This window comes from Ylistrum balloti, unplaced genomic scaffold (assembly GCF_031769215.1).
Source record: "Ylistrum balloti isolate Yb309-2 unplaced genomic scaffold, AGI_CSIRO_Ybal_v1 Utg369730, whole genome shotgun sequence".
NCBI classification, from domain to species: Eukaryota; Metazoa; Mollusca; class Bivalvia; order Pectinida; family Pectinidae; genus Ylistrum; species Ylistrum balloti.
Genome location: NW_026781945.1, coordinates 668,030 through 790,172, shown reverse-complemented (window position 1 = coordinate 790,172; position 122,143 = coordinate 668,030). Strand labels below are relative to the sequence as shown.

Below are 122,143 nucleotides of genomic sequence, written 5' to 3'. Positions count from 1 at the left end.
AACCTCCAAGCATCTGATTTAGCGATTTCCTATGAATGTAGATTGTATACGAAAATGTATTTTGGAACATATTATACTCTCTGTTGGAAATATAAATAATATTTAATTAAAATCTGAACTACATTTATCGATTTCATTTTATAGATACTAGTGTATTTATATATGTATGTATATAAACAACCAACAATGCGAATAGCACATGATGGATAAACAGCAAACACAAAAATAATACCGTGAATAAGTGTATGATAAAATCAGTTGGAGATATTGTATTGTTTTTTATGCGGACATCAATGCGGTAACTGTTCGTGATAAACAGAGAGATTACAGATCTACACGTGTCCCTGTCTAATGGTAAGGTTACGCGGCTCAAGTGTATTATATGGCAAGCCGTTTTAAAATTTAATCATGTTACAACACTTTCATCAACACGGTCGAGGGGAGAGAAATGGTACCTAGGTATACAATCTCCGATTGGTGTTTGCCTGTATTGTGCTGCAACTCCGCAATATTGAACAAAGACTTGCAGCCTTTAATCTAAATATCAGCGCAAAATATTTCCAAATATATGCACACATGTGTAGCATTAATGGAACTTACTGAAATTTCTTTTTTTTTCTCTGCAGGAATCATGAAGGTTTGAAGACAAGGAAAATGATGCTTTAAGGAGAAACTAATGGACCGCATGGACGATATGAAGTTAATATGGTGGGTCAAGGAGATTGATCCCTGAAGCACGATATGACAGAGGACGAACATGTCGATGAATAGTGGCATCGATTTGATGCCACTGAGTAATGAATGATATGCATACACGTCTAGCAAGCCATGTTAGAATGCACGTGTTTCAAATACACGTGCATTTCGATTGCTTTGCTGCAGTTGATATAGATATGGGATAAGTGTGGACGCTCATCAATGCTCATGGCCAAGGGCAATGCAAGTGCATACATGTATGTGCCCAGAAACCATGATCATAGGATACGCGTGATGGGAGATCATGCGGAAAAGACGGAGGTGTGGCTCTTCTGAAAAAAACCAGGTTCCGTTTCAGAGCGAGGAACATCTCAACAAAAAGTTGCTGTACAGATGGATGTGAAGATGTTTGCAGGTGGCCACGTCAAAACCATCAAAATGGCGACCTACGAGAAAAGGGCCCGCGATGGGGCCCGGGGGTTGGGGCTCGGGGAGGGAGATGCTGGGGGTTTCTTTCTTTCATATTTATTTCCAAGGTCAGATTTTCAAGTTTTCAAAACAATTCCAAATTCTCAAATTCTTCTGGAAAACGGACATAAAGTTACTGCGGACGTTAATCCATTAGCAAAACCAGACATACTGCCACCGGATCTGAACAACAGATCATTGCAACTTTTTGAAACCCTTCAAGAATTAGAGATTTCAACAGAGAGCGTCAAGTATGTACCAAAGGAAGATAGACAGCCAGATGACGAAACCGTCTATTGCAAGAACTTATTTCTTAAAGACAGGAAAGGACGCTTCTACTTGGTAATCTGTCACGAAGAAGAAGTCGTTGATTTGAAATCTTTAAAACAAAAACTAAAAGCATACAGAAACTTTTCCTTTGCTTCCTCTTCTGAGCTTTCGCGGATTCTGGGTGTTTGTTCAGGGGAGGTTACTCCGTTAGCGTTACCGAAAGACACGGACGGTCAAGTTAGAGCTGCAGCTACACACTCGGTCTGCTGCGAAGAAAAGCTTCTCAGTTTCCATCCTTTGGACCGACGTTATGCTACCCGGATGTCGTTTGCTGACCTGCTGAAATTTCTCTCTAGTCGTGGCCATTTACTTGAAAAACTGACTCCATGAAACCAGATATATTCTATCTTCCTTTCGTATCACTTTGTATCAGTTAAACAGCTAAAGGACATTTCTGACAACATAATTGTAAAGTATATCAAGAATTAAAGGAAAGAAAGTAAACTGTATCTGTGTTGTGTTAAATTGATAAATTGAATGTTTGTTGAAATACTGATGTTCCACAATATTATGACAATTGCGAAGTTCCCCAGCTTGTAAAGCTCTAGCACTTTTCTGCGTGTAGAATCTAGAGGCGTCAACACATTCGGAGACAATGAGCTAGCCTCTTTTATGGTCCCGTGTCATTTAGTCTGTTTTCTGTATTTCCTTGCGTGATATGAATTTTGACATATTTGATGCTCGTCAGTATTCCTGGTAGTCCTATGTTGTTAAGTTAGTTTTAAATCTGAGGGCTTGAAATTACTAACTTGGATCACTGACTCTTAGCTGGCTGATGAAAAAATAGCATGTTTGTTTAATATAAGAGATATGTGTGTACTATTTTTGATCAGTGAACCAACTGCCTGTGGTTTGATTGACCAAGATTTAGATGACTAGTTTCATCGATGAAGCAGAAAACGCCTAACCTTTTGGAACACCTTATATTGCTATTCTTGTACTTTTTCAAGGTCTCCATTTGTTCCTATGGTTTCGCGGAATTGAATTAGAATGAAGACTGTTGATATACATAAACTTTAAACGTTGACCGGGCATGGAATCAGATCATTTCCCTTTCAAAGATAATGGTTTTCTGTATGAGATAATCTTCTTGTCATAACAAAGATAATGGCTTTCTGTATGAGATAATCTTCTTGTCATAACAAAGATAATGTCTTTCTGTATGAGATAATCTTCTTGTCATAACAAAGATAATGGCTTTCTGTATGAGATAATCTTCTTGTCATAACAAAGATAATGGCTTTCTGTATGAGATAATCTTCTTGTCATAACAAAGATAATGTCTTTCTGTATGAGATAATCTTCTTGTCATAACAAAGATAATGGTTTTCTGTATGAGATAATCTTCTTGTCATAACAAAGATAATGGCTTTCTGTATGAGATAATCTTCTTGTCATAACAAAGATAATGGCTTTCTGTATGAGATAATCTTCTTGTCATAACAAAGATAATGGCTTTCTGTATGAGATAATCTTCTTGTCATAACAAAGATAATGTCTTTCTGTATGAGATAATCTTCTTGTCATAACAAAGATAATGGTTTTCTGTATGAGATAATCTTCTTGTCATAACAAAGATAATGGCTTTCTGTATGAGTAATCTTCTTGTCATAACAAAGATAATGGCTTTCTGTATGAGATAATCTTCTTGTCATAACAAAGATAATGGCTTTCTGTATGAGATAATCTTCTTGTCATAACAAAGATAATGGTTTTCTGTATGAGATAATCTTCTTGTCATAACAAAGATAATGGCTTTCTGTATGAGATAATCTTCTTGTCATAACAAAGATAATAGAGCATACCTTTATGTATCCATGGGCTTTCATGGAAATACGATTTCCTTGGTACGTTTTAGAAAGTGTCGAGTACCTGATACCCAAAGGATGGACTGGCTGATAATGCTCTGTCTAAATAGTAAGAATAATTTTCTTCCGTGATAGGTCACGAGTGGAGAGTTAAATCAAGTGTAGATTTACAATGAGGCCTAATCTTCACAGACCTACATGTCCAGCTTCAAAATAGTTTGAATACCGTGTAAGTGAATCCGTAGTTGTAGTGATTTGTTGCATTTATTTCGTCTACTGTAAACTGCAATAATTGCCTCATTGTAGAAATAGAGTTGTAATAAGACAACCGTACCTGTATAAAGATTGTACAAAAGACACACAAGTGAAAAGCGTCGTTCATGACAAATTTAGAAAAATATATAGAGACAAATGATAGAATTATACAGCATCATACAGCTGTTTCGTCTTTCTAGGACTCGTCAGATTGTACAACACACAAGTGAAAAGCGTCGTTCAATACAGATGTTTCGTCCTGCCAGGACTCGTCAATGATACTACATCAGACAGCTGTTTCGTCCTTCTAGGACTCGTCAGATTGTACAAAAGACACACAAGTGAAAAGCGTCGTTCAATACAGATGTTTCGTCCTGCCAGGACTCGTCAATGATACTACATCAGACAGCTGTTTCGTCCTGCTAGGACTCGTCAGTGATAACATATCATACAGCTGTTTTGTTCTGCTAGGACTCGTCAGTGATGCTATATATATCATACAGCTATTTCATCCTTCTAGGACTCGTCGGTGATGCTATATACACCATGCAGCTGTTTTGTCCTGCTTGGACTTGTCAGTGATAAAACATCATACAACTGTTTTGTCCTTCTGGGACGCGTCGGTGATGCTAAGGGCATACATTTTGAATCCAAGGAGGCAACTGAGGCAAATTGATCGAAAGTGATGTCACAATCTAAATAGTGAACTAGCCAAATTATTCAATCAATTTCATAATTTTGATATATCTGGCCCCACTTGTATAAAACATCTCAACTTGAGATTTCCTCAAGTCGAGATTTTCCTCAGCTAATATCTCATCGAAAATATCCTGTATGAAAATTCCTCAAGGAATTTCAGGACATCCTAGCCGTTGACTTCCTCCTGTTCCTTGAGAAAATTTTATACAAGCCGTTTTTGCACAATAAAGACAATTTGTAAATAAAATGGAATAAAAAGATAAATAAATAAAATAAGAGAGAGAGAAAATAAATAAAATAAGAGAGAGAGAGAGAGAGAGAGAGAGAGAGAGAGACAGACAGAGAGAGAGAGTGAGAGAGAGAGAGAGAGAGAGAGAGAGAGAGAGAGAGAGAGACAGAGAGAGAGAGAGAGAGTTCATTTCTATATTTCAATGAAAAATATATCAATTCTGCTTTTAAATGGCAAAATTTGGAAAATTTGAACTGTCGTGAAAAAACAACTTTCACAGAGTATACCAGGACTTGAATCAATATAGGAGCACTAGTCCTTGGAACCAAACAAGACTCTCGAACTTGGGCGACGCTTATAGAGAGAAATCATTGTTGTTGGTTTTCAACGAGCACGAAGGGTCTTGTTTTCAGGGATGAAATGAAAATTCTGTCAAAACTTTGAGAATCAGTTTTGAATCTGGACCATAAACGGAAGGAGTCGAGATACTGCAATTAATAAAACTTTCGAATTCGACATTTTATATCAAAAAGTGATATTACGAAATATCTCAAACTTAGCTAATGATCAAAGTTTATACCAAAGTCGTGAAAATAACGATAGAAAGAAGACTTGATGACAGATGTTTGTACTATCATCTTATAACTGAACAGTACTAGGCAGGCAAAAGATGTGTTCTACCAACGGAAAGAAAACCACCAGAATTCATTCCTCCAACAAAAAGGAAATAAAATCAATACAGAATGCACCAAATATCTATGATTAAATGTGATTGAAAGCGTCAAATAAAATTATTAGGCGAACAGTAGCCGACTTTGATTCTGCACAAGCTGGAAGCTGCGTCAGTGTTTTCCGGATCGATACAGTAACACCATCACGGGATATGGAGTGGGGCTCTCGATACTAATCAATGTATTGACTATCTAGAGGGACTGCACCGCTCACTAAAGACTTGCTATCGATCTGGGAACACTAAACATGGCCCTATGAAGCAAGGCTTATGTAATGTTCATAGTGTTTTATGTACGTAGTATAGTGTAGTACCATGTCGAGCGCCTTATGACAAGAGATGGACATACTTGTGAGCTTTGTTGTTGTACTGACCATTTTGGAAGCGGGTCATGGAAAATGTAAGTATATATAACTTTGCGGAGAAGGAGAGAGGGGAAGGGACCAGTAGATTTTATTGGTAGGACTATGATGTGCTTACTGGTTAACCATTATAACAACATATTTCAATTTAGCTTAGTAGATTAATTCTATTCAGTCATAGTTTGTGAAGCCTGTGTCTATATTCTTCTTCAGATGTTATTGGTTTATATATCTGTATATACTTTATGTTCACAATGTTTCCTCTTTTGTGCCAATTTTGTTAATGTTTTCTATGTCAGTAGTGCCAGTACATGCTGTATTTAGATATGAATTTTTAGCATGCGTCAAAGATACCAACACGTCACCAAAATCGTAATTCTGCAGCTCCACATTCACATTTCGAATTTTCTTTCTCCAAATCGATAAACGGAAGCCAAACCTGAACAAGTAAAAGATCTACATTAATATCATTGAAAAACCCAAAAGACGATATGTGTTCCGGAAGTGTAAGCGTCTTCTGCAATATTGCTGATACCAGTAATGCCCACAGAAGTAATCTATCTCTCTCTCTCAAAAAGGAGAACCAAGTTAATACACGCCGGACTTGGTGACTAGAAATCTAACAGAATTATCTCACATTGCAATAAAATATGTTTATCGACTTCGATTTTTTATTGAGATTTATTCTAAATTTTGAAAGAACAAAATGTATCTAGGTCTACCTTCTGTTGAAGTCCACTTAATTTGATCAAAGTGACATTATATTTTCTAAACTTTGTGTTACATTGACTTACTAGTTCTGTATCACTATTTATTTTTCCTTTTGATCTTAACATACTGACATTCGGTATATACATCATTAATGACGATAATGTGCACTTATTTTATCAAAGAGTTCCTCTGGTAATATTTGTGTTACTATGGATATGTTTCTTTTCTGGTCTCTTAGTCTATGGCGAAGCTATATCCGACAATCAATCAGTTATGACTTGCATTGTTGGTTTCACCACTGTTAATTTCCTTTTGACCAGTATAGATCGTTATCTGCTACTTCCGATTCCGTAGAACACTTTCTTTCTGAGATTATACAAAGACAAACAAAAGTTACCAGCACCTTTCGATTGAAATTAAGGAAAGGATAAGGCAGAGACAAGTGATGAATTCAACTGCACCATACAGCTGTTTCGTCCTTCTAGGACTTGTCAGTGATACTACATCATACAGCTGTTTCGTCCTTCTAGGACTTGTCAGTGAGAATACATCATACAGCTGTTTTGTAATGCTAGGACTTGTCAGTGATGCTGCATCACACAGCTGTTTTGTCCTTCTAGGACTCGTCAGTGATGCTGCATCACACAGCTGTTTCGTCCTTCTAGGACTTGTCAGTGATACTACATCATACAGCTGTTGCGTCCTTCTAGGACAACTCGGTGGTGTTAAAAGGGGCCTAAACTGTTGTAACTTAGGAGACGATTGAGGAAGATCCAATCGCTCGAAATAAAAGTCAAAAACCTTAAGTGGAGGTTCATACTTGCTAACCTATTCATCATATGAATGACACGTCGATGAAAGATAAACATGATATGTCATTCTTGTAGGACTAAACGAAATACAAGGGACATATTGGAAATATGCAAATGTTTTGATAAATAAATATACCTTTAAGCATAAGAAATTCTTTAAAACTCCTGATTCTCTTTCGACTGCTACATCAACAAAACATTACCTTATCTCTATTAGAAGGGCTAAACTATGATGATCAGCTATGCTATGGTATGGTTGCTATCGTATGATGCCAACTTTCAGTGTGTGACTGGCGATAAAATTCTTTCTTCATTGTATCACGCGATGTGTATCGTGTTTCTGATATATTGAACTGTAGTGATGGTACAGTGTGAGCCATGTATATATGTCGAACCTGGGTTGTTTATGTATTGTATATAGGCAATTCCATCAAGCACAAGGTTATGCTATATATAGTACAGTAGTACTTCATATTTGGTATTTCTAGATTTTTAGGATCACTTAAAATAATACGATTATCCCATTTTATATTTCATGATACTGCATCTAGATTTATAATCTGTATTTGGAAAGCTTTGATAAGCAACTTTAACAGTAACGAAAACAGATAGTAAAAACAAGTACCACTGAACACGCAAATCATGAAAAGAGCACAGGACCGTTGATGTCTATTAGTGAAAAAGACATATATGTTAATTGAAGTGATATTCGTGTTAACTCTCTTGCATTTGTATATCATAGTTACAAACACATTTCTAAAAATAGCTGTCTAATATTTGTAGTTGGCATTAAAACAGTCAACGCAGGTTATCCATATCTAATGCATGGGAAAAAAAACGTCTTATTACTTACTAATTAAATTATATTCAACGAAAACATCACTTATGTTGCTCCCATGAATATGAAATATGAAAATTTCAGCTTCAAAGGAAAATTGTATGGCAAATTAACAGAGGCAGATGGCAGTGAAAATATTTTTATGTAGCATTAATATATCATATCGATATAGTGAAAGAATGATTCAACTCTTTCTCTGTCATATTTAAAACATAATGAAATAGTGAAAATGATTTTGTTTCGTTCAAACTGTCTCTCCACCATCTTACAGTGATATAAACCGTCAATATCGCCGCGAGTTGATAATAACAATACAGATCGAGCGAGAGAAAGTCATAGCTTTATAAATGGTAATTGAACTGTACGTATCTATTCCTGTTGTCATATGTTTAGTGATGACAGACCCCAATTGCATCATAGACCCGACACTTGATGCCAGCGTTGCCGATAACTACCTCAACTGTCAGACGGAGGAGATGGTCAATGCAGGAACCACATCATGTTGTTACAAAGACAATGTCAAAAGTTGTTGTCAGGAGGGAAAAGAAAGGTATTGTACTGTCGTGCATTGTAATGTTTGTCTGTAAAGCTCTGGTATTTATAACGAGTATAAAACACATGAAAATACTGGTTAATGCTGAAAAAAAACACGGCAAGGTTACAAAAGCCGCCCTATTGTCCAAACCCAAAACACTTATAATGATGACGTAATCATGTCATGATGCAAACTACTGATTATTTTAACTGTTGAATTGATTTGCTATAATTGAATTTTCTACGCTGTGCTCATGAATTATAGTTATATAAACTGTAAATATTTTTACAGTTGGGATATGATGATAATCATTGGATGTGCTATTGGAGGGGTTACAACTGTCCTCGTGATATTTGTCTTCTGTGTGATGTGGTGCCTGCGTGACATTGTCCCATGCTTCGGATACTGTATGAAATTTACCCAGAAGAAGTACTACGAAGTGGAGGAGAGTTTCTGGTATGATGGAAGTGGAAACTTAACATTCAACTACTGTGTGTTCTCACTACATCGCATGCTCAATTATCAATTCAGTTGGAGTTTTCTTTCTTTACACCAATAGAAGTTATAACTTAAATGATAGCGGACCTTTTGTATATGTCTTTGGACATTAATTAATCTCTATTGCCAACTATTGTTTTAGATCAATTATGCCATAGTCTAGTTCGTTTATGAAAGGTATTTTTGACTTTATTTGTGATGTCGCAGTTTGATGTAAGTCCGCAGTTCTGTAAATGCCATTTTTTTCTACAAGAAAAACTGTTTCTCTTTATTTCTATTCATTTTTTACATCCTTTGGTATGTAAATTTAATTGTGTATTTCTGGTCGTTTTATATGTTTGTTTTGTTTTGTATTTTACTTTTATCCTTTTCGTTTGTTTGTTTCCATACTTTTTCTGTCTCAGAGTGAATAGTTAACTCGGTTAAGGATAAATTATTGCTTCCATTTGTTCAGTGATTTTTCTAGTTCTAGTATCGTTTCAATCCAATTTAAAACGCAATTTTCAACCTTTTTTGAACAGCTGCTGTGAAGGGCGGGTGATGAAAAGAAGACAGGAACAGGAAATGATGAAGAAATCCAAGAAAAAGCCAGTCTTAGCACTTCCGGAAGAAAAAACGGAAAATACAAAAAAGGAAGATTGTTGGCAAGGGAAACTAATAGAAAGTTGATATATGCATTAGAAAGAAAGTGTTGAAACGCGTTTAAAATCAGATACAATGATTATATTTATTTGTACACCTTATGCATGTATTGCCACATCATGTTGTTTTCCCAATGAAATTGAGGTAAGGCTGTATTTACTTATCGTTTAAAACACCTATTTAAAAATCACTTATAATGTAACAATCAGAGCCTATAGTATGGAGGACCGAATGAGTATATGAGATGATTTCGAGGTACGTTGGAAGATTTGCTATTACAAAAGATCACTATCCCTGGCGGTTTGTGTTTCTCAGGAAGCTGAGTAACGAGCCGATACGTTTATCACGTATTTCAGTGTGTGAAGGCTTATTGGGATTAAATAAATTAACCAGTTCAAATTCCCTGGCCAGTCGACTGCTATCTCTTATGTATAACTACAACTCTAGCATGCTAGCAAATATATCAATTTCTGTATATCGGCGAACAATAAGTCATGATTCTAATTACGCCTATGGGATCTTTATTCCCATCCTGATTAGGAGTCTGATGCTGAAATATTAACGATCTGTGTAACTGTAAGACCAGGACGATTAGTAGTGATTGATACGGTGACCTCATTCTTGCCTATAAGTGAATTGATCATACTAATTATCAAGTCTACAATATCTATAGATATAGAAAGGTAAACAGCTTGTTATCAAAATGTATAGTAATATATGTGTGTTATTTGTTTTTTTAGATTTCATACAGTAATTCGTTTTTAATGATTTGATAGAAATATTTATCCAATGTGCCTGATTAATGAGTATTGTGCAGTTGAGTTCATGTTGTTGACGTTTAAGAACTTGTCTTTATACTTGTTGATTTGATACGCCTATACCGTTACACCTTCCATATGCTATGCACAACGAATACTTAAACAATGCGTATACTGTTATATAACTATATATTTACAATTGCGTTGCATAGTCTAGATCTTAATAAATACACATGACGATTAATCTCGGGCAATAGTATACGGCCTTGTCATTGTAAATGTGCGATGTTTGTTTACATCACTGAAGGTTATATAGCAAAGTTTAATGTGAAGAGACGATTAAGCTATGATGTGACCTAATATATGTATTTGCAAAAAGTAAAGAGATAAATCAATTTATTCATTTGCTCTTGCAAGAGGTGCCACCTTCAGCTTCCGGTTATAAGATGACAGTTCAACTGAATCAGCCCCCGTTCTAACGATGTTTATGATATAATTTGTGTTTTAAATGTTTTATGAAAAATTGTCGTTATTAACTGTAAATATAAAGATTGTTATTTATTTTCTGCACCTGCATCGCAATGTATTTACATATCGATTGGTGCGCATTAGTGTAAAATATGCAGTAAATACACTGAATTGCAAGTACATAGTGTTAATTACATATTGATGGGTGTGAGTCAAAGCACTAAGTAAGATACGTACTAACTCCAAAGTAAAGACACTCCGGTGCTGATACAGAATATAGAAGACAATTAATATATTAAAATGTATTTCGTTATAATGTTTGAATGTTTCCATGCCAAAAAGTTAGTTATATATGTTTGTATAACCTCATTATGTTATATTAGTACGTAACAGCAATGATAACGTATCTGCTCTTCACCAGGTAAGCAATAAAGGCGAAAACTAATATCATTGAAATAAGAAAGGGAAAAACAAATTAATAATTAAGAAATAGACATTTAGACTAACCATGACTTGCAATAATTTACCGGATCAGGAAATCTTAGTTCAATGATCGGTATTGATTTTGAATGTTTCCTATGAGTGATAAAACAGGCTTATATCACTGGTATAACTACACCGAATAATCAGCCTCTAAAACATTATTTTATTCTGTAAATTTCATTATTTTAACAATTGAATTACTTTTTCGTATCTTACGAAAGATTATTGCTGTTTAAAAGAATATTAAGTTTGAAGAAACATGATGCAATGAACACCTACGGAGATTATATCATTCACATCTTGGTAAAGGATGCGTCATTCGTTACACAAAATATTATTGACCCATATGTAAATAAACAGCATTGGCATATAAAACATTTCTCCCTTTATTATGCTACTTGTTATTTGATACGTTATCACAGATTATATGCGACACATCACTGTTTAGAATCCATGTTTGAATATTCGCCTGAACAAATATAATAATATTTAAGACGAAAATGTCATAATTTCTCTCTCATTGTCGTGTTTATAATCTATTGCGGAAGTCAAAATTCTAGTATTTACACTTTATTAGTATAAGTCGATATATTGAAGCTACTTAGAAAAAACTGCTGTTGTCGGAATAAACAATATTCATATATTTTCAAACCAATAAATCATGCTATTGAACAACGTGTTTGTGTTTTGTTGACGTTAAAGCAACAGCTATTTTGGAAATCAGTGTTATTTATGATTCAATGAGAAGTACATACGTAATAATCTAGAACGGCGTAATATTTTTTCTTCGCGTGCCTGTATGCATGTAGACATGTAGAGACATAAGGTAATTATTGTATGCTTTTAATGCTGTGCATCAAAAAATCAATTCAATTAAAGTAAGATGTATCTAATCATTTATCTCAGTATCTAAATTTTCGGTTACGAAACATTTAAATGAGGTTATGAACAAATGAAAAAATGTGAAGTTAAAAATTCAAATTTTGCCAAGGGGTATGGGTAAGAGATAAATTGTGGCGGAAGTTTCCCTGTATATTAGTATACATTAAAACCAAGTAAATAAACAACGGCCTTTTTGTCTCGTTTCTCCTTATTCTACGAAGATTGATTACTGGTGGTTTAGGTATTTATTTTATCTTGTGGAGATTGTAACAGTGGCGATGTCTCGTCATTGATGGAAACAGGTAGTGTGTCTTTTATTAGAATAGGGTTCAGTACATTGTTCTGAAAAAGAAAGGACAATTTCAAATTGATAAACGGATATGAAATATTTTATTTTTCAAAATGTTTGACATCTTATTTTTGCTTGACAAAATAAGTGTTATAACTGCTGTTGAAATACATTTATTGAACTGCGTATAATGTTTTTATGTTTGAAACCTAAATTCAGGTAAATTTCCATGAACAATAGATACAGATTTTGTTTTGAACCATACTATAGACAGATTCAAATATTAAGACATCTGAAATTGAGTTATTGTGGCGACATTTCTGTTCGCCCTCTTCGTTAACAAGTGCAGGACATTGTTGTTGCCCATGCTTTGAATTAATGAAATTTGAAATGCACCAATAAGTTTGGAGGATTTTGGTCAATTACACACTTTGAGTCTGAGCGCTTTATATTCGACCGGGTCAGTCATAATTGTATTACGAAGTAACATTTAAGAGGAACAATTATCAGGATGAGTCGACATAGGCAAATGTAGTTCAGCCATATATGGTTATTTCCATAGGCCAGTCTGGATCCAATGCTACGCAACTCAAAAATAAATGTATTCGACTGTAGTCATAACATGTAAATTACAACATTTTAATGGGATGTTGCCCGTTATTTAATAGCAGCCGTTGTTTGTTAACTGTAACCGAAACTCACCTGATGATTGTCTGCTATGTTGGTTGCAATGCTGAACAAAGCTGATGTAACAGAAAGTGCGAATAGCAGCCAGAACATGGTTTGGTATTTAGATAATAATTCTACTGTATCCACACTGAAACAGGAAATAATACCAGTTACCAGCAAGAATGTTTAAATTAATTTTACTTTTACAAACTTCATTAACGATTTTTGTTTTGTTAAGATAAATTTTGAATTATTTGCTTATATTTGAGAGGTATTTCAGCACTTTATTTTAAGTTTTGAACATTGGTATATGCAGATTTACATATCTTTTACAAGTCGCAATAAAAAAGAAGATATAATAAACTTTCTATGTTCGTTAGAAATGAACTCCTTCAACAAGAAGGAGTTGATCTTTTCTCATTAATATGCTTGAAGAATATCTTAACAATCTCAGAAAATTGTTATTTTAGTCGCGACGACATCATAACCATTATCAGTGATTACTTATGTTGTCTAGATTTTGCACATCCATATACACCACCTTAATGAAGGTCTGCTGGGACAAAGTTATATTACGTCATGAACAATGCTGGAAAAATACAATGACTAATGCGTCGTTCAGTAATTTTCAACTCTGCATTTTCAGTGAAATGATTCAAATCAACCGACAGGATAAAAATCTGAATTCGTGAAAAACTCTATGAAAACACTAGATAAATATTAACAAAAGGAATATTTACACAAAGACTTATGAAAAAGTACAAGGAGAACAAGACAGGATATTCCGGAAGGGTAAGCGTTTTCTGCTTCATCGACGGCAGCGGTCACGTAAATCTTTGTCAGTCTTTGCATTTTTGTTCTGATGTACTAAGAAAACTAGATGTCTAATGACAATATATACGATAATATCTTCCATAAGATGTCCTTTTTTATACAACAATACTTGCCTTTCATTTGCTCCCATAATTTTCCCAACTGCTAGATTTATCATTCCAACTCCTCCATATTGTATCAAAATGACAATTCCTGAAGAAGTTCCGAATATATCGGGGCTCACCAGCATAGCAAAACATGGCCAAATACACACCTGATTATAATTGAAAATTGTGGTTGGTGTTACTACAGTACTGCTATCATTTGAATGTTATCATCGACTCTCTCCTCAACAGTTTATGTTAACATAACCTTAATAGGGAAAGGAAGTTGCCATGGATCATACGTATAGTAAGGACTTTCTGAAATCCTTCATCCAGCAAAATATTTACAATTATTTATAGATTTGGATCAGTTGTTGATAGATCTTTTGAATGTGATTTTCTTTCCTTGATATTTATATATCAAATATATGTACCTTTATATTAAATTAAATTTTGATAGCCTTTCCCTATTTTTCATGATGCATTAATGACGATGGATATCATTTAAATCTTCGTATACTATGCATATTTAATTGATAAGTGGTGCTTGGTGTTTTGAAAGTTAAGCTGAAACTTACAGCAAATGTAGTATATGTAACTCCCAGGTATGTTGTCAGCACCAACGGGTGTATACTCGGGCAGAAAGACAGTAATAAATATACTGGTACAGTCATTAAGGCGGAGCAACTCAACAAGGTCCCAGTACAGCGAAACCTTTTCTTAAATAAAGTGTAAAATGTTCAGTAAATAAAACTCAAAATCGGGGAATTTAAGCCAGTGTATACACAAAAAGAAACGTTACACGGAAATAACTCCTCCTGGCAGAGTAAATGACGAAAACTAAATAAAAATTGTAACTTCTTAAAACAATTGGTAAAATAGAGAGGAGGAATGTAGAATACATACTTACTCAAGAAATGATAGACATGAATAGGGGCCACTGTTCGTGATAATTCAGATGTTTCATTTGCACTCAAGGTGGTTACATTTCTTGTTTTCACTTTACAATGACTATCATGATGTACTTCCACCAAGCTATATGATAAGTTCGATTTCCCTTTTGAGAATTTTCTATTTCTGGAGAGCAACATTATTGCATCCCAAACCTACAATGTTTACATGTCGCAGTAGATTTGATATTGAGGAGCCTGTTCCCATTATCTCAATTTTCCTGCAAGAAGCTGACAATTGACGGAGAGAAACTCGTAGCATGGGGTTTCAAATGATGCATGTTGGTAAACATTATGGGGAATTTTTACGGTCGTTATTGTGATATTATTGAGGAATATTCTATTTCTTTGTGCAGTATGGCGCTGGACGCGTTTGATACTCATAAGTTTGCCTGTAGGTTCCATTGTTGAATACTTGGTCTCATTTGAGAACGTAACATTACTTACTTGGATTGACCAAGGTTTACATGGCGGGTATCACCTGGTATTATCATCCTTGGAAATTTTTCTTGAGGTTTCCTGTAAATCTCTCTTTCGTTTATATTTTTTCTTAATCTTATTGAATATTATTTATAAATATGTTGACATTTTTTTTCATTTTTTTTTAAAGATTTGTTTTTCTTACTTGTTACTTCACATTATCAACTATAATTGTTAGTTATCCCTCAGTTACTACTTCATTGGTCATTTTCCCCAAGAGGAAAGAATCATGTAGCCTCCAGACTGTGTATAATTCGAGTCATCAAACAAAGGATTAAATATTACGAAAAGACAAAACATACAAACCATATTTTTTTGTTTTTGTTTCTTTTTTTTCAATGGTTCAAATTTTGTAGTTTTTTTACCAGGTTGAATGTAAAATGGTTGAAAATATAACATTTCGAACATGGATGGCATGATTTAAAATATAATGACCAAAAACAATCTTTGGAAATAGTCCAAAGAACGATAAGGACGATAATCACCTCACAAAATACCAAGAAAGTACCAACATGTCAATATAATCATTTTATAAACTCTTTTTTATGTGACTTCTTTCTTTTTTACATAGTTTGTCATAGTTTTATTGAACTGGAATTTAGATTACGACACGCCTAGCTTCATAACGCATAAGGAATAAGAATATTTCCCAACGAGATCATTATGGCGCCTAGACATCATTTTCATCAACCTGTAAATGAAAGAACGGCGGAAGGATAATCACCAAAAATATTCCTAGGAACGGTGGGAGGATGATGGATACATCGTAAACAGCTCCAACGTAGTATGCAGATGTTGTCTTGGATAACCCATATCTGTCTTGGATGTATTTGCTACAAAATATCTATTTCTGTTAAGTTCAATAACGTACTTGCTGTGAAACCCTTTCATTTTTAATTGTATATGCGAACGAATATTGCTTTCTGAAACACAGTATATTTAAAAACTAGCCCATAAAGTAACAGTAATGTGATATACAATAGCTCCAGTTGTACAAAATTCTGCAGATGAAAAAAAAACTTACACTTACCTGCCATTACTGACCACGGGGAGATAAGCAGCATAGTAACAGACTGTTGTTACACACAGGAGCCAAAACATTCTTGGTAGGACGCGAATATTTTGTAATTGTCTGTATATTGTCTGTGGAAACAGAATAAATGCCGCTAGTAAGTTTCTATGCAAAAGGTTTAACTTGCAAGATCTTTGTTGTAATAACACTGAGAATTAACACACGTTAGTAAAACTTTTTCTTATACGTTGATAATTGTCTTGTTCCCCTGAAAAGCACTGTCTGAAGAGAATATTTCATTGGAAATATTTTTCTTCGGAATTAAAAAGTTTTGTTAGTTACTAAATCCCTGCATATAATGCATAATAACATTGTCTAAATTTGTAGTCTTAATGAATGTTAACTTCGTAGACGGAACATTTTTCAGGGAATGAAAACTTACTATAGAATTCTCAGCTCTATCAGGAATATGAGTTAGTTCTTTGTCTGAATTCTTTTGTCCGTAGAAATCAAGTAGTGAAAGAATAACTGCACTTACAACAGTTGTACTGCAGATGGCTGCCCCTAAATGACAAAATGGTGATATAATTATGATAAATCAAAAATATAAAAGATCACTAGGACATTATATAGATGTTTTAAACCACATTATGTTTTTTTCTTTTTTTTTTTTTTTTTTTTTTCTCCTTTTTTTTCTGAATTCGTAATTGTTAAATTATAGAAAAAAAATCTCTCATACTTTATTCACCAAATAAAATATATCGTCAATCGTAAATTTGTGTTTCAAATACATAGCATACTGCACGGAATTTAGTCTTGTTCGTCACAAAATGCGAAAAAAAATTATTAGAGAAAATAGAACCTATTTAAATGTATGTATGGAATTTAAACCGTACATGTTATACATCAACATTAAAAAAGAAACTTGACCTAAGATATTGTCTTATTTCTGTAGAGAACATATGTGCAACAATTAAGCTTACAACATCGCCATCAAAAAGGTTTCTTATTGAACAACTGACTACGCAACATAGTCACCATCAGAGTCCTAATAAAGGTTTGATAATAAACATTCCCTTACTTATAACCTGTCACATAACGCTTTACTAACCGACCCAAAGCGCCTTCGTCAGACCGATCCAGTTTGCTATATTGGCACTGAGGAGAAAGTTAGAAACGTTTCCCATACGTAGACCGACCACATTGATGCTGAAGACCATGGAAAGGTTATCGGGAAACCACACACACAAAATACGTTCTTGGACAACTGGAACAGTGAAGTCGAATATCATCATCTTCGATCAATTGAATTGTAATCCACATGTTATGTGAAGGGATTATATCAAGTAAACGTCCGCATTGATTTCCCATAGTTCTATCCTCAATTTCATGAAATTTTTTTTATAGAAATCCATTATCTGAGTAAGTCAATTATCAGTAAAAACAATTCAAAGATTGACACAAGTCAATAATACCTTTTAATTCATAATTTAATTAGACAAGCTGAAGTCAAATTAAGGAGTCAAACTGCTTTATACAGCTGTTTTGTTCTAGGATTCGTTGATGATCCAAAGCGCCTTCAATTTTAGGAGGCAGCTGAGGAATATCTCAAAATCTGGTCCGATAATTCATTATTTCGTCTTATATAGATATGCTAATCTAAAAGAACGTCCACTACAAGTATATATTCCGAACCGTGCCATAATCCGAATGAAATAAAACGAGACATACAGGTTACTTCAAATTTCGGGGACTAAACGTTTACCCGCAAATCTCGAAAATTGTCCATAAGGCATGTAGTAATGGAAGGGTTGTTAGCTCGTTGGTAACGTGATAAATCGGCTTTGTCTACCATCATTGGATACATATTTAATTTAAAATGAACCGTCAGTGGGAGCGCATCCTTAAAAACGTGTGATTTGTACGTACTTTCATAATTTATACTACAATACACGTCTGGAATGAAACGTTTCCTACTTACTTAAGGCCATTCCTGCTCCTGCTCCAAGGAGAAAACGGCTAACATACATTAAAGGGAACATAAGAAAGGATCCTCGCAGCTGACCAGTTACGGCAGCGGCGAATAACACTGTCCCTAACCAAGCAACAGATGTCGATAGGATGGAGGAAACTATACCAAAAAGAAATGAATAACAAATTATCGACAATATTAATAAAAAAACATTGATGATTTCATAAGTTGTTTTTTTAAACAAAATAAAATAAATCGCTACCCCTATTATCACATTATCAAAAAGTTATTTCTTTGTAAATATTCCAACATATATCAATGTTTAAGTCTAAAATATAATAATTTCCACTTTTACGTCATGATACAATTATTTTTGTGGTCTTTGTTGCACAGTCATTCATTTTATCTGACAATATTACACAAGTCCAATTAAATTTATACATAGAATTTGACATGCATGTAGATTTATTCACTAAAATATGATAGCAATTGTGAAATACAGTGAGAAAATATCACCTTTCAATACAAATAATGAAATAGATATAGTAAAGAAACAACCAAGCATAGAAATATTGGGGTAGACATAGTATGAAAAGTTCTTATTAATTGGATTTTCATTGAAAAGATTCATATTTAGTAATGAGTACCTCGATTTCCAAATCTGTCGACGAAGTATCCAGCGGGTATTACAGTCGCTGCAGCCCTACGTAAGGTGATACGTAAAAATAATGCTAACATACTGGCATCAAATTGAATTAAGGAATACTTGTAACTAGAAATTTTGGTTATGATTATAACGATGATGAGGATCTCATTTGTGTTATAGAATAAGAACGAGGTCTGACATTAAAGTTAATGATTTTTACAAAAACTGTCATAATGTTTCTTAACGCAAAAGCTGAATGTATAAATGTGACAAACAAAACCACGTATTGGTAGATAATAGTGAGCAATTTGATACAGTTATAAACTAGAATACATTTATTAGTGATCACATTTGCAATACATTCAATAGATTGACAATGAAGTAAAATTTGATACTAATGAGAAATCGACATATCTACCAATTACCAAGGGGACAGAATAAAAGAATCAATATCATTGATGTCCAAGCTTTACTTCTGATATAATTCTCAATGTTATTATACTCATTTACATCCAGGCATAGGCGGCATATAATTGGTTGTAACGATCAGGTCCTAAACCCACACAGTCCTGACAGCACGAGGCATTAGAAGTAATATTATCGCAACTTCCAGTCTGGTAAAGGTAAGAAGAACAGTCCTTAGCGTCTGATTGAAAACGTCAATTCATTTCCACGTACCACGGTCAATTAGTACCCATCATGTTAAAGTTTAAATAGTTTCTCAAGGATTATCTAAAACCCCTCTTTTAAGAATTTGTTTAAAAAAACACTACGTGAAAGAGTTTAACCACCACTACTCTCTAATTTCAGTAAATACACCAAACTATACATAACTTTTCAAAATGATAGCAATATTTAAATTACATGAAATTTAATATCAAAAGTCAGTGTCAAAGTGTTTTAGAACGATAAAACCACTCTTATTGATAGTTGCATCATTTTTCGAAGTGATAACAGTGATTGTTTCAATATTAAAATAAATGGTATAAATGGATCTGCCCATTAATTAAGGTCGATTTCAACGCTTTAATATAAATTAAGATCATAGACACGGAGGTAAGACGGGTTACAATTTTCTCTGTTACAGAGGCAGAATAAATTTTACCAAGGGTCATGTATATCAAAATTCAAATTTGACCTTATTCTGAAATAGCACTGCATGCTTATTGGGGGAAATATTCGCTCTGACGTATGTAAATAAAATGTTTAAAAAGTTAGCATAGCTTATCTAAATTAACTCACATCTGCTCCCTGAAGATCCCTCTGTAGTGCACTCAAGATGTCAACGTTGAAATATAAACCATACCCAAGCATGCAGTTGGAAAATAAAAGCACATGTCGCCAGCTCCCTAGTAAACATTTCAACATTAATGTTCTGTGTTGGTTAGAGTACAAATTATAAATACAATAAATATTTAATGTCAAAGCAGGAAACACTTCCGTTGTTGTTAACATTGCTCTTATTTGAAAACGTGACATTAATTTGATTAAGATTAACATGGTGTTGTCGCTGAAGAAACAGAAGACATCTACCCTTCCAGAACACCTGATCTTATTCTCCTTTTTCGGTATAAAGTCACATAAATGTTTGCCCCATTAAATAGATTTTCATATTTTGTTGAAATGTCGGTTCTTTCGTTTTGTTCTCCCATCGAAAGACGTGTATTGTAGAATATTGATAAGTCTTATCAGGAAAACAAAAACAGCTTATTACATTACGACCTTTGCATGCTAATAGCTATTTTCCCAATTTCGTTGATTTTAATGGACTATAGTAGGTGCAGTCAAGCAGTAAATATGACATTATGCAATTTAGATATACAGTTAATTGATCCAGACCTCAACATACGCTGGTAGTTCCAGCCTGCCGTATGTAAAGACAATAAAAAAAAATTAAAGGTACGTTACAATTTTTGTTTAAAGTAACGTTATTTACTCTATCACGCATGTAGATATGTATATCACTCGTTCAGGCAGTAGTGTATGTGATACGATTCAGTACAATGTTGAAGCATTGATACTTTGAATACTTTATCAGAAAATGTAGTTAGTACCCCGACCTTCAACTCGTCCAAGTCAAGTCTAATTCTTTCAGGTAGAGTTATCCTGTTAATGTTTTATCCGTCTGATTAGTAGCTTTGATATAATTCGTTAATAGCAGTTTGTATAATAAATTCTATTATGATGAGATTTGAATTTCTTCCCCGCAAGCTGAAGTCGTTTATTAGTTTATCTATGCAAAATGTATAAATGCTCAGATGAGACATCCCAGAAGCGTGACTAACAATACTGCGGACATTCAAAGGACTTGAAGTAAAAGATAAGGTCAATATAAAATGAATTATTTACAATGACATCATACGTTATAAATTGTTATACGAAAATATGTGCTTATTTAAGATAAGATGTTACAAAAAATCTTCTTTATCTTACGTGAAATTGTAAACATATCTTTGGTGTATGTGTATTTATGTACTATTAGGTCTTATCGTTCCTATGAAACGCTTAAACTGTCCCGGATTTCACGGTAGATGTTAAGGTAGTACTGGACAGAAATAAATGAATGAATATAACTCTTAAAGTATCAGACCTCTAAAGTCGCCTAATGTATTATTAAGAAGTTAGGTTTTATTTATTAATTTATTTATCTATTTATTTATTGGTAGGAGGGGCGTTACGCTTTTTTTAAACATCGACTCTTTTTACCCAAGATAGCAACTGTGTTATTACAGTGAAATAACATGATAATTGATTTATTGTTGCAGTAAGAATATGTACTAGTTGTCAGTACAGTATCATGTTATCCTGCCAGGTTAAGGCATCACAGTAGTAGATGATACTATCAAGATGCCCCTGACTGATTTAATCATAATTTGATAAGAGTCCTTAAGCCACCTTAAACTGTTTCAAGAGCGTATCCCTGACCTCAAATAGATAAACAAATCATTCAGTAGATTATTACATTGCAGGTTTCACATTGTAGTAGTAAAGTATGAAAGTTGGGTTTAAGATCGTTAATTATTATCATATATCACTTTTGAAGTAAGCAAAAATCACAATGAGATAGTATATTGTTAGTAATGTTAGTATAGACAGGAATGATTGTTAAATGTAATCATACATCAATACTGAATCAAAAATCACAATAAGACAGTATATTGCTAGTAATGTCAATATAGACAGGTATAGCCGAGAACATATACGCAGAAATGCAATGCTAACTACGTGAGTAAAAGTTGACGTAAAACATGTAGCAATTTATTCTGACTCGAGACACAAAAGACATAAGCTAAGGTTCGTTTAGGAGGTAATTATGATTAAATTCAAAGTTTCATTGCTGTTTGATATAAACACGCTTTTACACCTAAATTGACTTGGTAACAGATAAGCATTTTATTCCAAAACGAGGGCGACTATTCATACAACAGAAATTTCTAAGTGAGAAGCTTGGGATTATTTGTTTTGAAAGTTACATGAATTAATGTTTATGTCTATCATCTGTGTGTCTATCTTTCAAATGATTACCTATTGGATAATTTAGTCGATTTTCAAAATATTGAAATAATATTACATGACTCTGAACCTGAACACAGAGGAACTTAAACATAGACTAATTGAAATGTGACATTCACAATTCTACGCATACATTATTGAAAAGTACCCGTTGTATACGAATTGGTATCCCAATTTACATAATCAAGTGACATTAAGATTCTTTGCTTAATTTTAGAGAGTGTCTGTTAACCTTGTATTGTCGTGTTCTGCAGACTCCAAAAAGGGGCTCAATGAAGACGATGGAGATATTCTGTCTACAACCAACATTATACCTTTGTGTATTAAACAAATATCATAGAGTTACGTACAAAGATACGACAGACATGAACATGTCTATGATAAAATTATTAGTAGTCGTATAAAAAGACTGTGCCATGACGAGTATCTAAAAGTACATTCTAATATCAATCATCCTATGAGAGAATTAAATGTTAAATAGCCTTAGGACTACATATTTGGATTACTTACGTATCATCATCAGACTGAGCGTTGGACGTGTTATGCTGTTAACACTATCATCTGTGATAAACAAATATCGGCTTTTTGCTGGGTGCTCTCCCCTTAGCTATTATTTTCCTCTGAAATATCAGTAATATTATTTAAACAATTTTTACGCCTCTCCCTTCAATTGCTAACAGTTTTTTCTTCAGATGTTCATAGGTCGGTGTTTGCGCTCCTCTCGAAACAAAGCATTAGTAGTTAGTTATAGAACATTTATTGTAATGTTAATTACAAAATCCATTGTTTCTTTTAAAGTGCAAACTTTAAAAACAGTTTAATGGAAAAATCATTTGTAAAGGAAGCCGAAAGGAAAACGTTTCGATAAATAGTTTTTTTTTTATTAATTTACTCAGTACTAAGCACAAGTATGGGTTATTTTTTTTTAGGATTAACACATGCAAATTCAAACTGAAATTAACACAATTAAACATATTTACGTAATTTAGGTAGGCGTTATTGGGAGACCGGCATGTCTTATTAAGAGATAAGTAATCTTTTAAACCCATCATTAAAAAGACTATCAATTGCCACTTCCCAAACCTCTGGTATCACAATATCAGCTTCCACAACATTCAATTTGTCCCTACACTGTCTAATAATATTAGTTCCTACTATCACTGGACAATGGCTATTGTACTCAGTATCAGGTACCACAAGCACTGGAGCTACAAATTCTATATTAGTTAAGAATGGTAAAGTAATTACACATTCAATATAGCCAACACAACCTAATTTTGATCCATCTGCAACAGATATTTCCAAACCCAAATTATCTAAACTCCACAACTCTAGCTTATCCGACAACTTTTCATAACTAGTTTGTGATATTGTAATTACCATTGCTCCACTGTTTACAAAGGCCCTCAGGTCTAAATTGACCACTGTTATGACCTTGACCAAATCAGGACCCTCTCTGACCCCTATCACTACTTCCACCTTGGTTGTACCCTGACTTTTGACTCAAACTTTCCTGTCCTTCTAATTTACTCATTAAAGAATCCATTTTCTTCTCTGACTGACCAAATTTCTTACCACTAGATACAGAAGTACTTCTTTTTTGCTATTGATTTTTATCTCTTTCTCTACCCATCTTATCTCCCTTAGCAACTCATCATAATCTTTCATAATATCATACTTGTGTCTTGTCTGGCTTTTGAGTCTATCCGAAGACAAATAGGTCCAAAATTTGTGTCTAAGAAGTTCGCTTGTAGCAATTCAATCTAAGTACCTATATTGGCAATTGCTATTTTTAGCATACTTTCTAACCTGCAGCCAAATGAAGTAACAGATTCGTCGGGTTTCTGATAGGAATTGAAAAATTCCTGCATTATCATGCTATTAGTAGAGATATCACCAAACAATGTTTCTGATCTACTGTAGCTGATCCCCCTAAATGCATTAACATGCGTCTTGCTGTTCCCTTTAGTTACCTCCTAATAGCCTGGATCAATATATTTCCTGATACATCGTCGTCTTGATGAATACACTCTATCTCAAATTTCTATACTTGAAATGAAATATCCCCCTTCAGGGGTGGATCCTCCCCTGAAAACCGGGGTACCTTGGGTACTTGCATAGGTCTAGCAGGAGAATGAGTAGATTCAAATCTTGATTTCACATTATCCTCATCTTAATCAAAATCTTCAAAATCATTCTCATGATCATCTTTGTTTTTAAGAGAAATATCAATTCCACGTTGATTTACGTGCTTCTAACCATTTAGCCTCTTTTTTAGCTTGCCTCTTCTGCTTAGCTGGCATTTTGACTTGTAAATGTTACACATATACAAAATTTTATAATTAATGTAAAATAACCAAGTTATATTAAAGAAATGTATAATCACCAAAGGAATTGTACAAGCTAGCCATGCGATTGGGCAGTTCCATCGACAAGGCATGCATCTGTGGACTCTGGTTACCTAGCAACCTAAAAGTAAACAACTACACAATTCAGATAATTATACAGGTGTACCTGACCTGGTCTGTGAAGAAACCAAAATAATGCAATATACAACTGTAAGAACTGTACTATACAACAGAATCACCTATGACTGCCAATACAATGATTAATTGCAAGATAAGGCACTAAACACAAATCTTTTCATCCAACACCTTGCTATTACAGTGCTAGAATGAATACCGTCCTTGTATAGTAAGAAATTTACAGACGTCCTATTTTTGCTCTCTCCTTTTGATTTCCTATATTTCAAAAGATCAAACCGCAAACAAGGCGATCTCACAGTACCATTCTCATTGACCAGTTTTATATAGTCATTAATGAGAATAATTCTTTCACAAAGAATCTTGTCCTGATTCCTAAAACTAGAAGGATCCCTATGACCTTTAAACCGGTTCCACTCCTCAATTGAATATTGAGGGACTTCTACAAAAACTAAACTTACCCCTTTATATCGATTTAACAAAGGTACATACCTATCAATGTAATCTCTCAAATATTAAATAGCAAGGTAATCAGTGCTAAGTTTTATAAATTTCCCACCTTTAACAGTAAGGTCACATTTCCCTAATAATACGTACAGTACTATTTTCCTATACCGACTTAATTCATTTTCAAGGTTCCTTTCTAACCAAGGGAGGTAATCCGCAAAACGGGCACCTGCTTTGCATATAATATTAAAGTCAATCCCACAATTACGAGCTAAATCTAAATGAGATTTCAAGTAGCATAGCTTGCTGCTGTTCAATATTATTGGTTTTCCATCACAATAGCCACTACCAATAGGACTCTCTGTGAATTTAGTTAATTGACTTAAGGTCATATCCTGAAAATAAAACAAAAGTTGGGTTTATGAAGACTTACATTAACTACTGACTGCTACCAGCTTCTGTTCCCTAGACTTGTTTATGAGATTACACTGTGTCTCCAGACTGCCAAACAACAACTTGACCTGGAAGCTGGACTTGTCCTGGAAGTCGAATTAAGGTCAATCAATCAATCAAAAAATGGATTGGATTAGACAATAGCTAAACTGAAGTAACCACCCCTTACAAATAACACATGACATTCACAACAATTACACAGTATTGTCAACATTGTTACGTCATGTCTGAAAGTGCTGGTAAAGGATTGGGGGGAAATATGCAATATTAATCATGTTCTATCCCTAATCTTATAAGGAAACGTTAAATTAAATATTTTTACTTTATATTACTCGCGACAGATACCTTACGTTAATACGCGTTGCACGATTTATTGAACCATTCCGAAACCTTACACTTCCCTTTCACACGTTTACATGAGAAAAATACCATAGGTCAAATATCACATTTTACAGAGAATACATATATAAAATGAAACAGTCAATTATAACAGATTACTTAGTTCAAACGTTCCGTTCACCACATATTGCACGCTGTCACAGAAGTCTAGAAACCATCCACCCCATTCGTGTCCGTTCCGCCGGGTGGCAAGGGCAAGTTCGAACAGTTCCTCACGTGAGCTGGAGGTTCGAAACTGGGTCGCCTATATTATAGCCCGCTCCAGGAAAGTACATGAAACTAGGACCACTCCATCCCCGGTTCGCTGTATTCATCTAGTTGGGTGCCATATTTAGCCTAGATGGGTCGGATGTCGTAGTCAATACCCGGCACAGCGATTGCCATTCATGTTTTATTTACACAGAAGAAAAAACCTACAAAACAATACAAAGAATGAACACTCATTCATTCATTCATTCATTCATTCACATAACCAAGATAACATGAAATACCAACGGACCGGTAAGGTTATAATTATATGTCATAATTATTAATCGCGACGGCGTTTTATATCAATTAAAACGGATAAATAACTCACAGGGAACGGCTGCCTTGGATAATTCATAAATAAGTAATAAAGTGGAAATCAGTCGTGTACACGTCTTACGAGTACGACGAATAATCTGCAGACCTGTGGGGGACAAACCGCAGATCTTTATATAAGGGTGAAGGGTGACGTGTTATGATGTTAACACTATCTGTGATAAACAAATATCGGTTTTTTTCTGGTTACTCTCCCCTTAGCTATTATTTTCCTCTGAAATGTCAGTAATGTTATTGAAACAATTTTTACGCTTCTCCATTCAATTCCTAACAGTTTATTAAACATAGTTATTTAATTTAGGTAGGCGTTGTTGGGAGACCGGCAGGTTTTACTAAGAGATAAATAATCTGTTAAACCCCATTTAGAAACCAATTTGATCTCATCTCAAAAGATTTATTAAAGATAAATTCGTTATTTTATCATGTTTAGCATAACCAGTATTGTCCAGTCTGGTTCTAGACTTACATTATATGAGGTTTTGAGCTTATACACAGATATTGTACACAACTTAGGTATTTCAGCCATGAAAAAGGATGGCGAAGATGTCAAAAAATATTATAAAGGTTATCATGACGGCCAACATCTCCCTAAATCGGTCACTAAGTCAACATCTACATTATTTTCCTTATAAGAAAATAAAACTGGGGTATAACAAAAGAAATATATACATGGCGAGAAAGTACAAAAAAACAAAAGTACAAGGAGAAAAAGGTGCTATAGAAGAAGAGTAAGCCGATGACACCCGACATAGAAATCTTGATCAATTCAAATAAGTTATGTCACGTTTTTGTTTCAAAATGAGAACAAGATAACGAGCATCACTAAACCCGCCCAGCCGTAAACCTTCCCATTATTTTTTTCGCCATCTCGATCTTTTGAAAACCTTTGTTACGAGTTCGTTCGTTAGTTGAAAACTTTTTGAGCGAATAATGCACGTTAATGGGGACAGATCCTTAAGTAAGGAATCAACTTTGACATGTAAACACCACAGGATGGGAAAACAGGCTGTTGCAATACCAAAATGGAAAATTCACAATTTGGAATTTGAAATCACCACGCTTGTGATAAAACTTGACGGAAAGCTTTCATCAAGCTTATTTTATAGGTTTCCTCCTCCTTATCAAAGATAAGAATTTTAAATATTCTTAATTTTGAAATTTTAGCATCAAGGTCAAATAAGGTATTATTCGTGCGCGGCTTTGTCTAAAAGATTTTTTTGTATTCTGATCCTAAAATACATTCAAAGATGTCCAACGTTTTGAAAAGATCGCTTTCCGCATTTGTATGCATGTTTTGAAATTCAAAACATAAATTCAACAAACAAGAGTTGTTATTATAGATATCTGTACAGATGTATATTATGTATGTACTATTACATGTGTAATAGTCGGATCGATTGCAGTATCAAGTTAAGAAAAAACTGAATTAATTAATTCAAATCAATTGATGGCCTGAAAAAAGGACGGAACGGAATCTTTTTTCAGCATATAAGAAGAAAAAGAATGAATCTTATACGAAATACGCCAAAATAAAGTTTTAAGTATGTATATATTTTACATTTACAGAAGTCATAGATATGTGTTTAACATTAAGAAAAGTTGTAGACACACGTTAGTTAACATTAACATAAGTTATAGGCACAGCTTTAACATTTACAGATGTTACAGACACGTGTTTAACATTTACAGATGTGATAAACACATGTTAACATTTACAAATCTTAAAGACACTTGTTTAACATTTACATATGTTATAGTTACGTGTTTAACATTTACAGATGAAATGAACACGTGTTTAACATTTACAGATATTATTGACAGGTGTTCAGAAATAGATAGAAATGTGTTCAACATTCACTGACCTTCTAGTCACGTTTCCTACCTTTAAAGAAATTATAGGCGCATATTTAACATTTAGAGAAGGTCTAAGCACATGTTTTATGTTATATTGTTAACGCCTTTCGTTATTCAGTATTATACTAGACAAACTGTTTAACTCTCGTTGTCATAAGATAATGTCGTTTTATTTTAATGTTGAAGCTTCCTTGTGCTTTTCTTTGTACATTAAATTTATAATATATGTTTAATATGTTCACATTTCTCGAAACAGTGGTATTTCATTGAAAACACATATCATGCTATCAGATTACGACGTACTTTTACAATCACTTGACATGAGAGATATACAATAAAACAAAAGGAAATAGCAATTTTTATTGGCAACAAACAATATAAAATATAAACAATGTATTGTGCATCAACTGGCGAGTATATACAAAATTTGAGATGGAATATAGTTCTGCAGTACAATAAAATACATCAAGCGAAAACTTTATTTACTTAATAATTTAAGAAAATGTCAAAGTAAGAAGATGTTATTCATGTTAGTCATCAAATATTCATTCCTCCATACATTCACCGGAAATGACGATATAGTCCCTTTCTACACGCCTGTGTTGTCGTGTGCCTTTCTGAAGGCTCCAAGCGTAACTATATTTGTTTAACGTGTCCACTTCACTCATTGCTTTCTTGTCTAAAACTGCTCTCCTCACAAATACTTTGCAGCCTTGCTCTACAACACTTTGTATTTGTCTGTGAAGTCGGAGTTTGGCTCCAAATAGAAGGTTGTATTCCCATTCACGGTTATCAATGGTACCAGAAATTACTTTGGAAAACATAACGTGCCGTTTTCCTCGCCTTTTCGTTTGTACTGCTATCTCATAAAGAGCTGATTTGCATTTGTCTCTGAAAAGTTGGATACGTTTATGGCACGTTCCTTTGAATTTTCTTCTGAAGCCATTTTTCGTTTTAGGTTCATTGACGTCTGTTGGAATATATGCGAGTCGCCACGATGACCAATCAAGACAGTTGCACGTGAATACGGTTTCCGCTGTTTTCTCTCTTGGAATCATTTTAGCATCATCATTGCAGATGAGTTTGTCCTGGAATAATAAATTACATGTCATTAATATTTTTATATAACGGTCTACTTGACCTTCGGTTTTCACGAAAACTAATTTTATTTTTAGTAAAATGGAATTCATCTAACAGAAAAATGACCAATGATAGAAATATGATATGTACCTTGATATTCTTGACTGTCACGTTTCTACGCTTTGGATTGACCTTTGACCTAGACGGGTCGACTTTTGTCCTTCTTGGAACGCCCTTCACTGGTTTTGGCACAGAAGAAATCGCTGATGGGGTTGACAATGGTGAAATAACTGGCGGCGCTGAGTGAATGCCACTTGTACCTGAATCAGCCTTTCTCAGAGTTCCGAATAATCCCTCCAGATCTCTGTGGATACCACCTGGTCCATATCGTCCGCGGACTTCGGCTTCATAGCCCTGAAGTAAACAGATAACAATATTATTATTAAATGTTTTCATTTAACACATAAATGTCAGTGTAAATTAAACTTAAGAATTTTATTTCAAGGAAAGGAAAAATAAATCGTTTTAAACTCAATGTATTTAGTACTTACAGAGAAGAGATCGTCGCCCCTTTCCCGATAACAGATGGCCATGAGGAAGTCACAGATGTTGGAGAATTCATTGAGCTTGAGGTAATGTCCTTCAGTGTTTGCTGATATTGTCTTGTAGAAGTCGTCAATACCTTCATTTTCAAACACTTGTACGCCATATATCTTAACACCCTGAAATAATCCAAATTTGGCGGTGGTTATTATACAATCAATATATAATTAATTAATGGTCGTATTTCAATGTAAGTACTAATTATTGTAAAATACGTCAAGTTGTCAACTTATATCAAATAATCATTTGACAACAAACTTACCATATTGTGAAGATCAGCGACTTCAGCTCTCCAGTCAATGTTGTCCACATTCAACTCATACTCGGGTTCGTGTGGTTTGGCGTCTCCAATCATGACCAGAATTTTTTGTGATGCTGGAGTCCATGAGAAGTTTTGTCGGACCATGCGGAGAATAAGCTCGTAACATTCATCTTCGTCGCCGCCACCAGTACCCTCTACACCTTTTACAAAGTTACAAAGTTCTACGACGTCGCTACAAAGGTCCAGTTGCTTTGTAAGATAGAAGACCTTTTCATCACAGTAGTCCCCGTGGGCTATGACACCAATTCTTATGCCTGGAATGTCCGCCTGAAGGCGCTGTATCATGTCCTGTAACCGTCCCTGGACCTCCTCAAGTATAGAGGACATCGATCCAGTAGTGTCAAAGGAGAATACGATTTCGAGGAGTCCTCCTGGAGGAAGCATGGATGGTGTTGCCATAGTTGTCAGAATCTGAAATAAGTTTAAATTGTCATTAATTTATTGATTGATTTACATCTTTGTCTTATATTTTGTATAATGTCGATAATAGAATTAAGATTTTTAGAGTAATATTATCTCCTTACAATAGCTCGTTTTTATTGATAACTAACATTTATACAGTGACTAATTAACAAAAATGCTTACATTTTAAAGTGTACATCTAGTTATAAATGTATCAAATGGTGGTTTTAATTATCATTTTTTAAAACCTTTCATACGATTTGTTAATAATTAAAATTACCTTTGACATATATCAGTAGGTAAATATATATGTAGATACTATTAATTTATAGATGGAGCGAGTTTACGCTGCCTGCTCTGAATAGCTGTATACTAGTAAGTATAGTGTGTTCACTTTCCCGATCCAATACACACTGCTGTCTGTCGTCTGCTCACAGCCGTATTTATACTGTTTCCCCGGGACAAGCCGAGACTTGTTCGCTAAAAATACGCCGCTACATGTTTGATCGATGAACACGATGCAATGAAAATATAAAAGGTGTATCGAATTAAACAAACTGTGTCACGGTCTTCTCGGACTTCATCATAGAAGCCCTTTATTTTGAATATTGCTATGTTTGCACATTCGAAAGGAACACTGAATGCAAATATTTTATATAACATCCAACTCTATACACGAAACCATTACGTTCATATCTTGTAATCAGTGAACAATATTGATTGTGTACATGTTAATAGAAACAATATCTGACATATACCGGTACAAGTGCTTTGTAAAATGTGTAACCTGATTTAAGATCAACGGAAATAATTAGTACAGGTATTTTATTACTGATGTATCAAACTTTTCCAAGTGATTTCTGAACCAAACGAATGGTGCGGTCTAAATTTATCAAAGTATATTATATATATGTAATTCCAACGCTTTACTCTTGATATAAAACCTATTCATGTCCTGGTTCCTGTTGTCCATTTTCCTGAAATTGGCTGAGCAATTTACAAACACGTATTATTTGTTCGTTTATTCTACTTTCCATATATTGAATCATATCTTCACAGCATATTACATTTTAAAAATATTTTCTCAATAATACTTTCATTTACAAGTATTTTTCTTTTCAGTTGAAATTATTTCTTGACATCATACATTACATACAGAAAATTTGTCAAAGTCAGTAAAAATCTCTATTTTAAATTATTGCTTGATTCTAGTGAAGAAAAAAATATCTTAACCTTACACAAAGTATTTCCATGTGGAATTCTACATTAAAAAGAGCAAATTACTGCTTTGATGCTTCCTGTAATATTGTCATTTTATAGATATTGTTATCTCCAGTATTATTGTTTAACGAGAAACATTGGTGATATCTCCTGTAATATTGATATACCACAAACATGGCTGACATCCCCTGTATTATTGATATACCAGAAGCGTTGTTCATATCTCCTGTATATTTTGTATGACTGAAACATCGCTACACCTTTCAAAGTTTACAACACATGCTAACTATCTTCTAAGAAGTTATGATGAACTGTTACATCGCTGTCCATCATTAACAATATACGTTAGTTGACTCAATCATCATTTTTATCAATAAACAATATCATAATTATTATTACAGATATATATAATGTCTTATGTTAACAGCATAAACCTTAGAGTTATGAAATCAATAATGATATAATTATTTTATCCGTTACGGATATAGATCAACGTCGATTTCCAAATCACAATATCATCTGTATGTTTGTGACGGATACGTTTTCTTTGTCTTAACTAATGCTTCTTTCTGATATAGAGAAATAATCCAATCTGTTTGTTATTACATTTTCTACAGTGTGAAATATGGTTTGTTTATTTTCTATTAGTCAGTATCGTTGGTGTCAGCTTATACAACTAACTCATATTTCTGGAAACAAGTGATATTTTATTGAAAACAGAGACGGCCTTATCAGAATATGTCGTACCTTTACAATTTAATTAAAATTCAGTTTTCACGACAACTAATTTGATTTCTAGGAAAATAAATTCATTTAGTGGAAAACAATAAATAATAACAATAAGATATATACTATGATATCAGTATTTGCATTCAGTGTCCCTTTCGAATGTAAGGGCTTCTATGATAAAGTCCGAGAAGACAATGACGCAGTTCGTTTCATTCGATACACCTTTCATATTTTCTTTGCATCGTGTTTATCGATCAAACATGTAGTGGCGTATTTTTAGCGAACAAGTCTCAGCCTGTCCCGGGAAACAGTATAAATAGGGCTGTGAGCAGACGACAGACAGCAGTGTGTATTGGATCGGCAAGGTGAACACACTATACTTACAAGTAAACAACTATTCAGAGCAGGCAGCGAAAACTCGCTCCACCGATAAACTAATAGTATCTACATTTATATTTACCTACTGATATATGTCAAAGGTAATTTTAAATATTAACAAATCGTATGAAAGGTTTTTAAAAAGGATAATTAAAACCACAATTTGATACATTAATAACTAGATGAACAATTTAAAATCTAAGCATTTTTGTTAATTAGTCACTGTATAAATGTTAGTTATCAATAAAAACGAGCTATTGTAAGGAGATAAGGAGATAATATTATTCTAAAATATCTTAATTCAATTATCGACATTATACAAAATATAAGACAAAGATGTAAATCAATCAATAAATTAATGACAATTTAAACTTATTTCAGATTCTGACAACTATGGCAACACCATCCAGGCTTCCTCCAGGAGGACTTCTCGAAATCGTATTCTCCTTTGACACTACTGGATCGATGTCCTCTATACTTGAGGAGGTCCAGGGACGGTTACAGGACATGATACAACGCCTTCAGGCGGACATTCCAGGCATTAGAATCGGTGTCATAGCCCACGGGGACTACTGTGATGAAAAGGTCTTCTATCTTACAAAGCAACTGGACCTTTGTAGCGACGTCGTAGAACTTTGTAACTTTGTGAAAGGTGTAGAGGGTACTGGTGGCGGCGACGAAGATGAATGTTACGAGCTTATTCTCCGCATGGTCCGACAAAACTTCTCATGGACTCCAGCATCACAAAAAATTCTGGTCATGATTGGAGACGCCAAACCACACGAACCCGAGTATGAGCTGAATGTGGACAACATTGACTGGAGAGCTGAAGTCGCTGATCTTCACAATATGGTAAGTTTGTTGTCAAATGATTATTTGATATAAGTTGACAACTTGACGTATTTTACAATAATTAGTACTTACATTGAAATACAACAATTAATTAATTATGTATTGATTGTATAATAAACATCGTTAAATTTGGATTATTTCAGGGTGTTAAGATATATGGCGTACAAGTGTTTGAAAATGAAGGCATTGACGACTTCTACAAGACAATATCAACAAATACTGAAGGACATTACCTCAAGCTCAACGAATTCTCCAACATCTGTGACTTCCTCATGGCCATCTGTTATCGGGAAAGGGGCGATGACCTCTTCTCTGTAAGTACTAAATTCATCAAGTTTAAAACGATTTGATTTATTCTTTTATCTTAAAATTTTGTAGTTTGATTTACACTGACCTTCATGTGTTATATGAAAACATTCAATAATATTGTTATCTGTCTACTTCAGGGCTATGAAGCCGAGGTCCGCGGACGATATGGACCGGGTGGTATTCACAGAGATCTGGAGGGATTATTCGGAACTCTGAGAAAGACTGATTCAGGTACAAGTGGCATACACCCAGCGCCGCCAATTATTTCACCATTGTCAACCCCAACCACGACTTCTCCAGCGCCACAACCTTTGAAGGGCGTTCCAAGAAGGACAAAAGTCGACCCGTCTAGGTCAAAGGTCAATCCAAAGCGTAGAAACGTGACAGTCAAGAATATCAAGGTACATATCATATTTCTATCATTGGTCATTTTTCTGTTAAATGAATTCCATTTTACTAAAAATAAAATTAGTTTTCGTGAAAACGGAATGTCAAGTAGGCTGTTATATAAAAATATTAATGACATGTAATTTATTATTCCAGGACAAACTCATCTGCAATGATGATGCTAAAATGATTCCAAGAGAGAAAACAGCGGAAACCGTATTCACGTGCAACTGTCTTGATTGGTCATCGTGGCGACTCGCATATATCCCAACAGACGTCAATGAACCTAAAACCAAAAATGGCTTCAGAAGAAAATTCAAAGGAACGTGCCACAAACGTATTCAACTTTTCAGAGACAAAAGCAAATCTGCTCTTTATGAGATAGCAGTACAAACGAAAAGGCGAGGAAAACGGCACGTTATGTTTTCCAAAGTAATTTCTGGTACCATTGATAACCGTGAATGGGAATACAACCTTCTATTTGGAGCCAAACTCCGACTTCGCAGACAAATACAAAGTGTTGTAGAGCAAGGCTGCAAAGTATTTGTGAGGAGAGCAGTTTTAGACAAGAAAGCAATGAGTGAAGTTGACACGTTAAACAAATATAGTTATGCTTGGAGCATCCAGAAAGACACACGACAACACAGGCGTGTAGAAAGGAACTATATCGTCATTTCCGGTGAATGTATGGAGGAATGAATATTTGATGACTGACATGAACAATGTCGTTTTACTTGGATGTTTCCGTTAATTATAAAGTAAATTCCATGTAGTCCGCTTTATGATTTTTATTTTACTGTAGAACGATATTTTATTTGACATTTTGTTATAACACTTGCCATTTGATGTACATTTCATGGTCCATTTTCATATTGTTTAATTTGTATAGTTTTAAATAAAAATGAATATGTTCCAATGTTTTGTTTTGTCTATAATGTCAAATAATTGTTAAGTTATGACATATTCTGATAACACCGTCTTTGTTTTCAATAAGAAATCACTTATTTCCAGAAATATGAGTTAGTTGTATAAGCTGACACCAACGATACCGTGACTAATAGAAAATAAACAAACCATATTTCACACTGTAGAAAATGTAATAACAAACAGATTGGATTATTTCTCTATATCAGAAAGAAGCATTAGTTAAGACAAAGAAAACGTATCCGTCACAAACATACAGATGATATTGTGATTTGGTTATCGACATTGATCTACATCCGCAACGGATAAAATAATTATATCATTATTGATTTCATAACTTTAAGGTTTATGCTGTTGACATAATACGTTATATACATTCGCAATAACATAATGATATTGTTTATTGATAAAAATGATGATTTAGTCAACTAAAGCGTATATTTTCAATGATTGACAACGATGTTACTGTTCATCAGAACTCATTCAACGATCGATAGCGTGTGTTGTAAACTTTGAATAACGGAACGAGTGACAATGTACTGTCATACCAGTAATACAGGAGATATCAGCCATGTTTCTGGTATACCAATAATACAGGAGATATCAGCCATGTTTCTGGTATAACAATAATACAGGAGATATCACTAATGTTTCTGGTATATCAATAATACATGAGACGTCAGCCATGTTTCTGGTATATCAATAATACAGGAGAGGAGATATCAGCCATGTTTCTGGTATATCAATAATACAGGAGATATCAGCTATGCTTCTGGTATACCAATAATACAGGAGATATCAGGCATGTTTCTGGTATACCAATAATACAGGAGATATCAGCCATGTTTCTGGTATATCAATAATACAGGAGATATCAGCCATGTTTCTGGTATATCAATAATACAAGAGACATCAGCCATGTTTCTGGTATATCAATAATACAGGAGATATCATCTAGGTATCTAGTATACCAACAATACAGGAGATATCAGCCATGTTTCTGGTATACCAATAATACAGGAGATATCAGTCATGTTTCTGGTATATCAATAATACAAGAGACATCAGCCATGTTTCTGGTATATCAATAATACAAGAGACATCAGCCATGTTTCTGGTATATCAATAATACAGGAGATATCAGCCATGTTTCTGGTATACCAATAATACAAGAGACATCAGCCATGTTTCTGGTATATCAATAATACAAGAGACATCAGCCATGTTTCTGGTATATCAATAATACAGGAGATATCAGCCATGTTTCTGGTATACCAATAATACAGGAGATATCAGTCATGTTATTAAAATGACAATATTACAGGAAGTATAAAAACAGTTATTTGCTCTTTTTAATGTAGAATTCCACATAGAAATACTAAGTGTAAGGTAAAATAAACTTTTGTTCACTATAGTCAAGCACTGATTTTAAATAGAGATTTTTACTTACTTTGACAAATTTTCTGTATGTAATGTATGATGTCAAGAAACAATTTCAAATGAAATGATAAAAACTTGTAAATGAAAGTATTATTGAGAAGATATTTTAAAAATGTAATATGCTGTCAAGATATGATTCAATATATGGAAAGAACAATAAACGAACAAATAATACGTGTTTGTAAATTGCTCAGCCAATTTCAGGGAAATGGACAACAGGAACCAAAACATCAATAGGTTTTATATCAAGAGTAAAGCGTTGGAACTACATGTATATAGAATATACTTAGATAAATTAAACCGCACCATTAGCTCTGTTAGGATATCACTTGGAAATGTTTGACACATCACGACAATTTTATTCCAAGTCAGGTTGCACATTTTACAATGGACTGGTACAAGAATATGCCAAATATTGTTTCTATTACAATTTTGTTCACTAGTTACAAGATATGAACGTAATCGTTTCGTGTATAGAGTTGTATATCATATATTACTATTTGCATTCAGTGTCCCTTTCGAATGTGCGAACATAGCAATATTCAAAATAAAGGGCTTCTATGATAAAGTCCGAGAAGACAGTGACGCAGTTTGTTTAATTCGATACACCTTTTATATTTTCATTGTATCGTGTTCATCGATCAAACATGTAGTGGCGTATTTTTAGCGAACAAGTCTCAGCCTGTCCCGGGGAAACAGTATAAATAGGGCTGTGAGCAGACGGCAGACAGCAGTGTGTATTGGATCGGCAAGGTGAACACACTATACTTACTAGTATACAGCTATTCAGAGCAGGCAGCGAAAAATCGCTCCACCGATAAACTAATAGTATCTACATTATATTTACCTACTGATATATGTCAAAGGTAATTTTAAATATTAACAAATCGTATGAAAGGTTTTAAAAAATGATAATTAAAACCACAATTTGATACATTAATAACTAGATGAACAATTTAAAATCTAAGCATTTTTGTTAATTAGTCACTGTATAAACGTCAGTTATCAATAAAAACGAGCTATTGTAAGGAGATAATATTACTCTAAAGTATCTTAATTCTAACAGCGACGTTATACAAAATATAAGACAAAGATGTAAATCAATCAATAAATTAATGACAATTTAAACTTATTTCAGATTCTGACAACTATGGCAGCACCATCCATGCTTCCTCCAGGAGGACTCCTCGAAATCGTCTTCTCCTTTGACACTACTGGATCGATGTCCTCTATACTTGAGGAGGTCCAGGGACGGTTACAGGACATGATACAGCGCCTCCAGGCGGACATTCCAGGCATTAGAATCGGTGTCATAGCCCACGGGGACTACTGTGATGAAAAGGTCTTCTATCTTACAAAGCAACTGGACCTTTGTAGCGATGTCGTAGAACTTTGTAACTTTGTGAAAGGTGTAGAGGGTACTGGTGGCGGCGACGAAGATGAATGTTACGAGCTTATTCTCCGCATGGTCCGACAAAACTTCTCATGGACTCCAGCATCACAAAAAATTCTGGTCATGATTGGAGACGCCAAACCACACGAACCCGAGTATGAGCTGAATGTGGACAACATTGACTGGAGAGCTGAAGTCGCTGATCTTCACAATATGGTAAGTTTGTTGTCAAATGATTATTTGATATAAGTTGACAACTTGACGTATTTTACAATAATTAGTACTTACATTGAAATACAATATGGTAAGTTTGTTGTCAAATGATTATTTGATATAAGTTGACAACTTGACGTATTTTACAATAATTAGTACTTACATTGAAATACAACAATCGATTAATTATGTATTGATTGTATAATAAACATCGTTAAATTTGGATTATTTCAGGGTGTTAAGATATATGGCGTACAAGTGTTTGAAAATGAAGGCATTGACGACTTCTACAAGACAATATCAGCAAACACTGAAGGACATTACCTCAAGCTCAATGAATTCTCCAACATCTGTGACTTCCTCATGGCCATCTGTTATCGGGAAAGGGGCGATGACCTCTTCTCTGTAAGTACTAAATACATTGAGTTTAAAACGATTTATTTTTCCTTTTTTCTTCTTGAAATAAAATTCTGAAGTTTAATTTACACTGACTTTTATGTGTTACACGAATGCATTCAATAATAATGTTGTTATCTGTTTACTTCAGGGCTATGAAGCCGAGGTCCGAGGACGATATGGACCATGTGGTATCAACAGAGACCTGGAGGGATTATTTGGAACTCTGAGAAAGACTGGTTCGGGTACAAGTGGCATACACCCAGCCCCGCCAATTATTTCACCATTGTCAACCCCAACCACGACTTCTCCAGCGCCACAACCTTTGAAGGGCGTTCCAAGAAGGACAAAAGTCGACCCGTCTAGGTCAAAGGTCAATCCAAAGCGTAGAAACGTGACAGTCAAGAATATCAAGGTACATATCATATTTCTATCATTGGTCATTTTTCTGTTAGATGAATTCCATTTTACTAAAAATAAAATTAGTTTTCGTGAAAACCGAAGGTCAAGTAGACCGTTATATAAAAATATTAATGACATGTAATTTATTATTCCAGGACAAACTCATCTGCAATGATGATGCTAAAATGATTCCAAGAGAGAAAACAGCGGAAACAGTATTCACGTGCAACTGTCTTGATTGGTCGTCGTGGCGACTCGCATATATCCCAACAGACGTCAATGAACCTAAAACCAAAAATGGCTTCAGAAGAAAATTCAAAGGAACGTGCCACAAACGTATCCAACTTTTCAGAGACAAATGCAAATCTGCTCTTTATGAGATAGCAGTACAAACGAAAAGGCGAGGAAAACGGCACGTTATGTTTTCCAAAGTAATTTCTGGTACCATTGATAACCGTGAATGGGAATACAACCTTCTATTTGGAGCCAAACTCCGACTTCACAGACAAATACAAAGTGTTGTAGAGCAAGGCTGCAAAGTATTTGTGAGGAGAGCAGTTTTAGACAAGAAAGCGATGAGTGAAGTGGACACGTTAAACAAATATAGTTACGCTTGGAGCCTTCAGAAAGGCACACGACAACACAGGCGTGTAGAAAGGGACTATATCGTCATTTCCGGTGAATGTATGGAGGAATGAAATGGGTACATACATTGTTTCACTTTGGTATTTACTTAAAAAGTGGATTGATAAAGATGTATTGAGATATAAATTTGATACATTGAAAATTATATTGAACTGAATTTTTAATATCATGCATTGTTTTTGCTACTTGTCCTAATGTTGATGTTTGTTTCAAATAAAATATTATATTTAGAAACTGTTCTTATTATTTCATATAACAAATTAGGTATGGAACCAGAAATGTTTGGTGCGGAGTAAAACTTCTCACATAGGTAAGGAGTGGTGAAGAGAGTACATAAAGCAAATGTTCAACACAAAGTCAGAATTAGATACAGTTGTATAGCAAACGTTAATATGAACTGCATCATACAGCCGTGCCTTCTCTCTAGGACTCGTTAGTGTACTACACCATACGGTCGTGTCTTCTCTCTAGGACTCGTTAGTGTACTACACCATACGGTCGTGTCTTCTCTCTAGGACTCGTTAGAAATGCTACACCATACAGGTGTGTCTTCTCACTAGGACTCGTTAGTGATACTAAGGAACTGCACCATACAGGTGTGTCTTCTCTCTAGGACTCGTTAGTGATGCTACATTATAAAGCTGTGCCTTCCCTCTAGGAATCGTTAGTGATGCTACATTATACAGGTGTGCCTTCCCTCTAGGACTTGTTAGTGATACTACACCATACGGTCGTGTCTTCTCTCTAGGACTCGTTAGAGATGCTACACCATACAGTCGTGTCTTCTCTCTAGGACTCGTTAGTGATACTAAGGACCTGCACCATACAGGTGTGTCTTCTCTCTAGGGCTCGTTAGTGATGATTAGGACCTACACCATACAGGTGTGTCTTCTCTCTAGGGCTCGTTAGTGATGTTAAGTACCTATATCAAACAGGTGTGTCTTCTCTCTAGGGCTCGTTAGTGATGCTAATGATCTACACATACCGGTGTGTCTTCTCTGTAGGACTCGTTTGTGATGCTAAGGACCTATATCATACAGGTGTGTCTTCTCTCTAGGGCTCGTTAGTGATGCTAAGTACCTACACCATACAGGTGTGTCTTCTCTCTAGGACTCGTTAGAGATGCTACACGATACAGTCGTGTCTTCTCTCTAGGGCTAGTTAGTGATGTTACACCATACAGGTGTGTCTTCTCTCTAGGGCTCGTTAGTGATACTTAGGACCTACATCATACAGGTGTGTCTTCTCTCTAGGACTCGTTAGTGATACTAAGGTCCTACACCATACAAGTGTGTCTTCTCTCTAGGGCTCGTTAGTGATACTTAGGACCTACATCATACAGGTGTGTCTTCTCTCTAGGACTCGTTAGTGATACTAAGGTCCTACACCATACAAGTGTGTCTTCTCTCTAGGACTCGTTAGTGATACTAAGGTCCTACACCATACAAGTGTGTCTTCTCTCTAGGACTCGTTAGTGATACTAAGGTCCTACACCATACAAGTGTGTCTTCTCTCTAGGACTCGTTAGTGATACTAAGGTCCTACACCATACAAGTGTGTCTTCTCTCTAGGACTCGTTAGTGATACTAAGCTCCTACACCATACAAGTGTGTCTTCTCTCTAGGACTCGTTAGTGATACTAAGGACCTACATCATACAGGTATGTCTTCCCTCTAGGATATACAAATGATTTGTACCTTCAGGCATTCGTTTCGAATTAGACCAGAAATGGACAGAAATAATTCCCGCATTTGATGATTGTTACTGAACAGTAGAACCATACATGATACAAGAAACATTATTTGTGTAAGATGTTAAGTGATGTATACTTGCTGCTTTCTAGCGATTCGGTTAGAAAGAACCTCTCTGAAGTCAGAGGTCCAAGGTGTGATCCCTGGCAGATCTAAAGGTAAACGACAAACGTTACATGATTACTGCCGTGTCGCTAGAGCATGTTATAAGTTTAGGTTGGGACATGGACACAACACTAGTATGTAAAATAACTTATATACGATTTACCTGTGTTCTTGTTTGTTAACCCAACATGTCACTTATTTGACTAGTATAGGGCTGTTCAGAATCGATAATCTTTTTAAAATGTTCAATATTGAAAATAATCAAATTCGTCCAATTGTAGTTTTAAGGTAAGAGTGCACCTCAGCAGATCGATTTTGGTATTTTATTTGACCAATTTGGATTTTTCTCAGTCGTGCCCATGAGTTTAAGAATGAGGAGTTCTAGAAGGACTATACAACTGTCTGATACAATTAAATTCGGTCAACATGCTGTGTCTATAATTGGTATCGTCAGGTGCTATTAACGTTGGTGTGTTTTATACAATCATTGTATCCTAAAATACTCAGAAAGGATATTCCTTGTTTTTAATCTAACACTATCAAACAGAGAAGGAACGCAAGACATTTATAATTCATCTTGTTTTTGTTGAAAACCGTGTGTTCTAAAACATAGCCGGATGCAGAGAAAGGGTATTAGAGAATTAATCTTGATCATTGATGAGAATTTGCTAGACATGATATGCAGCATTTAAGGTATATGTTCTTGTTTTGAAGACTAGTAGTAAACATTACATATATCTATATCGATATAAAGGATAAAAAGAAAAACAAAACCTTTTTAATACATTGTAGGATTTATTGTGAATATATGAATATGTTTTTCATCAAACACTATTGCACAGTTTCTTCATTCATCCTATATGGATATGAATTTCTCGAAATACAGCATCTTAACCAACACCAATTTGTGAGACATCTGAACAAAACCTAGTGAGAGAGGAACCTAGGACAACCTAAGCATGCAGTTCTCTCATATGAAATCATCCCCTTGGAGTGTCTGATTTACATAATGTTACAGATGAAATATGATGTATTATCACAACATCTATTAACAATAACCCAATCCCTTTTAAAATTCCCACTGAACAATTATCCATGTTAATGATAAGGCGCAGAGTTACAATGAAATATAAGGTGGAAGTAGACATGAAAGTATGGTTTCAATTGTAGCTACCAACACACTTTTTAGGGAAAGATATATAATACCAAGTCATTTGCTGATAAAACAACAACAAAAAAGAATATTTTTCAATAGTGACAATATCAATATCCAATTTAAAAAAGGTAGTATTAAGCAGAAATATCAATAAGTAGGAGTCCCAGTCAGAGTGACCTTTTCAACAAAAAGATGCAATCATTCTAGGCATCAAGTGGCAACTGACATCATCCTAGGCAACAAGTTGCAACTGACATCAAGTTTAAAGTGTAATTTATGTTCAAAAGGATTTAAAAATTGAAACAGATTGTTGATGTTGGTATCACAGTATTCCCACTAAAGCAATATTACAGTGACTAGTTAAAATGACTGATGTGATTTCATTTAAGTTTGTTTTTTATTATTTTTATACGAAGTGGAATCTATGACAAAATGTTAGTGTTAAGTGTTGATAAAGTCAGAGATGAATACACTAAAATTACGGATGTTAATCTTTAAGTAGCCTAAAGCTAATGTTTATAGTTAACACTTCAAGAACAAAGATTACAAATCTTAAAAACAAATTCCTGGTTTGATAACTAGACTATTCACCCATCAGGCTGAACTTCAACAAGATGACCATTTCCTATGTTAGACTGGACCTAAGCTCCAGAAATGAATGTGAGCTTCTCTATAACAAGTACTAATAACTGAAGGTCAACAAGACTTTACCCTTCTGTTCTGACTACTCCACCTACAAAATATTTCTACAAGGTCTTCATCACAAAATTTCAACATTTTACTATGGTGTGAAATTATTAACTTTTGAGGATGTTTCATTTTCATTTATTTTGAAAAACCACAAAAATCGAGCTTCATAAAAAAATCGATCTTCAAGTCATTTGCTTTGATTGAGTAAGTTGTTCTAAAAATGTCTTCAAATTTCATGCATTTCATTAAAATATGACTTCATTTAATTGTATTTATTGAAGATTACTTTCTAATCCCATTAAGAAATATTACAAAAAGTCAAAGTTTAAACAGATATCTGTAACTTTTACAAAAATATTTTACCCTTTACTGATAAAGCCTGTATTTTCATCAGACTTTAAGTGAGATGTTCAAGTAGCCTAGGGAAATGTTTAGTGACTGTGCTCAACAAATTCCCTGTCCCTGTTTCTAAATAAAATATCCTTGACAGAGATTACTCTGACACACAAAAACTATAGAAGTGCTATCATTACAACACTTCAAGACTTTATAATACATAACAAGGTTCAATTCTGAATTTTGAACAAACCAAAGTAATTTTATTATATATCATACTGTAGATTTAACATTCATTAGTAATCCACAAAATTATCACCAATTACTTTCCACATGAAACTTTTTGATAAAAAGCACTTCATGCACTCTCGTATAAATATAATCTCCATTAGGTGTGAAATTCATTTACCGCCCGGTATACCTGTAGCCTCAAATGTAAACACAATTAACAAGTAATGAGGAAAAATACTACAAAACACTCATTTCCTGAGTAGAATGGAAATAAAACAAAAACATTGAATAGTTTTTAACTAAAATAAACAATGTTTAGATGTAAATAAGCACTTTATACAGTAACACATCTACTGGTTAAAACTACCAGATATTCATTATAGTATGCACAGTGGTATTGGAGTATGATTTTTAAATGATATTTGATATTTTTAAGACGTGTTTACAATTTATAACAATTTATATTACTACTTAAATGATGCTAAAGTGCTATTTTTGGGGGAAAAATACACTTGTATTAGTGTAAAAAAGTCATTTAGCATCTTCAGAAAAAAATCATTAATTCAGAGAGTCCTTGTACAGGTAATAATCTAAAGACAAAGAACAAAACATTTAAGCAAAACAAGTCAGCAGATTTCATGTGATACATGTGAAATTTATGAATTTAACATACGAAGTCATCAATTAATACACAAAGGCAACAATTAATTATTCATTTTAAAAAAATTAATATCACATTCATCAGCTTCACCAACAGCAAATATTTACATTTCTCCCTAACTCAAACCTGTGTATACCATAAACCTGCATATTACGAACTCTTGTCCAGTTCCTAACTAGTCTAAAATGTATAGGTCATTACATGGCAGGGTAAACATTTATGGCAGGGTTCTCATACAAAACATGTACAATGAAAGACGTTTGTAGCAGTGACAGAGCTGTAAATTCATTTACATAAACTTAGGTGTTGCTACCACTTCTTAAATACTGCACTCTACAAACGTACTGAAAAATTTACACAAATATATCACCTAAGTTGATAAAATAATGAAAATAAAACCCTAGAAACCTTGGTATGGACTGATTTTAATGCGTGTTGGTTTGATGTCGACATACAACATCACATTCTGATGATCTGTACAACCTATTTCTGAACAAACATTGAAGAATAAATATTACTGCATTTATACTGTAAAGAACCCAGGTATTCAAAACAAGACTTCTAATAAAAGAGGCGGGCTTATTACATGGCAATGATACAATATTTGTTGACATTTTGACTGAGATACAATTGATTTTGGTGGTCTCGGACCAGATGTAGATGTTTTACAGGTTAACATGGTGTCAAATTAACATATGATGAGTTTTACATATGTAAACTGAAAGACCTAGGCCAACCCTACAATTAACCATAAACTGCTGGAGCATAATATCACATGAATACTGACCATATCATAGCATAGTGTTGCTGATTGTACATGGCAAGGTATGGTCTCGTAAATACAGTAAGAAAACAAAATACAGGAAATAAAGACAGCAAACGGCCTTGTTTCATATAGCATAAAATATCACAGGGTCCTGTTGTGTCAGGAAATACAAACAGCAAAGGGCTATTCAGTTTCTTTTTCAACTTTAATCCTTCTTATCTTTGTTTTGGTAAGCATGCTTTGTTGTTTTTTTTTTCTAAATACACTATAATATTAACTCTACAAAGGCTTTAGCGTTTAAATGAAATTACTGGATTAAGTACTTAGCCTGATACAAATTGTTTTTATCAAAAACACACGGAAATCATTGTTAATAAACTATAATATTTAATGCCCATTAAATGCTGTATTGCAAAAGTGTAAAACAATCACAAAAAGATCTGACAAAGTTGCACGGATACCCTTTTTAAATCAACAATATCAAGTTTACATCCAATATACATGTCACCTGACTTGACGATTTCAGATGTAAAAATGATCACAAATTTCCAATTTTTTTAGCTTTGTGTTACAAATAGGAAAGTCAAATTATACTTTTGCTGTACAGTTAATACTTGTACATAGATTTACATATATCATGCATTTTTATGTATTTTTTGAGTTTCAACAAGAACTTCGTGAAGACATAAAACCGTGTCCCTTAACATACTGTAATAGTTGTTTTTTTTTAAGGGTTCTAGAATTTTGCTGTTTTAAAGGATGGAATAAAATGAACAAAGAAAAAAATTAGGAAATATTACTAATACAGAAAATCAGTGTGCTGTAGAATTCACACCTTTTCTTTTTTTTTTTTTAAATCTTTGGTAAAACTTCAAGAAAAACCACTTTCCAAATTCTCTTAAAATCCAGATTGTATTTAGTCAGTCAAACATGCCAAAGTCCTTTATTATTATGTCCACCTATATAAAACATTTGGCACCTTTAAGAATGTCCACAGTGAGGGACTCTCATGGTAGCCTGGGTACCTAAATATCCAACAAAATAACATGACCAGTAGATAAAAAACACTTCATTAATATGTTCCTATAATTATCAGGACTCAATTAGTGTTCTAGTGAATCACCTAAATATGTTCCTATAATTATCAGGACTCAATTAGTGTTCTAGTGAATCACCTAAATATGTTCCTATAATTATCAGGACTCAATTAGTGTTCTAGTGAATCACCTAAATATGTTCCTATAATTATCAGGACTCAATTAGTGTTCTAGTGAATCACCTAAATATGTTCCTATAATTATCAGGACTCAATTAGTGTTCTAGTGAATCACCTAAATATGTTCCTATAATTATCAGGACTCAATTAGTGTTCTAGTGAATCACCTAAATATGTTCCTATAATTATCAGGACTCAATTAGTGTTCTATTGAATCACCTAAATATGTTCCTATAATTATCAGGACTCAATTAGTGTTCTAGTGAATCACCTAAATATGTTCCTATAATTATCACGACTCAATAAGTGTTCTAGTGAATCACCTAAATATGTTCCTATAATTATCTGGGCTCAATTAGTGTTCTAGTGAATCACCTAAATATGTTCCTATAATTATCAGGACTCAATTAGTGTTCTAGTGAATCACCTAAATATGTTCCTATAATTATCAGGACTCAATTAGTGTTCTATTGAATCACCTAAATATGTTCCTATAATTATCAGGACTCAATTAGTGTTCTAGTGAATCACCTAAATATGTTCCTATAATTATCAGGACTCAATTAGTGTTCTATTGAATCACCTAAATATGTTCCTATAATTATCACGACTCAATAAGTGTTCTAGTGAATCACCTAAATATGTTCCTATAATTATCACGACTCAATAAGTGTTCTAGTGAATCACCTAAATATGTTCCTATAATTATCACGACTCAATAAGTGTTCTAGTGAATCACCTAAATATGTTCCTATAATTATCAGGACTCAATAAGTGTTCTAGTGAATCACCTAAAAACAATTAATACATAGAAGTATAATCCTATTAAAATGCACATTCCATTACAAAATACTTTAATCTGATGCTATTTCGAATTCAATCTTAAATCTAAAGCATAACATTTATTTCAAAATCATTTGAATTTCAATTTTTTTCTTTTTACAAAATCATTGCAGATAATTTCAAAGCAGATTGGTTTAAATCAACTCCAACATTAGTGAAAACAATTGTTTCAAAACTGCCTGTGCTATTGAGTTTATTGAAAACAAGACTTAAGACAGCAAATGACGTACCAGTATGTTTAACATACCAAGAAAGATGTAACCTCATTAAAACAGAGTGAAATAAATATTGTGAAATCTCAGCTGTACTTCAGTATTGAATTTTTACATAGTAAATAGTGTTAAACAAAAGACGTGGATAAAACTAAAGAATTTACACAAACCACAATGTCAGCAAAAGTTATCAATTAACCTGCCATTTTGTGTCATGTTATTTTTGCTTTATCCTGTCTACATCATTTCTTTTTCTCATCTGGAAAAACACCCAATTGTCTTTTCATTAACCTACGATTTCTCATTTTAGCAACAGACTCAGTCACATCTGTATGCTTTTCAAAGAATTCAACCAATGCGGGTTCAGTTAGCATTGATGCTATGAACTGTTCAAAAGATATTGACCAATCAGAATCTGGCTTAGAAAATGACTGATTTGAATCTGAAGAGATATCTGCTGTGGTTTTAGAAGAAGAATCTACAGTGTTCTCAGATCCTGATTCAATTCCCGAGGTCCTATCACTTCCTTCTTCCTCTTGAGTTTCCTCCCCTGATTTGTCAGTGTCCAGGCGAGTATGCTGAATGGTTTGTGCCAGACGGTCCATGTCCATGCCGCTATCAGCGCTACAGGACAGAGGTGTGTCTGTGACAGAGCTCTCAGATGGCGAAGATTTCTTGAGGTAGAATTTCTTGCCTACCTCTCCCAGTTCTAGCAGTAGTGTACCAACTGTGGCGATAGAATGATACAATTCTTGTTCCTCGAACTGATCACTGAACATGTCGTACAGAGTCTTACAAAGTTGAATAAACTGTACCTACAATAGAAAAAGTCATACAAGTTCTTATGCAAGTGAAAATCTTAAATGTCTTCCATCTAAATAGCCAGAGGTGGGTTCAACATTTCATTATCTACTTATCAGTTAAGTCTTTATTTTATATTTCTGAAATATTCTACAAGGCAAACACAAAACCTGTGACTCAAAGTTAGGGAGATGTGCATATAGCAGTACACTGATAAATCATCTGATGATATTTCTACTGATCATACAAAAGATTCAGGATGGACTTAGTTCTAGACATGGTATGATTGTGGAATATATATATGAATCTTTAACATGAAATATTTCTCCCTTTGTAATCAGTTAATTTTCCTATGTTTGTGTGCACTATGTGAAAGAAAACAGTGATAATACACGTAACAATTAAGCCTATGCATATGCCTCGTTTACTCTAGGGCATATAACGCTCCAGGGAATTTGGACGGAAATGCTAACCCTAGGTAAATCTATTTGTAGTTCACATTCCAATAGAAATTCTACAGTTTGTACCTGTGTCATTCGAGGAACATCCTTAAAGTCAGCTTTACTATCCTTCTTCTTCAGCTCTTGTCGCTTCTGGTACATTTTTCTCAGACTGTCACCTATATCTGACACTGCTGAAACATATTGTTCATTTGTTAGAATATTTATAGATTGTATTGGTCAGGAAAGTATTAGTCAATGGTATTAATTTCTCTTGAACGTCATACTGTTCACATAATGTCTGTAGTATTACCATACTTATTTAACAGATCACGCCTTCCTTCAAGAACACAATATCAATTGTTCTTGTAGAAAGATCTTGAAAGAACCAAATGTTTGATGTAAAAGTTCAGAAACATTTTTTGGTATTTTTATTTGTAAAACAAATGTCAACTTAAAGCTCAATGAAGGAAGGACATCCAAAGTATCTGTTTTGAATTTCCTAAGTGTAATGACCCTCACACCAACCCTCTATAAAATTAATCAAAGAAGCAGTCTGACGATAAAACCTTTTGCTGAATTGCTGCTGTCCGAAGCTTCACTTGGTTCGTCTGGTGAAGGAGCATCACTCGTTTCCACTTCGGCTGTGGCTTCACCATTAACCAACTCCATCTCCAGCTTTGTTCCCTGACCATTTTCAGACTCTGTATTTTCATTGGTCCCATCAGTCTGTTTGTCATCAGACTCCGCCCCCTCTGTTTTAGGAGCTGCAGTCTGCCCATCTGTATTTTCTTTAGTCTGACTAGAGATACCTTGAGAAATATTTTGGTCTTTGGATGCAATTTCTCCCTTTTCTTGGTCCTCGTTTGTGGGTAGATCTTCCACAACCTCCTCTAATGGTGGTGGTGATGGATCTCCGGGTAACTCAATCTCTACATACAGAAATTAAATCTTTTACCATAAAATTGAAGAAATGCATCAAAAGCCGTTCAATAAATATTTCAATTATAGTTCATTTATTATTCTATACAAAGGAGGAAAAGAGGGGTACTTCGAAAGAAAGTTACATCACAGACTCAGTGAGTCCAAACAGTGTAGACTCAATCAAGAGTCCAAATAGAGTGGACTTATAAGTCACTGAGTGAATCTCATGCTAAATTAAGTCTACACACAAATGTATCTTCTACTAAAAGGTCAACTGTTAGTAAAATTTTGTTTTCTTTATATGAAAAACTTTTCACTACTTAATCACTGTCTGGACATGATACACTTTAGGTACATTTCAAGAAATTTTCTTTATCAAAATTTGCATTTGAATATTAAAGATTTCAGGAATTTCAAGAATCCTAGATGAACTGTTTCTTTAAAGCACTACCAACCATCTTGTAATGTGTCACCACTGTCAAAAAAGTCTGTGGCCTCCACAGCGCTCTCAGTCGACTCTGGAACATGACAGGAATACCCATTTTATATATAACTATGTAGCAGTCTGTAAGTCTCTAAGCGATTAAGAGAGGTCAGATTAACAAGAATCTTGAGCAATTCAAGAGAAGCCTACACAGCATAAGAAACTCTAAAGTGATATATGAATGACTCCGACATGATTTAACAGCCACAGACTCTTGAGCAATTCAAGAAAAGCTAAGTAAGACTATGGTAAGCTGAAGCAAATTCAGCATCTTAGACAAGCTAAATCTTCAGTGATTCAAAAAATTTTTTTCCTGAGTATTCCATTTAAAGTATTGGAGGTTTAATTCTTTCCAATATAAAAACCTTCACTAATACTATACTCTGGTTAATAGTTCAGGGGTAATCTTATTTATGACAGTAAACTATGAAAGGCAGTTTCTCTTTATCATCTTCCATGAAAAACATCCTTGCTTCAATAATTCATCTTTCTATTAACCTGTAAAATTTCCTAATGACCTTCTTATGAATGCACAAAAAAAGACAGAGAAGTCTAAAATATCTGATTATTAACTTTCTTAAAACTTTTAAAACACATCAATAAATTTGAAAATATTTTTGACATCGGTTCTTGGTACTAATGTAAATAAAGGGAGATAATCTTTGTAATGATGTATATTGAATTATGCTTATGAAATAATACTATGACAAGGGAAATGTAGGATGATTTACCTGACTTAATTGAGGTGGGTAGATCAATTATCTGACTTTGGGAGAGATGGATAGATGTTTTACTAGACTTGGAAGACATAGGTAGATGACTCACCTGACTTGGGAGATGTGGGTATCTCCCCACTTTCAAGGTCATCTGATGGCAGTAGAGCAGGGGGTTGGTGACACTGATACAGTAGTTTTAGTTTAAGTGTAAGGTCCCCATGACAGATCACACCCAACAAGTAAACAAACTCCTTAAAGTTAATCATGTTGTCAGCATTCCCGTCAAGGTACTGGGAAATCAATAATACATTTCAATAAATAAACAATATGTAAAATATTTGAGAAAATCAGATTTATTATTGAACAATTTAATGATCTTCCTTCATCTTTATACTTGGATTGACACAAAATTAATGGGTAGGTTTGTCTATTCATTCATGTATTTCTAAAGGGTTTTCAATAAATATTTCCTTTGTTCATACTTTGCCCTCATTTATCTGTTTAGACATTGAATTTTGTTTTCACAAGAAACGTGAAAATATGCCGAGACGGCAGTGTTCAGAAATGAAAAAAGTATTTACACGAACAGTGAAAACCAACAAGTAAACCATAGAGAGCCTCTGGGGGTGTGAAACAAATAATGAAAGTAGAAATGGCGAGGTCAGAGGAACGCAGTTCCCTCTGTACTATTTGCTAACAAAACATGCTATGTCTGCTAATGATGCGCACGCATCTCATGGGATCCCGGATGTACCATCCAGGAGTGAATGACAGAATTACATGTTATTATTCTCAAACTGTTTTCAAGTTTGAGACGCCGAAAAATAAACAAAAAATACTTAAGAACGAAAATTATGACATGGATTCTGTGTCTTACATAATAACAACAGTTAACTTGTTCAGAACATTTCAGTCTACTTGCTCACCCTGAAGGCCCTAAGGGCCAGGATATGGCTTTGTGATCCCGTCGCCCAGGGAGCCAGTGACAGGAACATGGTCTTGAACTGGTCAAAGTCAACCTTATAGATCTCATAGTATGGCCTTGAGGGGTCAAACTTGTCTGCAGTATCCACAGGCTGTTGACTGGTTCGCCAGTAACAGGACGTCAAGTACTCCTCCTGAAAGTCAATGTTTAAAGGTCAAGGTCAAATATTGTACAATATCCATTAAAATGCCAAAGAAGTGAATTTAGGTAAAATATTACTGAATTCAGAGGCCACAATTTATAGATCTTGTTTAAATCAAGAGGCCCATGGGCCTTAACTGTCATCTGACTACAAAAACTTATTTTTTTTTACTTTGAATGAAATCTTACTAAGAGGCTGTTTTCCATGATGCATATGGTAATTTGAGTGAAGAGTACGTAACTGTAACAAGTGTTACCTATTTTTTGACAGTAAAGTTGAAGCTCAATCCAACTGGTGAAACTTGAGAAGTTTGAAAGAGGTGTTGCACAGGAAAACCATGATTGCCCAATTATGTTACAAAATGGCCTCCCATGTTGCCATGTGAAAGTTTTGACAATGCCAAAAAATAACAGCACTTTGTTGGCTATCTTTCCTTAGCGTTACCATTGTTAGCTCAATGGCACCAGTGGAACTGGAGAAGAAGTTTGAAATATGCTTTTCAAGATGGCCATCTTGGATTTCAGACATACCCAAAAAATAACAACACTTGAGTCAGGACCATCTCAGGATCATTTCATATAAGTTTGAGCTTAATCCCACTGATAGAACTTAAGAAAAAGTTTAAAATGTCAAAAGTTTATGACAGCAAACGCAGATGGACAAAGCACGATGGCTATAGGTCATCATGACCCTTCAGGTCAGATGACCTGAAAAACAGCAACACAATAAAGCATAGCAATAAGGTACATGATGATTGAAATACACTCAGTATTAGAAATCTGTATACAGTGGTAATATTATAAACCTTTGGGACAGAAAGGTCAAAATCAAGAATTTACAAAGTTTACAGCCAAAGTTATATAAAATTGCATTCTTTTAAAATATAAATGAGAGGTAATTACCTTAAACAGGATGAACAGATCCTCTAGTTCCTTGCCTTGAAATAAAGTGTGTGAGGCAACACTACGGAGGACATTTTTCTTGGTGCTATCTTCAATTGTCTAGAAAACATCAAAGTCATATCAAAAGTAGTTGCAGCGAAAACAATTTATCTTTACATGAGAAGACATTAACTGTATTTGTCTGGTCATAAGCCAATATCTGGTGATAAACCTACCAGCTGTTTTGCTTACATTGTTCACATGTTTACTTTACGAACTTTTACATTGCACACGTTTACACTGTGCAGATATTTACATTGTACATGTTTACACTATACAGATATTTACATTGTTCATGTTTACACAGTACAGATATTTACATTGTACACGTTTACACAGTACTGATATTTTACATTGTACACATTTACACAGTACAGATATTCACATTGTACACGTTTACACACTATAGATATTTACATTGTACATGTTTACACAGTACACATGTTTACACTGTACACAGGTTTACACAGTACACACTGTACACAGGTTTACACTGTACACAGGTTTACAATGTACACAGGTTAACAATGTACACAGGTCTACATTGTACACAGGTTTACACTGTACAGATATTTACATTGTACACAGGTTTACAATGTACACAGGTTTACAATGTTTGGTGTATTACCTGGACAACCTGAAGCCTGTACTTGAGTCGGAGTTTGTCAATGTCCTGGTTATTCAGATGACCAAAATTTCGGTAACTTTCACTGATAAGTTCGCTGATATCCACAGAGGCCTATAAAAACAGAGATCTTTGTTTAGTAGTGATTATTCAGTCATAATCAACACATTACTCATGTGAAACTAAAAGGACAAATTTTACAGAAAATCTACAACATATAGCACCATATTTATCCTCCAATAAAGTAAGGGCACCAGACTCAAAGGCAGCAGGTGGGCTTATTACAGGAAAATGAAAAAGTATTTGTTTGTGTCCACCAAACAGTAATAGTTATGGGTGACTTTTTAACAAATAACTATACTATATCTTACACACAAGTTTGTTACTTTTTAATATCAATATTTCTAAATATTTCATTTCAAATGCTTAAAAAGCACATATTGCAGTAAACAAAACATTCTAAAACTGATTTTACTTTATAACAAGTATGAGTTTACAGCACAGGTGTATTAAAGATGTTTCATTCCTTTATCCTTTGTATGAATAACCTAACCTCAGACTGGGCAGATAAATCTATATCTATATCTTCCATACAGGTAACCTAACCCTGATCACCTTGACAACAGGCGATTGTGTTATCAACTAGGCTAAGTGTCTACCAACAATACGACATACAAGTTTAAAACTGATACCTGGACATATAGATGAGTTGTTTAGAATTGAAAACACTATCAAAAACCAACTCACTTCCTTCTGGACACCATTAGTACAGAGCATGTTGGTATGGGCGATGTTTGGCATAGTAGAGTCACGGTTGGACACATTCTCCAGATATGCTCCCAGGATGGTCATCGCCTCCCCATCGTCTCTGGCCGCCAGTAACTGATCCTTCTTGGTGTCCAGTATGGTCAGGGCCACTTGAAAAATCACCTGTAAATTGCCAAGGGTTTAGACAGACTTGACTATAACAAAATATTTTCGTTCTCAGCTAGGCTTTTAAGATTTGTATGAATTATTTGTAAAATATAGTTTTAAGTGTACTAAGGTATGTCAGTATGTTCTTGGGTTGCATGCCGTTAAGAGCTTTTAGATTGTATGCGATTGTATTCACAAGTGTTGTTCAGCAAGGTAGCCACAAGCTACTAGGAAACCCGCCCCAAAATATTTGTATTACTGTCACCAGATCATTTCAACCTTAAATAATGAGCTCCATTTTCCTCATGTAACAAATTCTAAAATATTCTTACACCAACAGTTTCTGGTAGCCTGACTTTTTCATAACTGATTTAAACCAAAGATGTTTGTTGATTTCCTGGGCTTATTACCCTAAGAACAATCAGGGTCATTTTGAGGCAGGGTCTTTTTGTAGTAACTCATGGTAAATACAGGAGGCCAGTCATATGCCATCTAGAGCAATAAGGGTAAAGTGCCTTGCTTAAGGACACAATCACATCAGCACAGACAAGTCTGTTTCTCACCTTCCTGAGAATCATAAACTGCCACAGGTAGGCAACTTCAAACTACGCACCTCAAATCTTCAACTGAGGTAACATAGGCTAATACTCTGAGCTAACATGACCCCTTAAACTAATGGATTTCCCAAGGATTTCCAATAAAAACCAAAAGTAAACATTGGAGCATTGCAATATATAATTCTATATTGTTATATTTGAATATACATTAATTGACAATAAAGTCTATTAACTTCGATAAATAGTTAAGATGTTAGTTCAGATACAATACTAGCTGAGAAAGACAAGAGGCTGACTTACTCGAGCTCCATCGTAGAAGAAGCAGTCAAGTATGTTGACAGCACAACTGAAGGGCATAACACTGAAACAAAGAAAGACATAAAATTTTCAATAAGTAAAGCCCCTAACTCATGCTGGATTTTCTACCAACCAAAGGTCAGTTTACAGGTAGATCATTTTTAATTATATCATCATTGATGATTCCTAATTTACATTGCATTAAACAGCTTTCTTGAAAATATTTGAAGACAAAAACTAAGTAAACAATGAAATAAAACAAATCAAGAGAAGGTCATGTTTTTTTGGACCAATAAACACTTTGATGTAATGTCAGGTATATGATACAGTACCTCAGAAATATAGTAAGAAACCACGACAGTGAGATCATACTGAGCAGTCCCAGAGTCTCTAACTTCTGGTACAGACTTGGTAGGTTGTCCTTAATCAGCTCCTCGAACACACCTGTGATCAATAAATTATCTTTAAGTTAGACACAATGATCTTAAACATATCTAGTCAGTCTTTCTGTATTGTATCTTGATACCAATATTATTTAGTCAGTCTCACTCTACTGTAAATTGCCACCAATGTTATCTTGTCAGTCTCTCTGTATCGTATTTTGCCACCAATATCTATTTCACACCTTTAAAAATTTTACATTAAAATTATTCTTTCGATCAATTTCAAGTATTTTCCAAATAATGCCAATTACCATGTCACAGTTTAATCATTACAGTTTTTTCAGACGATAAGTACATGTCTTGTGATAAGCCCACCTGGTATCATTACAAACGAGTGATTTTCCCTTGTCCTGCAGTAAGTCCATTCCCTGATTTTGAGTACATTTGTTATCCCCCGGGCTTATTGCAGGATAAGTGTGATAAACTGACCTACTTAAAACTACTTACTTTGGTCAATGAGAGCGCCGACTACTTTAGTGTTGTAGTAGTCTGGCAGTAGTCGCTCACATATAGCAGTCAGAAGCCAGAATGCTTCCTCTTCATCAGTATAAAGTAGCAATACACTAGTGACAATGTTCATCGCCTGGCAGTAGCCTACAAAACAAGTTAATGATATTGATATTTATTTTCTCTTCTTCTTTGACAGATTTATTGCCCTGTGAAGAGACAGGGTCATTTTGTGTGATCTTGTAGCAGCTGGAGGCTATCTCACTGAACCTACAGGAGACCCTTTGTATGACATTCAGAGCAATTAGGGTAAAGTGTTTTACCAAATAAAATAGCCACAACAGTACTGACCGGTCCATTACACAACCTCAGAAACTCAAACTATCACAGGTAGGGAGCCTATCTTCATATCTTCAACTGAGGCTAAACAGACCTACACTCTACTAACAGAGCCAACATGGCCACCTGGCATATTGATAACATTGCATCATTATGTACAGCATAAAAAGAATACTTGATATTCGGCCAATTTATTTAGAAATATTCAAAAAGCCCCTTATAAATAAAAGATTTATGAAATTACTTGTTTTACAATACATATTTTAGCTTATAGCATGTATATGATACTACTGAATATTAATCATTTTAATTAACCATACATGATGATGGATATTCCAATATATAGTACCTATGGTAGGGTTTCTCCAGGCGTAGGCTGTTAGCACCCTTCTGAGGGCCCCGATCCCAAGGTCAGACTGGAACGCAGGGTGTTCTGGTAAAGACCTATTGACAAAATAAAGACAAAATGATATACCATCAAATTAGATATTTCACAGGGATTTGAATTTTATCATTTTTCGAAAGACAACTAATTTCTGATTGGATTTTGATGGATAATAGTACTCATTAATCCACTAGTTTTCAAATATTAAAGTCAATTTGAAAGAATTCATGTTTGCATGTTTTAATTACTCAAACTGCACATGATCGACCATAGTGGTTTTTCCACATCCTTCTTGACAAATTAAACATATAAATGATTTTTGATGAGCAAAACTTTGTTAACAAATTCAAAGAGGTACACAAGAAATAAATGCACTTTTCCTTTATGTCATGTAAGTAAGGAAATGTCACTTCTTAAAACATAACACATCTGTAACATTATTACCCAAAAATTAAAAAAAAACAGGAATTTTCTTTCTACCTGTGTAAGTCTCTCTCTATTTCATCTGTTGCCAATGAGTATTTGCCAGCACTTTCCTCTACAAGTTTCCGGTAGTAACCAGGGTTACATGATTTCTAAAACATACACATCGAGTAAGATTGGTAAGTTTGTGGCAGTGGTGTGGGAAAGGCATTTTATCAGGGAAGAAATTCAGTTTACAAATGAAGAAGGACAGTGGTGAAGTTACACTGTGAAATTAAATATTTTCCAGGGACTCAAATTTCAGTTTCAAGAAAATATGCATAATCAATTGGTACTTGATTATGCAAAGCAAATCTTGTTCACAAAATCCACTAATACCATAATTGATGTCAATTTTTATCAGTTTATCATTTCTGGACGTATGAGTGTGTGGATTAGGAGTAATCATGAATTCAACTCAAATTAAAACTCCTACAAGAATTAATAATTCTACAGTACATGTATTGATATTAGTACATTACCTCATTTATGGCACCTGAGAACAGCATCCACACCTCACCCCGAAATTTCTCTGGAAGACCTTTTAGTATAAGTTGTATTGTTGCCACTGTTCGATACATACACACACCCCTGTAAATAACAACTGAAGTTGTGTGATCCATTCTTATTTCATAAAACATTTTTCCAGTTTGTTTTCACAGGGTTTTAATGTCCTAGCAACATGAAGATGAGTATCAATAACGAACAGGACAGGAAACAAACCAAATTATCAGGGTCCCAAGAGTTGCAATGGGAAATCAGACCTAGCTTGGTCAGCTTAGTATAAGAAATTCTGTACATATCTTTAGAGTGATAACAATAATTCAATGTAAACTAACCTGCCATACTCAGCGAAGTGGATATTCCACAGATGTTCCTTGACTGTTTCCCTGGACGACAACTCATCCGAGTCTCTCCGACAGAAGAGCTTGACCAACGCTGGCTGCAAATCAAAACTGGAGCCAGATGTTTCTGGACCTTCACTTCCAATGCTAGCATCTTCTGACTTTGTCCTAGCCTTAGGCAAACTGCAGTGTCATACAAAATAACCAAATTAAGATAATACAATTTCTAAAGGCAGAGAAATAAGACACACATTAGAACACTTAAGATTTGCAGTTATCTACAAGTAGTTCTTTTGAAGTTTGGATTTACTATGAGCTGGTAGTGGTTTGTTGGAACCTAGACCTTTACAGAGATATACATACCATCTTTATCCTACAATAAGCATAGGGGCCATTACATTATCTCTGACTCATAGGTAGGGGTGGGCTTATTACAAGACAATGAAATAGTATTTTTAAAACAACAGATCAATAAAGGTGTGCTTATTAACAAACATGGGCTTATTGCTGGATAAACACACAATCCTACAAGAATGTTAGGGGAAATCAAACTTTCCTTTGGAGCTACAATTATGCTGAACTGACAAATGTTCGGGAAACAAGCACATTATCTCTGATTTTACATGGAGTAGTAATCCTATTTTAAAATAAATGAATATTGCACTTTGGCGTACTACCAGACATGGGCCTATTGATAAACAATAATGGTGACCGATGACATTTCAGATTAATCTTTATATCATTAATGATGTCGTACCCTGGATCAGGCTGCTGCTGTCTGGCTAAGAAATCAGAAATCTTCTCCAGTATGAGGTCTCGATCTCCCAGTTGAGAGAACATAAAATTCAGCTGTGTGATGAATATACAAATAAGAAGATCAATGTCAATATGGGTAGCAAATTAAAGTATTAACTATAGAAGAAGCTCAAGATAGAAAATAAAAAATGTGCATTGATGTCATTTGAAATATCTGTCATTTCTAAGGAAGATTATTTTAGTGATGTATCTTAAATCTTAATTGTCACAACTTAGCCTTCTGACTATAAATGCAATACAAATGATTTTCAAATTGAACCTTTTGGGTTCCAGCAGCTATACACATAAAAAAAGTAAACAAAATACAGTAGATTTATAGTTAATAGACTACAATGTATTTTGTTTTAAGTTTGGTTGCCTAATTTTGTATAAATTCTAACTTTCATCTGTGCACCTGTGTTAACACAGGGAATACTGATCAATTGAAAATTACAATAGGGCTCATTATCACAGATACGGCTGACCGATCACGCTTAGTCATTTGGACCAAAGCCAGGAAATTTCTACCTCAGACAAGGTGATGTCTAAACGTTCAACACAAAAATGATATTTTTTGTAGAATCTAGAAGGGATGGACCACAAAATATAATTGACACAAATGCATTATTCAACTCAACAGTGTTTAAATCATCCGTGTTTAATATAATAAGGTAAAGAAGAGAAAAAATTGGGACTGAACAAAACATTTGACTTATCCGATGCATTTCGATTCAAGCATGTTTAACACAAGTGTGTTTTACTGTAGTGGAAAAATAACTGTAGATTGACATAATGTAGATATATGGTTTCTAAGGCAACTGTGTAACACTTTACTGACCTTGCCCTTGGTGGTGATGACAAGACCTTTCTGGTTACTGTCAGCTGATGCCGAGTTATCAACTTTTTCTACCAGCTGAATCTCACGCGTTGGCATAACAATACTGACTAGTTCACGCACCTGTAGAGAAACAGTGTGAAAGAAATGTTTGTTACCAAAACAAATTTCTCAAATCTAGAAAGAGTACATAATGATATAAATATTTTTACTGAAGCCAGTCTGAGCATGAGCAGAGACTAAATTCCATTTGCCAATGCAGTCCAATGGAGATCGTAGAAAGTATTTGATGAAAAAACCCTTATTTTTCTACTTATAACAAGCTTCTACTCTGAAAAATAAATAAATAAACAAGACATAAATTCCACTGCTGATTTATAGATTAGCATCACCTTTACATTTACGTTCAACTTAAACATGATAAGGAACGACATAGGTCTGTATTTCATGTATTTCACACATTGCACCAAATGTGAAATTCTGAGATGCAGTGTGGATGGATGGATGAAAAGAATAGATACTCTTTGAAATACACTCTGTTGCATGAACAACCAAAGATCACACGTATCCTAAACACAAGAATATTCATCCTTCATGAGTAAAATCTATTCAATCTGCATAAGCTTCACTCTTCAAATGAATTTTTATCATATTTAGGGCAAAAATACTTTAAATTGCCTCCTGTTACTATTGCATGGAATTCACTCTTCTAATCAAACTATGTATACACTTGCTTTGTATTCATACATCCTTGATAGTGAATCATTATGGTGATAAAAAGTTAAAACTTGTGACAAAATTTATCATTGTTATTGCTTTACTGAATTCATCATGCTATAAATAATAAGCCCACCTACAAATACAGGAAAATTCAATACAGCTGCTACAACAGATACTGCATACATGAACTGTCACATACTAGCTATAGTCTACACGGCTGTATAAAGACTAACAGTTCACAGTATACCTACCCTGCTAGCAAAGCAGATGTAATTCTGAGACAGGTAAAGCCTACCCCAAACATTCTGTTTGTTATATGGTGTCCATAGAGTACAGTCAGTGTTGCCATCCAGTTTCTCCATTGTTGGTAAACGGAATGCTAACCTAAACCAGAAAAATTTACAGGTGAAAAATCTACAGTACACTGAAACCTATCGTTAATTATGACAAAGATTACCTGGAAAAATTCTGGAACAAAATTAATTTGTTTCATTTACCCAGAAAATGTAATACTTAAAAGGATTTATCTGTATCTTCGTTTGAATTTCTTTTTTCAAATATTGTCTCAAATTCAACTAAAACTAATATCAAGTAAAATGGAAAATTGCAGAAAACACTGCAAAAAAAGATGTTCACTTTCCACACACGATAGATGATACTTTGTACAGCATACACAATGTAGACAAACCTGAAGGCGTCACTTCTAGCTCTGGCATCCAAATCCCTCTTAATTGAAGACATCTTCTTTGGTGTCTTTTTCCTGAGACACACAACAAATGTAAGCTTTCTTATAATGTTTCTCAGTATTTTTCTTTAAATTCAAACTTGATTTTCTATATAACAAAAGTTTAAATGATAGAATTTCTTCAGTATTTCATTTAGCTTTCTTACACATCACAATATTCAGAATGTCAACTTGAAGACTTACTTTGTCCTGTCAACAATAGTCTTGTCTTCCTCAAATCCACCTTCCTGCATCAACCTTGATAAAAAATAAATCAAAGTCAGTTGAAAACAAGAGGCTCATTCAAATTTTTATTTTAAATATAAAAAAAGAATTTAAATGACATTAACTTACTGTTTCATAGCCATATTAGCGAGCTGTTCCATCAGTCGGAAGGTCTCCCCACTTTGTAAAAGCATGGAAAAGTAATACTGAAAAGAGATGTTGAAGAATGCAATTTACATATGAACTTGTACCAACAATAGAGTATTACTCAATTAGCTCCAGGCAGTAAAAAGAATATACCAGTAGTTGCATGACTGAAAATCCTACAATTCAGATCAAGATAATAAACTAAATTGCATGTATATATGCAGCTAAGAGTTGCATATGAAAAATAGGATAAGTTGAATTAAACCAAATTATCAATTTCTTTCAACACAAACATGGCTCACAAGACTAAATTTATAGTGTTTTTGGTATTGTCGAAAGTTTGAATGGCAATAACAGTGGACAAAATGTCCATTAAATATACGAAGTACTTCAAGGCAAAAAAATATTTACCTCCCCTTCTCTAGTCTTCACCACCACACTATCAGGAAACAGAACATTGTTACCAATTTCCAATTTCTAAAAGAGATTACAAACAAGTTACAGCAATCACCTAATTACTCTATAACACTGTAAAATAAAATGTTTTTTGTAAGTCTCTATTCTTATGGTTTTTCTTCATAACAACTACTGTTGTGTGAGCCTTTGATTTCATATCAACCATTCTGTGTGATTTCATCTGAATAAGAATCAGTAAGTGCAATTTTTGTCTAATAGTTACCAAAGTGAACTTTCACATTTAAACATTTTTTCACAGCTTATTCAAGAGGCACTTACATCTCAAAACATTGATTCTCAAAACATTGATAAGTGTTTTTAGTTCTTAGCACTTGTAAATATAGCTGCAAACAATCAAATTCTTCTAATATTTGTATATAGCGAATTCTGAACAGCTGTAACATCAATCAGACCTATTCTAGACAAATAAGCATTAAATTTGAACCAGGGGACATAACCCTGTAAAATAGTGACATATATTCAACATGAACATACCATAGATACATTATTGGATTTATATATATATTTATATCGTGTAGTAGGTCCAGATCCAATGACTTCAACAAAGTATTTGACTAATTAGTTATTACACAACAGTGTAATAACATTTTTCATGGATACTACTCAATTGACATTTATACAAGTAGGCATATTTGTAATATACCTGAACTTACTTCTTAATGAATATAAAAAAATAGTTTTAGGTGACAGAGTGTATGAACTGTGGACTGGACAAATCAACAAATCAACAGACAGACTGATGGACTGATCAACAGGTGGTGAAAGGAATCATCAATGTATTGATGGAGTTACAAAAAATACTAACCAAATGACCTGTCCAATGCTGGGAGATAATGAGAGATATATCTGGACTACAGGGAATGATGGAGGTACTGACCAAGATGTCTCTTCAACATGGAATAGTGGGAGATCCTAACCTAGATATCCTCCAATGTTGAATTGTGGGAGATACTGACAAAGATATCTCTTCAATATGGCATTGTGGGAGATACTGACCAATATATCTGTCCAGCGGATGATGACTTTGTCCTCTCGTCCCAACAGGAAGGAATAGAAACACAAATGGTTTACACTCAGATACATCCATCCCTGACGTGGCATTCGACTCTTCCAGTAGCTGCATGAGTAGTCTACAACACAAATTTATTATTCATTATTGCTGGAATCATTCAGATAAACTTCCTTTTCATAAATTTTTCAATAATTTCCAAGTTAAGATTTTTTTCCTTCTGTATCTTTGTATGTAAGTTTGGATGACTCGAATTTCATTCAGTCAAAATCTGACAACGAAATCAGTCAATACATACAAGTAGAATGCCACCTGTGCAAAACACATGGCTAATTTAGGGTGTATCAATTCATTGTACACAAAACACTTGGTCTCTGGAGATTAATTACCAGTTTTATTATCCTATCAAAAGTTTGCTTCCTAATTAGTGTCAACATCCTGTAGCAGCGACTTACCCATATGTTAAAAACAAATATACACAAGACATAAAAAAATTTAGCTTGGTTGTATGCAACTTCAGGAATGATAAAAACGAAACAGTCAAACCAGTACAAACTTTTTGACAAAAGCTGATCCCCACAATTCTGAGAGAGACTTATTTTTTAGCTTGTTTACCAAAGGACTGTGATCAGGTACTATGCTAGATTTAGTGCATTGACAGTAAAGCGTTTTTATTACATGTTTTGTTGTTTGGTTGAATAGACAATAAAAGGAGACAGTAGAAATTCATTTGTTTCTGTTTATTTACTGTCATTTCAAATAACAGATTAAATTATGCTATTTGTACCAGTGTTGCTATCGTAGCCCATACTTTGTTTTACCCTAATCAACGCCAGGAAACTGATATTGTCAACCTTCTCTGGACAATTTGGGTTGAATTGATAAGTCAAAATCAATGCCATGACTACTTTTGAACATTTTGATAAGCTACACTGGGCCAGTACTTAATATGGATGAGTGGGGCCACAGACGATCGCTCATCTATAACCAAGTGTTAAACAAAGCGTAGCTACAGTACATGGTTACCATCTGGTGTATTATTTTGGTCTACAATCTGTTTACCATCTTGTCACACTCTATTTTTGACCTTAGTGTACATAGGATTATAGCACAGCTGAAACAGCTGTTTGATTCTGTACTATCTTGTATAATACATATATCAGTGCTAGTATGCTCCACACTGGTCATTCGTCTAATGAAGGTGACAGTGTAGTCATCAACATTGCACTCTAATATTTTCTATTAGTTGTGTTATAAGAACTTCTGTTCTATTGAAGGATGTAATTAATACAGAACCTTATCACTCCTGTTGTGTTATAATATATATCCAAGATATTATTTCTTCAAAGATTTAAAAAAAAATAAAGAAAGACAAAAAATATCATCAGCTACTTACAATTGACTAGTTTCTCTTCCTTTGGCATGTTAAAGAGTTTCATGAACTTCCTGGTTGCATTTTTATATCTCTTGGTCTCATCGTCTACAATTACAAAGTAAAGGCTTCATAACATAATTCTTCATTAGACATTGAAACTTTATAAACTTATTTCATAAATTTCATATGAAAAATGAATACATGAGCTGATTGTTTACGTGATATTACTATAATTCAGCTCTATTTTAGTTAACATGCACATCTCTACACACATACATAAAATGAATATTTTAATATACAGGCATAATATACAAATATGTTCATATATTTTCCAACAATTAACATATTTTATCTCATAAATTTTGAGTTTTTTCCTACATAGGATATAATCTTCCTGACATCAGACCTGTTAACATTTCGTTGTCTACTTTTGAAAATTGACCATAAAGAAAAATAATAAAATCAATTTGTAAGAAGTCTTCTAACCATCTTCTCCCTTCAGTTTCACTTCATTGGCCAACAGACTTTCAATTTTACATCGGATGAACTCTGTTGCATCTTCATTTGACTCAAATGCACCTGTAGAAAATATAGCTGTACAGTAATCCTTCACTTCTACACATCATTTATACAGAAGATAAAAGCTGAACCTCAGCTTCACACACATTCATGACATCATCATGATGTTCTTTGACATCACATAAAGTGATGACATCACGATAACATTGACATGATGCCATCTGTCATGATATCTGATTGTACGTCAATTTCTCGTAGAAACGGAAATGGAAAAAGCAAATTATAAACTGTGATTTTCAAACAGAGATATGAGAGCTTTAGAAATAGGTAAGGAGAGTTTATCAATACCTGAAAAGATTATATCTATCTAAGTATGAAAAAGTTTTCAAGGCCAAGTTATTGGTAAAATTAAGGAAATATTTATGAAACTCATCTCAAGTCTTAATTTTTACTCATCACTACTCACAAAATTTAAAACATCTAAGACATGTTCTATAAAGATTCATAGGCAATAAAAACCCATATAGTTGTGATATTAATTGATAATTACCCAGGGTCTCCATCAAGTGCTGCTCCAGCCATTCCCAATCTTTATGAATCTCCTTTTTGTTGTTGGCAACGGCCACAGCTGTAAGTTATAGTAAAACATTTACAGTTGTAAAAATATTTATTTTACAAATAATTTACTACGAAAATTTCCTTTCAGTGTTCAATTCAAGTTACTTTGTTGTAATAAGTAACGAGACATGGGATTAAAGACATATTTGTTACTCTATTCATAGTCATTTTCATTACCTTTAACATATTTGTAATTCTTCAACACTGTATATGCATGTATAATAAACTTTATATTTTCACAATTAGTACAATTGATGTATTCTATTTAGAAACTTGTTTTCTACCTTTTGTCGTTGAATTCCTTGTGATTGTAAGAACTTTATATGCAATAAAATCTTCTGAAGAAAAATGAACAAAGATCTTGTAAAACATGTCAAGTAAACCAACCAAGATACTTACTGTAACTGACATCTGATCCCTCTGGTTGATGAAGGATTCTGTACGGAGGTGTCTGTAAAGTGTCAAGTTACAAAAGGGATATGTGACTCAATTAGAAATAAAATGAATACATGCAATTGTTAACTTTAGAATTCATATTTGACAAAGAGTCTTTTATTTCAAAATATACAAATAGAAGAAAGGAACTTCATACACACACTATAGTCTAGCATTTTGCCTATTCTGACTTATAGTACAAATTTGTCCTCTTAGATCATGTAACAGATAAGAGAATAATCATACCCTGATACCTGTCTTCCTGCCTGTAAGAAAGAATCTATTGTTCCAACGACTGTAATGATCAGTAATTCTAATCCTAATTTATTGACAGCAGCCAGCCTATTTCAAGGTTTCTGCCTTGAAAAGATTCAAGATTGTTGACAAAAATCAGAGTGGTCATTATGAAACATGTTTGTCAGTTTGACACAATGCAACCAGTTAGATAATTTATGTGTGGTATTTCAGTAACTAAACTCTGTCGACTTCATCAGAAACAAATGTAAAGTGTATCAGAGTGTACATCCACAAATAATGTTTGTTTCCCTTTCCAGTCCTTTTTTTCCTTCCCTAAACCATATCTGGTATTTTTTAAGGAAGCAATGTTAAGTATATCATGATTTTTCTCCCATAAAACCTTGAAATATTCTAAAAACATATTTATTTTAACTCACCTTTCTACTAAAATGTTTTAAACATGTAGCCAAAAACATCATATTTTTTGGCCTCACCAAACTTTGTTTGATTTCCATCCTGTACTTAAGATTAGGGGATGGGCTTATTACAGAACAATGGAGTACATTGGTTTATGAATTTACTGAACAGCAATACATTCTGTCATGCTTGTTACCAGACATGGGGTTTATTATCAGATAAGTATGGTCATACTTTCACTGTAATAAGCCAAAGGCACCAGCTTGTTATTCTCATTCAAAGTTGGGGTGGGCTTGTTACAGATCTATGAATTAGCATTGATTTTATGAATTATTCCACAGTAATATTCTGTTATGCTTATTACTCGACATAGACCTATTGTCAAATAATCATAGTAAGTATAAGAATTACCTTGCTGTCCAGGACAGTGTCCAGTGTGCCAACCAAGAGGCCGGTCAATCCTCCTCCTCCATATCCCTTCCGTCTTTGTAGGATGAAGAAAGGATTGGCTCTCTCTGTTACCCTAGAATTTGTCAGCATAACAGAATAAGTTAACTTTATTTCAGAGATTCAGTTTACAACAAATAAATTTTACATCTGATAAGTGGAAGCAATACACGTGGGAACTTGTATCTATTTTATCAAATTTTTGGCTACCATACAAATGTTAATGATAATTAATACATTTTACTTATTTTACAACAATTGTGAAACATGTTCTTCAACTTATATTTATCACTCTTGTTAGCCTGGATAGAAGCGTGCGAGGGATCTTACTGTGGGAGGAAACCAGAGTACCCAGGGAAAACCCATGTGGTTGTGCAGGTGACCCCATCCCTTTTCAGATCCATTCAGGGAATCAAACTCTGGGCGGCTAGGTGAATGGTGTGTTACCATGGCGCCACCTGACCATCCGACAAATGTTAGTTATCTCTAAGATCATATGAAATATATGCTATCTAAGGACAGTTATTTCCTTTCTTGCACATTAAACTGTTTATATCAATGTCCATGAGAGAGATCATTATTCAGTATATACAAAATTGTGCAAGCCTCATAATAATACAATATAATTATAAGACACCTCCCTCTAATTATCTCCCTCGCTCTCTAGTATGCACAAATTGATTTTCTTTTTCCATTTTATTTTATTCTTCCTAAAGTATTAACAAAAAAGAAATTTTACTTGTACATGAGCCCCTTTTTAAATCTTACAAAATCACAAGACTTAAAAATAGGAAAAGTTGATAAGAATGGCCCTCCCAATTCTGGACTTGAATGTGACCGAATATCAATATATTTTAAAGGGGGGTCCAAGGAAGGGAAAATCTTTGGAATCATGTGAAAGTGTGAAGATGCAGCATTAGTGGACATAAATGCATGCAGATGGGAACAGAAATCTTACATAGCAAGAAAATATCAATATGAAACCAAAATTTCAGATTTCCTTTCTGTTTTTATAATATCGCAACATATTTGCTATACATATGTTTTATAATTTTACTTACTTTATGACTTGAAGCAATTAGGGTTTTGGATGGAGCGAAAGATATAAACAATTTAAAAACTTGCTAAAATGTCGGAATTACAACCCAAATTTCCCAGCTTCAACTCAAGGAAACAGCTTGGTGTGATTAGGGAGAATAAAGGTTGACTGTATAGTCACAATTATACATATCAAAATACTTCCTTAACTATCATTATGATAATAACCACAGAAGTTTGTGCATAAAATTGAAATCAGAACTTAATAGTTTTTATACAACATAAAAAAGCAAAATGATATGATGCTACAGCATAGCAGTATAATATAAGCGATCGTTCGACCTACTGTTGGGCCTTTCTTAAGTTCGATAAGTTTACAGTGGCTGGCCTAGCGTTTTGTTTACCTGTTTGTTTACCATCTTCGTCGTTTGATAAGATCAGATAACGAGCTTTACTGACTAATGAAATAAATATCGCATTCATATTCTTTGAATAACGAGCATTTCGATGCATACTTTGCATAATATTACTAATGACTTGATAAAATTGTTTCGTTAACGAACACAACAATCGAGGAAATGTGAACGAACTTTTCAGGGCCAAATGGCCAAGGTTTGGACGATAGGGGGTGTGATAATTTTGAAACGGTTGTCATTTATATGAGAAAGCACAAACCAGAGAGCATTTGCCAACAGAATTTCTTCTGGCTTCAACCACATAATGGAAGGTTATAGGTAACCAAACATTCCTGACACTTGTGATGTGTTGATGTTGTATTATTACAAATGAACACGCACTCGTCAGCTGACTGCCATTACTGTCATTTGTATCCCCTCGGTATCGTTTATCAGGTTTTAATGAGATGACTCTAGAAATGCTCCGAAATATAATGTTTACGTTTTTTCTCGTGATCTCGACTAACTGTGATCTCGCTGCAACATTTAAATGAAATCTTACGTGGAACTGCCACCATGTTGAAAATATAAGTTGAGAAACGCGAGGAAAATTTAATATACTATTGATTCCTTCCAACGATAAACAAATAAATAATTGAGACAAGTTGCAAATAAAATATGCGCGGGAAATTATGATTCAATACACTGTGCTCCAATTTATTTTGTTTATTTTTTTCAGTTGACATCTTTCTAATATTAAAAAATGCTCACTGTAAAAAGCTACCTCTGGCTACATAAACATGCATGGTTAGTCTAAACAGTGTTATTGTTAAGACTTCTAACACGACAGTAGACTTACTAGACTGGATATGTTCATGGTTTAATTGGCGGTCGTCGGAGATCTGTAGCCGTGTAAATAAATTTCAGTATTCAGTACTAATACTAATAGATAGCAAACTCTGTGGTCCTAACCTATGGTGTCTACATGTCACAGCTAATTCGATATTCAAGTGTCTGTTCCCACTATCACGATTTTCGTACAAGAAGTCAACTGATGGACAAACTTGAAAGGATTTCAAAAGATGCAGGTTGTTGAAATTACTGGAATATTTTACGGTTGTCTTTATGATATCATGAAATAATATATTTATTTGTGCGATATGAAGCTGAATGAAGTTGATGTCCTTTAGTTTGACTGTTTGTTCCCATGTTGTACACCTTGTTCTAATTTGAAGGCATGACATTGCTTACCTGGACTAACCAAAGTTTACTTATCAGGTGTCGTCGATGAAGCAAAAGACGCTTACTCTTCTGGAACATCTGGTCTTATTCTCCTTGTATTTTTTTCTGGAGTCCCCATGTAAATCTTTCTTTTGTTCAAACTTTTGACCTAGTTCATAGGTCACAGGGGTCAAGTATGTTTAGAGTTCAAATATTGCGCCAGCAGGTACATAGTTTGGAGCCCTATACAGTAAATGATCTTGACCTATTTTAGAGGCCACATGAATCAAATATTTAAAGTACCATTAGGAATCTTTTTAAGTTTCCCAAAACCAAAATTACTAATATTTAGCCAATGGGTACCCAAAGGTAATACATTTTCCATATATAAATGACCTTCACCAATTTTCAAGATCACAAGGTTAAATATGTTAAAAACTTAAGATTTGTTCCTGAAGGCCTGGGGTACTGATAGTTGGCCAGATGACCACCAAAGAAAAAGAGTTTTAAATTTCCTCTTTAGAATGACCTTGAACTATTTTTATTATAAGAGATGCTTTGAACCAGACTCTAAGGTATTCATTGTTTTATGCATCAATGCATTATGTTTTGTTGGTGCGGTACCTACCAAACGAGATGGTACATATGTTTAGTGTGTAAAATGTGAACTTTGGGTCAAATTTCTTCCCCACTTTTTAACAGCTTCTAAATATCATTAAGATAATGTGTTGAAAATACAACACAAGCCTTCAATAATACTACAAACCCCGAGTTGTTTGCCTGTATATAATATACAAAGTGCGATTACATTTCAGTCTCTGGTAAATGTTTCAAATTCTGTTTTATCATCCCAGTTACTGATGATCATAATTCATTTTCTGTGTTTCAGATTGAGTCACTATGGGAAAAAATGGCATCGTTCCAGTACTAGTTTGTTTTGATATAATCAGATATACTAATCTGTACTGTCAATAGATGCAACATCCCTGATACTGTTTCCTGTCAATGATAATGGCCCAATATTGTTTTATACAACCTTTGAACAATCATATTGAGTTGCATTTCTAAATAGTGCCATCTGCAGAAGAAAAGCAGCCATATTTTAAAATTTGAATTGTCAAAGTTTGAACAGGATGGACAAAACATGACTCTCTGAAACATGCACTCTGGCAATGGGAAACTGATGGACACTTGTTTTAAATGTCCCAAGAAATTGATATTTAATGTGAAACTTTGAAATGTTTAACATGATCTTCAAAATTTTGAAATTGTCTTTCGATTTGACTTTAGTATAACAGGAAGGATACCGACTAACGTGTTTGTTTTATGCGTTTCCAAGTAGAATTCTAGTGTCGACTGCACATTCAAAAATGTCATATCTGAAAGTTTTCAATTGTCACAGCAGACAACAAATTGTAATGTGTTTTAACAAGACCTTCAAAATCTTACAATAAGAAAACTTACATTATCACCATTGTTTAACAGGTTGACACTATTCGGTTTGGACCGAGTGAAGATAAACTTACATTATCACCATTGTTTAACAGGTTGACACTATTCGGTTTGGACCGAGTGAAGATAATCTTACATTATCACCATTGTTTAACAGGTTGACACTATTCGGTTTGGACCGAGTGAAGATAATCTTACATTATCACCATTGTTTAACAGGTTGACACTATTCGGCCTGGACCGAGTGAAGATAATCTTACATTATCACCATTGTTTAACAGGTTGACACTATTCGGTTTGGACCGAGTGTGACTCTAACTTCACTTTGGTATTGGGTCTTTTTATGTTAAGGATAGAAATGAAGAAACAGGCTGTGCTCATGTATTTTTTCTTTCTTTTTGATTTATTTTGTACAATGAATAATAAGAAACAATTATAGAATGTTTGTTGAAACACAGCGTTGAATCTATTTGGTTATTCAACTTCCCGATAATCAAACAAACATGTCAACTGAAACCAAGTTGGAAATTGGTGTCAACAAGACATACTTTTGTATTCCATCTATTGTTTTATAAAATCTGTGGATTTTCAAAATTTGATGTCCTTAACTTGAAAAAACAAGAATAACTAATCAGCAGTAGACTGGATTTTTGTAATTATGCATTTACTTCATCCACCTTTAAATTATCATTCTAAAGCGCTCTCCACTGGTACTTAAAAGAATAAGAATGCAAATATGGTTTTGTTCATTTTTCAGAGGAAGAGAAAAGTTAATTCTAGAATTCATCAAATGATGACATTGATTGCCCCCTTTAATTTTATAAATTCAACCATCCAGTGGATGACATTTCCTCCTACAAAGATGTCACATCTACGTGAATTGTAAATACGTCTTGTCACATCTACGTGAATTGTAAATACTTCTCGTCACATCTACGTGAATTGTAAATACTTCTTGTCACATCTACGTGAATTGTAAATACGTCTTGTCACATCTACGTGAATTGTAAATACTTCTCGTCACATCTACGTGAATTGTAAATACTTCATGTCACATCTACGTGAATTGTAAATACTTCTTGTCACATCTACGTGAATTGTAAATACTTCTCGTCACATCTACGTGAATTGTAAATACTTCTTAACATTATATAGATTATCAATAGTCTTTGAAGTAAAATTGGTGCCTTTTGTGTGGTCTATGTTTACATTTTAAGCAGAAATGTTTCCGGACCTTTTCAAACAGAAGATTCTAATTGTTCATTTCTGGGGGACTCCTTATGAACCAATTATATATGTCCACAAATCAATAAATTAAAAACTTGACATAAATAAAGATGTATGTAGTATAAGTGGATTTCTTGAGTGTTATAATCCACATATTCAAGTGTACATGATTAAGCAATACTGTAAAAAAACATAAAATTTGGGCCCAAACATGCCTTTGTAGTATATAAGGCAATATTGTACAAATTACACACATAATACAACATATTCATTAAAATCAGTTTATTTCAGATGAATGTGAACAAGAAAATTGTATAGAGAAATTCATTAATAAAAATTTATGAGAAAATTGATAACTTATTTTGTTTGAGCAAACAAGTTTATGTGGTACTAACTCCATTCCATCCTCAACCCTGCCACCGTTCCTCTCTTAATGAAGCAAATACATGCATGGATTCAGTTCTACATGATATAGCTACATTGGTTACCTGCAAAGTAGAACTGTAAACAAACCTACAAGATATGTCAAAAAAAAGTTAATTTGTCCATCTAAAGTATAAATTGTTGGACAATCCTAAATGCTTCTAGGGTTAGCAAGGTTCAATGAAATTTTGTTAATATGCATTGTTTTATAAGCCATTATAAAACATTTTAAATTATACAACTTTGGGAAAACATCAGTCTCAGTTCAAAATTGAAAAAAAAAACCAAAATGATAACAATGAATTCACAGTGAATGGTAGCCATTTTTGATAAAACAGATCTCTCCTGCATACTGGTATTACTCGTAGTAAATGAAATACTGACATAATGAAATGACAGTAGACCTGATAGGGGAATTCATATAGGTTCAAATCAATAATTTCAAAACCTTTGTACTTATTGTAATTTTTATGAACTGGAAAGTTTTCATTAGTACATAAATAGAGTCTGGTTTCAAGAAATTTACCTCACTCAATATCATTTAAAGGAAAGTGATTACAAATTAAATATGCTGCTAGATTTTTTTTCCATTTATATTTTGAAACCATAAACATCGATGGTAAATACCAGGTTGATATCATACACATTAATTTCTTATTGAAATTATGGGAGATTTCATCAAATATTTATGAATATTGATGAATTGCTGATAAAAGTGGTACAAATATTCCACTTTGATAAGTAACAATAACAATCATCAGCTCACCTTTCTCACTACATAGTGTCAAAATATGTTATACAGAAAGTTTGATGAACAATTCTAGTGATAAGACTTAACAACACTTAACATTATAATTATAGCAAGGACTAAATCATAAAAAAAAATCCCAAAATGGACCTGATCCACTAATAAAATTACATATATATCTAACTGTTGTATAGATAAGGCTATTGTTGAAATATACGATGTCAGAAATATAGAACTAATGCAGTATTTTATACCAAAATAGCATGGAAAGTAAGTGGGGGTTAAGGCTGGGAGATATTCTCCTACAACTTGTTTTCTACAAAACAGAGTAATGTTCTTGTCACATTTCAATTTAAATATATTGTGCAGGACATAAAGCATCCTCTTCTACTTTAAACTTAATTGATATTTATTTTTGCCATGTCCACATTTATCAATCATTAATAACATATTCACTCTGGAATATATCTAATTCTGATTTATTACATAATATGTAAAACAACATGTATCTTTAAACATGTCTATCATTTCCTTCTGACATTTTCATTATATTGCACAATGTTTTTAGATAAAACTTCCATGTCTGTGTTTTCATAATGTTCCCCAGTCATGAAGAATAGCAACTATTAGAATCAATAGGACAAAAAAGAATCCATCAGTATCAATGACCAATGAAGAACTAATATTACATAAGGACTGAAAAATTTATTAGACACCATGGGTCCTAATATCAAAGCTGAACTGATTATGTACTTTAAACATTGATGATTTATTAAGTCTTATAGACATTTTTCAGATTTTAAGATAATTGATTAGTGTATATATGTTTACATTTGATCTTCCATAATTCAGAACACAAATGCCAAAACCAACAGATTTTACATGGCGACAGTTGCTACAGTCCCATTTGAGTCGTAATCAGCAACGACATGGCAACAGTTGCTATGGCCCTAGTCAAATCTGAATCAGTTAAATCAGTTACTACGTGGCCATAATTGTCATGGTCCAGTTCAGTAACAGGGAACATCAGACATTGAATGAAGTAGCAGAAAAGGCATGAAGATTTCCCATCTGGCTGAGTCCACTCTGAATGTGATTAATGTGGATGTCTACGTTATTCTTGAAGGCACTGAGGAGATAAAAATAGTAATCATGAGTGTAAGGTGAAGGAATTTTGAGAACATGTATATGATAGTTTCATAATTTTTTCTGGGTAGAGTTTTGAGATATAGTTCATTTCACCTAAACTTTTGACAAAACTGCTGTTAAACTCAATTATCCAATGAAACATTGTTTAACCATATATTAATATAATAACAAATTTTTGCAAATTTATTTTACTCATACACAATAACATAATGATCCTGAAATTCATGTTGATAAACTTACTTCAAGCTATTCCCATCCAATCGACTCTTAACATCTTGTAACGTGTCTTGTAATGACTTGAATTCAAAAGAGTTCAACTCTGTTTCTGAAAACGTCTGCAAAAATATAAAGTTTTACGAACTCCATATATCATTTAATTCCACATAAATTCCAATCCTGGTATGTTAAGATGGCAGTTAACTGTTTAATAGTATTTTAATTTTGAAAATGTAAACATGCATGTTAATTCCTGAATGCTATCAGAATATTGTTACTCTGTAAATATTCATGTTAATGTATTACAGTAATTAATGGAACTTTTAAATGTTTATTTTTAATATAAAAACATTATTTTTGCTTGTGCTTTCAAACTTTTAAATCATTTTATTTTGAAAATCGGTTATTAATACTAAATCATCAATAACAAAGACAAAGACCGTAAAAAAGCTACCATTAAGCTGGAAGCTATGACTACTATCCAGACTATATTATCATCTGGATGTCAATATCTCCATAATATACCAGCTCACTACAAATTTTACAGGAAAACTTTTGCATCCCACTTTGAGTTTGCAATGTTTTGGTGTTGTGATGAGACTCACCCGTACTTGTAACATTAGAGAAGTTAAACCAGCTATGAGGTCCATCACTTTAGGATTCTTCTTTCGGTTGTGGAACATGGTCTGTAATGTAAAGTCAACATAGTGATTTCCCTCTAAATGTTTTGTTCTGTGTTTAAGATATAAGCAATTTTCATGTATCCTTGTACAATTTTGTTCAAAAGATGTAAGTTTGAATTCTGCCTAATCATGTGACTATTACTTGCATCAATATGAAACCTAACGAGATCCCAGAGGGATCTTGGCGCCCACCATTTGAGGATTTGTTTTCAGTTCTTGAAGATTTGTTTATTTTTTTTGTTGGTTACAGGTGTTGTAAATGTTCATGAACTGGTCTTCATTGAATGTACTCAATGATGGCACAAGATATTTTTATTAAGTACCTATTAGCAAATATCATTTGAAAAAGATCCCAAAGTATTATTAGATAGCAGTCAGTTACAGGTGGATAATGGACAATATGCTTGTGCTGTACCACTGTCGACATCCAAGATGGCTGCCTGTGGGCCACCTTGATTTCAAATCAGTCCAAAAAAGGTACAATGCACAACTAGGGACCAAGGGAAACCAATATCTATGAAATATCAGAAGGATCCATCCAGTACTTCCTCAGATATAGCAGTAACAAGATTTTACTCTCAAAATCCAAGATGGCTGCCTGTCAGCCATCTTGATTTCGGATCAGTCCAAAAAGGTATAATGCATAACTTGGAACCAAAGATAACCTGCATATGAAATTTGGAATCACCTGTCTGCCATCTTGAATTTGAATCAGTCAAAAAAAGGTACAATGCACAACTAGGGACTAAATTTGAGAAAGATCCATCCAGTACTTTCCAAGAAAGAGCAGTAACAAACTTTTACTTCCAAAATCCAAGATGGCTGCCTGTCGGCCATCTTGAATTCGAATCAGTCCAAAAAAGGTACAATGCACAACTAGGGACCAAGGGGAACCTGCATATGAAATTTGAGAAAGATCCATCCAGTACTTTCCAAGAAATAGCAGTAACAAACTTTTACATCCAAAATCCAAGATGGCCACCTGTCGGTCATCTTGAATTTGAATCAGTCCAAAAAAGGTACAATGCACAACTAGGGACCAAGGGGAAACTGCATATGGAATTTGAGAAAGATCTATCCAGTACTTTCCAAGAAATAGCAGTAACAAACTTTTACATCCAAAATCCAAGATGGCCACCTGTCGGCCATCTTGAATTCGAAGCAGTCCAAAAAAGGTACAATGCACAACTAGGGACCAAGTGGAAACTGCATATGAAATTTGAGGAAGATCCATCCAGTCCTTTCTCAGAAATAACGGTAACAAACTTTTACTTCCAAAATCCAAGATGGCCATCTGTCGGCCATCTTGAATTCGAATCAGTCCAAAAAAGGTACAATGCACAACTAGGGACCAAGGGGAACCTGTATATGAAATTTGAGAAAGATCCATCCTGTACTTTTCCAGAAATAGCGGTAACAAACTTTTACTTCCAAAATCCAAGATGGCCACCTGTTGGCCATCTTGAATGCGAATCAGTCCAAAAAAGGTATAATGCACAACTAGGGACCAAGGGGAACCTGTATATGAAATTTGAGAAAGATCCATCCAGTGCTTTTCCAGAAATAGCGGTAACAAGAATTGTTTATGGACGGACGGACGGACGGACCACGGACGCAGGGCGATTTGAATAACCCACCATCTATTGGATGGTGGGCTAAAAATGTAACAGTGGCTTTGACATAGACCTAAATTTCATTAAATTATTTATACAATATAAAATGTACTGGCATTGGTTTAATATGCTCTTTGACCACTTCTTACACCATTCCTAATATGATACCTGTACAGTTTATACATGTCGTCATAGAACCTTGTACTTTTTCTATTTGTCTTATCCTTCATGGATGTCAAAGTCAATATAAAATCTACATCATGTTTCTGATCTCTAATTGAAATGATTTGTAATTCTAAACCTACCCCACTTATTCTGGAAACCATTTCCTCTGCTTCATCATCACACTTGGTCCTGATCTCTGATGGTTGGTCCAAGGGAGTTAGGCCCTGTTCTGGAGCAATCTACAATTCATAAAAAAGCATATCAATATTGTTATATCAAATTTTCATACTATAGTATATTGCATATACATTACACACACACACAAAAATGTTATCATGTTTTTTACTATTTCATTCCGAAAACGGTTCTTTTTTCATTATTACTAGATTTAGGTAGGTCAATTTTGAGATATCTAAATCCATTTATCCATTAACATTTAGCCTAACCATAGTTTATGTGGATATGACCAAGGCCATGTTCCTATAGATAAAATGGATACCTTTATGCCCTAGTCATAGACAAAATACCCAGAAAACTGTCATATCACAATATCAAGAGGAAAACTGTCTACATAAGCATGCCACATTCATATGTTAACCCATACCAGCTCCCTCATCAGGTCAGATCCTGTAAATACTGTTGGTAAAATTTGTTATCTGGGTTTATGACCAGGATCATTTTCAGATGAGGTGCCCTTGTGGCAGCTGGTGGCTACTTTACTGACCATCATGCGTCCTCCCCTGGCATGATATCAGTGATCTCAGCTTCCTGTAAAATGTAATACTTCACTCACAATGTGCTATTATAAAACCACTGTGATTTTACCTCCTGACAGTATTGCTGTACCCCTATCAGACACTCGTTCAGCTCTCTGTTGAGATCCTCTAGCTGTAATACAGCATTGGCGTACTTCCTCTGGAACTCCGGAGATATAGGTTCTAGGAAGGACTTCTGCCAATAAAACAGCTGGAGTTATAATATTGCTCTTGAAATGTTACATAAAGGACCATTGAAAACTCCCTGAATTTTGTCAGGTAAACCTCATATTGGCCATATCATGACCTTTTAAAATTATGAAAAATTATTTGAACCACCTGGTATCTCCAAACCGAAACATTTTTTTTATTTACAAAAATTGTATCATTGTATTTGTCATTCCCCTAAACCTTTTCATACCAATTTTCAACTTAATCAGACAATATCTTAATCTTAAGCAATCAGAAGCCTCCAAAGTGTTTCCATGGCAACAGTTTTGGATCACCTAATATGTCAAATTATAGGCCACAATTAGCTGTAATATTTGATCAAGTTTAAATGAAAAAGTGAAAGGTCACAACTTATATATCATAGGAATGTAGCAAGCAAAGTTCGAGAAATAGCACTTCAGTACTTTATCAGATACACTTGACAATATTCCATACAGAATATCTAGAAAAAGGGGTAATATTCTACCAAATGTTGTAGAAATAATACGAAAAGCTAAAGAACACAACTTTATATCATAAGGATGTAGTATGCCAAGGTTGACAGGGTGATTCCAATATACCCCCCTGAACTTTATTCAGGGTATAATAAGCTTTAACTGCCAAATCCAAGATGGTCAGCTGGAAGTCATTTTGTTTTTTCTAATCAGTCCCAAAACCAAAGGACACTAGGGACCAAAGGGAAGGTACATAAGTTTGGGAGAGATCCATTCTTTACTTCTTCAAAAATAGCGATAAAAACATTCAAAGTCAAAATCTAAGATGACTGCCTGTCAGCCATTTTGTTTTTCTGATCAGTCCTCAAATCAAAAGGGCACAACCAGGGATCAAATAGTGGTCAGGTGGTGCAGTGGTAGCGCACTCACCTTTCACCTAGCCAGTGGCTTGTAACAAATTTCAGAAATAAACAAACTACATGATTGATTTTTAGTTGAAACTGAGGAAAACAGGATTATCAAGTTATTAATCAACCATTTTCATAATGACATATCATTCCATAACATCAATATATACATATAACACAAGTTCATACACAAAATACTACATGAGTAAAGTCACTGAAAAAATGTAGCAATCACAGAACAAATCTTATTCTCAGCCAGGAAAAAAATTATTTTGTTCAGCTGCCTTAAATGTGATGACATACAGTTTTAAGTAAGTGAAATCTTCACCTTGTAGCCATGTTGTACCTACATATAATTAAACTCAAACTAGTTGTAACAAAATGCAAATAAAGGATGAGAAAGAAAAGATCTTTTCGATATATCCTATGATAAACAACCATTTCATTTGTTTAAAAACTTGTTCTAGGTAACTGTGCACCAAAAGGTAAAAAATCTGAACAAAAGTCAACACTTTTTGTTTAAATTTCCTGTCAGATGTGTCCAGTATATCAATACTTCATACTCTTACCATCTTTTCAGCCTCTGTGTTCATTGTTTTTAACTGTTTGACCCAGTCTTTCTTGATCATGAGAATCTTGGATAATTTTGTCTGTAATAGAAATGGAATATAGAGATAGTTAAAACCTTGTTCAAAACAGAGAGAAACACTGCACTCAGCATTAAAAAGTACTATTCATGTACAACTGATCTGTTATACCATATACAGTAACTATCAGGTACTTTACCTACAAATTCAGTCATGTATTTAAGGTCAAATAACCCATATAAATAGACAAAGTGTGATATATGTACTCTAAATAGGTCACCATTTCCTGGACAAAGTGTAAAGTTCATACCTACAAGGTAACAACAGGTGTTAAAATACCTAGACAATGTTAAGTGTAAGGTAATTAGAACTTATGACATGTGATCTCAAGTAATCCTGTCATGGTTCACTTCACTCCCCCCCTTCAAGTATCTTGGAACAGCCCTTAAACTACCTTCCACACCTAAGGTATGATGCACCATGAAACAGTCCTTTAATACCCTTCTGTCCTCTAATGAGTGATGCACTATGGAACAACCCAGAAACTTAACTTCCACCCCTTAGATGTGAAACCTCCCATGAGTCATGCACTGTGTAATTGCTCTAATGCCTTACATATATTAAACAATTGTTTTCAGAACATATATTCTAACTCACTTTATCTACCTTCCTCTCAATAATGAAGTTCAATATTAAAGCAGACCTTTAACACACTATGAGCACAGGACTACAGTAGTGGACTCTCATAAAACAGCTACATATTTTCTAGCGCTCATGGGAATTGGTGGAGATTTCAAGATCTATGATCACTTACAGTGAAACCTCACCTAACGACCACCTCAAAATTACGACCACCCCGCTATTACGGGCACTTTTTTTCAGTTCCGTTTTTTTCCACTATATATCTTTGTATTGGTCGCTTCAGTATTACGACCACCCCTCTATTCCGTATTACGACCACTTCCTACAGTCCCAACAACGTGTGTCATTCACGACCATTGTTTACGTCACGGGTTACCGACCCTGTCACCAGGTGGCGTTAAACGAAGTAAACATTGTTATCGGATTAACTTGGCCTACCCGTCCGAAACCGCGTGCTAGACACATTTTAATAGCGATCTGTTGTTTGTTAATTATATATTGATAGATCGGTAGGTATATAAACACCTTAGAAGCCCTGCATACCCAAAAGTGAATTATGTAGTTGTTTCGGCCGATATTCCTTGGCTTGCACGCGCACACGTTGTTGAGGGTTTTTAACTGTTTTTGTAGCAATGTTGCACTCTCGATATCGTTTGAACAATAAAAAAATGTGTATGTTTATGTTCCATTTTTTTTATGACACATTTTCTCTGTCACAAACCTCCGATGAACTTTATCAAGCAAAGACGAAACCACGGAAACGAAACGAGGTATTGCTATAAAAGGACGTATGAAAGGGGAGGCTGTCCAGATCCGTAGCTCTTCGCAATATTGTGCACTGGACTCTTTTTTTTTTAAGTAAAAAAAAAATGTGTTGTACTGAGTGATACACTGATAAAGATTATGTGTTTGCAAATTTAAGTGAAAAATGAAGCGTTGAAAACATCATTATTCTTCTGTCAATTCAGCAATTTTGTCTTTTTTACATGCATTTCATAAAATTCAACATTTTACATAAGTTTTGTTATTATTGTTGAATAATACACATGTACATTACTAAATGATATATATAGTCTTTATTTTAAACAGAGTTACGGTTCTTTGTGGTCAATCTGATCCACCTCACTATTAAGACCACTTTTGTCCAGTCCCCAAAGTGGTCTTAATAGCGAGGTTTCACTGTATTATGAATGGTTAGTGACAACAGAACAATTTTCGATCATTACTCGATTGGTCATATGAATAATTGTTTTTGTTACAAACAACATCCCATCAATTCAAAGTGTATTTGGGCACTGAACATATCAGTGTATGTGTTAAAGTGATGACCTACTCATAGTAAATATTACACAAGTTTTAGCTGGTGATGGTGTACAATTAGAACTGTTGGTAATCTTGAAATGATTACTAACTTTTATTAGCATATGCAAAATTTACACACCACTTTGTTCACATAGAGATAGTCTGATGACCCCATTTAATCTATTAAAACAAACATATCTTTCACATTCTTGGTTGTTCCTTGTCCTGGATTAGCAACAAAGATTGCTACCATGTCACTGTACCAGGCTAACTCTAGACTAGTTAAGTATCATTTTATTAAAACTTTCCATGTACTAATCTAGTTGATACATTGTGTAAGAAACTAGCTCTCGAAGACTGAGTTCATGGATTAACCACTGAAAATGAAACTAAAACACACACATCCTGTTTAAAACATCATCTGAAATCTGTTGCCTTTTCAATTATGATATGATTATCTCAGCAATACTGACAGTTTTTCGTAGAAGACTGAAAACTATGAAAAAATTTCAGACAAGACACAATAAAGACCTTGTGGGACAATCACATACGTATAAAACATCGAATGGATGGACAATGGAAGGAAACTCGGACACTTAAAGATAGGCCTACCATATTCTTTCAAACAGACAAGAGGCAAAAAAAAGTTCAGAATTCTCACAAATAAAAGATTTTATTCAAAGAGATATTTACATTTTTTCTTTAATTTGTTGATCTTATATACTTTATATCTTATATACTATATTTTGCAAAATAACAGCTTTAATTACTTATTGAAATAATTTCAAAACATGTCCTATCCCTTTCGCTATGGTAAATGAGTACTGTGTGAGAAATTATACCATTCCAGGTCATAAATCCAGTGATGACTATAAGAATCCACAGTATCAAAACAACCTTAACACAGTTCCACGAATCACCTCTCCTTTCCACCAACATCCCCCATTCAAACTTTAGTTATACTGCCCCAATGCTTTCCTCCAAAAAACATTTAATTCTTAGTTTATTCAAATGAATTTATCAACTCAGGAGGTTGGAATAACATGCTTTAAGCTGAGTGATCTGGACCACTGGTAGACATACCTCTCTAATTTCCAGAAATATATATATCAGCAAATGTTTATAGAGAAAACGTTGAAAAGGTGTTGTGAATCTAAACCTGTTTGAAGGAAGATTAAAAGCATGTAGCATGGTAATTCTGATCTAATTCATAAAACTTCTTGAGCAACTCCCTTTTAAATTTAAATATGGCAATTATGGAACATCCCTAAAACTACCTGTCATTTTTCACACTTTCTAAATTCTTAGCAGCATTTATACTTGAATTTCCATCCAAATCATGATGCAAGAACAATCAATGTTTGAGCAATACTTACAACTTGAACTAAGAATTTGATGGGGAAGCCACCATATGTTCCTCCTTCCAGACTCATCAATCGACCTTTGAATGGTGACCCACTCAACAATGGATCATTGTCCTGTGAAAGCATCAAAAGAAAATTACAACATCTTGTCTCAGTTAAAAAAGGGTCCTACCCACTTTCATGGATATTTCAGCAAACCTTACACTATAAATTTTTATCAAATATTACAATTATTTTCCCATTCTAGACTTTGCCTCTCTGTATCAACAACCCTTCCTCAATATTGACAGTTCATTTCCAAGTCTGGATGAAAATTTACAGATTTTGTTGAAATACATTAAACTTTATCATCCAGTCTTCAGCTGTTTGGCCCTACCCTCAGGCCTAGAGTATGCTATACTAATCCATGCAAAAGGTTTTGATAAAGGAAATCACATATGTCAGAAGAACATACAAGGGAAAATTTCAGGGTCCACATTGAAATCAATGACCACTTATGGTATTCTGATATACACGACAGAGTCAGGAGAACCTTACATATAAATGTTAGATATGTTAATTACTTACAAGGTGAGGATTAGGTGAACCTAGACTGGGTACAAATCTGGGGGGTGAGAAGATGGCTTGTCTGGGCCGATGTTTCTGTTGGAAGGCTGTGAGAGGGATAGTCTCAATGTCTTCATTACTCTGTAGGAAAGGACAAAATCAATATTTAACACATCAACAAATAGCACTCTGACATATATCTAAAGCCAAGAAATAAATTTTGGCTAATCTGAAAACTAACCTACATTTCAATTGTAATTTCTGCCTCTGAAGGTATCATCAACAACACCACTTGCCTTAATTTGGAATCAATATCTTTACTTTATTTTACAGAAGTAACCTATGATACATTTATTTATACTTTATATCATTATTTTTTTTAATTTGACATCAATACCAACAATACTTCATTATTTCATTACTTTATTAAAAAAATTATGAGCTTCTCCATCAAATTCATTTCTATTTTTTTTTTCAAATATTGTATTAAACTGTAAAGTCTTCTTACAAGCACTTCATAGTCTGGTATTGAGTGAACGCCAAGACCAGGTCTGTCAAACGTCACACGATAGCTGTTGTTTACTGTATCTAAGGCATCCACTGTACCAGTAAACAAGCCATCCTGAGGCCTCCTTAGTCGTGCTGATAACATCAAATATTTATATGTATGTAGTAATGATCATGGACGATTGTAGACATAAAACAACCTACCAGTATATCAACCTATGAAGTTATGAATTGATGAGCATCTCAGTATTTTCCTACTTCTCATGTTCTTTACATTGATGATATGAGGGTATGCCATTAGATATTATCATCTAACATGCTGCAAATTTTCACACTGACAGAACGACCCCCTTAATGCGAGGTTTCCATTATCAGGTCGAATTGTACATTGCGATGTTTCCATTATTGTATGTTGAATTATGTCTAATATTACAAAATTATTAAATTACAGAGGTAATATGGTAATAACGCAGCAGACATGTGGCAGACACTGGGATAATCAGAATCAAATGCACAAAAATGTCCTATTATCAGACAACCAATATGACATTTTCTAAAGAGAGAACACACAGTAACATTCAATGTTTAAATAGAAAAAAACAACAAAAATAAATGGGATTTTGACTTTTGTAACACACAACAATAAAGCAATAGGGATGATGATATAACCATGAAACCATAATTTTTATTTCTTTAACAACAATTAGTAAAAAAATTAATTCAACCTCTGTTTATCACTCTGATTTACCAGATGGAGAGAGTGTGAAAGTGTTATTATGGGATGAATCTGGAGTACTTAGAAACATGATCAGACAGAGGAGTCCATATGAATTTACATCAAATGAGGGAACCAAACATCTTAGCAAAAGACTTATTCCTATTAGTTTGATCATCCAAAGCAGGGATTTGAACAATCCTTGAAATTTTTTTCTAACCTGCTAGTCCTTCTGTATACCATTTCAAATATTCCAGTGACTTCATGCAGTATATGTGTTCAGAGTTTGTTATTAAATATTTATTTTTTCTTTATATTTTAGATCAATTAAGAACAAGATAGAAGATTTAACATGTTTGGTCTATGTAACTGACAATTTTATCTAAGTTACTAAGACTTGCAATATTATTATAAATTTCTATCGTTTTAATTTATGTCCGCTTTGCTTGTACCAATTTTTCTGAACATAAAACAAAAGACAAGGATTCCCCTACACATACCTGTTACTTTGGTTCCTATGACAAGATGTGTAGGGATCTCATCTGGAAGATCCTTAAAGCTGTTCAACTCAGATAGCTTACGCTGTTGTAGAAGTCTGATTTTGTTTCTCCTCTGCTCCAGTGCTGCCCTTTCCTCCGCAAAGAATGCTGGTGAACATCTAGCAGACACATTAACATGAAATAAAATCATCTAGTGCAAACAGCATTCAATAAACTTCTAATAAAAAATTCAAAAGAAGGTAAATCTTGTTGAGCACAAAAATATGATATAGATATGTGCAAAATTAAAACTTTGATATTTTCACCTTTTCTAGGGTTACAATAAAATGTTACTTCATTAGAACAACTAATTTTGAAATACAATTATGAGTGCGTGTTTGAAAGAGAAATACGGACACATACCAGAGCAAATGATCACCTTCAGAATGTTTTCTTGTTTATACATTATATAAAAATTATAAACTTGTACTTACATTTCAAACATAATGCAACAATTAACTTTTTATTTGATATCTATTATCAAACTAAATAATGATATTAATAGTATCGCTACATGGTAGATAAAACGTGAATGATTTATAAAGGACACCTTCTTGGCTTCCCCATCAATCTACGAATCTTGTTCCACTCCACACGTCTGATCTTCTTTGTTTTCAGCTGTGGGAACGTTTCTTTGACACAGATACAGAAGTCATTCTCACCCAGAAATAATGGTCTGTAAAAACACAATAATGGTCATTTCTGATTCATATCCAATGTAGTATTTACTGGTGGCCATGTCTGATTCATATCCAATGTAGTATTTACTTGTGGCCTTGGCTGATTCATATCCAATGTAGTATTTACTGGTGGCCTTGTCTGATTCATACAATGTAGTATTAACTGGTGGCCATGTCTGATTCATACAATGTAGTATTTACTAGTGGCCTTGTTTGATTCATATCCAATGTAGTATTTACAGGTGGCCATGTCTGATTCATATCCAATGTAGTATTTACTGGTGGCCTTGTCTGATTCATATCCAATGTAGTATTTACTAGTGGCCTTGGCTGATTCATATCCAATGTAGTATTTACTGGTGGCCATGTCTGATTCATATCCAATGTAGTATTTACTAGTGGCCTTGGCTGATTTACATCCAATGTAGTATTTACTGGTGGCCTTGTCTGATTCATACAATGTAGTATTAACTGGTGGCCATGTCTGATTCATACAATGTAGTATTTACTAGTGGCCTTGTTTGATTCATATCCAATGTAGTATTTACAGGTGGCCATGTCTGATTCATATCCAATGTAGTATTTACTGGTGGCCTTGTCTGATTCATATCCAATGTAGTATTTACTAGTGGCCTTGGCTGATTCATATCCAATGTAGTATTTACTGGTGGCCATGTCTGATTCATATCCAATGTAGTATTTACTAGTGGCCTTGGCTGATTCACATCCAATGTAGTATTTACTGGTGGCCTTGTCTGATTCATACAATGTAGTATTAACTGGTGGCCATGTCTGATTCATACAATGTAGTATTTACTAGTGGCCTTGTTTGATTCATATCCAATGTAGTATTTACTGGTGGCCATGTCTGATTCATATCCAATGTAGTATTTACTGGTGGCCATGTCTGATTCATATCCAGTGTAGTATTTACTGGTGGCCATGTCTGATTCATATCCAATGTAGTATTTATTAGTGGCCATGTCTGATTCATATCCAATGTAGTATTTATTAGTGGCCATGTCTGATTCATACAATGTAGTATTTACTGGTGGCCATGTCTGATTCATACAATGTAATATTTACTAGTGGCCATGTCTGATTCATACAATGTAGTATTTACTGGTGGCCATGTCTGATTCATACAATGTAGTATTAACTGGTGGCTATGTCTGATTCATACAATGTAATATTTACTAGTGGCCATGTCTGGTTCATACAATGTAGTATTTACTAGTGGCTTTGTCAGATTCATACAATGTAGTATTAACTGGTGGCCATGTCTGATTCATATCCAATGTAGTATTTACTGGTGGCCATGTCTGATTCATACAATGTAGTATTGTCTAGTGACAATGTCTGATTCATATCCAATGTAGTATTTACTGGTGGCCATGTCTGATTCATATCCAATGTAGTATTTATTAGTGGCCATGTCTGATTTATACAATGTAGTATTTACTGGTGGCCATTTCTGATTCATATCCAATGTAGTATTTACTAGTGGCCTTGTCTGATTCATATCCAATGTAGTATTTACTAGTGGCCATGTCTGATTCATATCCAATGTAATATTTACTGGTGGCCATGTCTGATTCATATCCAATGTAGTATTTACTAGTGGCCATGTCTGATTCATATCCAATGTAGTATTTACTGGTGGCCATGTCTGATTCATATCCAATGTAGTATTTACTGGTGGCCATTTCTGATTCATATCCAATGTAGTATTTACTAGTGGCCTTGTCTGATTCATACAATGTAGTATTTACTAGTGGCCATGTCTGATTCATATCCAATGTAATATTTACTGGTGGCCATGTCTGATTCATATCCAATGTAGTATTTACTAGTGGCCATGTCTGATTCATATCCAATGTAGTATTTACTGGTGGCCATGTCTGATTCATATCCAATGTAGTATTTACTGGTGGCCATGTCTGATTCATACAATGTAATATTTACTAGTGGCCATGTCTGATTCATACAATGTAATATTTACTAGTGGCCATGTCTGATTCATACAATGTAGTATTAACTGGTGGCCATGTCTGATTCATACAATGTAGTATTTACTAGTGGCATTGTTTGATTCATATCCAATGTAGTATTTACTGGTGGCCATGTCTGATTCATATCCAATGTAATATTTACTAGTGGCCATGTCTGATTCATATCCAATGTAGTATTTATTAGTGGCCATGTCTGATTCATACAATGTAGTATTTACTGGTGGCCATGTCTGATTCATATCCAATGTAGTATTTACTGGTGGCCATGTCTGATTCATACAATGTAATATTTACTAGTGGCCATGTCTGATTCATACAATGTAGTATTTACTGGTGGCCATGTCTGATTCATACAATGTAGTATTAACTGGTGGTCATGTCTGATTCATACAATGTAGTATTTACTAGTGGCATTGTTTGATTCATATCCAATGTAGTATTTACTGGTGGCCATGTCTGATTCATATCCAATGTAGTATTTACTGGTGGCCATGTCTGATTCATACAATGTAATATTTACTGATGGCCATGTCTGATTCATATCCAATGTAGTATTTACTGGTGGCAATGTCTGATTCATACAATGTAATATTTACTAGTGGCCATGTCTGATTCATACAATGTAGTATTTACTGGTGGCTATGTCTGATTCATACAATGTAGTATTAACTGGTGGTCATGTCTGATTCATACAATGTAGTATTTACTAGTGGCATTGTTTGATTCATATCCAATGTAGTATTTACTGGTGGCCATGTCTGATTCATATCCAATGTAGTATTTACTGGTGGCCATGTCTGATCCATATCCAATGTAGTATTTACTGGTGGCCATGTCTGATTCATATCCAATGTAGTATTTATTAGTGGCAATGTCTGATTCATACAATGTAGTATTTACTGGTGGCCTTGTCTGATTCATATCCAATGTAGTATTTACTGGTGGCCATGTCTGATTCATATCCAATGTAGTATTTACTAGTGGCCATGTCTGATTCATATCCAGTGTAGTATTTACTGGTGGCCTTGTCTGATTCATATCCAATGTAGTATTTACTAGTGGCCATGTCTGATTCATATCCAATGTAGTGTTTATTAGTGGCCATGTCAGATTCATACAATGTAGTATTAACTGGTGGCCATGTCTGATTCATACAATGTAGTATTTACTAGTGGCCATGTCTGATTCATACAATGTAGTATTAACTGGTGGCCATGTCTGATTCATACAATGTAGTATTTACTAGTGGCCATGTCTGATTCATACAATGTAGTATTGTCTAGTGACAATGTCTGATTCATACAATGTAGTTTTAACTAGTGGCCATGTCTGATTCATACAATGTAATATTTACTGGTGGCCATGTCTGGTTCATACAATGTAGTATTTACTAGTGGCCTTGTCTGATTCATACAATGTAGTATTAACTGGTGGCGATGTCTGATTCATATCCAATGTAGTATTTACTAGTGGCCATGTCTGATTCATACAATGTAGTATTAACTTGTGGCCATGTCTGATTCATACAATGTAGTATTTACTGGTGGCCATGTCTGATTCATACAATGTAGTATTTACTAGTGGCAATGTCTGATTCATACAATGTAGTATTTACTAGTGGCCATGTCTGATCCATACAATGTAGTATTTACTGGTGGCCTTGTCTGATTCATACAATGTAGTATTAACTAGTGACAATGTCTGATTCATACAATGTAGTATTAACTAGTGACAATGTCTGATTCATATCCAATGTAGTATTAACTGGTGGCCATGTCTGATTCATACAATGTAATATTTACTGGTGGCCATGTCTGATTCATATCCAATGTAGTATTTACTAGTGGCCATGTCTAATTCATACAATGTAGTATTTGCTAGTGGCCTTGTCTGATTCATACAATGTAGTATTAACTGGTGGCCATGTCTGATTCATACAATGTAGTATTTACTAGTGGCCATGTCTGATTCATACAATGTAGTATTTACTGGTGGCCATGTCTGATTCATATCCAATGTAGTATTTACTAGTGGCCATGTCTGATTCATACAATGTAGTATTTACTAGTGGCCATGTCTGATTCATACAATGTAGTATTTACTGGTGGCCATGTCTGATTCATACAACATAGCAAATCAAAAACAAAAAATAATCTTTCCTCTAACTGGAAATTACTAGGAAAATGTCTTTTCAATGTATAACAAGGATCTAGTCTTCAATATCTCCCACTCACGTTCATTTGTAAAATATATACATTTAAAGTCCGTAACACGGAACACTAAAGGACTGAAACCATTTATTGTTTATGTTAAATTCAAAGTTCTGTTGGAAGTGTTCAATATAATAACAATTTAGTAGCATAATACTCTGAATATCAGTTTATCATACTTTCACCTTCCTTTCTTTAGCCCAATGGTAATGAGAGAATATTTGTCACTTAATTTCAGTGATGCTGGATTAATGCTAAAGTATGGCTTAACCATATACATATTAATATAATACAATACAGCATTTAATAGTCAGATATGTAAAATTGCAAGAAAGTTACTGTGTTTTTGTGGCATCTATATTTCTGAATCAGTAAGAGATATGTTTTAGTCTTTTAATGGACTCTTATTATTACTTCAGATGATATCCTGTGCAAAGCAATTAGCCATTCAGGTAACAGCTGCCTCTTTGGATATTCACGGAATTAGCCAATAATCAAACTTAAGAGAGTGCTTAAGGTACTAAGTCTGATCAGCAAGTCTCATAGAAAATTTGATCGTTTTTTTAGATAGAAGTGCGGAAAGCGATCCTCCAGACTGTTTCAAGAAATCAGGCAATCAGGTAAGAGCACCATCATTAAATATGCAAAGAGTATACGGTTGATCTAACTTGAGTAAGGAGATTATGTAATTAATTTACCAAGCAAGTCTCATCAAAATTTGTTTGTTCCTTCAAAAGATAGCATGCAGAAAGCATTCAGTTCAAGTGCTGATCAAATCACAGCAGTCTCATGAAATCAATAATCGAACCTGAACAAGGAATGAAGGTAATAAGCCTACAAAGCAAATTTCCTAAAAATCTTATCATTTCTTCATAAGATAATGTGCAGAAAGTATTCTCATAAAGCGATATGTTAAAAAAGCACATATTAACATCAGCGGAAGAAGACGTGTGTTGTTGGGGGATTTTTTTGTCGGGAAAAGTCAGGTTGTCAACTCACCTGAGCCCTATCTATGAGATTCTAGTATCCAGCATCTAAATATCAGGTGGAAAACTGAAGTCAAATTATGAAAGAGTCAATATCCGATCAAAGAGGGAATGAATCCAGGAGGAAGTCAACGGTAAACCAATACAGGAATGACAATATCATATCAGGTCAACAACTGGTGTCATTTAACGAGAAAGTCAATACTTAACCTATAACAGAATGACAATATCATATCAGGTCAACAACTGGTGTCATTTAATGAAAAATTTAACATTTAACCAATAAAGGAATGACAATATCATAATCAGGTCAACAACTGGTGTCATTTAACGAGAAAGTCAATACTTAACCCATAAAGGAATGACAATATCATAATCAGGTCAACAACTGGTGTCATTTAACGAGAAAGTCAATACTTAACCCATAAAGGAATGACAATATCATAATCAGGTCAACAACTTGTGTCATTTAATGAAAAAATTAATATTTAACCAATACAGGAATGACAATATCATATCAGGTCAACAACTGGTGTCATTTATTGAAAAATTTAACATTTAACCAATTAAGGAATGACATTACCATAATCAGGTCAACAACTGGTGTCATTTATTGAAAAATTTAATATTTAACCAATACAGGAATGACAATAACATAATCAGGTCAACAACTTGTGTCATTTAAAGAAAAATTTAATATTTAACCAATTAACATTTAACCAATAAAGGAATGACAATACCATGATCCAATAACTAGAGTTCATCAATTAATTGGAAAATCAACAGTCAAGCATGAAGGAATGGCTAATCCCACTGACAACTGGTGCTCATCAATTTATGGCTAAGACCTTATAGAATGAAAAAAACAAAAAAAAATAAACAATATCCAATGCAAGTGAGAAAAACTGCAGAGACTGTGACACTGGCACTAGTGCTTCAATCAATAATGAGAAAACGATATATATTCAACTTAGATACAACCAGTAGACCCACTGTCGTGATTTAATAAATACACTATAAAAAGGGAAGCAACATCAATGAATATGTGAAAATTCATGTTTAAAACCAAGGAAGCAACATTACAGAAAGTGAAAATAGAATAGGTTTAACTTTGTAAACAACCTAAAGAGGCCCATGATCCGGGAAACTTACATATCCAAGTTAGAGTAGAACCATTCGTAACAAACCCATTTGTGAGCCTTTGGAAGCTTGAGGAGATTTCTGAGGCGAACTCCAATAGCTTGAGCAGACTTCTTATCAGAGGAACTTAGGAGAATCTTTGTCTGAATGAAAACAAGAAAGAAATTGTAACATAACATACTTAAATGTAATCTATTGTTTTCCAATATATAAGGAAATGTACATGTTAATTTCATATCACTTAATGTTTGCTTCTTTCCAGGTATCACAATCTTAACACTCAGAAATTTGAAAAGCAATGGTATATTAGGGCCCATTCTCCGTAAAATTCTGTTGTTACTGTCTCAAGAACCACGGGTAATCCAATTCTTTTCATGTAGAGTTTATCTGATTATAAGTGAGTGGAAAACTGAGTGATATCAATGCAAAATATAGCAATATCATATCATGCAGAGGTTAGGCTAATTAATGTATGAAGTATACTGTGGTAAGTAGTATACAGGTGTATGTAGTATGTGTAAACAGGTGTATGTAGTAGATGTAAACAGGTGTATGTAGTATGTGTTAACTGATGTTTGTAGTATGTGTAAACAGGTGTTTGTAGTATGTGTAAACAGGTGTTTGTAGTATGTATAAACAGGTGTATGTAGTAAACAGGTGTACGTAGTAAACAGGTGTATGTAGTATGTGTAAACATGAGTTTGTAGTATGTGTAAAAAGGTGTTTGTAGTATGTGTAAACAGGTGTATGTGTATGTGTAAACAGGTGTTGTAGTATGTGTAAACAGGAATGTTGTAAACAGGTGTTTGTAGTATGTATAAACAGGTGTATGTAGTATGTGTAAACAGGTGTATGTAGTATATGTAAACAGATGTTTGTAGTATGTGTAAACAGGTGTATGTAGTATGTGTAAACAGGTGTTTGTAGTATGTGTAAACAGGTGTATGTAGTGTGTGTAAACAGGTGTTTGTAGTATGTGTAAACATGTGTTTGTAGTATGTGTAAACAGGTGTATGTAGTATGTGTAAACAGGTGTATGTAGTATTTGTAAACAGGTGTATGTAGTATGTGTAAACAGGTGTATGTAGTATGTGTAAACAGGTGTTTGTAGTATGTGTTAACAGATGTTTGTAGTGTGTGTAAACAGGTGTTTGTAGTATGTGTAAACAGGTGTATGTAGTATGTGTAAACAAGTGTTTGTAGTATGTGTAAACAGGTGTATGTAGTAAACAGGTGTATGTAGTATGTGTAAACATGAGTTTGTAGTATGTGTAAAAAGGTGTTTGTAGTATGTGTAAACAGGTGTTTGTAGTATGTGTAAACAGGTGTTTGTAGTATGTGTAAACAGGTGTATGTAGTGTGTGTAAACAGGTGTTTGTAGTATGTGTAAACAGGTGTTTGTAGTATGTGTAAACAGGTGTATGTAGTATGTGTAAACAGGTGTATGTAGTATTTGTAAACAGGTGTATGTAGTAAACAGGTGTATGTAGTATGTGTAAACAGGTCTTTGTAGTATGTGTAAACAGATCTTTGTAGTATGTGTTAACAGGTGTATGTAGTATGTGTAAACAGGTGTATGTAGTGTGTGTAAACAAGTGTTTGTAGTATGTGTAAACAGGTGTATGTAGTATTTGTAAACAGGTGTATGTAGTATGTGTAAACAGGTGTATGTAGTATGTGTAAACAGGTGTTTGTAGTATGTGTTAACAGATGTTTGTAGTGTGTGTAAACAAATGTATGTCATATGTGTGAACAAGTGTTTGTAGTATGTGTAAACAGGTGTATGTAGTATGTGTAAACAGGTGTATGTAGTATGTGTGAATAAGTGTTTGTAGTATGTGTATGCTGTAATAGTATTACAGCATACACATACTACACCTGTATACTATATACTGCATACACCTGTATACAACACACACCTGTATACTATGTACTAGTATTATGTTTTAATGTTATTTGTTGTATAATTCAGACTGCAAATTCTCTAGTTTTATATGGGGAAAAACCTTTTTATACAAAAACATGTAGACAAAGTTATCAAGATAATAATTATCATGGTTCTCACATTTCTGCTTCTAAGTGAGGAGGGTGCTCTGCTCGTCCTGCGAGGGGACTTTGATGGTGAGTAAGATGTATCCTCGTCATCGTTATAAAATTTTTGGTTCTTTTTTCTTATTCTTGGTGGCTAAAACAAAGGAAACAATTTTACATTACATCTATGATAACAATTTCATATCAGTGTTTCTATTCCCATGTGTTCTAGGATGTCACTTTCAAAATATATATGTATAAGGATTCAGTACAGAAAAAATGATAAAACATTTATCATACTTTTATACACTAATTTACAAATAGAAACCCTAAAACAATTTCATTTTGTTTATCAATGTTTTCCAGCAATAAAAGTTACAGATAACAGGAGAAAAGCATTAATTTTATCCTGTTGATATCAAACACAGACAATGCTATGGCTATATTAACTGGATGTCAGTTGTCAATGCCATATATTTATAATATCCCTGTACACCCTATACATGTATGTAGCTACATTTACAATAATTAATAAAACAACATGTCAGGTACATACATAAAATTATTGTAAAACATATGAGATTCTATTGCAATTTTCACCAAAATCATTTGCTAAATTTTCCCTGAAAACATATTATTAGTAAGCTGTCTTACTTTCTCAGATTTTCAATGTCATTAATCTTTAGAACTGATGTTAATATGCTGAATTTGTAAATGATATAAAATGTTCATTTTTATTGCAGTTTCTGTCTTTCCTTAATGTCTGTTATTTGATATGCTGAGTCTGTGTGGCCATGTAAACATTGTAAACATAATCTACCAAATTCCTAGTTTACATGTATATATACATTCTTTATCATACATACATGATACACATGTACAGCATACTTACATTTCGGCTTCGAGGTGGTGATCTGTAAGATGTTCCCTTCCCTGCAAAGGAATATTTAATTTTGTTGCAGGATCAATAATAGCTACAGTATTACTAGCTTAACATGGTCACAGCTGGTGTTAGAATCAATAATATAATTATGAATGAACACCATTGATATTTATTTGCCATAAATCTTGAAAGTTTAGAAAAGTAAGCGAGGTTCAAAGGCGGGTATATGAACCAAGGACACAGGATATAACAATACTGGTTAGAATCGTTGTTGTTGGAAATATTGTTCACAGTATAATTTAAACAATGAATATTCTGCATTTCCTACATCTTAAACAATGATCTTAAATTCAAGTGAAACCCTTTATGCTTACCTTCTTTCAGGCTGACCAAAACCTCAGCTGATGAGCCTACTGAAACAGAGGTATGTCCGTTTTAGCTATATAATTAGTCATTCCCATTATAAAGCTTACTATTATAATCGAGATAACCACTGGATCGTTCGTATATATTATAATACGTAGAGATATGAAAACGTATTACTTAATTTATTAATCTGATGAAGGTGCGTGTGGTATCACCCATACTGTAGACTAATTCACGTGTTGACCTTCCAACGAGATCATCTCCATGCATCGATTTCAGTTGATAGGTTGTATTAAGCCAGAGTATAGTTAATGAAATGGCAAACAAGTCAGCACAAATTATATATGCGTGTATAGGTTGAGGATGTTTCAGAATAAGCATTTTCACACATTTACATGCTAAAAACCTAAGACAATGAAATCGGTTTTGGCCCAAACCCAAATGAAAACAATCATCCCCCCGACCCTCCCACTTCCAAATATCATTTCCCTGCCTAATAACAATTAAACCCTAATCGCCGACGATAAATGGCTACATAGATATGAATAACAATAAAAGTAATCATTAACATTTGAGGATAAAGTTAGAGATATGGTATTAAAGCATGCAAACGATACAAATGTTGAGAAGCGTGGTTACTTTCAAGTGTGTCGTCCGCCATGTTCGTCGCGCCTCTATTTCAAACACCGGAACGTCATGAACGAAGAGCGACAACTCGTAATGTGGTTTTGCAACATTAAAGATGCCTGTACGGCGTCTAAAAAATCGCGTTATCAATCATTATCATTCATGTTTTCATGTTCTCATACTGTCTTACTTTTTAACCACGAAGTTGTATTCATAAAAAGACAAGCAATTATCGATTTTCTTGACAAAAAACTATTTCATTAGATATTGAGGTAAAAAACATACTGGATGCATGTTGTGAGCTTGATACGTTCACAAGTTCTTCTGCAATAAAAAAGAGATCTCTGGTAAGGTCACTTTCTACAAATTTGAAAGTTCGGTTACCAAATAACCAATGCATGTGGATATACAAATACTCTGTTAGTCCAGGGCTTTGCAGTATTGTTGAAGTTCTTAAACATCTGACCCCTGTTGCTTTGAATGCAGGTGAAAAAGAGGTCATCATCAATTTCAGTGCCTCCGCTAGTTTTCGAACGAGGACATCTGCTTTACTAGTCTAACGCTCAACTGATCTAGCTAAATAGAAGAAAGGTATTTTTAGTCGAATTGTTCGAGTGGTATTATGTAGCGAGTACTTTACCAGTCTTGTTTATAAAGGTAAATGTAATTCATTTGATAAAAAAACCCAACAAAACAAGGTAGCTCTTCATCCTATCTCACTACAGACACGATATAATGACCATGTGTATCATGGATATATAGTCAGAATCTTATTTTGAGTCTATATTGTATTGCTGAGTGAGTTGACATTTTCTGGTATTATCTACTTTAGATAAATATTTTCTACATATGTATAATTATTTCAAGCAAAAAAGAAGTGACATGTCTTGAACAAAGTATCCGCATTGACCAGAGACGTATATAACACATATGTGTTATATACGTCTCTGCATTGACCAATGATTAGGGTAATTAAACGGGACGTTGGGGTGGGTTTGGAAGGTATGTGATGGGAGGAGTCTTTTAGTGCATTGCATTGTCCTTCTGTGTACTTCTGATACAGGGAGGAGGTAACTGCGTATAAACTGCATACATTTGGTGTATTAATAAACTAATAATACTACTGATTATAGTAAATCTTGGTTGGTTGGTTGTTTGACATTTTTTCTCTACGACTCCTCCCGTTTCCAGGTTTTGTCTCACCGAGTCGTCAGTGTTCTGGCGACGTCAATTTATCACAGAGCACGGTGGTGGATCTTTAAAATGATGCGTTTTTTCTAAGGGAGACAACTCCCAGCATTCCTACTCGATGTTTTGCTTCAGTCTAATGTTTGTGAAGTGAATAAAACAGGACATTAGGTGAGCAATTGTGATTTATAGATGTCTATGATGAGTAAATGATGTGAGTATGAGGTTTTATCATCTTCCTTAATGTACAAAGATTTTAAGTACTAGATTGTTCTAACTTAGTAGCCAAACATTTGATAAGCCTCCACACCAGTCTTGGCAGTAAACGTGACATCAGATGCAAGTTGTTACCCCAATATCTGATATCATAGAAATGGGACGTTCTATATGTGTCTAGTTGATTAATATAAGAAAAACAGCAGGTATCATATACACGTTTATGATATGGAACGTCTGATTACTTTGATAATATCACTTAGGCTTGATTGTCACGAGTCGTACAGCAATATATAAATATCATATAGACGCATGTGTAATTACACTGTTGTACAACATTATAAGTACATCACATTTTTATTGTCTCGGTTGTGGCTGACATACCATTCACTTCAAAGTAGTCTATGTAGGGAAATTGATTCGTGAGTTTTTTGCTTATTTTTCAGATATACAGGTTATATGATAAACAGAATCTTACACTCGTGGCGATATGTCTATATTGAACTTATTTAACTTATATGGAAATGATTGATATGCCACTTGCCTTAAGCCTTATGGTCATAACATATCAAATTATTGAACTTGTTTAATAACTTAACTGGCCTGTTGTGTCATGTCATATAAACATGTCATGAATACTGTAAGACAAACATGTATAATAACCTATTGTGACATAATAAATAGGTTATATATTGATGATTGTCTCGATAGTGAATAAGGCAACACCTTTTTGATAAAAAACACCTGCACTGCATGTAGGTTTAAATGGACCATATTAAATGAATATAAGGCTGAATTTTGAAAACCAAAGGTATATATGTTTTTTATAACTTTATCCAGTTTCAAAAACGTGGAATTTCAGGACAAATGCAGTATGGTACAGTGTGGTATTTATCCTGATCTCCAAATGCAATATATAATATAAATAATTAAGAGTTACCTCCACATACAAGAGAAAGATGATTTCCTTGTTTAATTAAGTGGTCATGATAAATCCTAATTAGTTGACAAAGTTAAACAGGATTTCCATTGTTTAACAAGTAAACAAAAAATGCCTTTGGTGTAATTTTGGGTCATGAGAATGATTATGAAAAACAGTTGAAAATAAAACCACTTTGTTTTGTATTCAGGTCACACTGTTTCCTAATGAACAAGACGTAGGGAGTTGAATTACGATTGCTACCAGTGCAGGCTATGTCCGACATATCCCTGTCACCGACACCGTCCCAGGAAAACCTTGCCAATACAATGGACGCTTCCATGTACAATGCAATTGACACATTTATGGCCAATGAAGAACAGTCCTATGATGATTTTATGAAACAGTTTACACATTTAACAAAAGGTAATGATAGATTTGTAACCAATTAATGAATGGTAGTCTGCAACATGTATGTGCAGATCTACATAACAGTTTACATGGATCTCATAATAACCTCATCTCCTGCCTCATCATTAATTGTCTTTTAAAAAACCTGTTATTTTTTAGATGATGTTAAAGCAGAGATGCTTAGAAAGCGAGAAGTCATGTTTAAGAAAATGAAAGAATCTAATTCTAAGTCTGTAGCTGAGAGTAGCAAGCAGTGTAGCGTACCTAAGGATGTTAGTGACACCTGCCCAGGTGTGTTTACTGGGGAGGTGGAGGAGCTGGAGGAGGAGGAGGTATGTCTGTTCTTGTTAACACTACATAAGGGGAAGTAATCTTGTCAGAAAATGTGATACAATTTTTAAATTTTGAATGACACCAAGTTTAGACATATATTCATGGAACAAATTGAAATAGGCAGTGATTACTTTCACACCCACCCTTTTATGACTTGAGATACCACAAGGACATTGAACCTGGAGCACAACATTAATGGTTACGATGTGTAAGTAGCTGGAATTACTTAAGTTCCAAGGGAAATCAGTGTTTTTCTGAGAAATGAAGTGTTGTTATATAAATCTATTGATGTACATTCTAAAAGCACAACAGCTACATTTTAGTTGTGACAAAGGATATTAATGGGAACATCGTTCATAGAGTGTATACAATTTGTATATATTTCTAAATATATATATGTATATAGTTCTGAAAGATTGTTTTATACATGTTCAATCTATTTTGTTTTTGTTTTTGTTTGAGTTCTGTTGTATTCTGATAAAATATTGGTAAAATAGTGACAGAAAAATTATATCAAATTTAAACTCTAAATAAATGGTTAGAGGGAAAAGTCAATCTTTTTATTTTAACAAATGTCTATGTTGATATATGAATGGAGTCTGATTTACATGAACAGGTGCTGGAATTTGGAACCAGTAGCAGTATAATGACAAGTGGAGTTAACAATGGACCTAAACAGTCCGTGGTAAAGGTAAGGAACATACAAGGATCACTTAGCACAAGCTCTGGTTTAGAACACCTTAGATTACCACTGTTTATCTATAGGCACATTATTATAGCTTCAGAAATGATTGGGGCCATGGTAGATGTCACCCCTGATATTATTTTACCAGTTATATTTACAAAGGTCAAGGTAATTCATTTGGAGAAAAAAAAATGGTAGACCTTCATCCCAGCACACTACAGACATGATATAAGGACCCTGGGTATCTTGTATATATAGTCAGAATCTATTTTGGGTCTATAATTTATTGCTGAGTGAGTTGACATTTTCTGGTATTATCAACTTTAGATAAATAATTTCTACATATGAAACTGACTAGATATTTTATCAGTGGCTGTCAGTTGATTGGTCCATTCATATGTCCATTTGTTTGTTCATTCACTCTTTATCTCTGGATTTATCTTGAATTTCAGAAATTCTCAATGTTTTTAAAATCTTCCATGCTGCTTTAAGTGTAATTTGCAAACTTACCAATAGATTCAAAGTTGATGCCACCTTCTACAAATAGAATACAGACTGTCAGGTACACAGGATAATTATCAATATAAAGATATTTCCCTATGTGTTTGATTGTTATTTCATACTAAATCTGCTTATTCATAGTTAAAGAAATAAAATTGCACATATGCTTTAAGCATAGTTAAATTAATTCCATGTTCAATTTGAGTGATCATTTGTACATGTATGTACTTGATCATTGATCTGGTTGTCAGGCCATAATTTGAAGAAGACATAAAAATGTCATAACCCAACATTTATCTATAGATATGATAATGAACATTTATACAAATACATGTATGGTATGCAATGCCATTCTGAAGAAAATGTTTTGTGAATGAAAGATTGAAACAAATACAGATGAATACACAGTATACTGACCATGACTTATTCAACCACATTGTATGGCCTTGGTGTAGTGATCATTTGATTTAGGTACAGATATCTACATCACAAGTTTACAAAAAGAAGGTATTGTGGTACATTTTATTTAATAGCCTAATAGGTTTGGGATCCACAGCAATAATTCAGCACATCTCGGTATAGTTAACCTTATAGTTTTGGGATCCACAGCAATAATTCAGCACATTTCAGTATAGATAACCTTATAGGTTTTAGGATCCACAGCAGTAATTCAGCACATCTCAGTATAGATAACCTTATAGGTGTGGGATCCACAGCAGTAATTCAGCACATCTCAGTATAGATAACCTTATAGGTTTGGGATCCACAGCAGTAATTCAGCACATCTCGGTATAGATAACCTTAAAGGTTTGGGATCCACAGCAGTAATTCAGCACATCTCGGTATAGATAACCTTATAGGTTTTAGGATCCACAGCAGTAATTCAGCACATCTCGGTATAGATAACCTTAAAGGTTTGGGATCCACAGCAGTAATTCAGCACATCTCGGTATAGATAACCTTATAGGTTTGGGATCCACAGCAGTAATTCAGCACATCTCAGTATAGATAACCTTATAGGTTTGGGATCCACAGCAGTAATTCAGCACATTTCAGTATAGATAACCTTATAGGTTTTAGGATCCACAGCAGTAATTCAGCACATCTCGGTATAGATAACCTTATAGGTTTGGGATCCACAGCAGTAATTCAGCACATTTCAGTATAGATAACCTTATAGGTTTTAGGATCCACAGCAGTATTCCAGCACATCTCGGTATAGATAACCTTATAGGTTTTAGGATCCACAGCAGTAATTCAGCACATTTCAGTATAGATAACCTTATAGGTTTGGGATCCACAGCAATAATTCAGCACATCTCGGTATAGATAACCTTATAGGTTTGGGATCCACAGCAGTAATTCAGCACATCTCGGTATAGATAACCTTATAGGTTTGGGATCCACAGCAGTAATTCAGCACATCTCAGTATAGATAACCTTATAGGTTTTAGGATCCACAGCAATAATTCAGCACATCTCGGTATAGATAACCTTATAGGTTTTAGGATCCACAGCAGTAATTCAGCACATCTCAGTATAGATAACCTTATAGGTGTGGGATCCACAGCAGTATTCCAGCACATCTCGGTATAGATAACCTTATAGGTTTGGGATCCACAGCAATAATTCAGCACATCTCAATATAGATAACCTTATAGGTGTGGGATCCACAGCAGTAATTCAGCACATCTCAGTATAGATAACCTTATAGGTTTGGGATCCACAGCAGTAATTCAGCACATCTCGGTATAGATAACCTTATAGGTTTGGGATCCACAGCAATAATTCAGCACATCTCAGTATAGATAACCTTATAGGTTTTAGGATCCACAGCAGTAATTCAGCACATCTCGGTATAGATAACCTTATAGGTTTGGGATCCACAGCAGTAATTCAGCACATCTCAGTATAGATAACCTTATAGGTTTGGGATCCACAGCAATAATTCAGCACATCTCAGTATAGATAACCTTATAGGTTTGGGATCCACAGCAGTAATTCAGCACATCTCGGTATAGATAACCTTATAGGTGTGGGATCCACAGCAGTAATTCAGCACATCTCAGTATAGATAACCTTATAGGTTTGGGATCCACAGCAATAATTCAGCACATCTCAGTATAGATAACCTTATAGGTTTGGGATCCACAGCTGTATTTCAGCACATCTCGGTATAGATAACTTTATAGGTAATTCAGCACATCTCTGTATAGATAACCTTATAGTTTTGGGATCCACAGCAGTAATTCAGTACATCTCAATATAGATAACCTTATAGGTTTGGGATCCACAACAGTAATTCAGCACATCTCAATATAGATAACCTTATAGGTTTGGGATCCACAGCAGTAATTCAGCACATCTCAGTATAGATAACCTTATAGGTGTGGGATCCACAGCAGTAATTCAGCACATCTCAGTATAGATTACCTTATAGGTGTGGGATCCACAGCAGTAATTCAGCACATCTCAGTATAGATAACCTTATAGGTGTGGGATCCACAGCAGTAATTCAGCACATCTCGGTATAGATAACCTTATAGGTGTGGGATCCACAGCAGTAATTCAGCACATCTCAGTATAGATAACCTTATAGGTTTGGGATCCACAGCAGTAATTCAGCACATCTCGGTATAGATAACCTTATAGGTTTGGGATCCACAGCAGTAATTCAGCACATCTCTGTATAGATAACCTTATAAGTTAGGGATCCACAGCTGTTTTTCAACACATCTCAATATAGATAACCTTATAGGTATGGGATCCACAGCAGTAATTCAGCACATCTCTGTATAGATAACCTTATAGGTGTGGGATCCACAGCAGTAATTCAGCACATCTCGGTATAGATAACCTTATAGGTGTGGGATCCACAGCAGTAATTCAGCACATCTCAGTATAGATAACCTTATAGGTTTGGGATCCACAGCAATAATTCAGCACATCTCGGTATAGATAACCTTATAGGTGTGGGATCCACAGCAATAATTCAGCACATCTCAGTATAGTTAACCTTATAGGTTTGGGATCCACAGCAGTAATTCAGCACATCTCGGTATAGATAACCTTATAGGTTTGGGATCCACAGCAGTAATTCAGCACATCTCGGTATAGATAACCTTATAGGTTTGGGATCCACAGCAGTAATTCAGCACATCTCGGTATAGATAACCTTATAGGTTTGGGATCCACAGCAGTAATTCAGTGGTAACAGATCAGTCTTTGACATTATTTTGAATTGTTCCATTATTTCAGTTTGACAACTTTGTTGAGATAGATGAAGATGATGAAGATTTATTGGAGGGTAGTGGTTATGTTGCCAGTTTTGCTGAACAAGACCCCAATCTGAAATCAGAAGGTTTGTATGTTCTCTTGTTTGTAATCTGAAATCTTTCTCTTTTGTTTGTCATGGTATTGGCCATAAAAGTGCCCTTATTGTCAAAAGTTTCTTCTAGATAATCTTACATACCAGTTTATTTTGCAATTTTTTTTGTAAAAATTTAGAAAGAAAAAACTGCCATAAAAGTATTTGAATAAAAGATAGACATTTGGGTTTTTAAATATACATAGAAAATTTGTATGGACCTAAGAGATGGCAAGGTACAAATTATAAAACACAGAGTTTTACTGGTGTTCAGACATCGTGTTATAGTCATACATCATGGTTATAGTGTACTATGTATTTGACATTCTTTTTTTATTACATTAGTGTTAAGGGAAGGATAGAACATTTTTTTTTATAAAATTGTGTTTGTGATATACACCTGTAATAATAATACAATATTTTATTTAAGTTACAGAACCGAGCTTGCTTGATCAGGAGCAGACAGATACCAAGGAAACTGAAAGCCAAAGGGAGATAACTCCTGCATCTTTAGCTGTTATAGAGCCGAACGCTGAGATAGGCTCTGCTGAATGTGGTGTCCTTAATCCTGGGGAAGTGGAAGACCTGCCATCCATAGAGCCAGTCATACAGAAGGACCAAACACTCAACTTCTCCGCCAAATTCATGGAGGGAGCACCAATCGAGGAGGATCAACAGGTATTGGTAAAATAAGAATGTTACTGACTTTGTGTAGTGGTCAAGTGCAAGCTCAATGTTTTAGAAGTTAAAAAAATTATATCAGAGTTATAAACACTGTGAAATTAACAGTCATCCAATCAGAAGATTATTAAAAGATAAACGTATGATTTAAGTTTTAGCTGACTATCGGGACGAGAAATTAAAATAATTTGAAAAATGTAGGTTTGTAAAAGATTATATTAACACAGATGAAGGATAACATCAGTATCCATAACCAGAATGAAAAATATGGAAAACATAGAAGAACAAGTCACATTATTATCCACGACCAGAATTAAGATATGGGAAAGATGGGAGAACAAGTTACATTATTATCCAAAACTAGAATAAAAAATATGGAAAAGATAGAAGAACAGGTCACATTATTATCTAAAACAAGAATAAAAAAAATATGAAATTCAGAAAATGGTTTGAAAACAAGTCCTATTAATATCCAGAACAAGAATGAAAAATACGGAAAAGATTTTCCTGTGCTGCTACATTCTTAATTTTTATAAGACGTATTGTTTAAATGTTGTGTCATCATGTTGCTTGTTCAGTATTTCACCTTTCTTTGTATTTCGAAAGAAATTTCAAACATCAGTAAAAATTCCAAATAAATTTTCTAGATTTTTCATTGGCGTGTCTTGGGCCTAAGTTGAACTATCACAGAAGTTTTCTTGGTTTTTCGAGGATGTTTATTCTTTGTTCATTGATCCACATTTTCTTGATATTGTACACAGGTGATCCATTTACAAGTGTAATAACATCAAGTTATATCATTTTAATGATTTAATGCCTTCTAAAGATAGACATCTGGGAAAAATATTTCAAAGATTCTTGAATTAAAAACATGCACAAAATTTGAGCAGGTTTATTGCTGCATTAAAACCACTGCAGCAGCTGTAGTAGGGATAAAAACATCTCTGTTTACACTGGATACACAAGGTGAAACTTCTTTTGATAGGATACATTCCTGGCAAGTGAATGTGTTACAACCGCTTACAGTACACTGCATGATGATGAAACATCATTATTTATAAAAAAAAAAGTATCATTTACCAGTTTTAAAAAAACCCTGAAAAGAATATTTTCAAGCATATTTAGAGTTACATATAGGTAGGGGCATTTTGTATGATAACTTTAAAGGTTGAATCAGGCTCTATGAATAAGGCTTTGAATATACATTTGCATATATCGAAAGGAATTTCCAGCATCTGTATATAAGTATGCCAGTTAATGACTAAATATCCTCCCTCCCCCCTCCTCCCTCCCCCTCCCCTTAGTCTGTGTTTTTCCTAGATGATACTTGTTACTGTATTTATTATGGATGACACTTTTGTTGATATGGAAACAAGATATTGACAGTATTTGAAAAAGAATCGTCACCTCTAAGAGTTTGCGATGTCTTTGTCACACCTATTGATTTTAAACCTGAGATATTTCGCTGTATGTTAACAATCCTGGTATTTCTTTATAATGTTATTATTGTTTATATATACACACTTTCCCATACTAGTATATATGCTCTACTCCTTAAAATGTCCAAAAGCTGTAGTGGTCTGTTTTGTGAATAAAATAAATAATTTTCCAAGGCCTGTATACAGTAGAAAAATGATAACAGTGACAGTACAATTCTGATTTAGTTATTCCATACCTTTGATCAGTATAGATCTCTATTTTATAATTGATATAACAAAAATCAACAAAACTACTTAGGGTTTTTCTTTAAAAAGAAATTGTAATTAATTGAACTGCCTTTTTTTCAAAATGTATTTCTTAAAATAATTTTTATAACACAAGGAAAGGATTTTGGTCAAGGACAAGAAATCTTTTATTGAAATATTTTTAGTTTCTTTAACTTTAATTAGAGAACGTATTATTAGGTGTTTGTAATGTGTAATGGAGAATTAGAGATTTTTGGGAGAAGTGTTAAAAATAGTGGAGGGACAAATTATAATCCCTTATCACTATAGCTTATACTTTTATGTAAACTGTAAAATATTGAAATTTCTTAACTGCTGCTAACTTCAATCTTAACCATTGAATGGATTAATTCCTGAATGAGAAATAATTTTCATAAGAATACAAAATTGAAGTTTGATCCACAACACATTAATTCTAACATATTAAAACAAAAAATGTGAAAGAACTACCCACCCACCGCCGTAAAGAAAAATGAACATGTTGCATGAGGATGTAATAATGAACATAATATGAAGATTTCATAATCCGTTTTGGTGAAGAATTATCTCCAGATACAAAGCGTAAGAAAAATGTAAAAAATGTAGAAAAAAATTAAAGAAATATTTTTTCTTATTTATTTGATATGGTTTGGTGAAAGTTAGCCGTATTTCCATCCTGTAACTGCCCTGAGAGATGTGTGTTATCTTTAATACACAAGTGTTCACATGTCTATATGTATATAAATGTCAACGCCTCGGTGTAACCATGTCTCTTACGGGGATCTGCAACAGCAAAGTTAATGGCAAGAGTTAGGTCCAAGTCTTGATGTCATTTGCTGCTGTTACCGACAAAAGTAGGTCAAATAATTTACATAATAAAATAACTACAAATTAGACAGTGAAAAAGAGGGAAACTTTCCTGTTCTGGTAAAAAGAAAGATACACACAATTCGAATGCTGAATGTTAATCTTTATTGGGTTTAACAAACTAGAATTTGGTTCAGAATTGAAGGTATTAAAATTGCTAGTCCGTATGCATCAAAATTAGCATACATTTTATCAGGATAGAATAGCAGCAAATCGTATTAATGCATTGCCAGGTTAATTTTTTTTTCTCTTAAGCTCTGAAATAAATTTTATTACGAGGCAGCTTGTAATGCTATTAAACGTCACATGGTTTACATAAAATGATATTAGGAGTAACGGGCCACACACCCTCTGCTGACATCACTACCCTATGGACTTGTCCCAATTGAATTGAATTTTTATGATTTTTAACTACCAGGTACCATCATTTTACGGCTGTAGTACACAGAACACCTATCCAAAGGACACGGATAAGATAGATTTCTGTCAACCTGTACTTTACAGTTCAATTGAAATGCTGGTCTGTTCGTTAATCTATTGTCTTCTTGTTCCTGAAAAGAGAATTTTTTCATAAAAATTTTGAATTTCCAAAAAAAAAAAAAAAAAAAGAAAGGGTTCAAAACAAAAAATATTCAAAATTAGAGAATTTGATTACCTGCACCATGAAAAATACAGACATATCATGAAATGTCAACGACTAGAGAGTCTGTCCCAAACTTCACTTAACAGACAATGGGACATTTCATTTCACATTTCAATTCAAGTTAAAAGAAAAATTGCCATATGACAGGACATTAATCATTTCAGATTTTGGTAAGGATTAAGATGTGATTTTAAAGTGGTTGATCACTGCTCTGTTTGAGACATGGCTGGTTGAAACAATTAAGCTGAATTGATATGATGCTAGGTATTATTGGTCAGTTTCTTCTTCTTTCGACATGTAAATGCTTGATTCATGATATTCCAGGGCCAACCTCTTACTGTTGTCTGAAAACATTCCTCTCACATTATCATAGCTTTGGACTGGTCATTGAATGATATTAAGAGCTACAGAGGTTTACTACCAATGATACCATACCAAGTTCTGTGAGATTATTAGGATCAATATGGTATTTATCATTTTTTAACACACAGGGATGCATGCTGTTTCAAGAAATTACATGTTATCCCAGTATTTGAAAAACCAAATGCTGCCTTCATCCCCATTTTTTATGATTTATGTCTCGTCTTAATTTCTTGTTTCACCTGCTGTTCAGCTAAGTGTCCAAACCATAGCCTCTGAGTCGGGGATGGGCTTAAAACAGAACATTAGTGGGCTAACTTATTACCTCTGACTCATAGTCAGGAGTGGGCTTAAAACAGAACATTAGTGGGCTAACTTATTACCTCTGACTCATAGTCAGGAGTGGGCATAAAACAGGACATCAGAGGGCTAGCATATTACCTCTGACTCATAGTCAGGAGTGAGCATAAAACAGGATATCAGAGGGCTAGCATATTACCTCTGACTCATAGTCAGGAGTGAGCATAAAACAGGATATCAGAGGGCTAGCATATTACCTCTGACTCATAGTCAGAAGTGGGCATAAAACAGGACATCAGAGGGCTAGCATATTACCTCTGACTCATAGTCAGGAGTGGGCATAAAACAGGACATCAGAGGGCTAGCATATTACCTCTGACTCATAGTCAGGAGTGAGCATAAAACAGGATATCAGAGGGCTAGCATATTACCTCTGACTCATAGTCAGAAGTGGGCATAAAACAGGACATCAGAGGGCGATCATATTACCTCTGACTCATAGTCAGAAGTGAGCATAAAACAGGACATCAGGGGGCAAGCATATTACCTCTGACTCATAGTCAGTAGTGGGCATAAAACAGGACATAGGAGGGCTAGCATATTACCTCTGACTCAAAGTCAGGAGTGGGCTTAAAACAGGACATCAGAGGGCTAGCATATTAACTCTGATTCATAGTCAGGAGTGGGCTTAAAACAGGACATCAGAGGGCTAGCATATTACCTCTGATTCATAGTCAGGAGTGGGCTTAAAACAGGACATCAGAGGGCTAGCATATTACCTCTGATTCATAGTCAGGAGTGGGCTTAAAACAGGACATCAGAGGGCTAGCATATTACCTCTGACTCAAAGTCAGGAGTGGGCTTAAAACAGGACATCAGAGGGCTAGCATATTACCTCTGATTCATAGTCAGGTGTGGGCTTAAAACAGGACATCAGAGGGCTAGCATATTACCTCTGATTCATAGTCAGGAGTGGGCTTAAAACAGGACATCAGAGGGCTAGCATATTACCTCTGATTCATAGTCAGGAGTGGGCTTAAAACAGGACACCAGAGGGCTAGCATATTACGGCTGACTCATACATAACATATGACAAAATGTTAGGGATGGGATTATAAAAGGACATAAGGAGCCAATACATAATATGACTGAAAGTCAGGGATGGGTTTAAAACAGGGCATCATGGGATCAACACATAACCTCTGACCCAGAGTTAAGGATGGGTTTTTTACAGGAACTCAGGTGTCTAACAGTTTATGTGATATTATGTACCAATAATATTGTGATATTATGTACCAATAATATTATGTACCAATAATATGCTGTACCAATAATATTATGTACCAATAATATGCTGTATGAATAATATGTTCTACCAATTGTATAGTGCATCAATAACCTTCTGTACTTATAATATACTACAGGAATACTATACTTTATTCATATATACTGTACTAATAATACACGTTACCAAATGATACACCTTATCAATGATACACCATAAGAATGATACACCATACCAATGATACACCATATCAATGATACACCATACCAATGATACACCATACCAATGATACACCAATGATACACCATACCAATGATACACCATACCAATGATACACCATACCAATGATACACCAATGATACACCATACCAATGATACACCATACCAATGATACACCATACCAATGATACACCATATCAATGATACACCGTACCAATGATACACCTTACCAATGATACATCAATGATACACCAATGATACACCATACCAATGATACACCATACCAATGATACACCATACCAATGATACACCTTACCAATGATACACCAATGATACACCATACCAATGATACACCAATGATACACCATACCAATGATACACCATACCAATGATACACCATACCAATGATACACCTTACCAATGATACACTGTACCAATGATACATCATACCAATGATACACCTTACCAATGATACACCATATCAATGATACACCTTACCAATGATATACCAATGATACACCTTACCAATGATACACCATACCAATGATACACCAATGATACACCATACCAATGATACACCATACCAATGATACACCATACCAATGATACACCACACCAATGATACACCATACCAATGATACACCATACCAATGATACACTGTACCAATGATACACCATACCAATGATACACTGTACCAATGATACACCATACCAATGATACACCTTACCAATGATACACCATACCAATGATACACCTTACCAATGATACACCATACCAGTGATACACCATACCAATGATATACCATACCAATGATACACCATACCAATGATACACCATACCAATGATACACTGTACCAATGATACACCATACCAATGATACACCATACCAATGATACACCATACCAATGATACACCATACCAGTGATACACCATACCAATGATACACTGTACCAATGATACACTGTACCAATGATACACCAATGATACACCTTACCAATGATACACCTTACCAATGATACACCATACCAATGATACACCATACCAATGATACACCTTACCAATGATACACCTTACCAATGATACACCATACCAATGATACACCATACCAATGATACACCATACCAATGATACACCATACCAATGATACACCTTACCAATGATACACCATACCAATGATACACCATACCAATGATACACCATACCAATGATACACCATGATATACACCATACCAATGATACACCATACCAATGATACACTTTACCAATGATACACCATACCAATGATACACCATACCAATGATACACCTTACCAATGATACACCATACCAGTGATACACCATACCAATGATACACTGTACCAATGATACACCTTACCAATGATACACCAATGATACACCAATGATACACCATACCAATGATACACCAATGATACACCTTACCAATGATACACCAATGATACACCTTACCAATGATACACCATACCAATGATACACTGTACCAATGATACACCTTACCAATGATACACCATACCAGTGATACACCATACCAATGATACACCATACCAATGATACACTGTACCAATGATACATCATACCAATGATACACCTTACCAATGATACACCTTACCAATGATACACCATATTAATGATACACCATATCAATGATACACCTTACCAATGATATACCAATGATACACCTTACCAATGATACACCATACCAATGATACACTGTACCAATGATACACTGTACCAATGATACACCAATGATACATCAATGATACACCATACCAATGATACACCATACCAATGATACACCATACCAGTGATACACCATATCAATGATACACCATACCAATGATACACCATACCAATGATACACCATACCAATGATACACCATACCAATGATACACCATACCAATGATACACTGTACCAATGATACACCATACCAATGATACACCATACCAATGATACACCATACCAATGATACACCATACCAGTGATACACCATACCAATGATACACCTTACCAATGATACATCATACCAATGATACACTGTACCAATGATACACTGTACCAATGATACATCATACCAATGATACACCTTACCAATGATACATCATACCAATGATACACCATACCAATGATACACCATACCAATGATACACTGTACCAATGATACACCATACCAATGATACACCATACCAATGATACACTGTACCAATGATACACCATACCAATGATACACCAATGATATACCAATGATACACCATACCAATGATACACCATACCAATGATACACCATACCAGTGATACACCATACCAATGATACACCATACCAATGATACACCATACCAATGATACACCATACCAATGATACACTGTACCAATGATACACCATACCAATGATACATCATACCAATGATACACCTTACCAATGATACATCATACCAATGATACACTGTACCAATGATACACTGTACCAATGATACATCATACCAATGATACACCTTACCAATGATACATCATACCAATGATACACCATACCAATGATACACCATACCAATGATACACTGTACCAATGATACACCATACCAATGATACACCATACCAATGATACACTGTACCAATGATACACCATACCAATGATACACCATACCAATGATACACCATACCAGTGATACACCATACCAATGATACACCATACCAATGATACACCATACCAATGATACACCATACCAATGATACACTGTACCAATGATACACTGTACCAATGATACACCAATGATATACCAATGATACACCTTACCAGTGATACACCATACCAATGATATACCATACCAGTGATACACCTTACCAATGATATACCAATGATACACCAATGATACACCTTACCAATGATACACCATACCAATGATACACCTTACCAATGATACACCATACCAGTGATACACCTTACCAATGATACATCTTACCAATGATACACCTTACCAATGATACACCATACCAATGATACACCATACCAATGATATACCATACCAGTGATACACCATACCAATGATACACCATACCAGTGATACACCATACCAATGATACACCATACCAATGATACACCATACCAATGATACACTGTACCAATGATACACTGTACCAATGATACACCAATGATATACCAATGATACACCTTACCAATGATACACCTTACCAATGATACACCATACCAATGATACACCATACCAATGATACACCATACCAATGATACACCTTACCAATGATACACCTTACCAATGATACACCATACCAATGATACACCTTACCAATGATACACCATACCAGTGATACACCATACCAGTGATACACCTTACCAATGATATACCAATGATACACCAATGATACACCTTACCAATGATACACCATACCAATGATACACCTTACCAATGATACACCAATGATACACCAATGATACACCATACCAATGATACACCAATGATACACCATACCAATGATACACCATACCAATGATACACCTTACCAATGATACACTGTACCAATGATATATCATACCAATGATACACCTTACCAATGATACACCATACCAATGATACACCTTACCAATGATACATCATACCAATGATACACCTTACCAATGATACATTGTACCAATGATACACCATACCAATGATACACTGTACCAATGATACACCATACCAATGATATACCTTACCAATGATACACCAATGATACACCATATCAATGATACACCATACCAATGTTACACCTTACCAATGATACATCATATCAATGATACACCATATCAATGCCAATGATACACCATACCAATGATACACTGTACCAATGATACATCATACCAATGATACACCATACCAATGATACACCATACCAATGATACACCATACCAATGATACACCATACCAATGATACACCGTACCAATGATACACCATACCAATGATACACCATACCAATGATACACCTTACCAATGATACATCATACCAATGATACACTGTACCAATGATACACTGTACCAATGATACATCATACCAATGATACACCTTACCAATGATACATCATACCAATGATACACCATACCAATGATACACCATACCAATGATACACTGTACCAATGATACACCATACCAATGATACACCATACCAATGATACACTGTACCAATGATACACCATACCAATGATACACCAATGATATACCAATGATACACCATACCAATGATACACCATACCAATGATACACCATACCAGTGATACACCATACCAATGATACACCATACCAATGATACACCATACCAATGATACACCATACCAATGATACACTGTACCAATGATACACCATACCAATGATACACCATACCAATGATACACCATATCAATGATACACCGTACCAATGATACACCTTACCAAGGATACACTGTACCAATGATACATCATACCAATGATACACCTTACCAATGATACATCATACCAATGATACACCATACCAATGATACACCATACCAATGATACACTGTACCAATGATACACCATACCAATGATACACCATACCAATGATACACTGTACCAATGATACACCATACCAATGATACACCATACCAATGATACACCATACCAATACACCATACCAATGATACACCATACCAATGATACACCATACCAATGATACACCATACCAATGATACACTGTACCAATGATACACTGTACCAATGATACACCAATGATATACCAATGATACACCTTACCAGTGATACACCATACCAATGATATACCATACCAGTGATACACCTTACCAATGATATACCAATGATACACCAATGATACACCTTACCAATGATACACCATACCAATGATACACCTTACCAATGATACACCATACCAGTGATACACCTTACCAATGATACATCTTACCAATGATACACCTTACCAATGATACACCATACCAATGATACACCATACCAATGATATACCATACCAGTGATACACCATACCAATGATACACCATACCAGTGATACACCATACCAATGATACACCATACCAATGATACACCATACCAATGATACACTGTACCAATGATACACTGTACCAATGATACACCAATGATATACCAATGATACACCTTACCAATGATACACCTTACCAGTGATACACCATACCAATGATACACCATACCAATGATACACCATACCAATGATACACCTTACCAATGATACACCTTACCAATGATACACCATACCAATGATACACCTTACCAATGATACACCATACCAGTGATACACCATACCAATGAGTGATACACCTTACCAATGATACACCATACCAATGATACACCTTACCAATGATACACCAATGATACACCAATGATACACCATACCAATGATACACCAATGATACACCATACCAATGATACACCATACCAATGATACACCTTACCAATGATACACTGTACCAATGATATATCATACCAATGATACACCTTACCAATGATACACCATACCAATGATACACCTTACCAATGATACATCATACCAATGATACACCTTACCAATGATACATTGTACCAATGATACACCATACCAATGATACACTGTACCAATGATACACCATACCAATGATATACCTTACCAATGATACACCAATGATACACCTTACCAATGATACACCATACCAATGATACACCTTACCAGTGATACACCATACCAATGATACACCTTACCAATGATAAACTGTACTGTACCTATGATATAATTTATTCTATTTTGTTCCAGGTGTGTACGGATGAGGTGGAGCCGTTCTGTTTAGACACAGACTTTGACTATGATAATGTTATACTGACTCCTAAGTATTCCCAGGAGGATGTTATTCTCATGAAAACTCTGAGGGAACAAAATCAAGCAGAGAAAACAAATTCTCAAGAAAATGAGACCTAGCCATGACAATAAGAAATTGATCATTTATAGTCTACATTGTGTGCTCATTACAGTGAGACTTGGGTATACAGCCATCAGTTAGGGTTTTTTTTATTTTTTTGTTTCAGAAATTATATAAGTGTCACAAGAAGAAACTGGTTTTACCAACACGCTGCCTCATCTAACAAAGTTACTTTTGATGTTGGTAAAGACAGGTTCTATCCTGTAAACATTCCAGTAATCAGGGAACATTCTCATTTATCTTTTTTAACACGTTTACAATCTTTTTACACCAGTATGTTTCCGTCCAGTACTTTGATATTCATATTAAAAGATGAACATTTTTACGAAATGATATGATTTTCTTCTTATTTTTATTCTTTAAGTTTTATTTTTTATTTCTGAAATAGGAAATTAGGTACCTTCATTAAAAAATCCATGCAGTGACTTTGAATATTACCATTACCACTAAGTCAAAGCCTGTGTCTTTAAGCCTCACCAACTTACATCAACATTGTAAGTCACATTGAACCATGCCACCTTACACCACCAAGTTTACATGACATTAAACTTTACAATCTAACACCATCAAGCCAGTACATGTGACCTTGAGCCTCATAGTGTTGCATCTTAAAGTCAGTTTATTTGACCTTAAACCTCACCATATCAATACAAATCATATTGAACCTCACCACCATACACCTTTAGCTTAATTCACATGACCTTGAACCTTACCACCTTTCACTATATAGTCAATACATGTAACCTTGTGTCTGACTATCTTATATCACCATGTCAGTACATATGACCTTGAACCTCACCACCTTACATCATATAGTCAATACATGTGACCTTGAACCTCACCACATTACATCATATAGTCAATACATGTGACCTTGAACCTCACCACCTTACATCGTATAGTCAATACATGTGACCTTGAACCTCAGCACCTTACATCATATAGTCAATACATGTGACCTTGAACCTCACCACCTTACATCATATAGTCAATACATGTGACCTTGAACCTCGCCACCTTACACAATGAAGTCAAATCATTTCATTTCAACGAAATTTTGTTATACACAAACATAGAAATGGTTCAGATAACAGGCTTAACCTATATCAATCTTTTCCATTATTAAATACATGAACATAGATTTATGTTACTAGAACAAAAGGAAGGATTTCAATATATACAAGGAAGATTAGTCATTTTACACCTTGAAGTTAATGCATATGATCTGTAACTTGATCACCTAAAACCATCAAGTTAATATATGTGACCTTGAACCTCATCACCTTACACCATCAAGTTAATATATGTGACCTTGAACCTCATCATCTTACACCATCAAGTTAATATATGTGACCTTGAACCTCATTACCTTACACCATCAAGTTAATATATGTGATCTTGAACCTCATTACCTTACTCCATCAAGTCAAAACATTTAAGCTTGAGTCACTTTACAGGTACTGGTGACTTACCGTGTCGGTTTAAGAAATCCGTTAAATAAGGGATTAGAAAGCCAGAAGACAAAGTATAACTTACATCCGTCTGAAAGAAAAAAAAGATGTTATAAAGCGAAGGAATATAACTCTTGTGTGTATCATATTGATTGCAGTATGCGGTATCTTCTGGTCGTGGTTTTGTGATGTTTTGAAGACTTTGTAAGGTTTGTTTCCGAAACCCACATCTACAGCAGAGAGTAACAGTCTATATTAATTATCACAATTGTACAAAATACATTCAACCATAACGGTGGTGTGATGCCCCCAACATTTGGTGGTTTGTGCTCTGAATGTCCAGAAATTGACCTGTCTGTGCTACCTTACAATAGGTACTTTGGTTGGCATACGACGTAGCTTCCGTATATTGTTCAGTAAAGTAGTAGCGACCAGCAGCCGCCGTTTGAAATCAAGACACCTAACAACAGACCCAACATTACAGTAACAGATATGCGCTGATGATAAGGTAAACAATTATCGTTTATTTGCGCCTAACATCTTCCTTTGGACGAGTTTCCGTTATAGATTTGAAGTATTCTTATGATAATTATTAATATGTAGTGAGAGAGAGAACAAATTTACACGTCCTCATTACCATATTACATAACCGGTCTGTGCATTTCTTCTACTGTAATTTCTGTAGTTTTTTCAGGCGAGTCCAAGACAACAATTCAAAATGAGTGAGTCCCAAAGAAACCCAGTATCCAAATGTCTTGAGTCCCAAAAAACACTGTACTATAGTTTACTTTTGCTAACAGTGTGAATGTGTTGGGAGATCATTTTTAAATGCTACCAGCCTATAATATCTAACTGAACATTACGATTCGTTTAGGACTTCACTTTAGTAGAATTAGTTTTAAATTTTAATCCATGTGTACACATAAGGGGTTGACCCATAGAGTGGAGTGATACGGTTTTTGGTCATCATAGGGAATTAGGGATCAACATGGTGTAAGTTGGGAGTATACCCTGATGTGGGGAGGTCGGACAAATAAACATGGCTCATTGGGACATTTGAAACAATAGATTTGAGTATTTATGGACACGTTGATAAGTGAGCTCGTTCCTTTAAGAAAAATGACATTAGTCACAATTCTACTTAAGTCGAATTCGACATGGAGTCCAGTAAGTAAAATAAAGATGATGGTTTCTTTGGTTGACAGAACCCCTGTACAAATCAACCCCGCATACGGGTTTGGTGAGACAGGTATGTGTTCAATGATCTTTATTTCACAAACTTCCTCTAGATGTTATATTCTGTATATACCCTACATGTTATCTGATATCTTTGATACTAACGGACATCTAATAGGCAACAGGGATTTTTGGCACCGAACGAACAAGGACACATTTTATAGGGAAAGCTGTTTCCTGCAGTCTGAGAAATTAATATGTTATGTAGTAAATAAATAAATTAATTAATAAAAACGCGCCAATTGAAGTGTTCACAACTTCATGAAAATTCTACTGATCCTGTTGTACTGTTGCCATTGATCACACTTCCTGGCATGTCTTCTGATAATACTATAAAACCCGCATCAATGTTCACCGTAACTACTTTCGTAGATAATTAAAGTTCTAGTGTAGGAAGGAGATATAATTTCATTAGAGAAGTTTTGCTTTAAGTGACATGTTTTCGAGTCTGTGATACCGCTGTGTTTTCATGTGTTGGCAATGGTCAGCTCACCTTTACTTTAATGGTCGGCAGTTTAGTACCAACCGGGTGTAATAAACGCATCACAGATAACGTGACTTTTTCACGATACATCCCACTCACCTCGGCAAATTGAATCTAAAGCATTAAAAATCTTAACAACGCAGATTGGAGAAAAAACGAAAAGAATTTTAAAATGACTTTAAAAAAATCCACCTTATGTGAAAGTTATAAAACGTTTTAAGTATTTTGTGGTACGAAGAACGATTTCCCAGGGGGTGTCCCCATATACGAGGCGAGCACCGAGGGCGTCCGAATGTAATGGCCACGCGAGTTAGGTACTTGATCCAGCCGAATTTTGTTATAGGTTATCACACGTTCACAGACCGATTCAGCAATAAACATTCCATTTCTTTACGAAAAATAATCAAAGCGCATATTTAGAAATAAATAAATAAAATCACTTTTGGTTTATATCCGCGACAGTGTATGAGGTAGTCTGGTCTTAGATATGCAACAACGAAATAAACATATCTTAAAGTAGGACAATTTTATTGTCTCAATAATTTTCCGAAGGTGCTACACACGATTTTGGACACCTAATTTTCAAGTACACTGTCAGACCAAGGGAGACAACCCTTTACTCTTGCCAGATTTAATCGATTCCAATAAATCGAATGTCATTATTATGTCAGCGAGAGAAGTATAGGGGGAAAAAACCAATGTAACAGAAAGTATTTTATCTTTTTGCATAGCGATGGACACGTTTCAGGATATGTAATAAAACCATATTTTATAAAAAAATAAAATAACCTAAACGCTAACTCCTACTTATCAACTCATGCGATGTCCGCCCCATAGGACGTGCAATGTACGTGCATGTTGAACATTTTGTTTTGAAATGAATGACACAAGTCCTCCGAGATATCCATCGCGAAATCTGTTTAATAAATCGACAAACTTCCTTAACGAGACTAGCCACGGTGTTAGCCCACATACACGTGACGTCTGAGTGCTCCGGGGCTGGAGATGGAGATGAAAACATCCCGAGGTTAGGGAAGCAGATTTTGAGAATCCAATCCTGGTCTGGAGAAATATGTCGGCATTTATAGCGTCCCTTGGAAATTGTAGAGTCACAATCTTCCACTCAATTTATACATTCATTCACTTTATATTCCATAGCGGTTAATTTTCCACTAAATTTAATCGTATGGGTTGGTCCTTTAAAGTTTGACCCTCATAAATAAATCCAATTAAATTCAAATAATTGTTTTATTGTGAATTTTTCATCCCTACGTGCGGATAAATTCTAAAAATATCTCGATTTCGATTCAGCAGTTGTCATGGTAACCAGTCTGATTCTGAATTTGTCCGATGATTTTGAATTCATTCTGGTCATTTTTTTCCTGGTCTAATCTGATTAAACACAGATCTGTAATTCCACTTTGATACTACACGTTCCAGCCAACTAGAGGAGTATCCGAATGTAATCAGATATCTGGTTTAATCAGGTTGGTCCTGGTTTGTTCAGTTTTTAACTGGGGAGGAGATTGTACAATAGTACAGCTCCACAAAACATTATAGGCTTACGAAAGGGTTTAAGAGAAAATAGAAATGACCTACATTGAGTCACCTGATTGATCATATAGATTCTCTTTAGGTATACCCGATTCTTCCGAAATCTAGACCCCTCGCACACCCATTTGTTTGTGCTAGTTCGTGGCTACAAAAATGTTACTCACTGAACAACATACAGGATGATTGTCAAAAGACAGTGACGACAGTACATATCGGTCCATTTCC

At 34.4% G+C, this 122,143-nt stretch overlaps 8 protein-coding genes across 11 annotated transcripts; 4 read left to right on the top strand and 4 right to left on the bottom strand.

The window, feature by feature from the left end:
- The first annotated feature begins 5,554 nt into the window (after positions 1 to 5,554).
- Positions 5,555 to 9,640, top strand: LOC132565644 (uncharacterized). The gene is made up of 4 exons (XM_060230338.1): positions 5,555 to 5,615; positions 8,332 to 8,488; positions 8,765 to 8,929; positions 9,493 to 9,640. Exons 1-4 carry the CDS (start codon positions 5,555 to 5,557, stop codon positions 9,638 to 9,640), a joined length of 531 nt encoding a protein of 176 aa, XP_060086321.1.
- Positions 9,641 to 12,441: 2,801 nt separating this feature from the next.
- On the bottom strand, positions 12,442 to 24,955 carry LOC132565673 (major facilitator superfamily domain-containing protein 1-like). Its single transcript, XM_060230369.1, has 13 exons — positions 24,901 to 24,955; positions 20,382 to 20,488; positions 19,650 to 19,753; positions 19,141 to 19,196; positions 18,503 to 18,652; positions 17,633 to 17,788; positions 16,964 to 17,085; positions 16,540 to 16,652; positions 16,234 to 16,342; positions 14,658 to 14,798; positions 14,110 to 14,249; positions 13,196 to 13,310; positions 12,442 to 12,546 (listed from the first exon to the last, which is right to left on the bottom strand). Exons 1-13 carry the CDS (start codon positions 24,953 to 24,955, stop codon positions 12,442 to 12,444), a joined length of 1,473 nt encoding a protein of 490 aa, XP_060086352.1.
- A 4,460-nt stretch (positions 24,956 to 29,415) lies between these two features.
- On the bottom strand, positions 29,416 to 31,274 carry LOC132565729 (uncharacterized). Its single transcript, XM_060230468.1, has 4 exons — positions 30,816 to 31,274; positions 30,502 to 30,672; positions 30,101 to 30,364; positions 29,416 to 29,958 (listed from the first exon to the last, which is right to left on the bottom strand). Exons 1-4 carry the CDS (start codon positions 31,272 to 31,274, stop codon positions 29,416 to 29,418), a joined length of 1,437 nt encoding a protein of 478 aa, XP_060086451.1.
- Positions 31,275 to 33,629: 2,355 nt separating this feature from the next.
- Positions 33,630 to 35,987, top strand: LOC132565722 (uncharacterized). The gene is made up of 5 exons (XM_060230425.1): positions 33,630 to 33,706; positions 33,987 to 34,457; positions 34,601 to 34,771; positions 34,904 to 35,167; positions 35,310 to 35,987. The coding sequence occupies exons 1-5, from the start codon at positions 33,698 to 33,700 to the stop codon at positions 35,850 to 35,852; spliced, it is 1,458 nt and encodes a 485-aa protein (XP_060086408.1). The 5' UTR covers positions 33,630 to 33,697; the 3' UTR covers positions 35,853 to 35,987.
- A 2,680-nt stretch (positions 35,988 to 38,667) lies between these two features.
- On the top strand, positions 38,668 to 40,619 carry LOC132565721 (uncharacterized). The gene is made up of 4 exons (XM_060230424.1): positions 38,668 to 39,126; positions 39,358 to 39,528; positions 39,671 to 39,934; positions 40,077 to 40,619. Exons 1-4 carry the CDS (start codon positions 38,668 to 38,670, stop codon positions 40,617 to 40,619), a joined length of 1,437 nt encoding a protein of 478 aa, XP_060086407.1.
- Positions 40,620 to 43,219: 2,600 nt separating this feature from the next.
- LOC132565664 (TBC1 domain family member 9-like) lies at positions 43,220 to 70,018 on the bottom strand. Its single transcript, XM_060230360.1, has 30 exons — positions 69,975 to 70,018; positions 68,226 to 68,337; positions 67,125 to 67,176; positions 66,658 to 66,735; positions 66,075 to 66,167; positions 65,610 to 65,693; positions 64,201 to 64,334; positions 63,139 to 63,204; positions 62,710 to 62,786; positions 62,560 to 62,613; positions 62,320 to 62,391; positions 61,883 to 62,015; positions 60,915 to 61,034; positions 60,039 to 60,130; positions 59,276 to 59,464; positions 58,919 to 59,027; positions 58,455 to 58,549; positions 57,939 to 58,033; positions 57,251 to 57,397; positions 56,693 to 56,804; positions 56,364 to 56,424; positions 55,339 to 55,521; positions 54,595 to 54,705; positions 53,928 to 54,026; positions 52,825 to 53,016; positions 52,008 to 52,188; positions 51,154 to 51,216; positions 50,344 to 50,706; positions 49,862 to 49,965; positions 43,220 to 49,348 (listed from the first exon to the last, which is right to left on the bottom strand). The coding sequence occupies exons 1-30, from the start codon at positions 70,016 to 70,018 to the stop codon at positions 48,776 to 48,778; spliced, it is 3,888 nt and encodes a 1,295-aa protein (XP_060086343.1). The 3' UTR covers positions 43,220 to 48,775.
- A 3,843-nt stretch (positions 70,019 to 73,861) lies between these two features.
- On the bottom strand, positions 73,862 to 97,589 carry LOC132565655 (protein lin-9 homolog). 2 transcript variants are annotated; one of them, XM_060230349.1, is made up of 16 exons: positions 97,568 to 97,589; positions 96,937 to 96,975; positions 96,572 to 96,612; positions 95,714 to 95,833; positions 93,661 to 93,791; positions 87,171 to 87,296; positions 86,582 to 86,739; positions 85,368 to 85,501; positions 84,881 to 85,000; positions 84,326 to 84,427; positions 80,988 to 81,068; positions 79,417 to 79,542; positions 78,732 to 78,830; positions 76,736 to 76,816; positions 76,155 to 76,249; positions 73,862 to 75,894 (listed from the first exon to the last, which is right to left on the bottom strand). In XM_060230349.1, the coding sequence occupies exons 1-16, from the start codon at positions 97,587 to 97,589 to the stop codon at positions 75,792 to 75,794; spliced, it is 1,578 nt and encodes a 525-aa protein (XP_060086332.1). In that variant the 3' UTR covers positions 73,862 to 75,791. The 2 variants fall into 2 exon arrangements, with proteins under 2 accessions (XP_060086332.1, XP_060086333.1); XM_060230350.1 differs by having other exon boundaries at positions 96,937 to 96,972.
- A 1,279-nt stretch (positions 97,590 to 98,868) lies between these two features.
- LOC132565709 (intraflagellar transport-associated protein-like) lies at positions 98,869 to 117,526 on the top strand. Of its 3 annotated transcripts, none has more exons than XM_060230408.1 (7): positions 98,869 to 98,914; positions 100,090 to 100,304; positions 100,449 to 100,621; positions 101,239 to 101,313; positions 105,067 to 105,169; positions 105,606 to 105,853; positions 117,031 to 117,526. In XM_060230408.1, exons 2-7 carry the CDS (start codon positions 100,154 to 100,156, stop codon positions 117,190 to 117,192), a joined length of 912 nt encoding a protein of 303 aa, XP_060086391.1. In that variant the 5' UTR covers positions 98,869 to 98,914; positions 100,090 to 100,153; the 3' UTR covers positions 117,193 to 117,526. The 3 variants fall into 3 exon arrangements, with proteins under 3 accessions (XP_060086391.1, XP_060086392.1, XP_060086389.1); XM_060230409.1 differs by having other exon boundaries at positions 98,890 to 98,957; positions 105,612 to 105,853; XM_060230406.1 differs by having other exon boundaries at positions 98,890 to 98,957.
- Positions 117,527 to 122,143: the final 4,617 nt, after the last annotated feature.

Bases quoted from the DNA above. Each gene is read 5' to 3' on its own strand.
- LOC132565709 (XM_060230408.1), top strand. From the start codon at position 100,154: ATGTCCGACATATCCCTGTCACCGACACCGTCCCAGGAAAACCTTGCC. The intron at 101,314-105,066 runs GTAAGGAACATA...CCATTATTTCAG, and splicing joins CTAAACAGTCCGTGGTAAAG to TTTGACAACTTTGTTGAGAT. The intron at 105,854-117,030 runs GTATTGGTAAAA...ATTTTGTTCCAG, and splicing joins CAATCGAGGAGGATCAACAG to GTGTGTACGGATGAGGTGGA.
- LOC132565722 (XM_060230425.1), top strand. The intron at 34,458-34,600 runs GTAAGTTTGTTG...GGATTATTTCAG, and splicing joins TCGCTGATCTTCACAATATG to GGTGTTAAGATATATGGCGT. The intron at 34,772-34,903 runs GTAAGTACTAAA...TGTCTACTTCAG, and splicing joins GGGGCGATGACCTCTTCTCT to GGCTATGAAGCCGAGGTCCG.
- LOC132565673 (XM_060230369.1), bottom strand. From the start codon at position 24,955: ATGCCAGCTAAGCAGAAGAGGCAAGCTAAAAAAGAGGCTAAATGGTTA. The intron at 18,653-19,140 runs GTACTCATTACT...TTTTTGGTATAG, and splicing joins CGACAGATTTGGAAATCGAG to TTTCCTCCATCCTATCGACA. The intron at 17,086-17,632 runs GTTAGTAAAGCG...TTTGTCATTTAG, and splicing joins GACGAAGGCGCTTTGGGTCG to GGGCAGCCATCTGCAGTACA.
- LOC132565721 (XM_060230424.1), top strand. From the start codon at position 38,668: ATGGCAGCACCATCCATGCTTCCTCCAGGAGGACTCCTCGAAATCGTC. The intron at 39,529-39,670 runs GTAAGTACTAAA...TGTTTACTTCAG, and splicing joins GGGGCGATGACCTCTTCTCT to GGCTATGAAGCCGAGGTCCG. The intron at 39,935-40,076 runs GTACATATCATA...TTATTATTCCAG, and splicing joins TGACAGTCAAGAATATCAAG to GACAAACTCATCTGCAATGA.
- LOC132565729 (XM_060230468.1), bottom strand. From the start codon at position 31,274: ATGGCAACACCATCCATGCTTCCTCCAGGAGGACTCCTCGAAATCGTA. The intron at 30,673-30,815 runs GTAAGTTTGTTG...GGATTATTTCAG, and splicing joins TCGCTGATCTTCACAATATG to GGTGTTAAGATATATGGCGT. The intron at 30,365-30,501 runs GTAAGTACTAAA...TGTTTACTTCAG, and splicing joins GGGGCGACGATCTCTTCTCT to GGCTATGAAGCCGAAGTCCG.
- LOC132565664 (XM_060230360.1), bottom strand. From the start codon at position 70,018: ATGTGGTTGAAGCCAGAAGAAATTCTGTTGGCAAATGCTCTCTG. The intron at 58,550-58,918 runs GTAATGTACTAA...TGTATGTTTTAG, and splicing joins TCTCAGGTGCCATAAATGAG to AAATCATGTAACCCTGGTTA. The intron at 55,522-56,363 runs GTAAGTCAGCCT...GGCAATTTACAG, and splicing joins TCTTCTACGATGGAGCTCGA to GTGATTTTTCAAGTGGCCCT.
- LOC132565655 (XM_060230349.1), bottom strand. From the start codon at position 97,589: ATGGCGGACGACACACTTGAAA. The intron at 79,543-80,987 runs GTAAGAGTATGA...TTTTATTGGCAG, and splicing joins ACACAGAGGCTGAAAAGATG to AAGTCCTTCCTAGAACCTAT. The intron at 75,895-76,154 runs GTAAGTTTATCA...TTATCTCCTCAG, and splicing joins TTGGATGGGAATAGCTTGAA to TGCCTTCAAGAATAACGTAG.
- LOC132565644 (XM_060230338.1), top strand. From the start codon at position 5,555: ATGGACATACTTGTGAGCTTTGTTGTTGTACTGACCATTTTGGAAGCG. The intron at 8,489-8,764 runs GTATTGTACTGT...ATATTTTTACAG, and splicing joins TGTCAGGAGGGAAAAGAAAG to TTGGGATATGATGATAATCA. The intron at 8,930-9,492 runs GTATGATGGAAG...TTTTTTGAACAG, and splicing joins GAAGTGGAGGAGAGTTTCTG to CTGCTGTGAAGGGCGGGTGA.